Source organism: Lygodium microphyllum, chromosome 11 (genome assembly GCF_053477565.2).
Source record: "Lygodium microphyllum isolate KBCC chromosome 11, Lygodium_microphyllum_v1.1.10, whole genome shotgun sequence".
In the NCBI taxonomy this organism is placed as follows: Eukaryota; Viridiplantae; Streptophyta; class Polypodiopsida; order Schizaeales; family Lygodiaceae; genus Lygodium; species Lygodium microphyllum.
The window spans coordinates 62,077,235-62,221,413 of record NC_141145.1 but is presented as its reverse complement, the minus strand read 5'-3'; the positions used below and the strand labels follow the sequence as shown (position 1 = coordinate 62,221,413).

The 144,179-nt window shown below is 41.2% G+C and overlaps 2 protein-coding genes across 7 annotated transcripts; one reads left to right on the top strand and one right to left on the bottom strand.

The window, feature by feature from the left end:
• Positions 1–65,305: 65,305 nt before the first annotated feature.
• Positions 65,306–139,289, top strand: LOC148028879 (uncharacterized). The gene is made up of 10 exons (XM_087687645.1): positions 65,306–65,942; positions 68,115–68,161; positions 68,266–68,322; positions 68,613–68,685; positions 68,783–68,838; positions 69,151–69,309; positions 137,910–138,001; positions 138,212–138,273; positions 138,433–138,685; positions 138,769–139,289. The coding sequence occupies exons 1-10, from the start codon at positions 65,550–65,552 to the stop codon at positions 138,846–138,848; spliced, it is 1,272 nt and encodes a 423-aa protein (XP_087543771.1). The 5' UTR covers positions 65,306–65,549; the 3' UTR covers positions 138,849–139,289.
• On the bottom strand, positions 65,631–138,877 carry LOC148028880 (uncharacterized). 6 transcript variants are annotated; one of them, XM_087687646.1, is made up of 5 exons: positions 138,741–138,877; positions 137,981–138,633; positions 135,356–135,470; positions 67,590–67,839; positions 65,631–67,376 (listed from the first exon to the last, which is right to left on the bottom strand). In XM_087687646.1, the coding sequence occupies exons 3-5, from the start codon at positions 135,446–135,448 to the stop codon at positions 67,291–67,293; spliced, it is 429 nt and encodes a 142-aa protein (XP_087543772.1). In that variant the 5' UTR covers positions 135,449–135,470; positions 137,981–138,633; positions 138,741–138,877; the 3' UTR covers positions 65,631–67,290. The 6 variants fall into 6 exon arrangements, 2 of the variants coding, with proteins under 2 accessions (XP_087543772.1, XP_087543773.1); XR_015692340.1 differs by lacking the exons at positions 135,356–135,470; positions 138,741–138,877 and adding an exon at positions 84,016–84,274 and having other exon boundaries at positions 65,631–67,495; positions 67,590–67,810; positions 137,981–138,494; XR_015692341.1 differs by lacking the exons at positions 135,356–135,470; positions 138,741–138,877 and adding an exon at positions 84,016–84,220 and having other exon boundaries at positions 65,632–67,495; positions 67,590–67,810; positions 137,981–138,494.
• Positions 139,290–144,179: the final 4,890 nt, after the last annotated feature.

Sequence of the window (144,179 nt, the reverse complement as noted above, 5' to 3'; positions counted from 1 at the left end):
CCCATTGGGGTTGTTTGGTGTTGAGACACTTGATGGGGAGGCCACACCTATCCCATTGCATGTCATGACCTACACACAGACAAAGCAGGCTGACATATCATTGCCAGGGCCTAGTAATCTCGATGCAACCTCAATTGGAAAGAAGAATCGGAGACGAAGGAAGAAGAGACCAAACGCTAAGGTCACGCTTAAAACTAAAAGTGCCACAACACTGCCTATTGGGAAGAAAGTCACTGATGCAAAGCTAGAAATGTCAGCTCCAAAGACGGCTGAGAAGGGAAGTGCTAAGGTCAGGGAGTACCCCAACCTGAAGCGCCAACTCGAAGCAATCGAGAAAGTGAAGGAGTGGGTGAAAGACACCCAAGAGCACCTGAAAGATGCCAAGCCCATACTAGAAGACGAGATCGATGATCTCTCAAGCATAAGCACGCCAATCTCACCCCCACAACCAAAATTGAGGGATGCGAGTGTACCACAAGCAGTGTTGCTTAGACAAGGTCTGAATGCTATGGGCCAGCAAATTAGCCGAGGCCATTGGCTAAGAACCACAGAGTTAGGAGAGAGGCAGGCAGCTAGCAACCTCCTTAATGCATTTGTGACCACCCCTATAACTCTAAGCCTAGGAGACATGCTTAGGCATCATCCAATGCTATGGCAAGAGCTGAAACAATGGGTCAAAGAATCAAATGAGCAAGTTTCTTGTAGACTTGCACAAGCATGACACAGAAATGCAAATACCGAGCCTAACGCTGCACTTCATGCTTAAGTCCTTGCACGTCAATGCTTTCTGGGAAGGCACAAAGATGCATGCATTCCTGCCAATCTTAGCTCTTGGAGATGTCACAAGGAAGGGAATCGTGACACAGGAGCGGGAGTTAGTGTGCTAAGCCATGCAGTACTCCAAACTTGGGGTAATCTGCCTATCGAGACTGCTAGGTTCAATGTCACACTGGCTAATGGAATGAAGGTGAAACCATTCGGTGTGTTAAAGAATTGGCTAGTAAAGATCGCAAGAGTCCGATGTTGACTTTATAGTCATGAAGGGAGTGGACTATGACATCCTGCTAGGCTGACCCTAGATGTGCAATGCAAGAGTCATAGAAGATTGAGGCAACTATCTCATCTTCCTAGGCAATCGAATGGAGGCTATAAGAGTAGAGATGGATACCTAGAAGACTACTCCAGTTGATCTAGATGCCATCTCCTCCATGCTAAAGGGTGACAACTAGATTAGGAAATCCTATGGGCCCTTAACCAAGTATATCCCATGTCTTGAGGGCGAGCGAGTCTGGATGCATGTTCTTGCTACCATTGACCTTCCATTCTCGCACAATGAGGAGTAGGAACAAGCTGTCAAGATGATTGGCAAGCCCAAGGACACACCCCCAGTACCAGTCTGCATGATGGTTGGAAGCCTATGCGAAATACCCAACCCTTCACATTTCAAGTCCTGAACAATAGACAAGAGCTCCTTAAGATCCTAGGATATTTGGGTGACAAGTTAAATGAAAATCCAGCAACAAATCTCAAGCAACTCCAAGATCTCTTGGATGAGCCTAAGTGGCGATGGTCCAAGATGCACGATTTAAACTTGATGTATAATTGGGCCTTAGTCCCAGACCAACAAGAAGATATGTATCAGGACTTGGGAGATGATGAGCAGTTGGACAAAGATAGCTCTGACGATGAATATGAAGACTGTTGTTCCTTCAATGATGAGAGCAAAAGGGAAATAGACACTATAGAATACAACACTAGGGGACATGTAATCGAACAAATATGAGTTGACTCTAGACCACACAAGCACAATGCCTTTAGGATAGAAAGAGGAGTCATGCACATGAATTGCGATTGAACCTGGTTGGAGCATATAGGCACACTTCACTACGAGTAGGCAGTCCTAGCCCAACCAAGTGACGCACCACTGCTGAGAATGGACTCACCTTTCGAGCTATGACCACAAGGAGAGACTCCCTCTTTTAGCAAAGATAGAGAGTTTGATTCTGGGTGTGAAGTCAGCTCAAAAGTGATTCCAAGTTGCCTCGACCTTCCAAGACTAGATGCACCAAGGGGACCTACCCGTCCACCTAAGGTGCCAACGGTTAAGGGAGGAATGACAGAAGCTGCCTAACGATATGCAGGCAGCAGAAGAGAAAAAAAAACCACAAGACCTACCAAAGAAATTCACAAAATTCAAAAAAGGAGATAGGGTAGTGATCTTGCTAGGAGCCAAACAATAGGGGCAAGCAAGTGAACCAATCGAAGGACCTGCCAAGGTCAAGGAGGCAAATTTAGCTAGGGAAGGGGAGACAACTCGACCTGTCTTTATAGTCGATGACTTGACTAAGGAAGATGAAGCAAGTCTCATTGCTCTCTTACAAGAGTATATAGACGTCTTTGCTTGGTCCCTAGAGAAGAGCTAGACCGGAGTGTAGTGACTCACAACATACCCATGATACCTGACACAGTGCTGATCAAAACAGCAATTGTATGCTTTGAATCCAAAGCACGCCCACACCATCAAGGAGGAAATTGACAAGCTAATGAGATCATGATTCTTCAACGAAATTGAGCACACGAACTAGTTTTTTCCCATACTCATCGTATTGAAGAAGAATGGAAAGATTAGAGTGTGTGTTAATTACAAGAAGGTAAACGCTGCTACGAAGAGAGGTAACTATCCATTTTTGCACACTGAGCACATGCTCGAGAGAGTGGTTGGCAAAGAGGCCTATAGTTTTCTAGATAGCTTCTCTAGATATGTTGGGGGTAAAGGCACCTCCGCCTAGTTGCTTGTGTATTACTACACTGACAGTACCCACCACTGCACACTGCAGGTAGTGGGGGCCCGTCACAGTCACTTATTCTTTATTCTTTTAGTGATAGTTTAAATAAAGGAAGGCCTGGCCACACATTGTGGTTGTTGGAGTTCCCACTTTTGAGTCTCTCTCTCTCTCTTGGCTCTTGCTCTCCATCCGCCATAGCTCTCACTGCCAAGCTTCTTCCTCCTGGGTTTCACTTCCCTTTCAATTGGTATCAGAGCAAAGGCATTGGAGCTTGGCCAACATTTCCTTCAGCCTGGATTTGAAGAGCTTGAACCCAAGCTTCAATGGTAGCCTTGGCACCTTCATTTGTAGGTATGTTTTGATCTCTTACCTCCTCCCCGAGCTTTCGGATCTTCATCGGCTTCTTCTCGGGCTGCATTGGAGCCCCTCGACATTGCCAAGTGCCCCCGAGGCCTGTTGAAGACCCCCAACCCCCAGGAATAGCCAACACAATTTTTAGTGCATTTTTAGGGGGCTGGGCTGACTTGCTCCTAGCATTTCCCTGCTTCTCCTCGGCTTCTCGGCACTCTTGGCAACCTTCTTGAGCATTGCTTGACTCCTCGACATTAGTGCTTGACTCTTGGTGATCAATTTGAGTGCTTCCCTTTCAGTCCTTTGCTGTATACACAGTCCCAGGACTGTCAAAACAGTGCAACACTTGACATTTACTATTTAATGCTTCTTGGCATTGCTCGTTTGATGCTTATTGATGCCCGGTGATGCCCGGATGTTATGGGATGCTATGTCTATGATTTGGGACTGATTTGGAAAAGATTTGAGTACCGTTTGAGCTTCATTTAACAGTAAATTGCTTGTTGTAATATAGTGGGCTGAAGCTCATTTACTTGGTGTATGCATTGGTTCATGGATACAAGGTGCTTCTTGGACGTTTGAATGATCATACCGATGTATTTGGAGGTTGTCAAATGCTTCTTCTTGGTTCCGGAACGCTTTTGAGCTTGGATTAAGCTCTGACTTGGTTGTTCTTCACTGGCATTTGGCTTTCATTGGCATGCTTTGGACCGGTCTATGCCTATTATCACTGCTTGACATTTATGCTTCTTGCATTTATGCTTTGGTCAAATATGGATGCCACTTGGTTTGCCCATGCTTGACAGTTACTTGGAGCTTCATCTTTAGATATATTTGAACATTTTGGATCTATTGGGCATTACATTTGGTTGTCAGTTACATGCTCTTTGAATGCTTTTAGGCTTATGCTTTACGGGTCTGGGATTTATGCTTCAGATATACCCTATTGGGATTTGGCATGTCTGATGCTATGTACTTGATGTATTAGAGCATTGCTTGCTCTCTTTGCATCTGACTTCACTTCCAATGGGAGCCTCTTGGTATATTCAGATGTACACAGAGTCTTATTTACAGATGAGCTTGAGCTTGTGGGACAGTTACATACATTTGGTCTCTTGAGAGCTTTATGCTTGCAATTTGTCTGTGTAGTGGGCACCCATCTCTGTCACAAGTTTGTTAGTTTTGTATGCATCTTGGATGGTTATGTATTGAGCTTCTTGCTCTATTAGTTGTACTTGTGCTTGGTCTCTTCTCTTACCTTGAGACCCATTACATGCATGACTTCTAGACCTATGAGATGTCTCTTGCGTGACACGTGATTGGTTTGACAATTCTTGGTACATTCTTGCCTGTGGAAACTCACTGTTGGATGTATCTTGCTAACTGGCAGTTGCAGTGACATATGTATCAGTGATTGCTTCATTTTGGGACAATTTTACATATTGCTGTCATTTATTACAACAAGCTGAAATTTGCAGATTTTGAGCACTTCCGTGAGGGTAATGCTTACTATTTGATGTTATCTTGGTCATATTTGGTGGACAGGTGCTTCTCTTGGTGAAATCCACCCTTTTAGCCAGTCTTAGCAGTGGTTTTAGTGCATTTTTTGCTAATTACAGCAACATGCAATTTTACTTTTTGCTTTGATTTGGGACAGTATGGATGGTTTTGGTGGAGAAGTTGCAGATTAAACCCTCACATTTCAAAGGTTTTAAACCTGAGGATATGGATGATGATGTTTGGATGGAAGTTGATGAGCTATGCAAGCCTACCATTATTTTGTCACTCTTAGAAGAGGTCCATCATAATGTTGTTGAAGATGAGAATTAGAGTGCATGGAATTTATGGGAGAAGATTCAGGAGCTTTATGTGTAGCAGAGTCCTGCGTCACAGATGTATTGGCTAAAGCTCACAAGAAGGAGGGGACCTCCCTTTCATCTCATTTCAGTCAGTTTCATGCTATCATGAAGAGTTTGTTGTCACATGGTATTGAGTTCAAAGACAACTTGCACTCGTTGTTTCTGCTTTTTGCACTTTGTCTGAATCATGGGATGTCTTTCGTACGGCCATATGCACGAACAAGCTTGATGGGCTGAAAATCAAAGATATTGAGAGTGCTTTATTGACTAAGGAAATCAACAGGAGAAACAATGATGCTTCCTGCTCTTCACATACATTGACCGTTAGAGGTGGCCGACATTGCATGCATGATAGTGATCATAAGGGCAAAGACTCTCAGAAGTCCAGGTCTAAATCATGTGGTCATAGTAAGTCATGTGGACAAAAGTATGATCTTACCTGTCATTATTGTGGGAAAGAAGGATATATTAGGCCGTAGTGCCATAAAATGCGCAATCATAAGTGCAAGGAAAAGGGAAAAGAAAAAGTGCAGGAAAAGTCTTCTGAGCGCAGTATTGTACTTTCAAAGTCTAGTGTAAAGATAGAAGAGGTTAATGTCATGCACACCACTAATTCAAATGATGATTACATACTTGCAGCTTCTTCATTTGATGCCTTACAAACTTTTGAGATATATTCTATGTATGCGCAGTGCTGGATCTTGGATTCGGGTGTGTCCTTTCATGTGACACCCTGTAGAGATTGGTTTCATACCTATCGTACCATTCTGGTTCTATGCGTCTTGGTGATGACCGGTCTCTTGACATTGTGGGCATTGGAGATGTTAGGCTATAGTTTCCTTTTGGTAGTTCTTTTGTTTTGCATGATGCATGCCATGTACGTGCATTGACTTGCAGCCTTATGTCAGCTGGACAGCTTGATGATGCAAGGTATTTTGTGTCTTTTGGAGACTCTACATGGAAGATTACTCGTGGCAGGCTTGTACTTGCAAGAGGTGCCAAGTCTGGCAGCCTCTATCCCTTACTTGTATGTGGAGCTACATTTGATCATGTTTTGTCTGTGGGTTCTATTCCCCATGTATCCCTTTGGCATGCTCATTTGGGGCATATGTCTCTTAAAGGAATGAAAATGCTCCGTGCTTTGCAGTATCTTCTGCCTTTTGACTCTTCGCATTTTGATTCTTGTGATCATTGTTTGTATGGCAGGCAGATTAGAAATATGCATAAAAAGTCTGGTAAGACACATATGGGTGAGCTCTTGGCTCTTGTGCACTCAGATGTATGTGGGCCCATGCCATGTTAGTCACTTGGTGGGGCAAAGTACTTTGTTACTTTCATAGATGATTACTCACATAAGGTTTGGGCTTATCCCATAAAGAGAAAATCTGATGTCTTAGACACATTTCAACGTTGGCTTGCATTGGCAGAGAACCAATCTGGGAAAAGGCTCAAATGTCTAAGGTCAGATAATGGGGGTGAGTATGTATCACATGTGCCTTTGAGCAATTTTGTGATGAGTGGGGTATTAAGCGTCAGTTGATCGCCCCTTACACCCCTCCCCAAAATGATATGGCTGAATGCATGAATAGGACCATTCAAGAAATGGTCCATAGCATACTTAGCCAGGCTAGCTTACTGCAATACTTTTGGGCTGAGGTAATTACTATTATAGTGCATCTCATTAATAGGTCACCTAGCAATGGCATTGACTTTCAGGTTGCAAGGAGGTATGGGCAGGCAAGCCCCCCTCTTATGATCATTTGCGTGTCTTTAGATGTGAGGCATTCTGCCATGTGCCCAAGGACAAACACAATAAGCTGGATCCTAAAAGTGTCAAATTCATTTTCATTGGCTATGGAGATGCAAGAGAGATGGGTTACCATCTATGGGATCTGTAGGTGCGAAAAGTGATCCGCAGCCATGATGTCATCTTTCATGAGGAAAAAATGCATATGCAGGCTGAGAAAGTGGTTGAGGTATGCAGAGTTATCTTTCAGGAGGAGCCACTTACTCCCGTTCAGCCTATTGCTCCACGGCCAGCTAGACAGCATGCGGCATCACTTGATGCTCATGGCCCAGATGCTAGACATGCTGATGTTAGATAGGATGTTGGTTAGGCAATAATATACCTAGTTCTTGGCAACGACAACTAATAAGACTTTAGGTGACATATCCCTAGAGGAGTTAAAAGTTTTCATCGATGATCTAGGGGCAGCCACCATAAGAGATAGACAACCGATCACTTTAAGGAAATATTTTGAGCGTTGCAGGCAATTCTGCATTACTCTTAATCCACGAAAGTGTGCCTTTGGGGTTTCTATAGGTTGTTATTGGGCCATGTGGTTAGTTTAGCTATTATTGTCTGTGATTGACCTTGAAAAGATAAAGGTCATAGTTGCTATGAGCCTACCACACACTCCAAAAGAGGTACACTGTTTGTTTAATTAGAGTGAAGCTTGTCAAGTACCTTTTGAGGATGTAAAGCGGGAACTAGAAAAAGTGCCAATTCTAAAAGCATCCAAAATAGGGGAAGTCTTCTATATATTTTTAGTAGCAATAATGCATAGTATTAGCTACTATTTAGCCCAAATTTAGGAAGAGAAATAAAATCATACAATTGTCTTTGCTAGTCATAAATTGAGAATATTTGAAATCAATTGTACTTATATGGAGAAATTGTGCCTTGGAATGGTTTTTGCAACATAGAAATTTAGGCACTATATTCTCTATGAGAAGATGGTATTTTTTACGAAGGCAGAGGGACTTAGACTATTGATGAAAAAGTTGCAACCACATGATAATTTAGCAAAGTGGTTTGTAGGAGTTTGATTATGAGATTAAGAGTAAGCCACTAAAACTGCAAGGCATTGTGGAATGTCTTGTGGATTTTGGGGAGCAAAAGGAAATTCTGGCTGAAGGAAGTGACATCGAAGGTTTATTCAAAATTGATACAACTTCCATCCCTTCTTGGTATGTAGCTATAATGCATTATCTATCTACAGGAGAGGTTGGGGCTACTCTATCAAAGTCAAAGTAGAGAAAGATTAAGTAGCAAGCACTACACTTTTCGATTATAGCGGGTGTCTTGTATGGGAAAGGTGTGGATGAGATTTAACGTCGATGTGTAGTACCTAATGAGGTACCATTTATTCTTGAGGAATGCCATGATTCAACATGTGGGGGACATTTTGCTGGATGGATTACTGCCCAGAGAGCTCTACGTGTTGGATATTGGTGGCCATCAAATTTCCTTCAAAAAATGGAGTACCGATTTGTTGGACCAATACACCCTTCATCGACTACACAAAAGCGTTATATCATTGTAGCAACGAACTACTTTTCAAAGTGGTCTGAAGCTCGAGCAATGATGAAGGATAACGCTAAGGAGATAGCCAGTTTTATTATGGAGCAAATTGTTTGCCATTTTGGTCCATGTACGGAATCAGTGTTTGATCGAGGGACACACTTTCTAAATAAGGTTATAGTAACTAAAGCTTTGAAGATTAAGTACAATAAAACCACTCTATATAATCAGTAAGCAAATGGTCAAGCTGAGAGTACGAATAAACAGCTTGTAGGGATCTTATCCAAGATAGTGTCTGAAAGTAAGTGAGATTGGGATAAGAAATTGTATGTGGCAGTTTGGGCTTACAATGAGATGTTTAAGAGAGCTACATGCCACACCCCATTCAAGCTGGTATATGGGGAAGAGTATATCTTACCATTGAAAATAGAGTTGCCCATTGTGCGTTTTGCTCTCAATCATACATTGGGTAAGATAGAAGCATTGCAAGAAAGATTTGTTTCTGTTACGCATCTTAATGAATTTTAATTGCAAGCTTTATTGTGTCAAGACGTAGGGAAGAAGAGAATAAAAGCGCTTCACAACCTTCGGGCTAAGAAATATAAATTTGTGAAGGGTTAGTTGGTATTGTACTATGATGCTCATCATAAGCTATTTCCTGGTAAACTAGAACCCAAATGGGATGGGCCATACAAAATTGTTCGTATAGGAAAGGATGGCTATGCAGCCATTTTAGCTAACTTGCAGGGGGTAGAGTTCAAAAATAAGGTAAAATTTAATAAGTTAAAGCCTTACTACATATAAAGGCTAATGTTGGGCTTGGTGCCTATGCATGTCCTTCAGGATTCAACTTTAACTTGTAGTAGGTACCAAGACAATTAGATGGGAAGAATCATTCCTTATCTTGACCATTCATATTTAGAGTAGTGTTACCACTAAGGTCGAGCGATCTAATAGAGTAAATGTTATCAGATTATTGAGTTGCAATACATATATTTCACGTAACACCATATTGGGGAATATGGGAATTTCCCATAAGTTTGGGACACGTGGTCAAATCTTTGGATTGGTCATAACTTGAACAGTATAACTCCAAATCAAGTGCTCTATATCTCAATAGATTCCATTTTTCAAGTGCTTTCATGATAGGTCAAATCATATGGTTTTGAGAAACTTATAGGCATGTTATCCGGGTGCCACCTTTTTAGTATTCAAAAAATGGGAATTGGAAGAGTCCCAAATTCACTAATATTGTGTTACGTGGGATATTAAGGTCTACTACCACCATTGTCAAAGGATTCTTATGAGTATTCCCATCGAGTTCAGCAAGGAAGGAGGGATTGTACCTATTATACATCCTCTCTCTCTCTCGGCTCTCGACTTTGATTATCATAAGCACAAGTGAGCTAATCAGTATAGCGTGGCCTATCAAATGAAGACTGGGTCTATACTTTGTACTTTTATAGAGCTTCTTGAGGGTCTACTATCTCTCTCTCTCGGCTCTCGACTTTGATTATCATAAGCACAAGTGAGCTAATCAGTAAAGCGTGGCCTATCAAATGAAGACTGGGTCTATACTTTGTACTTTTATAGAGCTTCTTGAGGGTCTACTAAGCATGTGAGTGTTGGTGTAGTTATTGAAGATCCTCAGCATGGAGTTGTTATGAAAATGGGACCATATCTTGGCACTGCTTTTACAAATAACATGGCAGAATACAAGGCCTTAATCATGGGACTAAATGCAGCATGATGTGGTAGTATATGCCAGTTATTAGTAAAGGGTGACTCGTAACTAGTGATCAATCAATTGAATAGGACCTATAGTGTGAGCGATCCTATTCTGCGGATGTACCACCGTGTAGCTTTGGATATGATTCATCTTTTTGAGGTAGTGGCTTGCCAGCTTATTCCCCGATAGTGGAATTGCTTTGCAGATTTCTTGGCCAATTATGCTTTTGTTAAGGATATCTTTTTCCATTATGGTCCTGGGGTGCTCTTACAATTGCCTCCTAATATCAATTGAAGGCTACTTTGGAGATTTATTGCTGACATGTCCTATTTTGACCACCGTCAGTTATTAATATGGATTATGAGTCAGGTGGTGGTTGATTACTTCTTATTCTGTCATGGATGCATAAGAGTGTTTATTGTCATATTCGTCAAACAATCCTTACTATTTATGCAAGGGGTTAGCGAATAATCTGATGCATTCAGTGTAGAGCCGGAGGAGCCCTCAATCGATCTTATGCTTCATCAGAGTTATGACAAGATCAAGGGTTTATTTTAGTAGTACACTGTTGAATGGTCATTTTAGGAATTATTTTGTTAGGCCAAGAGGACCAGTTATTCTACAGTGAAGTGTTATATTTCATTAGGTCAAGAGGGCCATGTGTTTGTCTAGTGCGGGTGTGGTTAATGGTCTTGTTTTAGTGATGTGCTATACAAATTCAATGGGACTTGGGGGAGCCTTTTGTTGCGTAGAAGCTTCTTATGGCCAAGTTCATGTGTTATTTTTCCTTTGTGAGTACTTTCTCTCTGTGCTATATGCGTTTATGAACTTGTAGGAGATTTTTCTTTTATTGGGGATTGGCAATCAAGGCATGAAGTCCTTGGGTTAGGTTAGGTGTACCTAAGGGAGGTTTGAGCAATTGTCTATTGTCAAGACATTGTCAGGCTTTCTAAGAATTGTTTTAGAAGGCAGTCCTAGTAGTGACCTTGTTCTACTAACCGCTAGACCGTTGTTTCTAGGAGCTTTGGTTAGTAGTGAGGCCATTAGAGAAGCCTGTCAAAGTAAAAAGAAGAGAAAATTTTGATTATACTTGAAATATAAAAATATATAGGTGTGTAAAAAGTAAAAAGGGGTTCTAACCCCTCAAATAGAAAAGGAAAAATAAGAAAAATCTTAAGAGCAGTTGATCATCGCCTTACAAAGGCTTGGTAGGTTCCTATGGACGAGTCAGACCCACCAATGCCACCTTGTCTTCCTAGGGGTGGCATTTAGCTAGGAAAAATACTAAGAAAGTTTGGAGCGAAAATAAAAGTGAGCGCAAAGAAAAGATTTAAGTGTTGCCTTGTGAGAGCTTGATAGGTTCTTAGGTACCAAGTCAGAGACCTGAGGCCAATGCCATATTCTCCTTCGGTCACTACACTCAGCTCCCTTCTTTTTTACACGCCCGAGTATGGAATCGTAAAGGAAAAATATCATAATTTGAAATATATGATGGCTAGGCTATAGGAGTCCTTGCCTAGTAGGAGTTCCTAGTCTAGTTGTCCTTAGTTGGTTGATAGTTCAAGCCATCACTTAGGATGATTTCTTTGATGGTTTTTTTTAGCCAGTCTATGTTGGAGCAGTTGGTTAGTGAATCGCTCTAGATTTCTGTCAGATTTTATTGGGCCTATCCCTTGTGGATCTTCATGCCTTAATTTGATCAGGAGGTAGGGTGAGAGTTGTTCTTGTGCTTTGTTGAGTATTTTGTTTTGTGGCAGCTTGATGCTCTTTATGGTTGTTGTTTGTGTAGATCAATTCGTGGATTCGATGGGTTGAGTCACCCTATCCCATGGTCACCAATGAGAGTGGATTTTTCATGCCCAATTTAATTTGCAAAAAGTGGCCCAAGAGACATAAAAGAGCAAATTTTCATGGAAAATGAAATAGTTGTAGATCAATGAGCTAGAGATTTCCCAAATAGATTTCGACTCTAGGAACCCAACGCAAGTCTCCATTCATCGATCAAAGTCTATTTGACCCCCCATTTAATCCCCGCAAGGTTTCGTGTTATAAAGCGGCTATAGGATCCGAGAGTCGAAAAAAGTGTGACGAAGGTCAAATTGATATATTTCTATGCTACAAAGATAGCACGATTCCGAGGCCGTTTGCACATTCAACAGAGACGAGACCATTTACTGGGTAGTGTGAACATGCAAAAACTGAACAATCAATTGACTTCTAAGATTAATGATTAAGCTAAGGGCTTAATAAAAAAGCATTTCTTCAGCATGGAGAAGAGAGGGGGCATAGTTTTTTGGGGCCTCATCGATTGGAATGTTGATGGCTTTTCAACCAGGCTGATTGATCAGAGATGGAAGGCATATCCTCGATCTATGCATTGAGGGCTTCAATTTGACTATATGCACACGTGATATGATGTGAGGAATGAAAATCTCTTATTTTAGTCTTTCTCTCTCCTCTCTACACCTTGTTCCCATGGCTCAATCTATGTGAGAGGGGGGTGGGCTGATTTGAGAGATTTTGATTAAGAGATGATGCTGAGTTATGATAGAGTGTAGATTGATGTTTGGAAGAGCATTAACAATTGTTAATGAGCATTAGTGGCTTTCCAATTGCGAGATACATGAGATAAAGCACGGTTTTATGAGTAAGTGATAAATTTTATCGTTTTCAGATAAATTTTGATTGCAAATGGTTGAAAATGATTGCTCTTGATTGTTAATGGTCTGGTTTATGGGAAACATTAAGAAAATCAGCAAGAATCGGTTTTCTATTAATTTTTCTATAAACATAAGAAACCCGTAAAAATATGGTTTTAAGGTAAATCATGGATTTGGGGGTTTTGATGTGTTAATGGTGTTCGCATGGGATGAAATGAGGGATGAAAATAATTCTCTGCAAATCTAATCAAGTCATATCAAAAAATTGGAAAGTATCTGTATTTATTGATTAATAAATAGAGAAAAAATAAGTTTTTAATGCTTTATAAATAGTGAGAAATAATATGTGTCTGTGGATGTATGGTATAACTGAAGCATGAGAATTAGCCTTAGTTTAGCCCTATCTTTATGAAAAAAAAAACATCAAAATGCTCTCTAAACCTACCATCGGAATGCGCAACCTTAAAGCGGTAGGGAGAGGAGTGGTAATAAGTGTTGATTACATGTTGAATTTGATTTTTTTCTATCAACTTGGTATATAAGACACGTGTGGTTTGAGAATTAAAGGGTTCAATAGCACAAGCATGCTCGGTCCTGACCCTATGCAATATTTACTATTTACATTCTTGATCATCCATAGAAAATCATCACCATACTACCCTCAAGCTAATGGTCAGGCGAAATCCACGAACAAAATCCTAGTGAGAACGTAGTGACTAAGGTAGTCTCTACCCCACACAACGACTAGGACAATAAACTCATGGTAGTACTATATGGGCCAATAGAACAACCTACAAGACACCATTCAAGCTTACGTATACGAGACCAAAATTATCCTACCAGTGGAGTTTTTCATTCCAAGCTTGAAAGTGATAGTACACAAGAGATGAGATGGAAAGGAGGCATGGATGGAATGCTTGGTAGAGCTAGAATGCCTTTCAGAGACCCAACTCCTTGCTACCCATGCGTTCATCTGCGAAAAGGCAAAACGAAAGAGCTAGTTTGACCAACATATCAAACAACGTGACTTTGAGCAAGGTAACCTAGTGCTACTGTACTTTGTAAAGGGCCATAAGCAGAAGATAAATTTCAAAGTATGCTAGGAATGGAGAAGGTCCAAGTGTACACAAATGACGGAGTTATCTTAGCTGACATCCCTGATCCCGACATCAATCTGCAAGCAAAGATAGTCCATGTTCTATTCTCTAGTTAGAGGTACAATGCCTTGATGAGCAGGATTGGATTGCCACTGCTCGAGAGCCTCACAATCAAGTCTCTAGATGAGATCAATTGGAATGGCTACATGCGTAAGACTGTGGAATCCTCAGTAAAAGCGCTAGCCACAAGAGCCAAAGCAGTAGGTGGGGAGTCTCTGGCTTCCACAATAGCAGAGACGGTAAGGAAAAAGCTGGCAATTAAGGCCTCCAACATAGGATTTGGAGTTGTACTCACCGCCATCATCCAGGAGGTTGTTGGGGACTTGGAAAGACAAGAAGTAGTAGAAGAAACCTCCCAAGCACTCACTAGCCCACAAATCGCCAATACCATCACCCAAAAAGAGGGAATCTCCACCCCAAGCCCACCAACAACAAGAGGCCTCAAGTAGGAGAACCATCAGTGCGAGGAAGGGAAGGAGGGCTCAATCATCCCATCAATCTGAGGCGCAAAAAGAAAAATCAAGCTAAGCATCTCACGGAAGAGGAAGAAAAACATGGCAGAAGAAGACAAGAAAGTAGAAGATGCACAAAGGGAATAGAAAGAATTAAAAGATAAACGGAGAAAGAAGTAGGAAGAGGAAGAGAAATGAGTAAGAAAGGTGGAAGAGGAGTCAAGAAGGGAGGAAGAGGAACGAAGAAGAAAGCAAATAGAAAACGAGGAAAGGCTAAGGAGAGAAGAGGATGAGCAAGTGGCTCTCACCATCAGGCTATTGGTAAAGCAACCCTCCCGCACCCTAGCCAGAAGGAGCCTAGATGATGCACCTAGATCGAGCTCCACAATAGTAGAAGTGGCCAAATGACCCATGGTGGAAGGGAAAGGGAAGGCCCCATTGGAACCGCCCCTGTCCATCATGGTCGCCACTGTTACTACCACCCAAGAAACCATGGATGCCGTAGTGGACCGAAGCAATGTAATGGCTTGGGTGCAATATCTAGTCAACATGATGCAGCATCTTAAACCAACACCTAGTGGAGGAGTCCCCCATGTTAGGAACAAAGAGGCTTGCCATTGTGGATGCTGAATCGTCTAGGAAGGACCCAAAGAAGGTCATGGTGGAAGCCTCGACCATGTCCATACCCTCAGCCATGCCAGGGTCATTGCATTACGATGAGTACATCTAGGAATTGCTAGGTCAGCTAAAAAGAATAAAAGAAAAGAGAGGAAGGCAACACTTGCATAGCTCGAAACTTAAAAGGAAACATTCTCAGCCTACCAACTCAAAAAAATGCGCCAAATAGCCACCTAGTAAAGGCAAATAAGTGACTTGAGGGAAGAGTTGGAAGCCAAAAATGCAATAGAAGGGAAAACAGAGGAGAAAGTTGCAAAAGAACCCTATGGCAAGGGAGGTAGAGAACAAGTGATGCTAGAGGAGGACTTTTTGATTCTCTTGTAGAGATTACCTTGACCAGCTAAAGAGAATTGGAGATGAGCTCACTGAGGAGCCAGAAAGGGTTAGGACCTAAGCCTACACAAAGTGTATAAAAAAGGAGAAACAACAAAAGGAAAAGCTACTCAAGAAACTACCTGAGCCAACGCACAAAGAGATGAAGTGGCAGCCAAAAAACTAATAGAGATGGAAAACTAACTTTAGATGGCTCTCCTTGAACGAGAACGACTGGTAGAGCAGACAGAGGAGAGAATAAGACACCCCACGATGTGGCAAAGAGAGCACGTAGATTATTAGCAAGCCAAGGTTTGGGAGATTTTGAAGATTGTCAACGGATACGAATCCCAACCAGAACGGTGGCGATGCATCTAGGACACTAACCTTGATGCTTGGATGGCCTTCTACAGTACCATATCAGATGAGTGCAACGACCCTACCTACATGCCATATCCGCACAGAATAGGGGCAATGTGAATACAGAAAGCCTAGAGGAGTGCCTAATCTTCACTGAGCGGCAGGACATCCACCCATCCATCATGCACTTTCTCGACCAGTTCTCATCGTGTCCCAACCTCGCCTTTATTACCACATGCAATTATCTTAGGGTACTTAGAAATTTTCTCAAGCAAAAGCCCACGATGAAAGAGGGCCCACTCCCCCGCCACTCTTTTTTAATATAAACGTGGGTATTGATAGCTACTCAATGACCCATCTAATGAGGCCTTTTTCATGGCCATCTTGGAAGTTATGAATGATAGCCACTTCATCAGGTGCAGCCACCCCTTCCTATAAATGACACCTCTAAATGTACATGTTAACATACAAAACTACTTGCAGAGTAGTAGATCCTTCCTTACCAAGTCCCTTAGGCCCCCTCGTAGCATAGCTCCTAAAGAGCATAGGGATAACACCTAGTGTACTTTCTCACCATGTATTAAGTGTCAAAAAAAAAGAGCAAAAAGAAAAGAAAAGAAAAGAGAAAAAGAAAGGAGAAAAGGACAAGAAAAGATAGAGAAGAAGCATAAGAAAAGGACGAAATGGAATTTTCGTATAATATCAGAGTGGCACAAACATTGTACCTAGGGGTTCTCAAGCTAGATACATCCAGTGGCCACGATCTACTGACTTCATACCTAACCCCCTAGCCCTTCTTGTCCCCCTACTTCACAATTAGGACACATCAAGGGCATGACACACCTAGGGAGTTTGTGCTCTAGACCTATCTCCCTAAGTCACACCCACAACACCTCCACTATACACAAAGTGGGTCCTTAAGTGTAGAACAATATCACAAGCTTCCTAAGATTTGACCCAACTCCCAATTTCACTAGCATGGACACCCCACACCCTGCACATGGTGAGGTAAACACACTCCTAGGTAGTGCACTTCCTTTGCCTTTTTCAAGTACACTCAACAACTGCAATCAACCACCAACATTGGAGGTTCTCATTACCCACTCAAATCTATCCTCGTCCTCCACAATCTCTCATCCAATTTTGATGCTTCTTCTCCCTATACAATCTCCACGAAGCCCCATCACCGACCCACATGGCAACCCTTTAACCACTCGGGCTCTCATCAACAAGTTGCCATAAGTGCCATGGGGGTGGCACTCGGCTAGGAGGGGGGTAATGTTAACCCCCATGCAAAGAAAGCAAAAATAAAATTAAAAAGATGTAGGTCAAAGCGAAGAAAGGTGGTGGTTCAGTTGAAGAAATAGGAGGAAAAAAGGCCAAAAGCGCAAGGACAACCTTAAAAGTTTAGGGCAAGTGCAAAAGAGGAAAGGATCATTTTAAATATAAAAGGACACTCTAAATCCTTGTAAAAGAGCACCAGGCTCCCTCTTGTGCAATTTGTAAATGTAGGCGAGCATGGGTGAATGCATAATGCAAATAGAACGGGGAATAGGAAAATAGGACCTAGGCTAAAATGGTTGGCATGCATGTAAAAAAGGGATGTGTATCCAAAGGGGATTACAGTTTTGTATAAAAGGTAAAAGTGAATAAAGAATCTCATTCTTGTGTATGGCCAAAACTAGCTCTCCTCTTCCTCTTCTTATTCTTGTTTTTGCTTGCTTGAGCTTGTTCTTGGGAGAGGGAGTGTGAGGGAGTGAGTGTGTGAGGGTGAGGGACTGTGGTGGAGAAGCTCTCCATCTTCTCCTCTCTTATTCTTCTCTTCTCTTCTCTTCTCTTGTCTCTCGCATGGTAATGGATCATGGAGCTTGGAGCTTGAGGATCAAGCTTACTTAAGCTTGCACCTTGGATCATAGAGCTACCAAAGTGCTTGAGGGAGGAGGCAACTCGATCAAGCATGGAGGTAAGCTCACTATACCCGTAGGTGTGAGAGCACGTATGACTATATGAGAGGTAGCCATTACACTTGGCTTGAAATGCTTGAAACAATAAACCGTCCATGGGTCATGGTAGTCGAGCGAGAAGCTCCCATAACTACCATGAGAGACTTATAGTATGGTGGTGGATAGCAAGAACATATATCTACGGAAAGGACCATCCCTTATGTTGAGAATCAAGGTCAATGACTAACATTGTAGGACAGTTGTAGCCAAGCTTGCAACCATCATGTATGACCTAATAAATGAGACAGTGTGACTCAACCATAGTTAGTGTGTGTGGTCAATTAGTGACCTATCTTTATCCAGTGGAGTGTGTGACTAAGACTCTTCTTCTGCATCAATGAAATAATGAAGGAATAAGAATACACTACCCTCTGTTCTTAATGGCTCCATCATGTGTCTATCTCTCACCTCCTCTTTGAACATGGTATTAGAGCAAGCTTTGTGGAGAGCAAGAGTTGTGAAGCTTGGCTTGCCACCCTTCAGCCTATGAAAAAAAAAAACTTGAAGACATTGGCAGCCATGGTTTTTCCTTCTTAAGGTAAGCATTTAGTTTCAGCCTCCTTCAAGATTTTTTGTGCTTGTTCTAAGGATTATGGAGGCTTAGTTGAGCACCCTAGAGTGCATCATTGAGCTCATATAGCTCAAGGGGATCACCAACATTCCTTGTAGCAAACATGTAGATTGTGCTTCTCTCTCAGGCTGATCTAGACAGCTCATTCACAATGTTGCTAATACTCTTGCCATCATTTGTCAAGCATTGAGATCACTAAAATATCTCTTGGAACTCTTGGGATTGCATATCTTTCTTCATGACATCAATCATTTACATTGGGCATTGGATTTGAGCTCCCCATTGGCTATTAAAACAAGGTAGGCCTAGTAATACATACAAAGACAACATATATATCACTATTTGAAGTTTGTTGAAGCTCATATTATGTCTGCTCATGCTCCGATGATGCTTGGACACTTGGGGATGTTGTGTGAGATGTCTTGAGCATTAAAATCACTTATGATTAGCTTGCTTCCATTGGATAGAAGGTCAAGAGGATGATGATATGGTTGCAGTTACCTTGACTGGTTTGGGCAAAGAATACAAGGCCTTTGATACATCTATTTTTGTAAGACCAGAACCCCCTGATTGGGATGAGTTACTTGCATTGTTGCTACAGGAAGAAGTCAACCTAGGCTCAAGCATAGGATGTAGTACCTCTTAGAGCTGAGATATAGTTTTTTCCTCTAGTCAGAGAACTAGATATAGCAAGTCTCAAGGAGCATCTCGAGGCTGTGGTGACACTCGAAATAGCTATGGACAACAACAACCAAATTCTTGGAATGGTTCAAATGCATAGGGCTAGAGAGGCTCATGAATTTTTAGAGGTAGGGGGAGATCACCTAAAGGTAGAGGTACTTGGGAGTCTATTGATTAGTCAAATAGAGACAAAGATTGTATTATTATGGCAGGTATGGTCGCATTGCAAAGGATTGTCACAAGAAGCAAGCTTATATGAAAGCTAAGGACAGACAACATGGTCAGTATGTATTGTCTAGTAATGCTAATGATGATCAATCAGATAGATTGTTTGCATGACACATGTATCGGAAGACATGCATAAGCAAGGAAAAGTTGATGAGAAATGGTACATTGACTCAAGTGTTTTGAATCATATGACCCCACATGGAGAATGGTTTGATGAGATGACTATAGGATCTCATGTTTATGTATATACAAGTGATAATACACAGCATGACATTAAGCATACAGGTGTTGTACCTTTGGTCATGCATGATGGGAAGAAAAAGAGACTCTATGATGTTATGTACCATCTATTACTAAAAACTTGTTATCTATTGGTGGACAAATGGTTGAGCATAATCTGCAAGTTAGATTCAACAAAGATGGATGTTTTATAGAAGAATATGGGAATGCCTATAAGTTGATTGTGAACGGTAAATGGAATGGTAAATTGCTTACTCTAGATGCCACTATTCCTAAACCAAAGGTAGTCGTGTTTGCTCATGAAAGTGGAGCAATTAGAGATGTTAAAATATGGCATAAGCATATTGTTCATGTTAATATACAACGACTGAAAACTATGTAGTAGAAAGATATTATACCGTTTCTTCAAGATTTAAGTATAAGGACTTAGGACACGTGTGTTTAGTTTGCTAGTTTGGAAACCAAGCTAGGTTTCCATTTGTTAGACATGTTAAGAATAGTACTATCCCATTACAATTAGTACACTCGGATGTTTGGGGTCCATCACATAATGCATCATTCAATGGTGTAAGATATTATGTCTCTTTCATTGATTATTATAGTAGGTACACTAGGCTATATATTTTGAAGCGAAAGGATGAAGTCTAGATGTCTTTAAGGATTTAAAAAGTCATGCCAATTCTTATATCTCTTATTTGAGATCAGATAGAGGAGATGAATATGCCTCTCATGAATTTGATAGGTATTGGGCTAAGCATTGGAATCAAAAGGTAGCTTACATGCAATTATACATTGCAACAAAATGGTATAGAAGAGAGGAAAAATAGAGTGCTCATGGAAGTTATAAGAGCCATATGAATGAGAAGAATTTACCAAACTATTATTGGGTTGAAGCAGTTGTGACTGCAGTGTATGTCTTAAATAAGACTCCTACAGTTATTCATGACATTACACCTTATGAGAAATTGTATGGGCACAAACCCAATATTAGCCATTTAAAAGCCTTTGGATGTATTGCCTATGTGCATTTGCCCAATGAGAAAAGGAAGAAGCTAGATTCGAAGGCCCTCAATTCTATCTTTGTTGGTTATGCAGCACAGGACATGAAAGCATACAAATGCTATAATCCTTCTACGTGTGAGACATTGTTTAACAGAGATATTGCATTTGATGAGCTAGCTTCTTGGTATGGCAATCAAAAGGTGGTTATTTATTATGGACTAGCAAATGATACTCATGTTGAAATTTGTAATATGGATAGTACCACTCTTAGTGGACCTACAGGAAACACATCCTCTACAAGCCACTTGCACAATCATGGTTCTATGTCCACTAACATGAATATGTCAGTGAGGGGGAGATTGGATAAAGAAAAGGAAAAATATTTGAAGATGTTACTGGGCGACTTACTTTTGGTTACGAGTCACCTAGGAGTGATAACTTAGACATTGACCTTAGTATACCATTAGTGAGACTATGATTGGAGTTAGGCAAAACAAGTATCTGCCGCCTCATGGTGAGAGGGAGTCTCATAGTGCATCACAGTTGAGAATATCATAGAGAGTTAGAAAGCCTATTGATAGGCTGACTTACAGTGCATATTTAGCCAAATACTTTGATATATGACAAAAGTAATGGGTTATGAAGAGCTTACAAAATTCAATGAAGCAGTTGTTAATAAAAATTAGTGCCAACTATGGATGGAGAGTATACTACATTGGCTAAAGATGATACTTGGGATCTGCTCAGATTACCTACATGTAAAACACCCATTGGCTACAAATGGGTTTACAAAGTGAAATTCAAAGTAGATGGGTCCTTGGAGAGATTCAAAGCAAGGCTAAATGGATGAAGTTATGCACAGTAGTATGGACTTGATTATAAGGAGATTTTTAGCCTAGTTGCTAAAATTGCAACCGTGAGAACTATCATTGCTTTGGCAGCATCTAAAGGATGGAAACTTTAGCACATGGATGTTAAAAAGTGTATTCTTGAATGGAGATCTAGTTGAGGAAGTATACATGAAGCAACCAAATTATGTATATCCAGATTATCCTAATCATGTATGCATGCTAAAAAAGGCACTTTGTGGCACGGAATGCTAGGATCGACTCTTATCTACAAAAACTTGGATTTGATATGGGGAATGCATATCATAGTCTGTTCACAAAGAAGACAAATACAAGTTATGTCTTCTTAGTCATTTATGTTGATGGCTTGATTATAATTGGAGATGATGATTCCACTATCGTTGAAATTAAGTTTATGTTACAAGCTGAATTCAACCTACGTGGAGTGTGAAGGGAAATCCGAGCTGTAGGGTAGATGAACGGTTTCTTGGGGCAAGCTTGGTAAGGAAATATCAAAACTCCTAGATCATTCAAAATATATAAGAGTGGAAAGTGTCCGTATGTTATTTTTGTTAGAGCAGCGCATCGAGGGGCCAATCCTCTCAATGTAGGAGAGCTGAAGTGGGGCCATGGCATTCAACCGAGGGGTTGCCTCCTATGTTTGTAGTATGTGGTATATTATACCAAGATGTATGGGATCTCCCTCTGAGAAGTAGGGAAGGGTGATCGTTGGAATACGTTTCATTACAAATGCAATATATATAGTGGTGATTAGGGTAGTGTGCCCTTGGACGCTCCTGGCAGTAAGGCTGTGTGGGGTTGTCTTGTGAGTGTTATAGAGGCTCGGCTAGTGCTATAGCCAGTATCGGGCCCATTTTAGATCACGACACTCCCCTTCCTCGGATTCTAGTTTAGACTGAATCTAAACAAGAATTCTATTCTTGAGAACAACTCCCTTAGAGTTTTGTGGGTCCTTGCCCGTGATAAAAAGATCTTGGTTAGTTTTATTACGAAAAGTATTCTTTCGACAATTCCATCTCAAGGTCTTTCATATACCAAGAATTAGCGTCTATGATTATCCATTAGAGGTTTCATTAAATCAATAAAAATAAAAAGTATTAAGTATTTTAGGGATACAGTACCTTGCTTATACTCACTTAGGTTCATCCTGTACAAACCCAAGTTACCCCTTGGAATTTGCTGTTAAGAATTCCTTTAAAATATTATATGTAGGAAATGAATAAAATTCTATTTTACGAATGCAACTTTGTTGCTAATTCATGGGATATTGGCCAAATACCTGTCTTTATTATAAAAATATAGTACCTAGGGATCCATGATGAGTGCTTGGTTGATGGTATTCGCAGCTTTGTTTGTAATCTGAGTACTTGTCATTTCGTTTGTAGTGATTGTATCTGCAGCGTTATTGGAAGCTCCTGCCTCTGCGACCTTCATAACTTTCTTCTTCAGAGCCAGGTCTTTAATTGCGAGATCGTAAAGGGGATTTTTGGCAAGAGAGCTTGGGGTCGTTGCAATTGGATTGATGAGAATTTGATTGATGGGGGTTGGCAATCATTAGGATTTTAGGAAAATCAAGAAGAGTCTTGATTCCATAGGGAAGTAGGGTAGAAGGTATATAGGATTCGATTCCAAGAGCTCGAAGAGTATCCTCCTTGTCTTTGTGACAAGAGTTTCCATCCTTGCGCTTCTCTTGCCCTACTCCCTCTTGCTCTATACTCTTGAGAAGGGCCTCTCCTCTCTTGCTTAAGCTGCCCTCCTAAGGCTACTCATGCCTCATATTTATAGCTAAATTGAAGAAGGGTTGTAGCCAAGAAGAAGAGCTCTTTATGGAGGGTATCTTGGCAAATCAACAATCTAGAAGCTTTCAAGATGCAATCTAATGCTAGTGATTTGATCTTTGAGGTCCAGAGAGGCTACCAGAGATGCCAAGCATTTGATCAATTTTGAGTTACGACCCATGACTCGCATTCGCGTGGTAACTTCCATGAGACAAATGGCTCCAGTCCCTATCAATCCGATAAAATGTCAGCTTATGAACCTCCGGACCATTTTTCTCAAGACTTTCTCTATTTAATGATTTAGAATTCTTCAAGTCTAATTTGCGAGAAGTCAGGAAGATTGAAAATAAACTCAAAGTGTCACATCCCCTTCCCCTTAGGGAATCGAGAAGTCCTCCTCATCTCGAATGAAAGTAGGGATCTTGGTTTATAGTGATTTTTGGTTAAATCCAAGTGGCATCCTCTTTAGGGGGTATTCTTTCAGCTGGATGAGATACTCTCTAAGGTTTTTGCTTCTTAGATTCTTCTCCTACACGTCAAGTATCTTTTCTGGTTAAATTTTGAGAACTCTTTGTTGACTCAGAATCACAAATTTTTGGTCATTAAGTGCATGGTCTAGGTTAGAAACATACGCTTTCAATAGACTAACATGAAATACATTATGTACTTTCAAGTTATTAGGGAGTTGCAGCTTGTAGGAATTTGGTCCTAGACATTTTAGCACCTTATATGGCCCATAATACCTAGGACTTAGCTTCTTAAATTCCCCCAAAGATAAGGAACTTTTCTTTGGACAAACTCGTATGAAAACCATGTCACCTTCTTTGAAAGTGCGTTATTGCCTTCGTTGATCAACATATGCCTTTTGTCAATCCTTGGCAGCTTGAATATTTTGTCTTATAGCTTTCACTTGCTGATCCATTTCTTCCAGCATTTTCCTAGATGCTTCTACCCATAGGGTAGAATCAGAAAAATTTAATGGTGTGAAACAATCTCGCCCATATAGTGCCTGAAAAGGACTCATTTGAATACTTTGATAGTAAGATGCATTGTAGGCAAATTCAACTTACAGTAGGTATTGGATCCATCATTTGGGTTCCCTATTACAATAAACTCTCAGTATGTCTCCAATAACTTGGTTGACTCACTCTATTTGACCATCGGTTTGGGGATGGTAAGCAGTATTGAAGCAGAGCTGTGTTTCTAGAGCTTTGAACAAACTCTTCCAAAATTTTGAGGTGAAGAGAGAATTGTAATCATTGATAATTCTTTGGGGTAATCCATGTAACCTAAAAATTTCCTTAATGAAAATCATGGCGATATCGGAAGCCTTCTAATTGGTTTTTACAAGAACAAGATGTGTAACTTTTGTTAGCATATCAATGACTACCATTATGGAGTTATATCCACCTTGTACCAGAGGTAATCCAACTTTGAAGCCCATACTGATGTACTCCTATTTCATTTGAGGGATGTCAAGTGGCTGGAGCTTTCATGGCAACTTAACACGTTCGGCCTTAATTCGTTGGTAATTTAGGCATTCGATAACATACTTGAGTAGATCACCCATGAGTCTTTCCCAATAGAAGCTTCTTTTGACTATATTAAGAGTCTTAGCATAACCAAGATGACCCGAAAATGGAGAATCGTGAGCTTCCCAAATTTTTTTCTTTTTGAGTTGTTGATTTGCAGGAATACATAATCTTGTCCTATAATAGACAAGGAAAACTCCTCGTTTATGGAAAAATCTTGATACCTAGTCTTGAAATTTGGATTTGAATCCTTGACAGAAATTTCTCTTAACAATCTCTAACGTCTTGGATCCTTCATTGCCTCTTCTTTAGCCACTTCTATGAGAGGTTTACTAGGCATGGAAATCATTGTAGCGAGAGTTCCATCCCTAGAGGGTTCCTCTAAGATTAGAGCATTAAGGAATGATTTACAGTTTAGGACATCTGTAATCACATTCTCCTTGCTTGGTCTATACTTGATTTCAAAGTCAAATTCCTGCAAGGTCTCAATCCATCGACATTGTCTCATATTGAGATCTGGTTGATTAAAAATCCACTTTAAGCTTTTATGATCAGTGACTAGAGAAAACCTATTACCAAGCAGTAATGTCTCCAAAATTTAAAGGCATGAATTACAGCAAGTAATTCTAGATCATGTGTGGCATAGTTTCTTTCGTGGAACTTTAATTTTCTTGAAGCATAGGCTACTGGATGTCCTTCTTGCATAAGCATGCAACCCAAATCAAGAGAGCTTGTGTCAATTATGATTTTGAATTATTTGCTTAGGTTAGGTAGCCTAAAGATAGGGGTGGTTACCAAACTCTACTTAAGATTCTCAAAGCTAGATTGTTTGTTAGATGTCCATGTAATGGAGACCTGCTTTTTGAGAAGGTTGGTGAGAGGCGCGGAAATTGAGAAAGACTCTTTAATGAAGACTTTATACCAATCAATTAGCCTAGAAAGCTTCACACTTCCTTGACCATTGTTGGGGGTGGCCAATCTTGTACATCTTGGACCTTGGCAAGATCCATTGAAATGCCATCCGCTGATACTATGAATCCTAGATATTCAATCTACTTTTTGAAGAATGCACATTTCCTCTTTTTAGCATACATTTTGTGGGCTCTCATTGTTTCAAGAACTATTCGTAGCTGTGGTCCATGGTCTTCTTTATTCTTGGAATATGTTAAGGTATCATCAAAGAAGAGGAGGACGAAGTTGTACAAGGTAGGGCCGGAAAATGTCTTGCATCAACCTATTAAGGTGGCAGGAGCATTTGTTAAGCCAAATGACATCACAATAAACTCATAATGACCATACCTTGTGTTAAAGGCAGTTTTGGGGTGTGTTCCTCCCTAATTCTTATCTGATAATAGCCTGATCTCAGATCGGTCTTTGAAAATACCTTTGCTCCTTGGAGACGGTCAAGCAACTCGTATATCTTGGGAATTGGATATTTGTTTTTCACTGTCACATGGTTTAATTCACAAATACACTATTAGTGAATTTGGGACTTTTCCACAAGTTTAGGACTCATGGTCAAAACTTTCTATTTGCTATAACTCTCATACCATTGCACAAAATTTATTATTCAATAGCTCAATAGATTCCATTTTTTATAAGGTGTCCAGTTGTGTGTTACATGATAGATTTGGGAAATTTAAATATGTTTTTTAAAGTCTCACTATTCTAAATAATGAAGAATGGGACTTGAAAGATTCCCAAATTCACTAAAATTGTGTTCACAGTAATTGACAAAAAGGCGGAGTGTTTCATTTTTCTTTTTCTGAATTAGTAATGGGGCTCCCCATGGTGAATTACTTGGTTGGATGTATCCATGGTCTAATAACTGCTTAAGTTGTTCTTTTAGCTTAATGTCTTCAAGAATTGACACTTGGTAGGGCCATTTGGCAATGGGGGCAACACTTGGAATGAGTCTTATTTCGTGATCTAGTTCCCTTGTTGGTGGAAGCTCTGTCAGGTCTTCTAGAAAAACATCCGCATATTCTTTTAGCCAAGATGGTTGATCCTTGGCTTCTCTATCCTGCTCGGCCTTGTTGAGTTCCATTAGATAGACGGATAATCCTTTCTTTAGCGCTTTTACTATTCGGGAAGCTTTAGCCAGCTGAATCTTAGGGTTCCCTGCCTCTCCCTGAGTGGTTACTTATTCTCCCTTTGAGTTTTGAAATGTGATTTGGCCCTTTCCACAATGGATATGGGCATTATTTGAAATTAACCAATCCATTCCTAACAAACATTCATAAGCCCCCGAGGTTTATAATTTAGAAGCTCATTTTGGAAGAATTGCCACCCAAGCTAAATTCTACCTTGCTAGTTTGTTGTGTTGATAGAACTTCTTTGCCATTTTCTAACTCCACAAGCAAACTAGGTGCAAGAGTAGTGTTTATGCCTAGCCTTTTTGCACATTTTGGTGATATGAAAGAGTGGGTACTTCCACAGTCGATTAAAATTCGAAAGGTTTACCTTGATAATTTAATGGTATTTGAATTACTGAGAATTGGCTATTTGAACCCTTCTTACTAAGAGTGGTGTGTACTCTAGCTCTTTCCATATCAAATTCGATTGTAGGATCTTTATCATTACTGACCTCCTTTAGGTTTATTCCAATGATCTTCCCCCTGGCATCTTGGCTTTGCTCGCGAATGGCCAAGCTTCAGATACTGTCTCTTGAAATGTCCTTGTTCCTTGCAGTAGAAGCACCTTGGAGTCTCATTGCTCTTTCCCGCAGGTACAAAGTTTCCCACTACATTTGACTTCACTTTCTTCGTCCTATTTGGGTGGTACTACCCTTGGGCTCTTTTTGCATAACCTTGGAAGTTGCCCTTATTCTGACTATTTTTGTTCCAAATTTTTGCATTTCTTGGCTTTTGTTCGATCTCCTAAACTATTAGAGTTGCTCGAGTCAATGCATCTATAAATCCAATGGTCTTATTGATTCAAGACGTATATTCAGGGGAAAATTTAGACCATTGCAAAATTTGGATACTTACTGTGAAACATCCATCATAGGTGCATAATTTAGAAGTGTTACAAATTTGGAGTAGTAAGCCTCTAGGCTTAGGCTTAACTACTTTAGGTTGAAGAACTCATTCATATTCTAGTGTTGATATGTGGATGGAAGATATCTCCCACATACAGCATCCTTAATCTTGTCCCAACAAGTAATAGTGCTTTCGAATGTTCTTTGGTCCTTGCACCACTGTTTCCACCAAAGACGGTATAAATGGAGTTCACGTTCAACCGCCAAGACCTCCATAGCCACGCGCGAGATGAGAGAAGAGAAGAGAAGAGAAGAGAAGAAGAATAGAGGAGATGGTGGAGGGCTTCACCTCCAAGATCCCTCACCCTCACATACTCACATACTCACTCCCTCACTCACAAGCAAGCAAGAGAAGAGAAGGAGAGAAGAAGAAGAATCCACTTTGCCACACACCAAATAATGAGCTTCTTCATTCACTTTTCAAGTTTATATACAAAACCCTCAATTTCCTTTTGGGCGGTCATCCCCTTATCCCCTTTTTTACATGACTGGCCATTGTGGCATGGTCATTTTTCCAATTTTCACAGGAGGGATCCTGGCACTCTTTTATAATAGTTACGCTTTTACCTTTGACTTGATTTTTTAGAGACCACCCTTCTTTTAGGTGGCCCAACTTGCACTTTTCTACTTTTTCTGCTTTCTTCTTGTGCTTAAGTTAACATTATCCCTCTCCTAGTTTAGTGGCAGTCCCATGGCACTAATGTGGAGGGGTTGGAAGGAGGGATGGGCGTAGCTCAATGGCTTTTTGAGTTTGTATACAAGCCCTTGTGGGGGTTGGTGTTGGGTGGATTGATCCTTGAAATTGAAGATGTAATTGGGATGGGTCCCTCTTTGATGCTGGCCTTGAGGAAATTTGTCCTTTGAAATTGAATATCATGTTGGATGGATCCCGGCTTGGAGAAAGGCTGAGATGGGCAAATTCATCTGTGAAATTGAATATCATGTTGGATGGATCCCTGCTTGGAGAGAGGCTTATGGGCGGATCCATCTTTGAAATTGACGGTGGTGTTAGACAGATCCATCTTTTGGCCCTCTGCGGTTTCCCTCTCCTACACTGTTCCAAATGAGCTTCTTCATTCACTTTTTGACTGGGGCTACCTTGGTCCTCCTTTGCCTTGGTTCGCATGTATGGTGACATTGTCACATAAGATGGCCCCTCTATTAGGCAGGTGCTTGTTCCAAGACACTTGCAATTTTGAGCTGATGAAGGTTTGAGGAGAAAGGGTAAGACATGTGAGTTGATGTTGATAGGGTCTCAAGGGAATTGGGCTTGGGAAGAAATGGATCACCCATTTAAGGTAGTGGAGGCCGGGAGAACATTGCATGGATGATGGGGCCTCAAAAGCTAGTGGTTGGAGCCTTTGTTTGTACTTGAAAAGAAAATAAGGTGCACTACCTAGGGGTGTGCTTTATTTACCGTGTGGTGCATTGTGCTTGTGCTAATGGGACTAGGAGTTGGGTCAAACCTAGGCATTGTCCCTCACTTGAGGACCCGGTTTCTGCATAAGGGAGGTGCAATGCATGTAGTTTAGGATGACAGGTCTTAACCATAGGCGAGTGTTACCTCCCTAGGTATGTCATGCCCTTGATGTGCCCTAAGCGTAAAGTGGGGAATCAAATGAGGTTAGGGGCTGACCAAAGCCACCGGACACACCCAACTTGAGAACCCCTAGGTGCAGTGACAGTGGTCTATGTGCAACTTGCTGTGCCTTGTGTGATATCTCTTTCCATTTCCATTTCCATTTTCTTTGTTCCTCTTTTTGTTTTGCACTTTCTTGCCCCTTTTTTTTTAGTTACATAGTCATGACAGAAGCTAGTCTTTCTCATCAGGGTGAGGCAGAGAAGGAGGCTTAATAGATTTGTTAAGGAATTGGTGGCTTTGGAGATACCCCTTGAGATCTAGGTGGACTTGAAGGGTGGTGGTGGAGAGGAATGGATTATTATAGTTGGTGAAGGGGCTATCATTCATATCCTCTAGAAGAGCTAAGCAAAATGAAGGTAGTAGAGCAGCTTGCATCATTAGTTGAGCCATCGTGCAACTATCTATAGCATTCGGATCAAAATGGAGGGTTGGGAGGCCATGCTCCCCTGTAGAGTGGGGTCTTGCCTAAGGAGTATCCTAAGCAATCTAAGGTAGTTACATGTGGTAATAAAGACGGGGTCAAGGTACGAAGAGAATTTGTTGATGAATTGGACCATGGTATCATATAATTTTTTTTATGTGGAGATAAGGGCATCTTCATATGTAGTACAATGCAGATTATAGATTATTGAGAAGTCATGCCGGCCATGGATATTGGGGTCAAAATCCACTCCAACCCTTCGAGGGTATGGCATGAATATCGGGTTGTTCCGCTCAAAGGGTTGAGTGTTGCAAAAGGCCATCCAAGTATCCATGTTGATGTCACATATCCGCCTTCTCCATGTAGGTTGGCATTCATAACCAAGCACAGACCTTGACACTTCAAAAAATTTGTTTTGCCAAAATTCTACATCTTCAATGCCCCATAGTGTGGGGTTCTGATCTCTCTCCTTCAGCCACTTCTCCCCGAGCCTACCTCCAATATTAATCACCTCCTCCACCACCTTGATGGGAAAAACTCTACACAAGGTGGTGGCGAATTGGATATTAAAATCGAAGGGGTTCTTGGCTATTTCTTGCCTCTCCCAAATCACAAGGTCAGCGTGGAAGCTTGCTAGGGATTTTTCCTTACACGTGGGATAGGTGCCGGTGGTGCCATTACTCCTTTGGCATTCCATCTTCTTCTTGTTTCCCTTCTAGCATTTTCCTCAATCGCTAGTTAATGTTATCCTTTCTTTTTTGCTCTTAGATGTGGAATGAGGCTTTTAAGGTATTTTTTTCCTTTTCTTGTCTCCTTATGTGTTTGAGTTGATTTTGATTCACCTTAACCCTTTACCCCCTCCTCCTCGGAATTGAGAAGAATGCTTCCTAGGATTGAAAGTTAGAGGGTAGAGGGCATTCAATGAATGGGAATAGTGCTTTACTTTCGCATGAGTCAAGCATAGAAGTTTGGATTATACTCCATTCAAGCATATCGGTCCATGTCGAAAGGTCGGATGCCTACCTGGGTGATGTAAGTGACTAGCAAGAATTCATCGGAGTCTAAGTGACTAGCAATGTGCAATTCCACCTTGCTAAGGATGTAAGTAAAGACATCGAGCAAGAATTCATCGGAGTCTAAGTGACTAGCAATGTGCAATTCCACCTTGCTGAGGATGCAATCTAAGTAGGGGTATCCTTGAATGTGTTCTTCCATGGGTCGGGTCACGAATGGTCGTCAATACCCTATAAGAGGTTGGAGCAACATAAGTTGGGTCATACTCCGATGTTTTGATTGCGCGTCATTGCTCTGCATTTGTCATGATCTGACATCCTTCAAGCTCTCGTTCAAGGCAAAGAGTGTACCATTTCCGCAAGAAAGGGGAGTCATTTTGTCAGCAAGTTGTTTCGAGTCTTCTATTTCTTGATCATTGGCATAAGCTGTGCACTTGTCATATGATGTGATGAGGCGTTGTTTCTGCACTTGTTCACGGGAAACATTGGTGGCAATCAGCTCCTCAGCTGCCTCAGCCTTGACAAACACAAATTATGATTCCTTCCACAATCAAGGAAGTGTCCATACTTTTGTCACTATAGGCTCGTCCAAGAGTCCCAAGTCTAAGCGGTCATAGCTTTTAGCAAGCAACATGAAGGTTGTATCTAAACATCTAAGACAGGCAACCAAGTATTCCATGTGTTTTCTGTTAAGTCCAGGGCCAAAGTCAGAATCGATCATGGCTCATAAGAGGGTCTAAGGCAGGCTAGGGGTTGGGGTTTGATAGAACTATAGAGTTCGGCAGCTGATGACAGCCGCTTTGGTTGTTCTTGAGCTTGCGGGTGGGCCTTTTGTATAGTAGGCTGGGTTGTGGTTGCTATCGATGCACTATGACATTCGAGTGATGCTCCATGAGCTGTAGGATAAGTCATGGCCTGTGTGTAAGTAGAAGAGTGTGGTTTGGGTCAATAAACTTGCTTAGTTTTCACAGGTTTGGGTGTTTGTGATTCTGAAGGCTTTGAATCTAGAGGCTCTTGCGGCCTTAGCCTTGGATGTGTCATGTAGGCTTGTGTGGTCAAGATATAGGTGGGGTTCAAATAGTACCTTTGGCCAATTTAGCCTTAGGAATCCATATCCAGGCATTGCCCTTGTAATAACGTTGCACTTGCAATAGCGTCTTGGGGACCCACTGTGACTGGGACCGTACATCAATGTTTGTAGTTGCGCCTTGGCCTCCTAGGGTGCGAGGTTGGGTTCTTAGCCTTGTAGGGCTGTGGGGGTGTCTGCTCCTAGGTAATGTTCCTTGTAGTTTAGGCATCCATTAAAGCTTTGTCTCATGGGCCTTAGCTTTGACTTCAATAATTTGCGGGTGTTGAGGCTTAGTGGGTTGTGACGAAGCACTACCCCCCTCCTTAGACTTGGTGGCAAATTTCTCTATCGGTGGCTTTTTGGACTTGGAAGGAGTTGCGCAACCCTTGCTAAAAGCTGTAACTATGCGGACATTGCCCATGGCTAGATGGATACGCTATGACTCATAGTCAACATTGCAATGAGCTTGCTTCTTAAAGGTTCATCCTAACAATGACTCTGTGCCTGCATCTTTAGTGTTAGACAACACATAGAAGATCATCGACATGCTTTTAGACTCGATAAAAACTATGGCCTTGAACTTTCCCAAGAGTGTGTATGATCGGCTCCCATATGGGCTGAGTTTAGCATTGGTGGGTTGTAAATGTGGTTTGCCAATTCGAATCCAATGATTGTGAGTTAAGACATTAAAGTCGGCTCCCTCATCGATCAATGCGTTGAAGGTGCATATGTGCTTGGCAATGACTGCTATACTTAGGTAAGCTGGTTTTACAGCTTCCTCATCCTCATCGTCAATCTCCATGATAGTGGCTACTCGTACATTGATAGGGGATTCTAGCATTGGAGGTTCATGCAATGGGTGTGTGGGAGGGTAATACTTCTTTATGCGGCTACTGTTGAAGAAGGCTATGCCATCACCTTCCAAGGTTTCAAGTTCTACGTTGCCAGTTCAGCTGATGGCCCGAACTCTGAAAGGTCCTAACCCCCTAAACTTCATTTTTTGTTTATGTCCCTTGATTGAGTACAATAGTACTAAGTCGCCATGTTCAAAGTCTTGTTGCTTGACATGCTTGTCAAACCTGCCTTCTCGCATATTGGCGCATGGGTGGCTAGAAGCCAAGTTTTCGATTAGTGTTCGAGATCAACCAAGCATTCCATCCATGCTTCCTTCCCATCCTATCTCTCTTGAAGGGCTATCATTAAGCTAGGAACGAAGAAATATAAGGGTGGAATTGTCTCAGTTCCATAGGTCAACCTAAAGAAAGTCGACCCACAGCTATTTTATAGGCTGTGCGATAGGCCCACAAGGTCGCCATCAACTTGTTATCCCAGTCACTGTGCGAAGCAAAGACTACCTTGGTCATAATGTTCACCAAGATTTCAGCTGTGTGCCTTGGTCACTAACAAGTTCAATGGGGTAGCCAAATCGTGAGATCACTTGCTCCCATAAGAACTTGGCAGTGGTCCTAGCATCATTTTTTCTTATAGCTTGTGCTTTTGTCCATTTTGTTAGATAATCGATGGAGACATGATGTACTTAGCTTGTGAATACTGTGATGGGTCCGACAAAGTCAATCCCCCATTTCTCGAAGGGTTGATTGGGGTTAGCTCCATGTGATCCTTATGAATAGGGACCTTAGTCCGTTGGTGCTCATCATAGTGCTTTACAAATGGTGTTGTATCTCGAAAAAGAGTAGGCCACCACAGTTGGGACTATAGCACCTTACGGGCTATCATGTCTCCACTGAAGTGTCCTCCTACGATTCCTTCATGTGCCTTTATGAGTACATCATGCATTTCATGCTCACACACTCATTTGTGTAGCAACCCATCTCGCCCCAACCTATAGAGTTGGCCTACTATCAATTGATAGGGTTGAATCTTTAGAACGAGTCGCCTAAGCCATGCCTTTTCTATTGGTTGGTCAGGTAGTCTGTGCTCAAGCACTTGGACTATGTCATCTGCCCAATACGGCATCATGTCGGCTCTAAACAATTCTCTTTCACTAGATAAGTTGAATAGATGTGTATCTGGCAATTCGTCTACAATACCTTACCCAGTAACTTCTTCTATGGGGATGCGAGACGTATGGTCAGCCATGTAGTACTACTTCCCTTTACGTACCATGGAGAAGTCAAATTCTAAAAGGAAAAGTAGCCATCGAGTGATGCCTACTATAGGACAGGTTTATTAACAAGATATAACAAGGCTTGATGGTGGTCAACAAAGAAGGTAAAAGATGTAGCCAAAAGATAATGCTGAAATTTCTTTACAGCAAATACCATGGCCAAATCCTCTCTCTCCGTTGTTGAGTAATTTATTTCGATCTCAATGAGTTGTCTGCTAGAAAATCTCATTGGGTAATCTAGGTTGTGTTCACCAGGATGGCACAACACAGCTCATATGGCGAATTTCAAAGCGTCAATGTGCACATGGAATGTGAGTGTCCAATCTGGGACTTGTAGAATTGGTGCTATGGTCAGAGCCTTTTTCAATTCCTCATACGCACGTTGGCATTCCTTGATCCATTTGATTATGATCAATAGCTTGTATAGAGATCTAGCATTCAATGTATAGTTCAACATAAACCACCGATAATGTTGAGAAATACGGATCTAGAGCTAGTTAGCTATGGTGGACGCAAATCAAACACACGATACAAGATAGATAGAAGAGATTGTAACTCAAGTGAATTAGGTTCCAAGATAGATTAACTTGGACTCATAAACACAATCTTGAGTGACTCAAAGTGAAAAGTACCATTCCATTGAAATGAGTGTCAAGTACATGCCTTTATAGCTTTTTGGATAGTACCACTTTTCCTCTCTGTGCTTATGGGATTTCAAACATCTCTTCCTAGAGCATACATCATTGTCTCTCTCTCATACAAAGACACTTATGGGAAAGCCTCTTTTGGGCACACATTCAGCCTCTATTGGCATACATCATTTGCTATTCTCAACACCCCCCCTCAAATGATGAGTCTCTACCATTGCTGGCTTTTTGCCCCCCCCTGCATGCAAACATGGACCAAGAGACTAGCTCTTTGGCAGCCTAGTCAAGTTAAGGCTTGAAACTTTACATTTTGGTAGGGTTCTTACATCCACTATGGGAAACAAGATCCACTTAGGGAAATTCTTTGTCATTAGCAGCGGAAACAATTTCTTCATCTTCTTTTTGGTAGTTGTCTTCTTCTTGGTCTTTTGCTCCAGTCTTCGATCTTCTGTCTTCTTGGACTTCTTTATCTCCATGCTCCTTGGCTTTTGTTGTGCATGGTACTTCTCTTTTTGCTTCAATCTTCTTGACACAGTAGTTTTGCTTCATGCTTTTACATGTGAGTACACTGATGGATACATGAGCTTTGTTTGACAAACTCTCACACATGAGATGAATTTTGGAATACATGGATTTTTGGATTTTATTTGGGTCAATAGATAGATAATTATTGAAAGGGTTTGACATGACATTGGATATTCTTTGAATCTAGACACATATGCACGGTGCAAAAAAAATCATGCCAAATGTGAGAAGGTCTTACCACGAGTATACTCGGGTAGTGTCTAATCCCTTGTACAAGGTGCTTCACAAATATTGAAAAAGTACACAATGCCAGTGTCAAATGACACTTGATGGTAAGTGTGAAAGGAGATATTGAGTTAGGGGTTTCCTTCTTTTTTTTTCTCAATCTAAATTTTAGACTTTAGAGAATAATAAAACACGAATACTGTAGTAAGCGACGAATCTGGCGAGCTCCTTCAGCAGTGGCATTGTTATTGTCATGCAGGTCATGGTTTTGCACGCAGTGACAGTGGTAAGCACCGCATGTAATGTCCTCCAGCAAGGCCGTATCAGCAACATCTCTGCCTCCACCAACTGCCAGGGTATTCTATGAGGCTCGCCCCTCGCGAAGCTGTGATAATACCATCCATAGGCAGACACCTTGATAGCTTGCACGACGACTGTTAATCTATGCTGATCTGTAGCAGCACTCCCAGCCTTGATCCAAGTAGAGCTCTCTTTGCTCAATCTTCTTTACCTCTTTTATGAGTAGCTTCAGCTATTCAAAAAATAGACTTGAATGTGTTTCCTCCAGCGTTATCTGGTCCTGTGCACACTTGATCAGCAAGCAATGCAATTTGGGGTTTTAATCTTCCACAATCTCCTTCTTCCTGATTAGCTAGTCGATTCACATATTCAGCTCAACCTGATTTGGTTGTACTCTTCCCCTTTTCAACAGATCTTGAAATCAACCAATCTCTTCTTCACTCTCTATTTCTGTCCAAAGGTAGGAAAGTATGGCTTCTTCCCTATTCGTGGCAAAAGGCTATGAAAAACAAAGATTTAAGACTCTCTTCTTCTCTTTCTCTCTGTCCACCAAGACTGAAGCAGAGCCTCAACTTATCTTTGCAAACAGGCAATGATTAGAACCAAGCAGCTCAACCCCTCTTTCTTCTCAGGATATGGTTCAACCTCATGCAGTTGTTGAATATAATCAAAGCTTTGAGCTATGAACCACAATAAGCCCTTAAATGATAGCACACCTCCTTCCTTGAGCTTCTTCACCTCATATGCAATTATGGCTGTTTGGATGACAAGGAGGAGAATGAAAGAGGGACAAATTATGGAGCTTGCAAGGAAGAAGAAATCACACTGGTAGCTACCTAACTCAGCCATGGCTCTGATACCATGTTGAGAAATACGGATCTAGAGCTAGTTAGCTATGGTGGACGCAAATCAAACACACGATACATGATAGATAGAAGAGATTGTAACTCAAGTGAATTAGGTTCCAAGATAGATTAACTTGGACTCATAAACACAATCTTGAGTGACTCAAAGTGAAAAGTACCATTCCATTGAAATGAGTGTTAAGTACATGCCTTTATAGCTTTTTGGATAGTACCACTTTTCCTCTCTGTGCTTATGGGATTTCAGACATCTCTTCCTAGAGCATACATCATTGGCTCTCTCTCATACAAAGCCACTTATGGGCAAGCCTCTTTTGGGCACACATTCAGCCTCTATGGGCATACATCATTTGCTATTCTCGACAGATAATAGTCTGTATGGCCTAAGAAGCACTGAACGCCCTTGTAATTAGTTGGGGGTGGAAGACAATGACCATGACCTTTGAGAAGTCTGTGGCAATGCCGTTCTTCGGCACTACGTGTCCTAATATGCATCCGTGCTTTACCCAAAACTGGCACTTCAAGGGGTTCAATGAAAGACGACATAATTGACACCGTTCAAACTAAATGTTCCCTCCAAGTAGAGTGAACACACAAGTCATCCACGAAGACCTCTAACTCCTTCCTAAGTATATCTTTGAATATAATACACATAAGTCATTGAAAGGAAGTTGGCACGTTAGTCAACCTGAAAGGCATAACTATGTAGGCAAAGACACCCCACTTTGTGGCAATTGCAATTTTATGCCTATCCTTAGGATGCACTTGCACATGATTGTATCCTAAAAGGGAAGTGGAACCCAGGAGGAAGAAGCTTGGCGGTGAGAGCTATGGCAGATGGAGAGCAAGAGCCAAGAGAGAGACTCAAAAGTGGAAACTCCAACAACCACAATGTGTGGCCGGGCCTTCCTTTATTCAAACTGTCACTAAAAGAATAAAGAATAAGTGACTGTGACTGGCACCCACCACCTGCAGTGTGCAATGGTAGGTACTGTCAATGTAGTAATACATGGGAGGCTAGGTGGAGGCGCCTTTATCCCCAACAACCTCCCACTTAAAGGTGAATCTGCCCCAGTGAGAGAAAAAATAAAAGATAGTGCAACATGTATACATGTACATTAGGATGAGGAAAAAGACGTCATCTCATCCAATGCCCATCAATCTCTTGATAAAGGCAAAGCGCTCATCGGTAGTGAGGCTCTTCATGAGCAAGTCTACAAGAGGTCAACAGACCTATCCTCAACGCAATCCATAAATGAAAAAATTTGCCTACCCATTAATTGATCTAAAATATGATCAATGAATGGTAATGGATAGTAATCCTTAACCATCTAATTATTAAGCTCTCTGAAATCTACGCAAAGCCGAATTTGATTATTGTTCTTCTTCCAAATAATAACTAGTGAAGACCACTCTGTGTGTTGTACCAGAAATATTATACCATCTTTCCATAATTTTGTCAATTCCTTGAATAGCCCGTCCCTTAATTTGAAAGGCATATTCCTTACTTTTTGTCATACATGGCAGCTACCTTCCTATAGGAAAATGGTATGAACAACCAGGCTAGGAGGAATACCTCTCAGCTCATCATAACCCCAAGCAAAAATGTCGCGGAATTCCTGAATCAAGGATGCATAGTCCTCCCTTTCTTCCAAATTGAGCATGGACCCTAATTTGATTGGTCATGAATCATTCATCGTCCCCTCCAAGGTCCAACTCAATTAAATCTGTGTCCCTTATCCTATCCTGAGCCTCTATCGGTTCATTTAAAGTTACCTGATAGATATCCTCTGTAGTGGACCCCTTGTTGGATTCATCACTTGTTGACATCTCACTAGTAGATGGATCATCTAATGTATCTAACTTTGATGAAGATAAAGGAACTCTCTCACTTTGAGGAGATTCAAGGTAGGCATCTACTACCACATATTTGGCACCTCTAACAAAGATTAACTCACCAGCGGGTATATCAACCTAACAGTCCACTTGTAAGATCCATGGGCTACCTAGCAATACTTGATAGCTAGGCCACCCTACAAACCTGATAAACCTAAAGTCCAAAATGCATTTCACATTAGCGATAGTCACGTGGACATTAGTGATGCAACCCTTAGATTGTTGTAAACTATCATTAGCCATTCGGAGAATCATGGAGGCATCTTTTTGGATTTCTAACCCTAACCTCTTCATCAATTCTGAACTCATAATAATGACGGAGGATCCCATTTCCACAATAGCATGTTCTACTAATATTCCGTCCACATATGCTATTACCCTTGGACAATGCTTTTTATCATGCTCAAACCAATCACCTCCTACTCTCGCACTATGCCTAAGGGCTCCACGATATACCTAGTGCATAGAACCTTCTTAAACTCTTAATGCACTCCTAGGGATAACTTAATCAGCTTCAGAAGATTTACATTTGGCTTAACCTCGTAAAGAGAACTTGCTAAATCAAAATCATGATAGTTAGCAATAGCTCTCTTCTCTTGCCATACCATTCTCTCATTCAATCTTTGAATAGGGTTTGGTGCCTCTTTCTTGGAAATTTCCTTCTTATTTGAAAATTCATTATCCTTCTTGGGGTCAATTTTACTATCAGTAGCTTTTAGGGATCCTCTTTCCACATCAAGGTTAAGGACTTGCATCCCCTTATCATCTTGCTTAGGATTTCCCTTGACAGGTTTTACCTTGTTTTTGTTATAATCTTTAGCATTTTGACCTCTTGTAATGACTCTTAAATTAGAAGCTTTAGTGCCATTGATATTTACAGCTTCAATAAGGCTAACTCCATTGCCATTAGGCAACTCCTCTACAATAGCCTTCCCTCTTTGCAGTATTTGTTTGGGTCCCTCATATTACTAGAGATTATTCCCCTAGGCTCAATGGTTTATTGGACCACAGATACTAGCTAAGTGGCTGGACTTGCTACATGTGTCACATTTAACATTTGGATATTTTCTAGGCAAATGTTGGCTACCACACCACTTACAACTGAATCTGGAGGGGGCATCCTCTTCAGGATGTCGACTCCCTATCAAATTCTATTGCTTTTTAAGAAATTTGAAATCAACAACTATTTGCATATATTGTTTGATAATCATGTCAGTATAGTGCTTCATTATATCCTTAACTTTGCTAAGGACATTCAAGACACTTGACTCATAGACGTGATCATCTACTTGTCATTTCATTGACCTAACCACTTGATTGGGAATTCATTGTTGATTCCTTGGAACAACATTAGAATTTGTCATTTGGCTTCCAACATTTAGTGGAGCCATCTGACTAACCATAAACATGGTCCAAGTGGGAGGAGTTGGCAACATGGGCACATTCTGAATCATGCTTCCTCTCCCATTGGAAGTACTCATGGGTGTCCCTTGACCTCCATTTATCAATGCCGAAGTATTTTCGGTACCTAGACTCGGATTCTAGTTTTTCCTAGAGGTATAGGCTACTCGTAATCATGAATCTACCTCCTCTACTCGTGTAATAGTCGTATCAATGTCAGCAAGAGAAACATTGCTCAATTGCACCTGGATGTTAACATCCGACCCATGCAAAAAGTATTGTAGCTGAGTACAACTGGAATGGGAATATAAGTCTACAACTTAAGAAATACTTCCTTCAGTTTCTTGGCACAGCCTCGAACATTCTCGTGAGGTTCTTGACGTGTTACATTAAAAACACATAGCTAATACCAACCTCCCCTTTTAGGGGCAAACTCTCTCCAAAATGTTGCAAAAAATATATAAATCGTAGTTATGGTTTCAGCCTCTAGGTTGTGATACCATAATGTAGCTCGTCCTTCCAGAGTCATATTAAAGAACATCTCTTTCTTGCTTCTGAAGCTCGTCCTTCATTTAACTCTGAAAGGACGACCTTTCTTGCTTCTGAAGCTTGGCTTGATTTTCTTTTGGATCTATTTCACTGCCTTTTTGGTATATACTAATAAACTAGTCTCTATCAATCGAGATTTGGACACTACCACTTATATTTTAGTGGCTCCCGGCAAATGCACCACCTATTGGGACCTAAAATGGGTCCGACACACTCATTTATTTAAGGACCAAGCAAAAACATCTCTATACTCCCGCATGAGAGCAATGAGATCAACCTCTTCTTGCTCAATCAGGTCGTCTCAACTATGAACATTGGTCAAGGCTTTTCCCCTTCCCTTGCCAAGTTGGCTTCCTTGACCTTAGTAGGCCCTTCGATAGGTTCATTTGCTTTTCCTTGCTTCTTAGCTCCTATTAAGATCACTACCTTGTCGCCCTTTTTGAACTTTGTGAAGTACTTAGGTAGCTTATGGGATTTCCATTGTTCTTCGGCTTCCAATCCCCTTGGTTGCTTTCTCTTGTCCTCCTTCAACCTCCCGTGCCTTAGGTGGACTGGGAGGTCCCCTTTGGTGCATTTAGCCTTAGGTGGTCGGGGCATTTTTGGGTCAATCTCAGAGCTCACTTTGACTCAAAGTCAAACTCACAACCTTTGCTAGAAGGAGTTTCCCCTGGTGGTTGTAGCTCTAAGGTTGATTCTATTCTAAGGAGTGGTGCGCTACTTGGTTGAACTAATCCAACTTGCCCGTGGTCTATCACCCATAGGTAGTCCAACCAAGTACAGTTGCATGCTATTCTGAAGTCTCCTCTTTTGATCCTAAGGACCTTAGCCTTTTGTGGCTTGGAGTCTAGTCATATTTGTTCGATCATTTGGCTGTTCTTTTGTGTCATACTCTATTGTCTCGGCCTCTTCCTCACTTTCCTCATTTGTAGAGTAGCAGAATTCATACTCATCATCCGGATCATTATCTTCTAACTCCTCATTGTCTCCTAGGTTTCTATTCTTGATGCCAGGAGGCATATTCCACGGTGGATTCCGTGAGGTTTTGCGGTGGATTCCGTAAAATTTTATTTATTTCCAGGGCTTATACACAAGGTGGATTCCTTGTGCGAAAAGTCGATGGGGACGCCTATCCTTTTCGGGTGTCTTGTTAATTTAATGTGCAAGTGGGTGATTCCATAGCGGGTGATTCCGCAAAATACATATTTAAATTAATAGACGTTTATGAGTTTAGAGTGCACACTCGTAATAAATTAAGTTTAGGATTGAGTTCTAACCAATTTATGTATTTTGTAGCTAAAGAATGCTAGGTATTCACTTTTGTCAATTTTATTTTATTATTTTCTAACAATTGTGAATGCTTCAGTTGATGTGTAGAGCAAGCAGCAGTGGCGTTGGGAAGCATTGGGCGATATCGTGTATTCAAATTATTATCATTTTTTATGGGTACCCATCTTAGGCATGGCACCAATATTTATTTTGACACGCTTATTTATTGAAACGCTTGACATTTATTTATTATTTTTGTATGTGCATGGGCGCACAATTTAGATATTTGTATTGGATATTGTATTTGGTTACTGCTTGACCCCTTGGGCGCCCAATAGCTTTAATTCTTTAGTGGGACAAAAGCAAACACAAAAGCTAAAGCATGCTAATTGTAAATTGGGATTTTTTTTTAGCTTGGAGATGAATAATATATCAAATACATGCTTTGTGGAGCGCTCACACAAGGCATGGGGGAAGATTGTATCCAATTAGTCTCTTGCTTCATGTCGTGCAAGCTTTTTCTCTTTTTTTTGTGCAAAAGTATAGTTGTTTTGTTCTTGGGGACCTTCCAGCGCTCACTACGCGCGCATACAACATCTGATCTGTGAATCAGTGGTATCAGAGCGAAGCTGAGATCGAGAGCTTCCAATTGCTTACCATCTCGTGCAAAGTCGAAGCTCCTGGAACGAACGGGCTCTACAGTTAGCCTCGCGACAATCCGTCAATACCAGTGTGTTCCTGGTGGTAAGAACCCCCTGCTGCACTGTTGGATCACGAAGGACCAGTCTCTGCTGACAAAGGACTATCCGAGAAGTTCTTTTGGAAGGCATTTTTTTCTCAGAGATACAGTAAGCAAAATCTTCATTAGTAATAGCTTTAAGCTTTACAAAGCTTAAGCTATTCAAAATTTGACGATTTGCTGCGTGAGGATGTACTCGATGATGATGCTGTCAACGAAAAGCTACCACCATCCTGGTTGTCATCAAAACGGTTAGTCAATCTTTTTAATTAAAGCTTAAGTCTCTTTTAAGTCTTACTAAGGCTTAAAATCCAATTCTTAATCTCTTACATAGCCTCCGTTCATATGGAAATACACCCAAACTGGTTCTATAACTCCCTGCAAGCCCCTGTTCGTGCCTGCATTCTGATAGAGCCAGATTCCAACAAACAGTTTATAATACCCAGTCTACACGCAAGATTATCTTCTTGGAAGACGACCGTGATATCAAATTCCACATCCACAAAGGAGAAATACTACAAAAAGCCATTAAAAAAAAAAGAAATAAGCCTTGTAAACCCGAATTTGAGCTACGCTTATCCCGGTAACAGGATTTTGAGTGTGTGAGGTCTTTTGGAATTTTGCCGGATGTCCGATCAAACCATAGAAGATTTTATGGCTGAAGGTGACCTACCCGAACCAATGATGGAGCAAAAACTGGATTTGATTATGATGCAGCTTCAAGAGGAACGAAGAGCACGTCAAACCTTGCAAGCTCAATTGGCCAATCTGCAACGATCTACCACCGACCAAGATGGACCGCAATCTGAAGATCTTATATGACATACGATCGATGCAACACTTGACGCGCAATCTATTCGGAAAGAAACAAAGATAAGTAAAAGAAATTTCAAATTTCATACTTTCAATGGGTCACGTGATGGAAATACTGTACTTGCTTTTATCAATCAATTTGATGATTATTTCCATGAAGAACAATATGATGAGAAAGACAAAATTAAGTGTGTCACTAATCATCTAGTTGATCGAGCATCCCTATGGTGGACTGTTGTCCGCAAGAGCATTGATTGTCCTACTATTTGGGAGACTTTCCAAAAGAAATTTTTACAGAATTTCCTTCCACCCCAATTTCACGAAAAAGCAATCAAACAATGGGATCTTCTGCAACAAAGGGATCGTGAGCCTATTTCACAATATATCAAGCATTTTTGGAATGCTTTATTGCAACTACGAATGCTTGAAGATGTACCTGAGGCAACCCATAAACACAAGTTTATGTTTGGCTTACTTGGACATTTTTATGCGGAGGTCAACATGTTCAAGCAACGACTCTCGATGATGCAATTTCCTTGGCCAATGACATTCAAGACAGAATTCGAGGATAAGAGAAGCGACCACAACAATTTCAAACTAATGGTAACTTTGGTTCAAAACAATTCAATTCAAATTTTTGAAGATTCAATCAAAGTCATTTCCTTCCATCTTCATTCCGTAAATCTTGGACACGACCACCTGCTTTACCATCAAACACAAATCCAAACCCTAAGCCATCTTTCCAACCAAATCCCAACATTCCTAAACTTCCTACTATTACCAATAATGTATCCAAAGCCAAACCCATAGTCTGTTACAAATGTCATCAACCTAGACATCTAGCAACCAATTGTCAATCCAAAAAGCCAACTATTCATATCAATTATTTGGAAGTGATAGAAGATGAAGAACATGAAAAAATGCCGGATTTCACAGAAGACGATGACGACATTGGTACTACTTCAGATACTTTACCAGGTATGCCAAATCTCCATTTTTTATTAACGATGAAATGTCTTGTGCAAGGTAAAGAAAAGACTGTTTTACATGATGATGGGAGCACACACGACTTTATTTCTGCAAAATTTGTCAAAGAATTGAATTTACATACTGTTTCTACACATTATCGCATCAAGGCTATATTCTTAGGCACTAGATACAATGGAACATAAGAGGTACATGACTTAGAAATTAAAATTGGTAATTATATTGAATGTAGAAATTTCTTAGTTGTGCCTTTGCAGTCTAGTGACATTATCTTAGGAATGCCTTGGCGTCATCAGTACAATCCTGATATAAATTATTCCACGCATTCAATAAAAATTCATTCTAATGGGAAACAAATCACATTGCATGGTATGCACACTTTTGATAATTTTTCATTGGTTAGTCATACTCAGGCTAAACGCGTATTACGAAAAAGTAGCAAATCCTATTTAATATGGGTGAATGAAATCAAAGCTAAATCAGATGCATCCTAGGCACACACAATTTCTTTCACAATTTCAAGATTGCTTTGCTGCTAACTTACCACCTGGATTACCACCTGTACGTCCCGAAGATCGCAAGATAGACCTAATTCCTGGATCACAACCACCATGTAAAGCACCATATAGACATAACCAAATTAAACAGAAAGAAATTCGAGCCCAAATTGAGGAATTGTTAACCTGAGGACTCATTAGACCTAGTAGTTCTCCATTTGGTGCACCTGTCTTATTAGTGAAGAAGAAAAACAATACCTATCGCATTGCATTGATTATCGTGCCCTAAATAAAATCACTGTTAAGAATAGATATCCGATTCCTAGGGTAGATGATCTTATGGACAAGCTACAAGGATCTGCAATATTTAGCAAGATAGATCTTAAATCTGGATACCATCAAGTAAGATTGAACACATCTGATATATTCAAAATTGCATTTAGAACACAATTTGGACACTATGAATTCCTGGTTATGCCTTTTGGTTTAACTAATGCACCAGCCACATTCAGTCGTATGATGAATCACATATTTTTGAAGCATCAGCATTGTGTCATTGTCTTCTTTGATGACATATTGGTTTTCAGTAAGAATGAGAATGGGTATTATGAACATTTATCTATGGTTTTTAAATTATTAAAAGAGAATCAATTATATGCCAATCCAGAAAAGAGTGAATTTTTCCAAATATAAATTTAATATCTAGGACATATTGTTTCATCTGAAGGTATTAAAGTTGACCCTAAAAATATAGAAGCAATTTTGAATTGGTCGATACCCAAAAATGTACATGAATTATGTTCTTTCTTAGATCTTGCTAGCTTTTACATAAAATTTGTAAGAAAATTTTCATTGCTTGCATTACCTTTGACAAATTTATTAAAGAAAGGCATTGTGTATCATTGGCCTGATAATCAACAAAAGTTCTTTGATTTATTGAAACATGATTTAACTCATGCTCTTGTATTACAATTATCTAACTTCAATAGAGCATTTTTCCTAGTAGTTATTGATGCTAGTGGATCTGGAATATGAGCAGTCCTTATGCAAGATTCTCATCCCATAACCTACTCTAGCTACAAACTTAAACCCTCTGAACTTAAGTATTCTACCTATGATAAGGAATTGCTAGCTGTAGTACAAGCTTTACATCAATGGAAACACTATTTAATGGGATCTGAATTCATGATCAAAACTGACCAACAAAGCATTAAACATCTCCTTAGTCAACCACAAATATCTGACCAACACATTAAATGGGCTACTTTTATTCAAAGTTTTCATCCACTCATACAATATCAACCTAGAAAAGAGAATGTTGTTGCCGATGCTTTAAGTAGAAGACCAACTATTCATAATATTTATGTGATATCTTTTGACTCTCTTCTCCTTATGAAAGATACTTATGACCAAGATCCTACTTTTCAAGCTGATTGGAATAAACTAGTTGCAAATAATTGGATTCCCATCAATTCATTGTCTTACACTGATGGATTTATGTTTTATGAAAAAAGATTATGTGTAACTGTTCCATTTCGATCATTTGTTTTGCATGAAATTCATTGTCCCCCATACCAAGGCCATAGATGAATTTTTTCTACTTTGCACACACTGATTGAAGATTTTTATTGGCCAGACATGGAATCTAATATATCTAACTTTGTATCTAAATGTTTAATTTGTCAAAGAGTTAAAAGACATCATGGTAAACAATATGGTTTATTAATGCCTTTACCAATTCCAGAACGACCATGGGAACATATTTCAATGGATTCTATCACTGGTTTGCCTAATACTAAAGCTAATCATGACATGATTTGTACTCTTGTTGATAGGTTTAGCAAACAAGCATATTTCATTCCATGCAAGAAAACATTAACTGCATCTCAAGCAACTCAATTGTCCTTGAAAATTGTTTTCACTAGTCATGGTTTGCCAAAAGTTATTATTTCTGATTATGATTCTAGATTTTGCAATAATTTTTGGATTACTTTGTTTGCTAACTTAGGAACAAAGATTGATTTTTCATCTATATTTCATCCTGAAAAAAATGGCTAAACAAAAGCTACTAACAGTACCATTTTATATCTTTTGCATGCATACACAATTTCAAAGCCACAAACATGGGATACACATTTACATTTACTTCAGTTTACATATAATAACACACCACATACAGCTACACAGAAAGCACCATTTAAAATTATTTATGGATATAGATTACCTACACCTATTATATCATTGTGAAACAAAGTTCAAGCTGCTGATGATATTGCTAATATGCATGCTACTATTTTTGATGAAGTTAAAGATATGATTGCCAAAGCCCAGCAATCATACACAAAATAAGCCAACAAGAAAAGAAAAGCTATGAGTTTCAAAGTTGATGATAATGTTTGGTTACGAATTGAAAAGTGAAGATTACAAAGTGTTGACAAATACTCTATTGTAAAATTAGCCCCTAGATTTTATGGACCTTTCAAGATCATTTACAAAATCAACGACAGTGCATTTAAACTAGAATTATCACAACACTGGAAACTCCACAACACTTTTCATATAAGTTTATTACGACCTTTTAGAGGACAATTACCTATACACCCTGTATATGAAAGCCCTCCTTTACTAGAAGAAGAAACTGAAATCCTTGAACTTGAAACTATTCTAGATACTAACTTTATGACCACTAGAACTGGCCGTAAATTTTCTAGATATTTGGTTAAGTTTAAAAATCATCATGTTGAAGGGGCCCAATGGATGCACACTCGAGACCTAAGTGCTTGCCCCTCACTGTTGGCTCCACATTGAGCTAATAGCAATTGAGGACAATTGCTATCCCACCCCGGGGGTATAATGCAAGGAGACATATTCCACGGTGAATTCTGTGAGGTTTTGCGGTGGATTCCGTAAAATTTTATTTATTGCCGGGGCTCATACACAAGGTGGATTCCTTGTGCAAAAGGTCGATGGGGACGCCTGTCCTTTTTGGGCGTCTTGTTAATTTAATGTGCAAGTGGGTGATTCCACAAAATACATATTTAAATTAATAGAGTTTATGAGTTTAGAGTGCGTACTCGTAATAAATTAAGGTTAGGATTGAGTTCTAACCAATTTATTTATTTTGTAGCTAAAGACTCCTAGGTATTAACTTTTGTCGGTTTAATTTTATTATTTTTTAACAATTGTGAATGCTTCAGTTGATGTGTAGAGCAAGCAACGGTGGCGTTGGGAAGCACTGGGCGATAGCATGTATTCAAATTATTATCATTTTTTATGGATGCGCATCTTAGGCGTGGCGCCAATATTTATTTTGACGCGCTTATTTATTGAAGCGCTTGACAATTATTTATTATTTTTGTATGCGCATAGGTGCACGATTTAAATATTTGTATTGGATATTGTATTTGGGTATCGCTTGACTCCTTGGGCGCCCAATAGTTTTAATTCTAGTGGGACAAAAGCAAGCACAAAAGCTGAAGTGTGCTAATTGAAAATTGGGCTATTTTTTTGAGCTTAGAGATGAATAATATATCAAATACATACTTTGTGGAGTGCTCACACAAGGCATGGGGGGAGATTGTACCTAATTAGAGTCTTGCTTCATGTTGTGCAAGCTTTCTCTCTTGTTTTTGTGCAAAAGTAAAGTTCTTTTGTTCTTGGGGACCTTCCGGTGCTCACTACGCACGCATACAGCATCCGATCTGTGCACCAATTCTCAACCCTCTTCTCATCCATGATCTGTGCCCAATTGTACATTAGGTTCAAGTTGTGCACTTTAGTCCAATGCCACTTTGACTCATCCATGAGATCCTTAAGGGGTTTGAGATTGGCAACTAGGTTACTTGCTGGCCCTCTTGTCAAGTATTCAAGTGTCCCCTAGAGTTCGGGTTTGTTAGATAGAATGTGGAAAGGGACAGGCATTGGTTTGTCTACTAGGGCTCTTGGCCATCATGCAAAGTGGTACTATGGGCAAGGTCTCTATTGGGACACGGGGCTGAGGGTCAGTGCTGCGGTAGTTTTATGGGCCGTTAGATTGCGATTTGTGAGTTTGGTGGCCCTATGAGACGTTCCATGTGTTTGGAGGCCTACGAGGGTGTTGTCTAGATTGGGCATAGCCTTTGCCTGCCCTAGTAAGGTGGGTCCAATTTACCAGAATCTGGGTTCTGCATAGCTCGTCCGAGTGACAATGCAGCATCTGAGTTTCAAACTTGGATGTCAGAGTCCTAGTGGGCATGTTCGAGTCCAAGTGGACATCCAAGTCTGAGTGGACAGAGGTCTCAGATTGTCCAAGTGGTAGTGGGACATCCGAGTCCGAGTGGACAGAGGACTTAGATTGTCCAAGCAGTAGTGGGACTTAGACAACTATGGAATTTGTCTGAGTGCGGTAGTCAAGGGTCCAAAATGACGAAAAATCACTTAAATACTTCTAGCTCCTATCCTAACATTGCAACCAGGGTCTTGACTAGGATCAACAAGCATCAGTTGTTGACACTTAGAGCATACCTATAGGGCCCGGGGATGCGGGAATGAGAATTGATGAATAAATTTGTGCTATTTCCCTGTAGCTATCTCTCTCTCTCTTTGTCTCAAGCTCTCTCTTAAATGAATGCACACAAATGAGCTCTCTCTCTATCCTCTTGGCTTCTTAAACCCTTTCTCTCTCTTTGCTATCGTAATGCCTTGAAGCTCTCTTTTTCATGTTTTTTCCATGTTTTGGGCCTACAGTTACAATAGAAACCCTAATGTGTGTTTCTATTTATTTTTTTTAATTTCTTACCTAAATGCATCCAAACCATAAGCAACCACTTACACTAATTCAATCTACTTACCTAAATCCCAAAAAAACTAGAAAAACTTACTTGCAAAGGAGATCGAATACCTCTTCAACTCCCTCGTTTCTTACCTATCTTAAGCATCGGTTTGGGGGAAACCCTACTTCAATGCTTGATTTGAACCGTGCAAGCAGTCAAAGCTTGAATCCGTTGGTCTTGACAATTTAGGCATGAAAAAAGGAAGTAGGGCATGCAATAATTAAGTGGCATCAAACCAAAGGGACTTTGATTCAAAGAAAACCCTTAGTGAAACTATTTGATATCCTAATTCACAAAGCACTAAGGTCATCATATGAGTAGCCAATCATAAAGATAAACTTGAGACATATAATAGATTCATGTACAAACCTTATACAATGACAAGCAACCTTTGTAAAAGATGGATATATAACCAACCTTAATAAATGGATATACAATAGACCTCAATAAGCGGATGTAGTGTTTGTAAGTATGTATACATGTAATGTGGTTCATTAAAAAGGTTGAGACTAAAAGGAAGGGGGGCCTTACTAATATCAACAATATCATGTTAATAAAAGAGAGCAACCAAAATGTGGAAGCTTCTCACTTGACTGCTATTGGAGGGGTTTTAGTTGAAAGATCATATCCACTAGGGATCAGAGATAGAAGGAAGTAGAGAATAGGAGATGGAAGAGAAGAAAAAGAATAGGCAAGAGACACACAAGATAAAGACAAAGCACAATGAATCAAGGCACTATGTATTGATAGAACCTGAAATTCCCAAGCAATCTCCAGGCATTAGATCTCACGGAGCTCCCTTATAGACCAAAAATATGCATCAAACACTAGCTTCTTCTCTGCTGCTCAGATTGCAAATATGATGGTTGCGTTGGCTCTGAAAGGGGGGGAAAACCCAGGACACTTACTCAGAAACCTCCCAAATTTCTCCTTCTTCTTCTCCTAATTTAGAGTAATATTTACTGTCTGTAACCTGCGATCGCGACGTGCGCGATTTCACCAATCCTTTTTGCGTGAAATTTTCCCAAACTGGCTAAAAAAGTAACTTTCTTTTTGTATGTCACCCTATTCTAGAATTTTTCTACAGCGTTTTAGGATATTTACAATAGATAATATAAAAAATATGCTAGTTTTGTCCAAAAATCTAGTATTTTTGGACCATCCATACTATAGACAATGCCAGTAATAACTAATATGGCATTGACTCTCTAGATCAATAAGAAATTCGGATGACGATGCACTCTAGAGTTTTTCACACTATGTCCATGTAGTGGCATGACATCCATCCCCTTTTTTGAACCTACACATCCTCTGGTTTGTGCCACTGATACACCACATGGGTCAAACACCCATAGCGTCAACTTGTCGCTTATCATGCACATAAGAAAGCATCCCCCTAGATCATAGATTAGAACACTCAGTATCACCATAACTCTTGAGCCACACCTAGTGCCCCTTCTAGGTCATAAGGCCTTGGGTATGTCGGTGCACAGATCGAATGCTGTATGCATACGTAGCAAGCACCGGAAGGTCTCCAAGAACAAAAGAACTCTACTTTTGCACAAAAAATAAGAGAGAAGACTTGCATGACATGAGCAAAAAGACCAATTGGGTACAATCTCCCCCCATGCCTTGTGTGAGCGCTCCACAAAGCATGTATTTAATATATTATTCATCTCCAAGCTAAAAAATAGCCCAAATTTACAATTAGCACGCTTTAGCTTTTGTATTTGCTTTTGTCCAACTAAAGAATAAAGCGGTTGGGCGCCCAAAGAGTCGAGTTGTGCCCAAATACAATGTCCAATAACGAATATTTAAATCGTGCGTCCATGCACATACAAAATAATAAATAAATATCAAGTGCTTCAATAAATAAGCGTGTCAAAATAAATATTGGCGCCATGCCTAAGATGTGTGCCCATCAAAAAATGATAATTTCTTCTAAATAACTTGAATACACGCTATTGCCCAGTGCTTCCCAATGCCACCGCTGCCTGCTCTACACATCAATTGAAGCATTCACAATTGTTAGAAAATAATAAAATTGAACCGAAAAAAGTGAATACCTAGTAGTCTTCAGCTACAAAATAAATAAATTGGTTAGAGCTCAATCCCAACCTTAATTTATTACAAGTGCGCACTCTAAACTCATAAACGTCCATTAATTTAAATATGTATTTTGCGGAATCACCCGCTATGGAATCATCCATTTGCACATTAAATTAACAAGCGTCCCATCAACTTTTTGCACAAGGAATCCACCTTGTGTATGAGCCCCGACAATAAATATAATTATACAGAATCCACTGCAAAATGTCACAGAATCCACCGTGAAATATGCCTCTTGGCATCATACCCCTGGGGTGGGATAGCAATTGTCCTCAATTGCTGTTAGCTCAATGTGGAGTCAACAATGAGGGGTAAGCACTTAGGTCCCGAGCATGCATCCATTGGGCCTCTTCAACAGGATGATTTTTAAACTTAACCAAATATCTAGAATATCTACGACCCGTTCTAGTGGTCATAAAGTCAGTATCTAAAATAGTTTATGGTTCAAGGATTTCAATTTCTTCTTCTAACAAAGGAGGATTTTCATAGACAGGATGTACAGATAATCGGCCTCTAAAAGGTCGTAATAAAATGATATGAAAAGTGTCGTGGATTTTCCAGTGTTGTGGTAATTCTAGTTTAAATGCATTGTCATTGATTTTGTAAATGATCTTGAAAGGATCATAAAATCTAGGAGCTAACTTTACAACAGGGTGTTTGTCAACACTTTGTAATCTTTTCTTTTCAATGCGTAACCAAACATAATCATCAATTTTGAAACTCATAGCTTTTCTTTTCTTGTTAGCTTATTTTGTATATGATTGCTGGGCTTTCACAATCATATCTTTAACTTCATAAAAAATAGTAGCATGCATGTTAGCAATATCATCAGCAGCTTAAACTTTGTTTGACAATGATGTAACTAGTGTAGGCAATCTATATCCATAAATAATTTCAAATGGTGCTTTCTGTGTAGCTGTATGTGGTGTGTTATTGTATGTAAACTAAAGTAAATGTAAATATGTATCTCATGTTTGTGGTTTTGAAATTGTGTATGCACGCAAAAGATCTAAAACGGTACTGTTAGTAGCTTCTGTTTTTTCATTTGTTTCAGGATGAAATGCAGATGAAAAATCAATCTTTGTTCCTAAATTAGCAAACAAAGTAATCCAATAATTATTACAGAATCTAGAATTATAGTCAGAAATAATAGCTTTTGGCAAACCATGATTCGTGAAAAAAAATTTCAAAAACAATTGAGCAGCTTGAGATATAGTTAATGTTTTCTTGCATGGAATGAAATATGCTTGTTTGCTAAACCTATCTACAATAGTCCAAATCATATCATGATTAGCTTTAGTGTTAGGCAAACCAATGATAAAATCTATTGAAATCTGTTCCCATGGTCGTTCTGGAATTGGTAAAGGCATTAATAAACCATATTGTTTACCATGGTGTTGTTTAACTCTTTGACAAATTAAACATTCAGATACAAAGTTAGATACATTAGATTCCATGTGTGGCCAATAAAAATCTTCAATCAATGTACCCAAAGTAGAAATAATTCCTCTATGGCCTTGATATGGGAGACAATGAATTTCGTGTAAGACAAATACTCGAAATGGAACAGTTACACATAATCTTTTTTCATAAAACATAAATCCATCAACGTAAGACAATGAATCAATTGGAATCCAGTTATTTGCAACTAAGTTTATTCCAATCAGCTTGAAAACTAGGATCTTGGTCATAGGTATCTTTAATAGGGAGAAGAGAATCAAAAGATATCACAGAGATATTATGAATAGTCAGTCTTCTACTCAAAGCATCGGCAACAACATTCTCTTTTTCGGGTTGATATTGTATAAGTGGATGAAAACTTTGAATAAAAGCAGCCCATTTAATGTGTCGGTCAGATATTTGTGGTTGACTAAGGAGATGTTTAGTACTTTGTTGGTCAGTTTTGATCATGAATTCAAATCCCATTAAATAGTGTTTCCATTGGTGAAAAGCTTGTACTACAGCTAGCAATTCCTTATCATAGGTAGAATACTTAAGTTCAGAGGATTTAAGCTTACAGCTAGAGTAGGTTATGGGATGGAAATCTTGCATAAGGATTACTCCTATTCCAGATCCACTAGCGTCAATGACTACTAGGAAAAATGGTCTATTGAAGTCAGGTAATTGCAATACAGGAGCATGAGTTAAAGCATGTTTCAGTAAATCAAAGGACTTTTGTTGATTGTCGGACCAATGATACACAATGCCTTTCTTTAATAATTTTGTCAAAGGTAAGGCAAGCAATGAAAAATTTCTCACAAATTTTTTATAAAAGCTAGCAAGACCTAAGAACGAATGTAATTCGTGCACATTTTTAGGTATCGGCCAATTTAAAATTGCTTCTATCTTTTTAGGGTCAACTTTAATACCTTCAGATGAAGCAATATGCCCTAGGTATTCAATTTGTGTTTGAAAAAATTCACTCTTTTCAGGATTAGCATATAATTCAATAGTTTGAAAACCAAAGATAAATGTTCATAATGCTCGTTCTCATTCTTACTGAAACCAATATGTCATCAAAGAAAACAATGACACAATGCTAATGCTTCAAAAATATGTGATTCATCATACGACTGAATGTGGCTGGTGCATTAGTTAGACCAAAAGGCAAGGAATTCATAGTGTCCAAAATGTATTCTAAATGTAGTTTTGAAAATATCAGATGTTTCCAATCGTACTTGATGGTATCCAGATTTAAGATCTATCTTGCTAAATATTGCAGACCCTGGTAGTTTGTCCATAAGATCGTCTATCCTAGGGATTAGATATCTATTCTTAACAGTGATCTTATTTAGGGCATGATAATCAATGCACATCCTATAGGTATTGCTTTTCTTCTTCACTAATAAAACAGGTGCACCAAATGGACAACTACTGGGTCTAATGAGTCCTCGGGTTAACAATTCTTCAACTTGGACTTGAATTTCTTTTTGTTCAATTTGGTTATGTCTATATGGTGCTTTACATGGTGGTTGTGATCCAAGAATTAGGTCTATTTTGTGATATTCGGGACGTATAGGTGGTAAGTCAGCAGCAAAACAATCCTGAAATTGTGAAAGAAATTGTGCGTGCCTAGGATGCACCTGATTTTCTTTAGCTTCAATCTCATTCAACCATATTAAGTAGGATTTGCTACCTTTTCGTAATGCACGTTTAGCATGTGTATAACTAAGCAATGGAAAATTATTGAAAGTGTGTATACCATGCAATGTGATTTGTTTCCCATTAGAATGAATCTTCATTGAATGCGTGGAATAATCTATATCGAGATTATACTTATGACGCCAAGGCATTCCTAAGATAATGTCACTAGATTGCAAAGGCACAACTAAGAAATTTCTACGTTCAACATAATCACCAATTTTTATTTCTGTCATGTACTTCTTGTGTTCCATTGTATCTAGTGTCTAAGAATGCAGCCTTGATGCGATAATGAGTGAAAACAGTATGTAATTTTAATTCTTTGATCAATTTTGTAGAAATAAAGTCGTGTGTGCTCCCATCATCATGTAAAACAGTCTTTTCTTTGATGTTGAAGACAAAATTCGAGGATGAGAGAAGAGACCGCAACAATTCCCAACTAATGGTAACTTTGGTTCAAAACAATTGAATTCAAATTTTCGAAGATTCAATCAAAATTTTTTCCTTCCATCTTCATTCCGTAAATCTTGGACACGACCCCCTGCTTTACCATCAAACACAAATCCAAATCCTAAGCCATCTTTCCAGCCAAATCCCAACATTCCTAAACTTCCCGCTATTACCAATAATGTGTCTAAGGCCAAATCCATAGTCTATTACAAATGCCATCAACCTAGACATCTAGCGGCGAATTGTCAATCAAAAAAGCCAATTGTTCACATCAACTATTTGGGAGCGATTGAAGATGAAGACCATGAAGAAATACCAAATTTCACGGAAGATGATGATGATATCGGTACTACTTCAGATACTTTACCAGGTATGCCAAATCTCCATTCTTTATTAATGATGAAATGTTTTTGGCGAAGGAAATTGCATCTTCGAGAGTCGTTGGCTTGAACATGTTCACCTCCGCATAAAAATGACCAAGTAAGCTAGACATAAACTTGCGTTTATGGGTTGCCTCAGGTATATCTTCGAGCATTCGAAGTTGCAATAAAGTATTCAAAAAACACTCGGTATATTGTGAAATAGGCTCACGATCCCTTTATTGTAGAAGATCCCACTGTTTAATTGCTTTTTCGTGGAATTGGGGTGGAAGAAAATTCTGCAAAAATTTCTTTTGAAAAGTCTCCCAAGTAGTAGGATAAACAATGCTTTTGCGGACAACAGTCCACCATAGGGATGCTCTGTCCACTAAATGATTAGTGATATACTTAATTTTGTATTTCTCAACATACTGTTCTTCATGGAAATAATCATCAAATTAACTGATAAAAGCAAGTACAGTCTTTCCATCGTGTGACCCATTGAAAGTACGAAATTTGAAATTTCTTTTACTTATATTTGTTTCTTTCCGAATAGATTGTGCTTTAAGTATCGCATCGATCGTACGTCATATAAGATCTTCAGATTGCGGTCCATCTTGGTCGGCGGTAGATCATTGCAGACTAGCCAATTGAGCTTGCAAAGTTTGACGTGCTCTTCGTTCCTCTTGAAGCTGCATTATGATTAGGTCCAATTTTTGCTCCATCATTGGTTCCGGTAAATCACCTTCGGCTATAAAATATTCCATGGTTTGATCAGACATCTTGCAAAATTTCAAACAACCTCACACACTCAAAATCTTGTTAGCGAGATGAGCGTAGCTCAAAGTTGGGTTTATAAGGCTTTTTTTTAAATAAATGGCTTTTGTAGTATTTCTTCTTTGTGGATGCTGAAGTTGATGTCACGGTCTTCTTCCAAGAGGATACTTCATCCATGTAGACTGCGTGTAGCAATCTATGTGCTAGAAATCAACGTTGTCACAGCACAGGTGTGAACAGGGACTTGCTGGGAGGTTGAAGATGAGTTTGTGATTGTTTCTGTGGAAACTACTGCTATGAATAAGAAGGAAATTTGTTTTATGCTTTAGAGAAGCTTAAAATCTTTAAGTTTTGAAAAAGCTTAATAATGTAAATTTTTCGTTTCAGGATGGCGGCATATCCTAATCACAGTCGACGCCGTCGAGTTCATCTTGCTACCGCTACCGTTGAATTTTAGAAGATTAAGCTTTATAAAAAGCCTATTAAGCTTTATAGTCACACTAATTGAAAATTCTTATCTCTTTTTTTTGAGAATAGAAAACTTGATGAAGAAGCTTTCCGCATGGTCCTCCGCCTGTAGAGGCTAGTCCTTCGCGATCCAATAGTGTAGCAGGGGTTCTTCACTGCCAGGAACACATTCGTATTGACGGATTGCAACGAGACTAATTGTAGAGCTTGATCGTTCTAGGAGCTTCGCCTTCACGCAAGATAGTAAGCGATTGGAAGCCCTTGATCTCAGCTTTGCTCTGATACCACTGGTGCACAAATCGGATACTGTATGCGTACGTAGCGAGCGCCAGAAGGTCCCCAAGAACAAAATAACTCTACTTTTGTACAAAAAACAAAAGAGAAGACTTGTACAACATGAGCAAAAAGAACAATTAGGTACAATCTCCGCCCATGCCTTGTGTGAGCACTCCACAAAGCATGTATCTAATATATTATTCATCTCCAAGCTAAAAAATAGCCCAAATTTACAATTAGCACGCTTTAGCCTTTGTGTTTGCTTTTTTCCAACTAAAGAATAAAGCGGTTGGGCGTCCAAAGAGTCGCGATGTGCCCAAATATAATGTCCAATAACAAATATTTAAATCATATGTCCATGCGCATATAAAATAATAAATAAATATCAAGCGCGTTAAAATAAATATTGGCGCCACGCCTAAGATGCGCACCCATCAAAAAATGATATAAAATGAAGCATTCACAATTGTTAGAAAATAATAAAATTAAACTGACAAAAGTGAATACCTAGCAGTCTTCAGCTACAAAATAAATAAATTGGTTAGAACTTAATCCTAACCTTAATTTATTACGAGTGCGCACTCTAAACTCATAAACTTTCATTAATTTAAATATGTATTTTGCGAAATCACCCGCTATGAAATCACCCACTTGCACATTAAATTAATGAGATGCCCGGAAAGGACAGGTGTTCCCATCGACTTTTCACACATCCACCTTGTGTATGAGCCCCGGCAATAAATATAATTTTATGGAATCCACTACAAAACCTCACGGAATCCACTGTGGAATATGCCTCCTAGCATCATATGTATCATATATTGGAGGCTGTTGAATCTCTATATACATACTATCAATGCACCCATCAACAAATACATAGCAACATGCTTGCTCTTTCAAAGTCGAGCACATAGAAATTTGTCTATACTAATAATTGTGTATCAAACTGAGTCTTAATTGTATCCAGTACATACTCCCCATCATCGAAAATAGTGAAGTGGTCCATATCTTGAAGCATCTTAGAATTGCCTATCAAGGCCTTTGATAAAGCATCCGAAATATTTTCCAACTGTGGAGCCTTATATCTAACATCCTTTAAAGGCATATCCTCAAGCTCATGAACTGTCTCATAAACAAGAAATGTATCATGCAAATCATATACATCCAACGCTTAGCCAATCTCCCTCTAAGTCCCTACATCAAGTAAAACATGAGCTTCATAAACCTCTTCAGATGCATTAAGAAAATCTATAGATGCAATGGCTGAATCTTCCACTATAGGATCTTCCAAGGCATTCATGGTTGTCTCAATATCAGAGTGCAACTTATATCCCAGTTGTTTGCCTTCTTGCTTGCTATCCTATTTCTGCTCCTGTAAAGCTTCTTCCATAACATGCTCGAGAGGTGGCTGATTTGTAGCTTTATGAGGATCCATGAATTGTTTCTACAAGCGGCAGATCCTGAGTCAAGATCTTCCAAGGCATTCATGGCTCAGGATCTGCCGCTTATAGAAACAATTCAATTTTCTAACTTGCAAGAGCTTGATGTTTTGCAAGATCTAACTACTCAAACTGACTTTCAAATTCTCTTAATAACTTTGTAGCCACAAGACCCTTATTGGATTGTAGAACCCACCTCTGGAAAGTCTTGGGGGTAATCAAACTAGTGTCTTCAATGTAAAATTCTTCCTTGCGTGTCTTCTTGAAAGCTACCCAATCAGCATCCTGCATGTATAATTTAGTAACTCGGGCTTCCAATTCATGTACAATGACATGTACAAAATACTAGCTCAATGCAAGTTGAGCCATCCCAAAGAACTCCATCTTTTGAGCATAGGCATGCAAATATGTAGATACATTCATGCCATTAAACAAGTTCATCTCACGCTCTATTACCAATAGAGCATTTATCACAACAATTTCTGTTTGAGCAAAAGCCTGCATCACCTGTTGTTGTTGTTGTATCTACATAAGCATGTTCATATTTAGCACTAACTGCTGCAAAACATCACTAGAGATTGTGCTTGAAGGTTCTTCTATCTTGTCTTTCCTTCTGATGACCGTTCACGTCTAGTTCACCAATGTCGAAGGGGATTTAGTCAAAAGGTCATATCCACCGAGGATCAAAGATAGAAGGAAGTAGAGAATAGGAGATGGAAGAGAAGAAAAAGAATAGACAAGGGGTACATAAGATAAATACAAAGCACAATGAATCAAACCACTATGATGCCAGGAGGCATATTCCACGGTGGATTCCGTGAGGCTTTGCAGTGGATTCCGTAAAATTATATTTATTGTCGAGGCTCATACACAAGGAGGATTCCTTGTGCGAAAAGTTGATAGGGATGCCTATCCTTTTCGGGCATCTCGTTAATTTAATGTGCAAGTGGGTGATTTCATAAAATACATATTTAAATTAATGGATGTTTATGAGTTTAGAGTGCGCACTCGTAATAAATTAAGGTTAGGATTGAGTTCTAACCAATTTATTTATTTTGTAGTTGAAGACTACTAGGTATTCACTTTTGTTGGTTTAATTTTATTAACAATTGTGAATGCTTCAGTTGATGTGTAGAGCAAACAATGGTGGCATTGGGAAGCACTGAGCGATAGCGTGTATTCAAGTTATTTAGAAGAAATTATCATTTTTTGATGGGTGCACATCTTAGGCGTGGCACCAGTATTTATTTTGACGGGCTTATTTATTGAAGCACTTGATATTTATTTATTATTTTGTACGCGCATGGACACACTGTTTAAATATTTGTTATTGGACATTGTATTTGGGCACAACCCGACTCTTTGGACATCCAACCGCTTTATTCTTTAGTTGGGAAAAAAGCAAACACAAAAGCTAAAGCGTGCTTTAAATGGTAAATTTGGACCATTTTTGAGCTTGGAGATGAATAATATATTAAATGCATGCTTTGTGGAGCGCTCACACAAGGCATGAGGAGAGATTGTACCCAATTGGCCTTTTTGCTCATGTCGTTCGAGTCTTCTCTCTTGTTTTTTGTGCAAAAGTAGAGTTCTTTTGTTCTTAGGGACCTTCCGGCGCTCGATACTGTGCACCAGAACCTAAAATTCCTTATTTGGCACTACTCAAAAGCAATCTCCAAGCATTAGATCTCCTGGAGTTCCCTTGTAGGCTAAAAACGTGCATCAAACACTAGCTTCTTCTCTACTACTCAGATCACAAATCTGATGGTTTTGTTGGCTCCGAAAGGTGGGTAAAACCCGTGGATACCCACTCAAAAACCTCCCAAATCACTCCTTCTTCTCCCAATTCAAAGTGTTGTTTGCTAACTGTAAACTACGATTCTGACGTGTGCGGTTTCGCCAATCCTTCTTTTAGGAAATCTCCCCAAACTGGCTGAAAAAGCAACTTGCTTTTTGCATGTCACCCTATTCTAGAAGTTTTCTACCGCTTTTTAGAATATTTATAATAAATAATATCCAAAATATAAAAAATATGCTAGTTTTGTCCAAAAATTTAGTATTTTTGGACCATCTATACTATAGACGCTGACACTAATGACTAATATGGCATTGACTCTCTAGATCAATAAGAAATTCGGATGACGATACACTCTAGAGTTTTTAACTCTATGTCCATGTAGTGGCATGATACCCCCAAGACTCACGGATCGCTTATTGTTTCAAGCATTTCAAGCCCAATGCAATGGCTACCTCTCACATAACCGTACGTGCTCTCACACCTATGAGTGTAGTGAGCTTACATCCATTCCCAATCAAGTTGTCTCCTCCCTCACGCACTCTGGTAGCTCCATGATCCAAGGTGCAAGCTCAAGCAAGTTTGATCCTCAAGCTCCAAGCTCCATGCTCCATTGCCGTGTGCAAGACAAGAGAAGAGAAGACGAAGAGACGAGAAGATGGAAAGCTTCTCCACCACGGTCCCTCACCCTCACACACTAATTCCCTCACACTCCCTCTCCCAAAAGCAAGCAAGAATAAGAAGAAGAAGAGGAAGAGGAGAGCTAGTTTTGGCCACACACAAGAATGAGCTTTTACATTCACTTTTTGCCTTTTATACAAAACCCTAATCCCCTTTGGGCACCCATCCCTTTTTTACATGCTTGGACATTTTAGCCTAGGTCTTGTTTTCCTATTCCCCCTCTATTCACATTGTGCATTCACCTATGCCTGCCTACATTTACAAAGCGCATAGGGAGGGAGCTTGGCGCTCTTTTACAAGGATTTAGACTGTGCTTTTATATTTTAAAAATGTGCATTTTCTCTTTTGCACTTACCCTAAACTTTTAAGGTTATCCTTGCACTTTTGGTGTTTTTTCCTCCTATTCCTTCAACCAGGCCGCCTTTTTCCACTTTGCTCTGTCTTTTTAATTTGCCTTTTGCTTTCTTTGTACTGCGGGGTTAACAATAGTTAAAGGTCACAAGAAGATAGAGAGGGAATTCCAAAGAGTATCACCAGTAGTACTACAACCTCAAGCATAAAGAGAGATAATGGTCACCTCCTCCTCCAGGTTTAGGTGTGTTGTAACCCATTTGTTTTCAAAATCACAAGAGATACGAGTAATAAATGGGGCTAAAATAGGGGTTGATGTGGAAGACATCACCATCACTTCCAAAGAGTGATTATTGGAGACCCAATTCAAATTATTAGAAACCACATTTAGGCATTTTCCCAACCACCTTCATTTCTTGCATACATATAAAGATAGGGATCATATTTTCTTGGTAGACCTAGTTTGTGATAGCTCACGCCTTAAGGGATCAATTACCTCCTTAGCATTATCAGAAATAAATTTGATTAATCTTTTCAATTTGAATGAAATTTGAGTATTCTAGGGTTACCTTGTGAGTTGTTAGTCAAATTGAGTGTGTTCTCTATGATTCTCTAAACCTCGGATGCTATTTGTCTAGCAATACTGTCCTAGGACTTTTGAGAGGAATAGAAACTAGCTCCTTAGCTTTCACTTTTTAGGTGGTCAGTTTAGGAAATTTATCAGTTTAGCAAGTGTTCTAGCATTATTAGGATGCATGAGGAAGATACTCATGTATCCTAATAATGCAAGTGCTCTAGTGTTATTAGGATACAAGAGGGAGATACTAATATGAATTGATGTCTAAAACTAGTTTTGGAGCCAATACCACACCCAAAAGAAGGGGGATGCTATGATATCAAGGAATGAGTGGAAATGGTCTAGATGGTCCAAAAACCAAATTGGATGTTAGAGGATTTGGAGCCATGGAGATTGAACCTTTCATTACATTTCAAGAAGGTGATGGGGCATTAAGCATACTTTGACCAAACCCAAATGTAGAGTGCTTTATTAGAAATATCAAAGCAAGAGATTAGGAAGTTGTCTAGTTGATAGAATCCTAAACCTTAACGAAAGCAGTTGTTTATAATTTAGGATCTTAAAAAAATCTAAAGGGGCAACCATGGCCATGGTAGAAACAAAATAAGGTTGTAGGATTTTAGCTCGTAATCATTGATTTAGATGTTTTATTGAACAAGTACACAAAGACTTTGTTCTTTTGATAAATCATTATTAGCCTTCTCAACCTTGGCTTCATGGATGCTGCTTAATGGGGTTCTTCCAACACCACTTGGAAGTCTTTTCTCCATCTTTTTATTGAGATTTTCTTCCCTCAAACTCAGCGATTTCTTGAACTATGCATGAGCTTGCACCCACATTTATGTTCTCTCTTTCTATTTTTTTCACAAGAGGAAACTATTTGTTTTAGATGTTAGGGATCACAATACACTTGCAATATGGAATTGATGGACTATAGTGCCTTGGTCAGTATCTTAGCTAGAACTAGACTACTTGTTCTTTTGGAGATTATGGAGTAATAATTTGCATTTGCGACTTAGGATCAAGAGAGGATTAACAATACTATGGTGCTTTGGTGATTACCTTGGCTAGAAAGGAGAATAATTATATCGTACAAATGACTTTGGCAAAGTAGATCATACAACATTTATATCATGCATAGGCTATAAGAATAAAAACATGTTTTATGTGTATTATTGGTGAAACATCTTGTCAATAAGAGAGGCTTCACTCGTCGCAAAGTTGGAGTTTCCCATGAAGGGAGAAATTGTGCATAGCATTTTGCAATTGCAATTGCACCCAATGTGGAATAGTTATGCAATAGAGGTATCATTTGCTCCATAAAGATATGAAAAGAGAAACCCTTTAATGTTTAGGGCATTGCTTGTCATTAATGTGTAAGAGGCCCTCTAATGCACTTTTACTTGTCCATGCAAGCATCATTGCTTTATTGACACACATTTCTAGTGTCTTGGCTTGTAAAAGAATAGAGTGGTTGGAAGTGGGAAGTCCTTTTATGCTACTTATGAGACTAGTTGCATTGAAGAGTTGACCTATGCAGCTTGGAAGTAGTTCATGTAGCTACCATATGCACTTTAGGTGGTCCATTTTGTAGCTCCTCCTACATTATTTTGTGTAGGGAAATTCAATTGAAGTGTTTGAGAATTTGAAGGGCATGCAATATGTTACTCTTGTATGGTACATTCCTGCCATTCAATTGAAATATTGGAGAGAGCAATCAAAGTAGATACTACCTAATATGAGAAACCTAATCAGATGAATCTCACATTGGTGCCTCATCTTTGTAACATCCCATTTGCTAATATTTTTGGTGGTGGTTTCATTACAAATTTTGACTTTTCTCTATGAGAAAACCCTCAATGTGATGTGTCCATAAGCATCCAATAGAATCTCTAGTTTTGAATAAGGTAATTATTGTAATATGAAGAAGTATCAATGTATTAAAAGAGAAATTAAAAAAGAATTTGTGAAACATCTTGGTAGCCAATTCACTTTAGACATTGCATCTTCTTCTTGTGTTAAGCAATGATATTAGCAATGACAATCTTCTCTTGTCTAAAACCTGATATTCATATATACCACTATCTTTTTGTGTGTGTGTGTGTGTGTGTGTGTGTGTGTTTCTTTCATTTGTGGTAAAGAATGATGTAGAGTCCAAACTCAACACATTGCAATCCAAATTTAATGTGTAATTGTATTTAACATATACAAGTGTTAACTAAATTAAAATATATACTTAATGACCCCAATCAGTTGCGTGAAGATGCCATTAGCAAAAACAAAGAGGACCATGAAGAGTAGGTTAATAATAATTAACAAACCTTATAAAGGTTAATTATCATCATGAACAACAAGGTAGCCACATACAAGTCGACAATTATTTTTAAAATAATAAGGCCTCCATTGATGCCATAAGCAAAGAGCATGTTATGAAGTACACAAAATATTTTGGAGTACAAAATGAATGTATTTGATGATTGTAATTCATTATTATTGTAGCCTATGTCTTGATGACAATAGTGATGATAATGAGTGGGTCAATGTGCAGTCTAATGTTATGATCAATCTCTTGTTGGAAATGGAAAATTATTTAAACAATGTGTATGCAAAGGTTCAATGAGGTAATAGTCCTCATCTAGGACCGACCTCTAATTGAGCATTGTAGTAGAGTTTAGAGATAAATACACACACTCACACGCCCTACATTTCTCTTTCTAACATGGCCTCCACTTCCCTGATGAGGCCCGGCCCAAGAAGCAAACAATGAATTTACCAATGTACTCTATGCCAGAGACGAGAATATATCTTTACTACGGTTGTGTGTGTGTGTGTGTGTGTGTGAGAGAGAGAGAGAGAGAGAGAGAGTATACAAAAACAAAATCTCTCATCAATAATAGCCCTATCAACTATATTGTGTAGAAAAAGAAATAGTGTTGAGAGAGATAAGAGAGAGAAATTCCATTGAGTTCATTGGTGATCCAAAGGGATGAAAGCAACTACTTGGAGAGATTTTATTTTTGTAATAGAAAATTTTCAAATATTTTTTTAAAATTTAAGAGCTAAGAAAATTGTTGCCCAAGGTGTTCACTATGGAAAAGGGCACACCGAAAAATGCTGCGCTCTGGAGACTTGTTCTCTTAAGGCGAGTACACACTACCCCGAACGGCTTGGGTAGCATGCAATCTACCCTTTACTTCCTTTACACCCTAAGCTGCATGGTAGCTTTTCACAAAACGACGGATGCCCCAATGGTAACAATGCCTCTGACCATCACCCATTGGCGGTGGTTCAATTGTTGTCAGGCATAGCATACTTTTTTAATGTATAGAATTTGTCACCTAGTGTGTTCGGCACGGACGAGATTTAAGACGGGGGAGATCCCCACCCAAAAATATCCGACGTCCATAAATTTCACGACTTGTTATAACGCGACACGCCATTCACGAACACTCTTTTTTCGAAAATGGCCGTCCACATCCTGGTGTATAACCAGCCTTAAAGTCCTCGCCAGGCTCAAGCGGCTCCAGCCTCGGCCCTCGGGCACATACGACTTGTTAGAGAATGCAATGGAATATTTGACGAGGCGACTGGGTTCCAAAAAGAGTAAAATTCGTTGTCCGCAGCCAACTGTCGACGGTTAAATTTCCGCAATAGGAGAGTCTCGTACCCCCCACACCATGTGGGGGCGAGCCAGCTGAAACCATATTCCCTCTCTTCCCGCCCGCCGCCCCCGCCTCCCTCCATGGCAGCGAAGCCTGCTGCGATGCCGCAGCTCTGTTGCTCACAGCAACAACAGAGACAGGGGCCATGCGCTTGTCTCCCGTTTGATTTCTCCTCTTCTACTAACAGCACTTCCCATCAATTCCACTACACGCAGATGATCAATGGGAGCACCTGCTCCCAGTCCTGTTTGCAGGGTTTAAGTAATAATAAGAGCAGCATCATCAGCAGCACTAACAGCGCCATCGCCACCACCAGTAATAATGGGCTGCCCACCCCGAGCAGCTTTTCCAACAGAACCAATCTGCCCATCCTGTCCTGCGGCATTTTGCCCGCAGCTGCAGCAGCTTCTCCTTCCGGCTCTCCCTTGGATACAAGCTCCGGTCTTCACCAACATGTGGCCTTCACCGAGCAGGTATGTATGCTCAATTAAGCTTCGATCGTTGTGTAAGGTAGGATTCATTATTTAGTCGCCTGCGAGTAGTCAATTATATGTTTGCATGATTTCTGGCTCAGATATGCTCTCAAGTAGTCTTTCGAATTCAGTCTGGCTCAATAATTGGGAATGATTGCATTCTTCCGGAACTCATGTAGCATTTGCTTTGGTACAAACTACACGGGAAAAACAGTAGGGAACAATTGCTTTCATCTGGAGCCGATGTGGCATTCGAATTGAATTGGTAGCAATTGCCACGGACATACATAAGCAAGAAAGAGTTCGCCTGTAAATGTATTATCTATTCATTATGGCATGCCTGGGCTGTGACGTTTGTGCATCAGTGAAGCATGCCACGGGGGGAAATAGTTCGATCGTATTATCTCAATTATCTCGATCAAGTTCATTCCGCATTGCTTGTTATATTCTATGAAAAGTTGAATCAGTTCTCGATGTCGGACCAAATGATATTACTAATTGTTTATCCCAAATACATAGTCAAGTGGAAGAACCACTTGGTGGCCAAGAGTCGGTAGCTCATTTAAGAGTCACTTTCCCAACTTCATCCCTTGACTGAGGATAGGAATCATTCATAAGGTGGAAGTGTACATTTCTAGACATTCAAGATGGATGCTACAACATTAGCCATTGACCTTGGCTCACAAGGTGACCAGGGGTGAAGGCAGCTAAGGAGCTCTATAAAAGGGGTGCTCAAGGTCTCATTTGTACCACAACTTGTGTGATCATTGCAGCTAGACTTTTAGGCTCATTGACAGACTTATCAGTATCTGGTTGGTGTGGACTGCTGTTATGGGGCACCAGACCTTAGGTTGGGACCTTGACCTGTTATGCTGCTGATTCCAAGCTCATGGGATCCGTGACTCTGCATTGGCTCTTTAGTCGGGAGGTGGGCATGATTTCCACCTTCCATGTTGATTTATGTATGCTTGTATGGCTTGTGTTGTGTAAATACATATGTTGGATCTATGTGGGGTTTTCAGTGAGCTGTCAGTTGAATCCGTTGCTAGAACACCTTGGAAATTTCAACAAGTCACCCTCCTGTATGATCAATTGACCCCATCTTGGACTGGAAAGGTTAAGAGCTTTTTTTCATGTGAAGCCACCACTGTAAGCAAGACAAGTCTTTGGTAAATAGTCCCATCCAGTTGGTTAGTCTACTCCTGAGTGAGCCAATCAGGGAAGATGGCCTCATGTCTCATATGAATAAAGTGCCTGCCTCCTCTTCTCTTCAAAAAGCTGAGGGTAAGTAAGGAAAGGGGAAAAAGTTATTGTTCCCCAATCTCTGCTTTTGGCTGCTGCAAATCTGTCATACAGCTCTACAAATACTTGGAATTCTAACATGACAAACAATGCATCTCCAAGGTCCTCTAATTGCAGTGCCATTGTTACAATCTGGAGATGACAAAGAAGGCTTTAAACTACAAAGCTGCATCGAGATCAATAGAACTTAAGTCTCCCTATGAATCTTGCATTCCCACAGCCTTTCACCCATGCTAGACTCTGATCTTCTCCTGACCAAATGAGGTTTTATATTAACTGCTCACTCATGCAGGATCTATAGAAAGCCAATCAAGAAATGATATAACACATTGGCATTAAGAGTACCTGGTTGGAGGGGCCACCACTCTTTGTGCAAAGAGAGTCTAGATGTGTGCCAATGCAGTGATTTCTGCCTAATGTCCGCTAGCAAGGGTGCCGACTGCCGCTCAGAGACAATGCCAACCCCTACATGACAGTCTAGGTATCTCATAGAAGTCTTGTGATGGATCCAATATGAAGATTTCATGAGGACTCCATTGAGTCCGAGGGACATGAACACCCAAAACCTGCAGGATTTGCCACTTGATAAGTCCTCCTGTGGCCAATATACAAGTACCTCCATCACTGTTCTGGAATTACCCTCATCCCGGCTAATTATTTCCAATCTCTTGTTTGGCATGAAAAACATCACTCAAGAAATGACTAGTTTTCATGTAATTATGTTATGTTGGACAAAGGAATACAGTCAATTAAAGAGTGCAGATGTTAACATTTACTCATTTGCTTCTTTTAAATATCACTGTTTACACATCACACAACTTCCACGTGTTTTCTGTATATTTACAACTTAAACATCAGGGGTTTGTACAGGAGGACGAGCTTCTTAAAGAGCTTGTTAAACGTCATGGGACAAAGAAGTAAATTACCTATGAAGCTTTGTCATAGTTGACCATACATTGAAGAAAAATTGTGTGGATCCACACATTGATGGTTCTCATACATGTCACTATCAACTGTACAGGTGGCATATCATATCAGCTAAAATGCAAAACAAAACCCCTCGTGAATGCAGGAAAAGGTGTAATACAATGGAACCTGTAATGTTCCAATCAATGAAAAGGGCAATAAACTGGAAACTATGTCCAATCAATGAAAAGGGCAATAAACTGGAAACTATGTTAAATCATCACCAAGACTATCAATAAATGATTTGACCTCCTCTCCTGCAGTATGACATAGAACTTTGGAAGTGTCTTTCTAATTGGAGTGTACCAGTGTTATTTTTCAAATTCAAGCATCATCGCTGTTGATTGATTTTTCTAAAAATGACAAATGGCTAAGATTTTCTATTACTTCAACAAGTTGCAGATGGCAGACATATCTTCACATGTGTATGAACAAAAGCACCTGGAGTGCTGATGAAGATCGTCTTCTACTTGAGGTTTCATACTCCATCTAAGTTAGGCATTATATCTCCAGGAGGGATAATAGAATGGATAGTCTATTCCCACGTTTCTGAGCACTTTCCTGCTAATCAGGGTCATAATACTTTTGGGAATCGCTGGACTGAGATAGCTAAACTCGTGCCTGGCAGGTAAGATGGCCATCCTTTACAAATCCACTTTGCAATACAGCTTCTACTTCTCTTACTCACTAATTGCTTTTGATGCCCTGAATTTATCAGTAGATTTAAGACGTGATCTGTTCAGTAGAAAAGTACTGTGGATGAATTTTGAAGCACTCTATTTTACTTGTCATATGTATGTGAACATAGACGACGTTCATGCGTACATGTGTGATAACCCTTTAAACAGGATACTGACTAAAAGAAATCTTGTACTAAAGCCTTCTGAAGAGATCTGTAGAAATCCTTTAAAGAATAGTTCTGGTTTTTTGGAGATTTCAGGACAGATAATGCTGTCAAGAATCGGTTCAATGCATTGTGCAAAAAACGTTCTCATAAATCCAACTCAGCAAACACAGTGTCGAGTACACATGATATGCTAGATTTTGTGGAGTTCACAGATAGGGAAAGTAAGAGGAGCAAAAACAATGAAGGATTCAGGCAAGGTTTCAAACAAACATTAGTTGTCTGTAGATGTCTGAGATAAATATTTCTTGATTAGATCTTAAAGATTTGTATCTGGTGTGATCATGAAAAAGAAGAAAACAATTTCACTCATTTGTGTGATAGGACAATGTGTGGTTGTCGTGAGAAGAGTATACCAATATAGTTTTTTTTCCTGAGATAAGACATACACCGCCATACGCCCATAAGGGAGGGTGCCTTGCCTCTGAAAACTGGCCAAGAGAGTGGGTAAGAGCCATGCTGGCATTTTTCCTATGTGCGTATAGGATAGCTTGCAAGCCGAATGAACAGGGGAGCTTGATCGCACTAGGATCCTCCTCCTTGATGACCCAAGAAAGTGGAAGGGACCAAGTGTTGAAGTGGGTAAGAGCCCAGACTTACTCGAACACACTGTATGAGCATAGGTGTCCAACAAAGTGACACAGCAAGCAAGACTCTAACCCACAACCTTACGATTGTGAGCCTGATTGCTAATCGCTAGGTCATCACTTTTGGGACAGTATACTAGTATAGGTGCAACAGCACAGCAAGGAGAATAGTTCAGATGCACTTAGATGCAAAGTCAAGCGTTACCAAAATATAAGGTGGTCCAAGTGTATTGGACCTCTTTGAAATAGAAGTACCCAGAAGTATGTTGCCTCTTTCCCTGACCTTCAACAAGTTTTCCTCGACTCAAATGCATAGAACTCTAATCTTCTGCTTTTCTTACCATTCTTCCCAAGTACTACAAGAAATAAGAAATATCTTTGATCAGAGTTGATAACAAGCCTTATGCAAATTTACTACTCAATATTGGTGGATTTTGTACTTTTCCCTCACCTTGTATTGAAACTGTTGGGGAAGAATAGATCAAAACAAAAAGGAAAGATCAGAAAATCTGGATTTAAAAATCACACCTCAATCACCAAGAAATCAAGTGTAACAATCTAGTATTCACCTTACAAGCCAATGACTTGGATCGCCTGATGAAGTGCTCATCCTTTCACACCTTTACATAAGAATTATGGAGATATGATATATCGGAAGTAAACAAGCTTGAAAAAATGAAGGAAGTGCATAATGGAGGCTTGTCATTTTAGCTCTTGGTGATTTACTTCTCATCTTAACCATTTTCTTTCATGTGGAGAAAGAAAAACAGTGAAAAAGAGTTCTTGTCGTCCATGTACCAAAAATGCCACTTCTCTACATTAGATGTTAGTATAGTTATAAGCCGGAATGTCACAAAATTGTGAACTCGTTTGCGTACTTGGTTTGATGACCATCCTTAAATTTTAGCAGTCTCATTTGTCCTCAATTGATCTTTCAGGGGTTTAAATTGCACCAAACAGTTGTAGTTGGTTCTTGAGTGTATTTGAACCTTTGTCAACTTGAGTGTGCGCATATACTCATCCTCTAAGTCACTCAGGAGATCCATCCATCTTGTAGGCTGTAGCGTTGCTTGCGACCTGATACAAAGAAATTTGAACAAGGAACTGGACACTAAAGGCATGGAGTCAAATGTTTGAGGATAGATGGCTCTATAGTCACACTAGGAGGTGAGACAAGTGGACATTGAGTGTTGTATGACTGTTGGATCCATGACCAAACACCTTGATTTTGTGAAGGCTAGATAGACAATTGTTAGCAGCAGAGTGTACATCTCATGGGTGTACAAGTCTGTGTTTGTGTGCATTCCCTATTTTATGGCAGAGATGTTAGCGGTTGGCCAACTGGTGTTTTGGCACTAGGTCTTTAGCTGGCCAACTGATCTTCTATTTGGCATTATTCTCTACTGATTTATAAGCATGCTTCCTCCTCCACATATGATCACTTAAGTGCTTCATATACTCAATCCTTCAGCACAATTGCATCCTGGTGGTAGACTGAGTTCTTGTGTTCTTGTAGTGTTCTCTTCTGTTCTTTGTGATCTTGCAATCTATTGCAGCAATGTTTTTTGCTTCCGGTTTCTCACACTTTTCTGACATGGTATCAAAGTCTATTCTGCTCGGTTCTGGTGCTACCTGCTGATTGTGACTGTTGTTTTCAGGTCTGATCGCACAAACTACACAAGCCAGGCTGGTCCCTCTCCAGCTGGTCGGGTGATTGCATCTGTGCAGGGCGGTAGTCTGTGGCAATCTGCGTTTTCATTTTGATGTTTGTGCAGCATTTTCTTTTTTTTTTCCCGCTGATCTGTTCTCTGGCAGTCTATATTTTCAGCTAGTTTGCATTTTTCAGCCTGATTTTGATAAAATTGGATGGACCACACGTGTCAATTGTGCTTCTGTCACTACACTCTCTTTGCTTTTGTTCCTCATCTTGTGTTTTGAATTATACGGCTTGCACTGAGCTCATGGTTTGGGCTGAATCTTGGCATGTACCTATCTCTCTCTGATCCCTTTTCTTAACTTCATCTTCTTTGCATCTCTCAAATGGCACTCCCATGCTGCTCTTTTGATGATGAGATTAAGGCACCTAATTATCTCACCTAGAGTGATATGATGAAAGCTAGGTTTGTGCAGGAGCACTTGTGGTTTGTCATCTCAAGAGTTATCTTGTGTCCCTAAATGTCCTCTCCTATTCCAAAAAATTGGGACCGAAACAACTATGAGGAAGCAATGCTTACTTGGGAGACAGATGATACATATGCCTACTTTGCTCTTCTTTGATGTATCTTTAAAGAAGTTTTTCTGGTGGTTACCTCTTGCAAGACATCTCCAAAAGTGTGGGAGAAGTTATAGCTTATGTATGAGGCTCCGTTGACCATGTAGTTGTGACCCTCTCTAGTCAACGATAGACTATCAAATTCGAGGTGATTGATACAGCTCAGTCATTCCTTGTTTGGGTGACATAGATACAAGATCAACTTCGATACATGCAACAGACCCTTGAAGAAGCACATCTTGTGGGGATTGTCCTCTACAAGCTTCCTTCAAAGTTTGATGTTGTAGCCAATACCTTATAAGCCTAGACATCATCAATGCCTAATAGCTTTGAGCATATATTCTCTATGTTGCTTGAGCTTAAGGCTTCTGTGCATTTATATGGGAGACTACCGTCTCGATATGGTGGCACGCAAGAAGCATTTTCGGCTATAGAGATGGGTGACATACAGAAGAAGAAGAAGGTCCAGTGTTATTATTGTGGCAAGAAGGGGCATCTCCAAAAGGAATGCGAGGTACAAGCGGCACAATGGAAGGAGAAGGAGAAGACAAAGAAGAAGGGTAAGGATAACCTGACAAGTCATGATCCACATCATCTTCAAATTTAGATTCCAACTCAAACCCTTTGGCGAAGGTGACAGCCAAGGCTACGAAGGGCACGTCTTTTGTGGTGAATATGAAGGCCATTTAGGCCTCCTCTTCTGCCTTCTAGCCCTAGTGGTTGGTGTTTCATCACTCGTGACTCTCTAGTGCTAGAGAGGGAGCGTGAGAGGGTGGTGGTGTTGGGGCATCCTTGCCTTATTGATATGTAGGTATAGTGGACTCAAAGTGCAGCTTCTTGTATGCATTTTTGAAGTCTGGCAGTTTTTGAAATTCAAGAGCCAGGATCGATATCCAAGTTTATGATGGGATGATTTGCTTGACAAGAGCAGTCTTTGCTTCTAGTAAGAGTTCACATGAGGGGATACTTTGGTGGTTTGGCTGAAGGTCCGTAAGTCATGGTCATGATGTGCTTTCTGTGGAGTTGATTTGTAACAGGCATCGAGATTCTCTGTATCTTGCTACTTCTTCCTTGAAGCTGCTTACTCTTTGCAATCCTTGTGCAAATGTCCCTTCTTACCATAGTGATAACATTAGGCCTTCAACTTCTTTCTCTTGTCATCCTCTCTAAAGTGGCAAATGCCTCATTGAAGCCACCATACGTAATCACAAAGATGCCTCATGCTCAAGCAACATCAAGGACATATGGGTAAAGCTCACTGGCATTGATGACGCCTGGGCCTATAAAGCATTGGGTACTCCAAACTCTAGAGGAAGATTGTAAAGCACAGTCCCCACAAGATGAGCCTTTGGAAAGACAGACTACATGTGATGAAGTTGATCTTATACTTATGTAACACGAAGCAATAATGATTGCATAATATCCTTTGATACAAACTTCATCTACAGAAGCTAGCCATGGAGGGTAATTGCACGTATAGCCGACAGAACCTTGTACAACATCTAAAACTTTGCCCATATCACTAAAGAGGTCCTATAAGAGGTGATCACTAGAAGAAGTTCTTTAAAGATACAGTGAAGAAGAGCAAATTATGCACGAGCATCATTGAAATCCCATGTAAGCATGGCTTCCTCATAGTTGTCTTGGTCCCAAACAATAGGAAGAGGAGTGGGAGGCTTAGGACGCTCAAGAGCTCTAGAAACAATGTACCATAACCACTTTTGCACAAACCGACCTTTCTTAACAACACTCAATATTAGAGAATTAGGGGTGTGAAGTTTGTCATCAGTAGAACAGCAAGAGGGGGGAGCCATCCAAAGAGGATAGGAAGAGAAAATAATAGGAAAGAAGAGAAGGAGAGAGACAGTACAGCCAAAGTACAATACAAATTACACTAAATGGAGTTTACACGTAGTGTTGAGGATAACGGATCATAAAATCTGCAAAAAACAGGAAGAATAAGCCAAGATGAGATGGGTAGAGGCTGAAAAACACAAAGGATGCAGACGAAAAAACGTAGACAAGGAAGCATTAAATGTTGTCGCCTGTAGTAAAAGAAGACAAGATGAGTAACCGTAGGCAACAATAGCATTGAATGCAGTCAATGATGGCTACAACAATAAAATGCAAAGATCTAATGGCTGAAAAAGTCCCGAAATTTGGTTACCCAACTGTAGCAAACAAAGAGGATCAGTAATCAATAGAAAACAACAATAGAAGTGTAGATCCTAAAATTTGATACCATGTTAGAAGTGGATGCAATAATGGAAGCATAGAAGAAAGCTGAAATAAACTCCTGAACATAAGATAGAAGAGAGAGAAAAGAGAAAACATAAGAACATTGCAAAGGAGAACTCGAAGATGTGCTCGCAAAATGGAATCTATATACCAAACACAAGACAATCCCATACAACAGTGAGTCATTGGTTGAGTGGTCATTGGCACCAGCTCCCTCTCTCCAACAAGGCATGCATTGGACTTGCAAGTGATGAATGATTAAATGTGGAGGAGAGGCCCGAATGAATAGGACAAAATGGTGCAAATAAAATGATTAGATTAACCAACATTTAATGTTGGTCGGCTAGCATGAAAAGCTAAAATAATCACCATAATGACAACTCAAAAATTACCTAAATAACACAATAATTGTAAGGATGGTGATAGGATCGAAATGCAGCTGAGAGTACAGTTGACAGTGTGAGAGTGAGAGAGACAGAGTGAAGCACGACACCCAATCCAATAGACTGAAAGAGTGTGGAATGAAAGTACAAAGTACAACCCTTAAACCTTAGGGTTATAGGGGGTGTTTACACCCGAACACGGTAAGTGCCCATAAGTGTGTAATATAAGCATATAAGCACATACGAAAATAAGACTATAAGTCTGGGGGAAAAAACCTCTCCTACTGAGAGTAAAAAGTGCCCCAGTGTCCTACTGATCACCGACACTCCCATATGAGCGTAGGCGTAAGTGAGGCGTGAGTCAAATACCCAACAAACCCCCCTGGAGTGAAGAGTGATCAAGAGTACAAGGATCATCCGCCACCAAAGGATATCAAATTTAAACCATCGTGAAATGCTTCAAATTTGTCATGAGGAAGAGCTTTGGTCAAGATGTCTGCCACATTACTCGTGGTAGGACAATAGACAAGGCTGATATCACCTGCATGTAGCCTCTCTCTGACAAAGTAATAATGGATCTCAATGTGTTTCGTGCGGGCATGAAACACTGGGTTCCGTGCCATTGCAATGGCACTCTGACTGTCAGTGAACAAAGGAGTAGGCTCCATAACAGATACATCCAGATCAGCTAGCAAGCGTCTAAGCCATACGCATTCAACTGTGGTAGTGAAAGCTGCCTTGTATTCAGCTTCACATGACGATGTGGCAACAGTGGATTGTTTCTTGCTAAGCCAAGAAATACAAGAAGAGCCAAGAAAGAAACAATTGCCACTAGTGGAGTGACGTGTATCATAATCACCAGCCCAATCAGAATCACTGTAAGCATGTAACTGCAGTGGTCCCCCCTTGGCATAAAGCAACCCAAGAGATCGAGTACCCTGCAAGTAACGAAAAACACACTTGACAGCTTGCCAATGTGACATACGTGGCTGATGCATATACCTGCTCAAAGCTGAAACTGCAAACTGTATGTCCGGCCTAGTATTGCATAGGTAGATAAGATATCCAACTGCAAGAGCATATGTATGTATATCAAACAAATCACTGTCATCATGTAATTACAGTTTCAGTCCAGGTTCCATGGGGGTACAAACTGGCTTGCAATCCTGTAAGCCAAACTTCTCAAGAAGCTGCCCAATATACCTTGACTGTGATAGCCCAATACCTCGAGCATCATGTATGAACTGGATGCCCAAGTAGTAATGCAAAATTCCCAAGTCAGACATGTCAAAAGTTTGCTGCAAATTTTGTTTGAATGCTGAAATATGATCAGCATGTGTTCCAGTGAGAAAAAGGTCATCAACATAAAGACATAATCAGCATAGATTCCCCTTCTTTACATACGTAAAGGGTAGACTCAGATGAGCTGTTTAGAAACCCCTGACCAAGCAAGAAAGCATCTATTTTTGCACACCAAGCTCTAGGAGCTTGTTTCAAACCATATAGTGCCTTTTTGAGCTTGCATACCAAATGTTCTGAGCCTTCAACTACAAAACCAATGGGCTGCTGTACATAAACTTCCTCTTGAAATTCCCCATGTAAAAATGCAGTCTTGATATCCAGTTGATGCACTGTTCAACCATAATGTGCAGCCAAAGCAATCATAGACCTGATGGTCGTCATAGAGGAAGTAGGAGCAAATGTCTCCTCATAGTCAATGCCCTTTTTCTGTGCGTAGCCTTTAGCTACAAGCCGTGCCTTGTATTTATCAATGGATCCATCTGCTTTCCTTTTCAATTTGTAGATCCATTTCGTTCCAATGGCTTTCTTTCCAAATGGCAAAGACACCAAAATCCAAGTTTGATTCTTAGTAATAGAATCTAATTCAGCTTGCATTGCTGCCATCCAATGCACACTGTGTTGTGCATCCTCAAAACATTCAGGCTCTTCATTATCAAAAGTACTTGCTGCCATAACAAACTCCATGGTATGTGCTGAATCATGCAAATGAGTTTGCCTTCTAGTACGACCAGCCATGGGTGCATCCAAAGGACTATCTTGCATAGTCTGCAAATACCATCTAGGTAACTGTCTAGTTTCCTCACTGTGTGCAAGCTCTTGCTGAATTTCAGTTTCAGCATTATGCTGAATATTCCGATCAGCCAATGGCTGAATTTCTGCACTTTCCATAGGAGCAGCTGGTTGAACATTAGGTTCATTTTCTGAAGCTCCAACTGAATCACCAAAAGTAATGGGCAGCAGGCCTTCAAAAACATCACGGGCAGCCTGATATGTGTCCAAACCAGCCAAGGATAATTCTGATTTTTCATCAAAAACAACATCCCTACTGACAAAAACCTTCTTTGTAACAGGATCATAGAGTCTGTAGCCTTTGCTCTCATTGCTATATCCCATAAAAATGCACTTAACAGCCTTGTTGTCCAACTTTTTTCTAAGTACCTGTGGAATATGGGCATAGGCAAGACACCCAAAGGTACGGAAGTGGCCAACAGAAGGTTTACGACTGTTCCAAGCCTCAAAAGGTGTGATGGTCTTCAAGGCTTTGGTAGGGCATCTGTTCAAAATATGGCAAGCACACATGACTGCTTCCATCCAAAAACTATGAGGCAAGCTCTTTGCCTTCAGCATACATCTGGCCATCTCCATGAGTGACCGATTCTTCCTCTCTGCTACCCCATTCTGCTGTGGAGTATAGGCAGTAGTGTACTGATGGACTATGCCTTTCTGCTTCAAAAAGGAATTCAGCATAGAGGACATGTATTCCCCCTCTCGGTCTGAACGGAAAGTCTTAATTTTGCATCCAGATTGATTTTCAACAAGTGCATTGAAAGCCAAAAATGCATCATACACTTCTGACTTCTTTTTCAAACAGTAGACCTAGCAAAAACGTGTAAAGTCATCAATGAATGTCACAAAATAGTAACAACCGCCCAATGACATTGTTTGCATAGGCCCATAAACATCTGAATGCACCAACTGCAATCTGGTTGTTGCTCTGAAAGCAACATCACGGGGAAATGAAAAACGATGCATTTTTCCCAAAATGCATCCCCCGCATAAGTGCTCAGGAGGTCTCTCCAAGAGAGGTAAGCCATCCAGCATCTGAGTACGCTGCAAAAGCATCAAGCTGCCAAAGTTTACATGCCCCAAACGAGCATGCCATAACTCCGCCTGTATCATAGCAGGAGTAAGAGTGGATGTCAAATATGCCGACTGATCTACTGAAAGCACATCCAACTCATATAAACCATGACACAAAGATCCCGTCAAGACCAAAGTCATGCGTTCTTTATCTCTAACCATGCAACGGTCATCATCAAATGTGACCTGCAAACCACGACGTGCCAAAGAAGAAATAGAAAGCAATTTCTTCTTGATTCCAGGCACAAACAAAGCATCCTGCAGGCGGGGAATAGAGCCATCAGTGGGGCTGTGAGCTGAATCTCCCCAATACCATGAACAGGGTATGATGCATTATTGGCACACTGTACAGATTTCCCAACGGGAGGTGCACTAACTGAAGCAAACAGATCTCTGCGAGATGTAATATGTCTAGAAGCACCACTGTCAAAGAACCAAGTGTCAGCATCCTCTGTAGAGCTAAGTGCTCTATCGGCCCAAGAGATGTCATAACTGCAAGTGTAAAAACAATAGTCCCTGTCCACAACAAAGGATGCGGACTCACTAGCAGTGGAAGGAGTAGTAGAAACTGACATTCCTGACTCCTTCTTCTTCTCTTTGGCAATGCGCTTCCTGCACTCAGTGATATAGTGGCCTGGCTTCTTACAATAATGATATTTCCCTTTTTTAGCTTGCGTCCCCCCTTGTGTCTGATTCTGCGATGTGCCCGAAGAGCCAGAACATTGTGGAGCATTTTTTACCTTGCTGTTTTTGCCTTTTCTGTCTTGCCACAAAAGCCTGCTCGGAGACTATAGTATCCACATCACTATTTTTCCTTGTTTGCTCCTCCTCTAGAAGCAAACTAACCAGCTGAATAAAAGTGAGTGGGTGCTCGGCAATTCTCATGGTGAGGTTCAATGCAGTATGAAAAGACAAGTACGAAGGAGGTAAGGAATTCAAGGTGGTGGATATCAACTGTGCATCCGAAAAGTACTCATCTACATTCATGAGCTGCTCCCTCAAGTCTTGAATCTTATTCAAGTGATCCTGCATAGAATCACCCTCATTCATCTTCAAAGTATCTAACTCTTTCTTCAAGAAAGAGATCCGAGTCTCATTCTTTCCTGCAAACATATGCTCCAAAGTCAGCCATGCATCTCGTGAAGAAGATGCTGAACGAATGTGAGGGATGATGGAGCGCTGAACTGCCAAAGCAATCAGCGACAAGGCCTATACATCACGTGTATCCCAAGCTTTTTGAGCTGCAGTTCTTGGAGGAAGTGACTGAGGTGGAGCGGGCTGAGGTCCCCGTTGTCCACATGGCCCTTGAGGAGGAGTAACGGGAGCTACAACTCCCGGTTGAGTTTCCTCTCCACTGACATAATCCCATAAATTCTTGGCCACTAATACATTCTTCATCATGAATGACCATAGCGAATAATTGTTTCCATCCAATCTGTCTTCCTTGGATACATACGTAAATACATCACCTCCCTGATTTGCCATGATGACAAATTTCCAAAGACAAATGAGCAATGTCAAAGCAGTAAGGACTGGAAACCTGCAAATTTCCAGAAATTGCAGCAAGCACACTTCTGCAATTAATGTGCAAGGGCGTACTCTGTCAAAAACTGTCTTAAATGCACGCTTCCCAAGGTACAAACAGTGTTCAGCAACACTGTAATATCAAAATCCCCAAAATTTTTGCCTCAAATGTGTTCAAAACAGTCTTTTTGTGACTGTAACTGCAGTTCATATGCAACTGTCCTCAAAATACATAAAAGCCCCAAAATTTCTGATGACTGTGCCCAGAAATTTGCATCAAATTTAGCCCACACTTGTATCCTGTATGCTGTGCCTGCTGCGTATGAACCTCCTCTGCCAGAAATTTATTCTGGAATAAAGGGATGATAATTTTTTTGTTAAAAAAAATACCTAACGTGGTCAGGGCGGACGCTAGGCAAGTCGCTGGCAAACGGAGCAATCGGGCGGGTAGCTGACGTGGACTGGGCAGACGGTCAAATCACGCGCAAACGACGTGGCGCTGCAACGTCGATGATGCAACCAGACAGGTGGTGTGTTGGCCACAGGCAGACGAGTTGGAGGCAGGCGTGCTGGAGGCAAGCGACACTGGAGGCAGACGTGCTGGAGGCAGGCGACGCCCAGGCCTGCTGGCAACTGCACAGGTAGGTGAGGGCAGATGAATACCAGGCTAGTGGAGCTGACGAGCAGTACGGGTGACGAGCTGCAGGTCGTGCCTGAGGAGGATGAGGCGCTGCTGGGACAGGTGGCGTACACAAGTACTGATGGTGCCTTTAGCCATACTAGCAAGAGCTGCAGAACTGAGGAGGGCCGCAGACAGTGGGGGCTACAGTCTGCAGACTACAAACTGCTCTGATACCAAATGTAAGGATGGTGATAGGATCGAAATGCAACTGAGAGTACAGTTGACAGTGTGAGAGTGAGAGAGACAGAGTGAAGCACGACACCCAATCCAATAGACTGAAAGGGTGTGGAATGAAAGTACAAAGTACAACCCTTAAACCTTAGGGTTGTAGGGGGTGTTCACACCCGAACACGGTAAGTGTCCATAAGTGTATAATATAAGCACATAAGCACATACGAAAATAAGACTATAAGTCTGGGGGAAAAACCTCTCCTACTGAGAGTAAAAAGTGCCCTAGTGTCCTACTAATCACCGACACTCCCATATGAGCGTAGGTGTAAGTGAGGGGTGAGTCAAATACCCAACAATAATGCCTAGCACATCCCAGACTCACTCATAAGCCGACAATACTGCTAATCGTATTAAGTACCTCAATTTTGGTCGCTGTATAGAAAACTCCTTATCCCAAACGGCAAAACTGCTGGACGGATAAGAGATTTACCCCAAGTGAGGGGAACATAGTAAACATCGTGCAGTGAAGTGAGATCAGAGCCTTTCTTAGTATCAAACTTGGAACAACTGAGACTCTAGATCTTGCTTGAGGAGTTATTTTTGCATCTGACATTTCCTAGCTATAGAGGCTTGGGAGATGAATAGGTCATCAAGCAGGGTCATGTGATGTGTAGCTCCATTTTCCACAATCCAAGTGGCTACAGAGCCACAAGGTCTTGTAGGGTGGGTCTCTGCGGTCGCCTCTTCAGTGTGCAATTCGTGAATGTTGTCATGTGGCTAGACGCTCAATGAACGAAAAGCAAGGGAAAGACATCTATACAAGTATTTATATATATGCTTATGGGATACTTACTCATGATCCTGAGAGGTTTTTCTAGGATCAAAACTAGTCCACCAAGATAGTCTAAGTTTCCATTATTGAGTTCTATTAGCTTAATGAGAACTTTGGATAAATTCAAACACATGCAAGGACTTAGCTTGAGTGTTGCACTCTCATGGGAGTGGGCCGAGGGAGATGTCGATGTGTGTCATCCAGTAGAGATAGATCTCAAGTGAAGTAACCACCAATCTAAGCAAAGGGAGATGTCAATGTGTGTTGTCCATTAGAGGTAGATCTCTAGTGAAGTAACTACCAATCGGAGTAGAGGTTGGTGAACAAAAGTGCTGAAAACACATAACAACCTGATGTAGATGAAAATGCAGATCAAGTTGACGAAAAACTCTGCAATTGACAGAAAGAGTGATTACATGGCAGTCAAGGTGGCGTGGTTAGTGGTCACCAAAGCAAATGAGCAGCTGGGCGAAGCTGAGAAGTGGCTGGAAACTGTAAACACAGCTTGGTTTGATGATGGCAACATGCTACACAAGTGAACAGCAGGCTAGGAGGCTCCAAAATGAAGCAATTGCAGCAGTAGAGAACCTCCAAGGGTTGGTGACATTAGGTTGGCCTACTATAGACAACAAATGCAATACTTTGAACGATGGCGACAACAGTTGGGGTTCTTTGAATAGATGCTGAAGCAGTCATGGAGGCTGATGGAGATGATGGTGAAGGATGGCAAAAGGGTTTTGGGATGTGCAATGTGGCTGGACTTCCTTATTTATAGACACATGAGCCAACCAACTGTCTAGAGTGGCACTTAGGCTATCTCAGGTGGCACCTAGACTCTTTGGATGCATCAAATGTCGGTGCCTTGACATGCTAGGCACATTTAATATTTGAGTTTTGGAGCAACTGACGAGCATTTATTAACCGATATCCTAGCTATTGTGGGGTGGAACCTCTTGGGGTAAAATAGAGATACTTCTTGATCGCCTTTGTAGTCTTGGTAGGGGTTTGCCCAATGTCCTGGTTGCTATGGGGTGAGACCTCTTGATCAAGCTATGTTTGTGGTTCTTGTTGGCTTGAGTTTTTGGGTTGTGCAGAGGTGTTAAGCAAAAAGGGTTAATTAACTTTAATCCCCCTCTTTCAACTTATCAAACATCCCCAAAACTCAAATACCAAATGTACCTAAAGAGTTTGGGTGCTAACATTTAATGAACCCAAAAGTGTTGGGGTGCCAAAGCCTAGAAACCTTCTAGCCCTCACCCCACTAATAAATGGCTTTTTGGAGAGAGAATTTCTATCCTTGGACTTTTAAGGATCTGGTTTAATGACAATATTACCTCCATGCAAACCAATTGCAAATAAAACTTTCTCAATATTTGTTATAGCATCTTCTCTAAGTGATAAGGGCTTTAGCTTCCAACACCATATGAGTATTATCATCGAAGTGTTTCTAATAACCTAGTAGACCTTGTTCAACATTTCCAACAAAAGCGAGCAACAACAAACCCTATGTAAAGATGAATGAGCTTTTTAATTATTCTACAAAGTGCATGAAGTGTGCAGATATGAGCATTGACCAAAGGAATATCTAGAATTGACTTGCAGTGTGGGTCTTTGATGTGCCTAGAGAGGACTCTATTCCAATTGCTTGAGCTCAACTACACAGCTAGAGAGATGCAACACAGGTAAGAACATCTAGACTTGGCTCCTTTTGACACATTACATATGCACTTGAGTGTCTTCAAGTCACCTGAGTGCCACCCTAGACAGTTATTTGGGTCATGTGTCTATAAATAGGGGTCTGTCCAGCCCCTTTGCACATCCAGAATCCTTTTGCCATCCTTCAACATCATCTCCATCAGCCTCCATAGCTGCTTCAGCACCTATTCAACACAGATAGGATGATGTGCATTGATACCATGTCAAGAGACGGTTGGATTTGTGGGGAGAAACATACGGTGCACCACAAACATTGAGACAAAGCAACTCAGAAACAGTAAAGAAAATGATGAATGAAGAATAATGAACAGTGAATCATGTTAATACAGGAGTGGAGCCTAGAGATAAGTGTGCTGTCCTAGTGGCAACACCTAAAGGGGATCTATACTATGAAGGAAGCAAAACATAATTCTTCTGGCAAATGTGTCAATGACAAGGAAAAGGGCTGCTCTATGGAGGGAGCAAAATGCAGTCCTCTAGGCAATTGAATGTCAGAGTAGGCACTACAAGAGGATGGACAATAGTAGAGGGAGTAAAATGCAGTCCTCAAGAGTTGTTGGAGATGAGGGATATGTTGAAATCTCTTTGACATGATGCTGCTATCAAGGCAACTGCTGGGCAGCCATTTAGGAGTGAAGAAAATACAAAGACGTAGGTATCTAAAGTAGGGCTGATAATGAGGGGTGTAACCTGTTGTGCAAAGGGCTTGAATCTGCTACAAAAGCAGCCTCCATAAAATGGTTGATGGCTGGGAATTGTCGCTTGGGTGCTGGGTGGTAGCAAGAGCAATATTGATGAAGATGATCTATTGTACCAGTCCAGGGAGTCAAACCAGCAAATGTAGCAACGGGGGTGATGAAGAACAGACCATCAGGCTGTGTGGACTAAAAAATGCAGCAATCTGGAGTGTATACAGTTGATAGCAATGTGAAGAAGACATCCAAAATGAAATTTCCTGCTAGCATGGTATCACGATCAACTGGACAGCATCACAACTAAGATATCCATGAAGGTAGGGTTGTGGAGAGCAATGGTAGAGGGCTGAGGCTGAAGGTGTGATGAGGGAAAGGAATGATGAAGAATGAATGAGAGAGTGAGTGTAGAGTGTTGAGGAGAGAAGGAAAATGAGAGTGAGACGTGTGTAGTGATGAATGCCCAAGCCCTATTTATAGGCACATGAGTTGCTGAACTGTCTAGGATGGAGCCTCGACTCTCTAGGGTGGCACCCAGACACCAATAAATGATACAAATAAAGCTTTTTGAGGCTATAATTGGAAACCAAAACAGGAATTAAGGTAATGCAATGCACTTACTGACTTTTTGTTGCTCAATACCTTAGAGGTTCTCTATTGCTGTGTTTGCTTCATCTTGGAGCTGCCTAGCCTCCTGGTCACTTGTGCAGCAGCCTGTCCCACCATTAAACTAGGTTGTATTCATAGTTTCCAGCCACTTCTCAGCTTCACACAACTGCTGATCTACTTTCCATGATTGCTGATCAGGCCACCCCAATTGCCACATCATCACTTCAGCTGCCACTTGCTGCATTTTCAGTTTTCCAGCACTTTTTGGCATCAGCTTGATCTACATTTTCATCTACAATAGGTTGTTTGTGCATTTTCAGTTGTTTTCTTCATCAACCTCTAATTGGTGGTACTACACTCAAGATCCATCTCTGGTGGATAACACACATCAACATCTCCCTTAGCCCATACTCATGAAAGTCATCAGGTGTTGCACTACTCTGTCTTTGAGCATTGTGTACATTTACTCATTTACTTTTAGCATTCATTCAATTTCATTAGATTCTACTCTACCCTATTCTCACATTTTTTGCATTTTTTATATTTTTGTCGAAGTTATTTTGTTTAAATCATGCTGGTGCATTTTGTGTTTTCTCAGTGCAAACCCTAGCATATGTCCAAACATTGTCCTCTTGCTTCTAACAAAAGGATTTCTACTCTTTCCTTTGCAAAAAGTTGTGGTCCATTGGACTAAATGTTGAAAAATGGTTGAGCACATCTTCGCCTAATTGCTCACTACATGTCCCTTGAAGTATGAATTTCACAAAGGAGCCACTCCATTTGTAAGATCTTCTAAGTTTAAAGAATCTTAAGCCCTTCCCTTACCATGCATAGGTAAGGGCACTCTCTGTCACAAGGACATGGAATTTTATTGCTTTGCTTAGCATTTGATTAAAAGTTAATCAAATGTACTAATGTGACTTGCACATGTGAGATGAAAGTCAATTATTTCATAGTGTGGACCTAAGACCCCGAGATATCAATTGGTGCCAAATGCAAAAGTTATAATAAGTTATGCCTGACAGGTACTAGGTGGTACCCTATGTCAAATTTGGGCCTAGACCAATTCATTGGCCACTAATGTCAGTGGTGACAATAGAGACTAAATATTAATTAATTAATTAATGTTGATCTAAGGGCTAGTAACTGCTCAAGGATAGTAAGAAGACAGATTGGCCTAGCTAATTTAATTATTGGATGGCGAAATTGATTTTTTGAGCACTAGAATAATTATTAAATTAATTTTCAGTCTCAATATTTTAAAAAGTAATTTAATAAGGTGGATAATGCTGAAAAATGAAATTAGAAGGCGGTCACTTGGCAAAACTTGCCCATGTAAGTGGGAAAAACGTTTTTATGGGCTAGTAGAAGTCTATTCTAATCATTGTGATAGAAAAGGAGACTGTTAGAGAGTAAGGAGAGGCTGCTGATGTGATTTGCAACCACCAAGGATCAATCCTACAATATGTGATAGCAATTTGGAGCCCTCCAAGAGTAGGTGACAACAGCCCAAGGTCCTTCTCATGTAGGTGATAGTAGATAGGGAGGGGCAGTAGTCTTTCTGGTGGTCCTAAGCTATAAGTGATAGCTTCCATGGCTGTTTTAGTAGGCCAGTAATAGCTTTTTAACATTTCTTGCTATGAAACTCTGAAATTTCTCTCTCTACAATATTCTCTCTCATCTCCCAACCATCTCTCAAGTTATCTCAACATTTCCAACAGTTTGAGCAATTAAAGAAAGAGATTTCAGTTAGTCTCTACTGTAAACTCTAATTTACAGCAAAAATTAGAGTTTTGATGGTTGCCTTGGGATGTGTACTTAAATTGAGGGCCTAGGACTTGAATTTCGATAGTTGAAATTGAGGAATTTCAAGGAGATTCAAGAAACCAACCAACCAATATTAGATTTGGGGCTGAATTTGTCTTTCAAGGAGTAGGGTGAAGGCCAGTCCCCAAGCAAACCAAGCGGCAAATTGGTCTGGAGGCTTGCTGGTCAGTTTTAATAGCAAGACACACTTAGATTAGCGGAGGAGATTAGAGGATCTCAGTTGTACTTCTTCCATTTGCAATATAAGATAAAGAAATACCACAAGGGGCACCAATTTGGGGCCAACAACGTGTCCAATGTCCAATATTAAAGTGGTAAAGTGTGCATTTTTAGTTTACGTGAATTTTATGCTGTTTGTAATTAGTGCTTAATCAAGTTATCTACCACCCTATCCAAGGAGAAAGGTTGGTTTCACTCTCCATGAAGTGTACACAATATTGGAGTCCCACTTGCCAGTGAACTTTGGGATGACATACTTTTTCACTATTTGGTTGCTTATTCATTCTTGATAAAGAATATTTTGAGATCCATTAAATATATAGGGTATCCCCAATTAGTGTAAGAAGTTGGGAATAAGGATTTAGCGTAAAAAATAATATTGATATTATGCAATGTCACACTGACATTGGTATAAAACGAGAGGATATGTAATTTTTCATATATTTTGACACATTAATACAATTACTATCCTTCTCTCCCATCTTGCTCACAACTTCCATAGCTTCTCTTTCTTTCCTGTCTTTCTCTCTCCAATTCTAGTCTTTCTCTCTCCTCGTCACTCTCTTTCTCTCTCTTCCTGCAGTCTTTCTCTCTCTTCTGCAATCTTCTCTTTCCTCTTTCTCTCTCTCTAGTTCTCTCTTTGACAAGTGGTATCAGAGCATTGGTCTTTGATTTATTTTTTCTTCTATTTTTAATCCTATTTTTTTCCATCAAAATCAATTTCAGACAAGTATTGTATAAGACAGTGACTAGTGGAGTGCTGCAGACCATCTACAGTTAGTAAGAGACTACATCTGGAGATCTCCAAGGTCAAATATGACGGAGGATGGCTAAAGTGACAAATCGTCATCAAATTTCATGTAAAACTAAAGGTAACTGGGTGAATGAGAGTTAACCGAGCTTAGTTTGGGATTAAATTGTGGTTACTTTTCAAAAGAGGTCTTCCTTTCCTCTTTCTCCAAGCTTTGGTCAAGCTTTCATAGAGTTCTTCAGCTGAGATTTTCTCCTTATTCACTGATCCTTGCTCTCCTTCAACAATGGCTTGCATAATGGCCTTCTAGGTATCAAATGCTACAGGTTGCATACAATTTTCTTAACTAGAGGATCAGCCATATATGCAGGACAGCAGCCCGAAATTTGCGCTGATTTTTTCCAACCTATTTCTCACTAATCTTCAGCCAATCTTCAACATTGATGCTTCTCAATGGTCTTTGGCATTGATTACTTCAACTCTCTAATGTGTAGACTCCAAAATGGGGTTATATTATTCATCCTTTCTCTCTCTTGAAACCCTACATAAACAGTCCATGGGCAGCCATGAAAGCTTCAGCCCAAGCTCTCATTCTTCAACAATTTCTTGAGGATTCTTCATCAATTCAACCCGTGGCATCATTTCAATGAGGATTCTTCAACAAATTGCAAAGATTTCAGCCCGGGGAGGACATTGGAGCTCATATTGAAGGTTTATTTTAGGGCTTTTCTTCAAGAGGCTTGAATCTTTGATATTCAAGTGTTCAAGCAAGCTCGGGGCATTGATTCTTCACGGATTTGAGTATATTGGAGCTCATATGGACTGATTTAGTGGATATTTCAAACTCCATGGTGGATTTTGAAGAATTCTTCCATCAACGGGATTGGAGCTGACATCTATCATCTTCTTCAAGCTTAATCAAGGTATTTCTTTCACTTAATCTCTGAAATCTCTCAATAATCCACTTGTCAATACTTTTCCACTTGTTGATGAGAGATTATTGATCAATTAATTCTCTGAATTAATCAATAGATTAGAGATTAGTGTTATTCCTCATTAATCTCAGTCTATTCCATTGAATTTCAGTATTGATTCAATCATAACTTCATCATAGATATCATTTGCCAAGTTTGATGTATAACCTTGACTTGTTTTGGTTGAATTCTTTTAGCCAAGCTGAAATATTATACAAGGGTAAGTACTAAAGCAATCAGTGAGTCACTGAATTGCATTGGTAAGACCCTTTCCTTATCCAAATTTTTCAGATTTCATTCAATTGCATCTCATGAAAAGGGCTGAATGAATATTCCAACAATACATTTCATATTGATTGATTAGAATAGAATGTCATTGCCATGTTAATATATCCACCGAGGAAAAAGGTGAATGCCGAGGGAGATAGTGAGACAAAAGAGAGGTAACCCTCTCTCACTATCAAGGATCCCGAAGAAGTGCAACCAACCGACCCGGGGGAAATTTTGCTCACCTCCCGATGATTCGGAGCCCGTGTAGGGAGCTTGTCATACCATTTTATCCCTCACACGGGTATAGTGAGTGGAGAATTGAAGATTGAAGAGTTTCCAAAGGCTCAAGTATCTTCAGGATCAAAACAAGATAAAATAGGGATTTTACACGGCACTACAGGGCATTTACAGGTTGTTACAGGTACACCCTTCATTATTGATGTACAGGTGCAGGTATTACAAGGTACCCACAGGTCCTACTCAGCCTTCTACAGGGTTTGGTAACCATTTGGGGTTACTATTTTACCTTACAGGGTCAAAATAAGGCATTTACAGGTCAAAATAGGGTGCAGACCTGGACAGTTCAGACTCAGAGATTGAGATGCAGAATTTTCTGTCCTAAATCTGTTATAGCGTGCTATAGCTCATCTCGAAGAGGGCATTCTTGGCTTCGATTTGAACTAAAAAAATTTTAAATCGGAGTTTCCTAGCAAAAGTTATAGCCATTTTTCTGACAGGGGATACTGTAGGACTGCACTATTATGGCAGGGCATAAAGGTAAAAATAAGATCCAGGATGATTATGCTCAACAAATCAGGGATTCCATATTGGATAATGTACCTCAAGAGAGCCCTGAAGAGCCTTAACAACAAGGGGAAATCAGTATACTCAATGATACCTTGTACATACATGAACAAAGACATAGAGAACGTCATGAGGCCCTATTATCAAGAATGGAGCAAATGGTTTTGTCTACTGATCAAACGACGTCTTCCATTGAGAAGTTAGTAGATTCAACAACTCAAACAAAGGCTTCTATTGAAAAGTTAGTGGAATCTAATGCTCAAATTATGGCTCAATTCTTCCAATGGATGCAAATGCAAATGGGATCTAAAGAAGCTAAGAAGAAAGCCTATTCAAACAGTGAGCCTTCAGTCCCACTTTAGCCATTCAACCAAAATGGTCATGGTCATGGGATTATTGGACGAAGAGACATCCCAAATAGCCAATATGAAGTAGGTGAGACTTCACAAAGGCATGATGACTATTTGGGCAGTTTGAATGGAGCTAACTCTCAAGATTTTATACTGAATACTCAACTTTCTAGGGATCCTCTACCAACAAGAAGATTGCATAGTGGTTCTCAGCCACCTATTGGGAGATTTCCACCTCAATTTAGGGGTTCAATGTATGGTACTCATGATCAATCTATTTTGGGACAGCAACCATTCCATGAAAGAGAGCTAAAGGACAATATTGTTTTAGCCAAGTTTAATGGTCAATCATCTTCACCATCTGATTTAGAGGAGTGAACCTCTAAGATGGAATCTTACTTTGACATATTTCCCAAACCTCATGACATGAAGATTCATTTTGCTTCTTTGCATTTGGAAGGATTTTTCCATACTTGGTGGAGGTATATCAAAAAGGAAAACATACTTTTAGAGAATTGGGAAGCTTTCAAGGCACTTATGGCTGAAGTATTTGTCTCCCCTCTTGAAAAAGAGAAATTGGCACGTAGATGGTATGATTTGGAACAAAGAGGCCTAAGTGTAAGAGAGTACACTAACCAATTTCTTAACCTAACCATGTATGTAGAAAGCATCAGTGATGAGGCTAAGCTCCACAAGTACATGTATGGTTTAGAGCCATCTTTATCAGCTAATGTCATGGCACAAAATCCTACTTCTATCTTTAAGGCTATTGAGCTTGCGGAGCACTATGGAAGAAAATATAGAAGAGAATCTTCATTTCAGCCTGGTTTTGGACAACCAAGGACTTTTTAAACAGGGGCAAGTTGGTAACACTTATGGCAGCAATCATGTGCCAAATGGGAGCTTACGGGTGTCAACTTATCCACCGTTCAATGCTTCTAGACCTCAAAATAATTTCAGGACAGCAAACAGTCCTAGAGTTGACTTCAAACAAGGGGACAGCAAGCCTAAATCCAATTCGGTCAACTTGAATCCCAAGTCCTTTCCTATGGATCTTCACAAAGAAAGAAAGGAGAAAGGCTTATGTTTTAAGTGTGGGGAAAAGTATACACCTGATCATGCCTCAAAGTGTGTATATAAAAATGTCAAACCCAAGCTTCAAAGTATGTTAGTCTTTGAGGATCTTGAAGATGAGATGCATGAAGCCACTGCAATTGCACTCAATGCTGAAAATGAAGATCTTGATTCCTTTCCTTTTGATCTAGGTGGGACTTGTAATGACACACTTGCTGCCACTAGTTCTTCTATTTCCATGGATGCTTGGATAGGATCTAAGAGCCCTAATACACTCCGTATGAAGGGTAACATTCATGGAAAGGTAGTGTTCATTCTACTAGACAGTGGCAGTACCCATCGTTTCATGAATAAGTCCATCATGGACAAACTGAATTGTATTCCCACAGATTTACAGCAGCCCATTAGAGTTCAAGTGGCCAATGGTGAAGAAGAAATCAGCACACAGATATGCCCACAAGTTTCTTTACAACTAGCTGAAAATTTTGAAGCAAAAAAGAAACCTGATTACTTTAAAAATGAGACCTATAGACATCGTACTCGGTTGTGATTGGTTGATGACATTAGGCAGGATCACTATGAATTTCTCACAGTTGTATATGGAGTTTATCTTCAATGGACAGCTCATCCATTTACAAGGAATTCCTAGTAGATCAGATTTTCAGCTTATTACCATTCAACAACTCAAAAGGGAGTACAAGAGGCACTCAAAACAAATATTTGTTTTGCATTTGAATAAAGAGATACAAGATCAGCCCAATAATTCAGCAAACCATCCAGCCTTGACAGCTCTTCTTGAGGAGTATAGGGATTTGTTTGAGGTGCCTACTTCATTGCCTCCCAAGAGAGCAGTAGATCATCCTATTGATTTGGAGCCCAACTCAAAGACAATCAATAAGCCACCTTACAAATTATCTAAGTGTGAACGAGAGGAAGTAGCCAAGCAAATCAAGGAACTTCTTGAGATGGGATTCATTGAACCAAGTCCTTCACCTTATGCATCTCCAGTTCTGTTAGTCAAAAAGAAATATGGATCTTTCAAAATGTGCATCGACTAGAGGGATCTTAATAAGATCACAGTGAAGAACAGGTATCCAATACCCAGGACTGATCGAGGGCTCTATCATTTCTTAGTGATACCGTTTGGACTTACAAATGCTCCAACTACCTTCCAGAGCCTGATAAACAAGATTTTACAGCCTTTTCTCTTTCAGTTTGTTTTGGTGTTCTTTGATGATATTCTGATCTACAGTAAGACTTTACAGGATCACTTGGCAAATATGAGGAGGGTTTTTGATGTATTGAGACATCACAAGCTTTTTGCTAAGGAGAAGAAGTGCCCTTTCATGCAGACTAAAGTGGAATACTTGGAATATATTGTCAGTGAAAAAGGAATACAAGCTGATCCCAAGAAGGTGCAGTGTATAAAAGATTGGCCAACACCCACTACTACTACTTCTCTTAGAGCATTCCTTGGTTTATCTTCATTCTATCGCCGATTCATCAAGCATTATGCGGCTATTGCAGCTCCTTTGACTGATAGGTTGAAGAAGGAGGCTTTCTTTTGGGATGCTCTTGTAGATAATAGCTTCAACCAGTTAAAGGGACTCCTTATCTCTGCTCCTATCTTAGTATGCCCGGACTTCTCCAAAGAATTTACTATACAGTGTGGCACTAGTGGTCGTGGCATTGGGGCTGTTTTGTTACAGGAGCATGGAGTGATTGCCTTTGAGAGCCGTAAGCTTACAGATGAAAAAATGGCCATGAATGTTTATGACCAAGAGATGTTTGCTATCTTGCATGCAATTAAGAAATGGCACCATTACTTGTATGGCAGCCGATTCAGAGTACACAATAATCACAGGGTTCTTAAGTATTTCCTTACTCAGTCCAATCTTACTCCTAAGCAGCGTCAGTGCGTAGCTACACTATAGAATTATGATTTTCACATCACTCATACGAGGGGCAAAAACAATATAGTGGCTGATTCTCTTTCTCGTATGCAGGCTTGCAAAGTTTCAGCTATGACTGAATTACATAGTGATTGGATTGAAGAACTATAGGAGGCTTATCTTTTGGATGAAGAATTTGGTCATCTTTTTCAGAAATTACAGCAAGGTCTTACGGAAGACAACTCGCATTATCAGTTCAAAAATGGCCTTATTTGGTTGAAAGGCAAGATTGTCATTCCTTCTACCTCTTCTTTTACACAGAAAATTATGGAGGAACTACATTCTTCGCCTTTAGTTGGACATTTAGGAGTTTTCAAGACCTATGACAGGATCAGCAAAAGTTTCTATTGGAAAGGACTGTGGAAAGATGTCAAAGACTTTGTCATGAAGTGTATGCCTTGTCAGCAGAATAAGGACAGCACCCATAAGCCAAGAGGTTTGTTACAGCCATTATCTATTCCTACATGTAAATGGACTCATATTACTATGGATTTTATTACTGGCTTGCTTACTACCAAGAAGGGATGGAATAGTATATATGTGGTGGTAGATAGACTCACCAAAGCAACCCATTTTATTCCAACTAAGATCCAGCTTACTGCCTCTCAAGTGGCCAGTCAGTTTATGGAGCAGATTTTTAGACTACATGGATTACCGCAAGTGATTGTTCATGATAGAGACTCAAAGTTTATAAGTAACTTTTGACAGGCGGTATTTACATCTATGGGCACTAAATTGACTCTATCTACGGCCTATCATCTACAAACTGATGGATAGACAGAAAGAATTAATAAATGGTTTGAGACTTATCTTCATCATTTCTGCTATGATGTCCAAACTTCATGGGATTCTTGGTTACACTTGGTTGAGTTTGCTTATAACAACTCTACCCACGCTACTATTGGAGTTTCACCCTTTGAGGCTCTGTATGGTTACAAGGTGCCCTTACCCATAGTCATCTTTAATGAAAGGATCAATCCTCATGGGAAATAAGAGTTAGAAAGAATGCAAACCCTTATTCAGCAATGCAAGATGAATCTTAGGAAAGCTGAAGACCAAATGAAGATTTATGTTGATGAGAAGAGGCGGCCTTTAGAGTTCCAAGAAGGAGAATTGGTCTTACTGAAGGTGCCTAAGTCTAGATACTCTACATTAAAAGATGAATCTAGTAATAAGCTTGCTCACCGGTTTTATGACCCCTGTCGGATCCTTAAGCGCATTGGAGACTTGGCATACAGATTAGAGCTTCCCTCTTCCACAAAGATTCACAATGTCTTTCATATTAGTCAGCTCAAGCCTTTTTATGGTGATCAGTGGATATAATTGATGAGCTGCCACCTATTGATGAAGAAGGTTTTATTCAGTATATCCTAGAGACTGTTATCATGATAAGAAGCTTTGATCTCGTTCTATCATGGAATATTTGATCAAATGGAGAGGTTTACCACCTGAGGAAGCTTCTTGGAGGCCTGATTCTATATTGGATGAGTTTCCTTTCTTAAGGGATACATTAGTGGTTGAAGCTTATTGATTATGGAGCTAGTTATGGTGCAGACAGGATCAGGACAGCACGTTGTTTTAGAACAGTTTTCATTGTGTCTAATTTTTAGAATTAAGCTATCTACATGGGCTTAAAGTACTCTTCAAGAGCTCCGTTTTGATATATGGCACGCCTCATTTGGACACTTCTACTAAAAGTTATGGCAAATTTGATCCAGCAGGGTCTGTTTACACAGCAAGCTGTCTACTTCATTTTGAGACTATCTGTTGAAGATTTTATGGCTCCATATACTTTTAAAGTATTCCAAATCATGTATATAGCTGAGGCCTACTCTTATTCTTCAATTTTAGTCCATATGTTGGTCATTCTTCACTCATTTTCCCATTTGTAAAGCTGTAAAACAGAGTAGTACTCTGTTCTATCCATCCTTTTCTAGTCTTTCAAGTTTGTTTTTGAGGACAAAAACTTTTGAGAAGGGATGGATTGTAAGAAGCTGGAAATAAGGATTTAGTGTAAAAAATAATATTGATATTATGCCATGTCACACTGACATTGGTATAAAAGGAGAGGATGTTAGAGTGCAGCGGTGCGGAAGCGTAGGACTGAGAGAGAGAGAACGCAGAGAGAGAAGGGAGAGAAAGAGACAGTGGACGATGAAGATCTGCTGTATATAGAATGCTGAATACAAATATATACACGGGCGCAGTGTGCTGGACTGCGTGTCTCCACCTCGACGATGCGACCTGCTGTCCACCTCGAAGTCTGCTGCAGTCTGCACTGTCTGCTGTCTGAAATCTGTGAACAGAGACAGAAAACTGCGCGGCACCGGTCTGTAATCTGCGACAGAGTAGAGTGGCCAGACTGCTGGAAAAGTCGACTATAAATAGTCGAAAACTGCCACGAACTGGAGCGCCAGAAATAGGGCGCAGCCTGGAATAAGTCGGCTGCATCCGACTGGGCTGCAAACAGTCGGACTGCCACGTGGCAGTCCGACTGCACAGTCCGACTGTGCAGCTGCTGGTCCGACTGTGCAGGCTATGATCACTGATCTCTAACACCCCCTCTCAGAGCTTGGACAGGGCAGAAGCCTAAGGGATCTGGAATGTTGCCGAAGTAGAGCCTGAGGAAGCGCCTTCGTAAACAAATCCGCAAGATTGTCCTCCGTCTTGCAATACTCCACAGTGATGGTCTCATCCAGAAGCTTTTCTCGGATGAAGTGATACTGAATCTCAATGTGCTTCGTCCGGGCATGAAAAACAGGATTCCTCGCCAAGGCAATGCAACTCTCATTGTCACATCGCAGCAATGTAGGACGAGTCCGGGGGCACCCAAGCTCCTCCAATAATCTCCGAAGCCACACAACCTCGCATGTGGTGGAAGACGCGGCCCGATACTCCGCCTCAGTAGACGAAAGGGCTACCGTGGGCTGCTTCTTGCTACTCCATGAAATAACACCTGCACCCAAAGTAAAGCAGTAACCTGTTGTAGACCGCCTGTGGTCCATGTCACCGGCCCAATCCGAGTCGCTCCAACCTGCAAGTACAAGCTCTGACCCATCTGTCCCTGCGGGGTAATGAATCCCTAAATCAGACGTCCCCCTTAGATACCGAAGTATCCTCTGAGCAGCCTGCCAATGCACCGTCTTAGGTTCACTCATGAACCCTGCCAAGAGCCCAACAGCAAAACATAGATCAACCCTGGTGTTGAGAAGCCAAATCAAGGACCCTATCAACTGTCGATAGCGGGACGCATCCGCCAAAGGAGAAGCTGAATGGGAAGTGGCCTTCCAGTTTGGATCCATAGGAGTAGAGAGGGCCCGACAATCTTCCATCTCAAAAGACACCAAGAGCTCCTGTACATATCTCTGTTGAGAGAGAAAGATCCCCCTCTGAGACTGATAAATCTCATGGCCTAAAAAGAAATGGAGTAGCCCCAAATCCGTCATCTCGAACGTCCGATGTAAAGCTGACTTTGTCTCCTGGACCTGCTGTGCATCATCACCTGTGACAATCAAATCATCAACATATAATACAAATAGCACACAACCATCCTCGGAAGTGTGAACATACAGCTGCGGATCGGCCTTGGACCGCCGATATCCCAACTGAGACTGGAGGAACGAATCAATCTTTTCGTTCCAAGCTCGCGGGGCCTGCTTGAGGCCATACAGGGCCTTCTTCAACCTGTAGACTTTCCCATCTGAAGAACCAAAGCCAGGAGACTGCTCAACGTAGATCTCCTCCTTCAAATCACCATTCAGGAAGGCCGACTTCACATCCAACTGATAAACAGGCCATCTCCTATGGCCAGCCAAAGCAAGAACAGCTCTAATGGTTGCCATACGAGCTGTGGGGGCAAAGGTGTCATGACAGTCAATCCCTGGGCGCTGGGCAAAACCCTTAGCAACAAGGCGAGCCTTGTGCTTATCCAAAGTACCATCACTGAGATATTTGGTCTTGAAGACCCACTTGACTCCAATCACCTTCTTCTTCGGGGGGCGTGGCACAAGTGACCAAGTGCCATTCCTCTCAATAGCCTCCAACTCAGCTTCCATAGCTTTCTTCCATGGGGCGGACTGTAAAGCCTCCTTCACGGAGGTGGGCTCTCGATCCTGCATAATACGGGACATCAAACAATAATTGGAGCAAACAAGCTCCGAAGAATGCGCCTGGTGCCTCCGTGACCGCCGCGGACCATCCTGCGGTCCCCACTCCTCAGGAACCCCCTCGATCCCTGAATCACGGAGTGTGTCACGGGCCCAGCGAGGAGGAGGCCAAACCTCCCCTTGTTGTTCTCCATCAGCAGAAGACTCTGGAATGTCCACCGGGGGTAACTCGTCAGAAGGGTCCGGTGGAACAGTAGACTCTGTGTCAGAAACAGAATCATAATCAAAAGGCACGGGCTCCAGTGGAACTGTAGAAGGAGCCCAACTCTCCCCTGGATCTCCAAGAACTGGATGCTCCTCACTCGTTGAAGTAGCCGGAACCTCTACAAACCACACATCACGGCTAGTATATACATCCCGCTTGACGGGATCATACAGTCGGTAGCCTTGGGACTGGAAGCTGTAGCCAACAAATACCTGTTTTCGGGAAGCCGCTTCAAATTTATCACGGTGAGCCTTGGGAATGTGAACATAGGCATCACACCCAAAGACTCGAAAATAAGAAACATCTGGCTTCGTCCCAAAATAAGCCTCAAATGGAGTCATCCCTTCCACGGCCGAAGTAGGGGATCGATTAAGGATGTGAACTGCAGTAGCCACAGCCTCGGCCCACAGAACCTGAGGGGTCTGTCGGTGCTCCATCATGGTGCGCGCCATTTCGATCACACTGCGGTTCTTCCGTTCTAGAAGACCATTTTCTTGAGGAGTATTGGTATTGGCAAACTCCTGGTGAATTCCTCTATCTGCACAAAACCGAGCAAATTCATTAGACACAAATTCACCGCCCTTATCGGATCGCAAGGTCTTCAACTTCCGGCCTGATCGGTTCTCCTCAAAGAGAAGCCAATCCTTGAAGTGCGAGAAAGCTTCTGACTTTAGTGCCAAAAAATAGGCCCATGTCATCCTGCTGTAATCATCCACGATCAGCATGAAGTACGAACTCCCACGCAGGAACTCATTCCTCATAGGGCCGCATAGATCCGTAGATACTAGCTCCATCGGTAAAGTAGACCGCCGCGAAGCTGTGTGGGGAATGGCATCTCTATGCTGCTTCCCCCGTATGCAGGAGACACATGGCTGCTGGCTCACCACTATATCCGGCAACCCTCGAACAAGCTGTCCTCGTGACGCCCTCCGAAGATAGTCATAGTTCAGATGACCAAACCGAGCATGCCATAACTCAGACTGTGACTGCGAGGTAAGAAGAAGAGTAGAGAAGGCAGTGGAAGACTTCAGTTTGTAAATGCCGTTCTCCTCATATCCAGATGATAGAACCTTCCTCGATTCACGATCAAGGACTCGCACAGTAGAACTGTCAAACTCCACCAAAAGACCAAGGGAGCAAATCTTATGAACTGAAAGGAGATGGTACCCTAATCCTGGTACATGCAAAACCTCTGAGGTATGGGTGCCACCTCGTCCATCCGGAATAAGCTGCATCTTACCCCGACCTGCAACAGAAACTGAAGAGCTGTCTCCAATGAGAACCTGCCCACGCGAAGATCGCAGCTGGGCAACACCATCTGATGAAGGAGTCATGTGCCGTGAGGCACCACTATCAACAATCCACTCTCGAGCTTGGGGAGCCGTCATCGCAGCATCAGAAGCATTCGGTGAAGCGTCCTCAATGACAACTAGATGTAGAAATGCAGCGGATGAGGGTGCAGCCACCGCTCCAGAATCCTTGGTATCCTTCTTCTTGGTGTCCTTCGTGTCTTTGTCAGGGCAATCCTTCTTCCAATGGCCAGTCTTTCCACAAATATGACATGTGGAGTCTTTGTCCTTGTCCTTCTTGGACTTGTTATCCCCCTTCTTCTTCTTTTGGTCCTTCCCCTTCTTCTGAGAGGCTTGACCTGTCAACGCCTCCGTCTTGGAAGCATTCTGTCCCTTTAACTGTTCCTCTTGGTCCAAGACCATAGGAACCAACTCTTCCCAGCGAAGAGTAGACTCTCGCCCCGAAGCAATAAGGGCAGAGTAAAATGTACCGAATCGTGGCGGCAACTGGGACAATAGTGTGATCGCCATGTCTTCGGAGGAAATCGGCTTCCCCGCATTCTGAACCTGCATCTGTAGCTGCCTTAGCTTGTTAATGTGTTCCCTTAGCGAAGAAGACTTATTTACGGACAAGGTCCGCATCTGTACCTCCAAAGAAACCCTCTTTATCAGGGTCATCCGATTGTACATTTGATCAGCTCCAGCCATATCTCACGAGCCACCGTCAAGTGCTCGATGTGAGCGATCACGGCTGTAGTGCATGATAGAAAGAGAAAGGATCGAATCCTGGCATTCAGTTTGTCCCAATGAGACTGGGCCCTGGCCAACTCCGCACAAGCATCGGAAGAGAGTTTGGACTCATCTCTTACCGAAGGCCGGTCAATATCCTCCTGTACCAATTCCGCCAAATCATAGGACTCAAGGATGGCCAACATCATAACGCGCCAAATGCGGTAGTTGTCGCCATCGAGCTTCTGATCTGTAGAAAGAGCCGGTAAGACAGGCACCTTCCGGTCCATAATCGCCTGGACACCAAGTCCATCTCTGTAGACATCTTCACCTGCAATGCCTTCTCAAACGCAAAAGCAGCCCCCTCTGACTGGGTAAACTCAGCCTGCTAAGGCTCTTCCGCGTCCTGAAGCTTCTTCACCCGCTGGAGGCGATGAAAAAGCAAAACCTGCACTTTTAGGTTGAAAACTCAAACTTCCTCCGCGTCAAACAGCAGTAAACAGCAGCAAATCCACCACCTGTACTCCTTTCCTGTGCGCCCACACTCGTTTCAGCCTTGTTCCAAGGCGCAGCCCTCCTGTCTGCCCTTAAACGCAAAAAACGCAAATTTGTGTCACGATGGAAACTCCTCTTCAGGTTGATTCTGCGCTCAGTCAGCCCTCAAATACTGCTCTGATACCATGTCAGAGTGCAGCGGTGCGGAAGCGTAGGACTGAGAGAGAGAGAACGCAGAGAGAGAAGGGAGAGAAAGAGACAGTGGACGATGAAGATCTGCTGTATATAGAATGCTGAATACAAAGATATACACGGGCGCAGTGTGCTGGACTGTGTGTCTCCACCTCGACGATGCGACCTGCTGTCCACCTCGAAGTCTGCTGCAGTCTGCACTATCTGCTGTCTGAAATCTGTGAACAGAGACAGAAAACTGCGCGGCACCGGTCTGTAATCTGCGACAGAGTAGAGTGGCCAGACTGCTGGAAAAGTCGACTATAAATAGTCGAAAACTGCCACGAACTGGAGCGCCAGAAATAGGGTGCAGCCTGGAATAAGTCGGCTGCATTAAATGCAGCCGACTGGGCTGCAGACAGTCGGACTGCCACGTGGCAGTCCGACTGCACAGTCCGACTGTGCAGCTGCTGGTCCGACTGTGCAGGCTATGATCACTGATCTCTAACAGAGGACGTGTAATTTTTCATATCTTTTGACACATTAATACAATTATTGTCCTTCTCTCCCATCTTGCTTATAGCTTCCATGGCTTCTCTTTCTTTCCTGTCTTTCTCTCTCCAATTCTAGTCTTTCTCTCTCGTCACTCTCTTTCTCTCTCTTCCTGCAGTCTTTCTCTCTCTTCTGCAGTCTTCTCTCTCCTCTTTCTCTCTCTAGTTCTCTCTCTGACAATTACTACCAATTAGTGAGATACCATCTCACCACAAAGTTCGAGGATGAATTATTGGATGCACAAAGTGGCCTCTACACCCACTTATAGAGGAAAAGATGGGGAAGGATAAAATAGGGTGAAGCATGTGGCAGAGTAGAAAAGCACTACCATTGGCTATGAAATATTCCCTCGTGTACACTAGGAGTAGAAAAGACTTCTAGAACTATGAAGGCAATGAGGCACCCTCTCACTACTAGGTGCGCAAGGTAGTGAAGGCATTGAATCTAGGGCCACCAAGTGCTCAAGGTGATCCAACCTCTATTCCATGCACTTCTCCATGTTGACAACCTCCCCAAAATTCATGAGACTATCAGGCATGAAGAATTCATTTGGCTTTGTAGAGCATGAGCTCTTGACAAAGGACCATTGTATCCATGTCGTTACCTCCACTTGCAACATAAGCTCTTCATGTTGGACCACCATGGTGAGGAATATTGAGATGTCGAGCTCTACATGAGCTGGCATCCATTATGTGCCTTGGTGATGTGGCAAGATATTATTCACTCGAATGTTAGGTGACTGACATGAGGATATGTTAGTAATTCTATAGTTAGACTGCACCCACATAATCCATCCTTGGTTATGGCACACTCATTGTGCCACCTCTTCTTTCCTTAGTGGGCTTACACTTAGTGATTGCGTGTACGTAAGTTGTGGTACTTCTATATTAGTCTTTTATCATGTTGTAGACTTAGTTCTTTTGTGAGGAAGAAGAAGAAGATTTTGGCCCTCCTCTTGTCTCCATTGTTTTGTGCATGTGCTCTTGGTATCTTCATCTCTCTTCCCTCCTGTCTGTTTTCATGGTATCAGAGCCCGCCCCCGGCTATGCGGAGCTCGATTGAAGACTAAGATGAAGGTGTTGGAGCATGAATGCAAGCAAGCAAGCAATGGGTAATACGCTTTTCCACCTTGCTCAATTTGTGAGAGTGCGCAACGGAAGAAGAAACACGAACACAGAGGGAGAGAGAGAGAAAGCAGAAAATGAAGGAAAAAAATCTGCACTGACTGAAATGAATGTTGAATACACTGAAATGGACTGATCAGTCCCTGCACGCAACCTGAAGCATCAGTGAGGGCACCAGATCAGGCTGATGATGATGGCAGCACCGAAGACGGAGGAAAATGACAAAGTCGGAGTGTGCACCTGCCAAAGGAGGGAAGATGATAATACAACTGATTGCCAAGTGGGAAATGGCTATAAATAGCCAAAAAACCCAAAAAACTGGCCGACCTGAAATTTGAGGCCATAAATATGTCCGACCAGCATTTAATGCTGGTAAAAATGCCAAGAATGCTCAGAAAAACCCCGGAAAGGGTGGACAACGTTCGGCAGGTGAGGCAAGCTGAAGAATGCAGAAACTGCCCCGGGAAACGCACGTAAAATCTCGACTGGAGAAGAAAATGCACTGAAATGCAATAAACTGAGTGCTCTGGAATGAGCTACCTCCTCCGTCAAAACAAGTGATAGATAAGTCAGAGCTCCTAAAGTCCTCGTCTAACTCAGACTGAGGCTCACAGGCAGGAGATGACAAGGCATGACAAACATGACTACTAACACCCCCTCTCAGATCCTTAATGTGGCGGAAGTCCAAGGGAGAAACGGATCCTGGGGTGGCAAGAGGAATGCCAAGGTCGATGAAGTCCGCCAATGAAGATTGCCGATGAAGAAACTCCTCGCAATCCTAGAAAGCCCCCTCTAAAACAGTAGGGGCCAGGAAATCCACAACCGCATCACCGAGATTGTCCCCCTGTGAAAGGGATGGGGGGTACGAGGGAACCACCGAAGGAGAGGGTGGGGGATGGGAAGGAACCTATGGAAAAGAGGGTGCACAAGTGGAAACGGGTGTAGCAATAGATAACTGCCTCGGAGGTCCCTGCATAAGAGAAGCGGAATGGAGCCTATAAAGCCCGCTCTCCTGCCAACCTATCGCAATAACAGCCCCTGTAGAAGAATCCTCAATACAAATGGTCTGCTTGGTGAAGACAACCCGGGTACCAAGCCTAGTAAGGCCATAGACTGAGAGGAATGGAAAGCCCAAGTCAGGAACATAAAGAGCCTGGGAAAGGGAGCTCGACACACGGTTGGAAAATAAAGGCAAAGTGCCAACACCACAAATAGGCACCGAAACAATGTCACCAACAGTGATTGAACCCTCAGAAGGGCATAGATCCTCGGGGAGTCATATGACTAGAAGCTCCACTATCAACCAACCAAGGCCTCTCAGAAGATGAAGCAACCACTGAAGAAGGCTCCTCCAAGTCAACAATATGAAGGAACACTGACTCATGGGTAACCGCTGGAGTAGAGGTAGAAGGCTCAAATGTTTTAGCTCCATCCTTCGCTCCTGGACGAAGGTGAGGGTACTTCTTCCAACATTTCTCCTCTGGATGTGTCCCCTTCCCACAGTATGGGCATTTAGGCTTCTCCGAGTCGGAGTCAGAACCTGAAGAACTCTCCTATCTTTTAGCTTGTGACTTCCCTTTCTTTTGTGTCCCCCCTCTCGAACCTGCAACAAAAGCTTTGATGGAGGTGGATCCACTAGCTACCTCTTTGGCGCACTCGTTATGCTCCAAAACAAGCGGGGCAAGCTCCTCCCATAGAAGCTTCTCACGGGTCCTCGATGTAAGAAGGCTGGTGTAGAAGACATCAAAACGGGGAGATGGCAGCTGAGTCAAAAGAATCATGGCCATATCCTCGGAAGAGATCATCATGTCAAGGGACGCAAGCTCATCCCTCATGTCCTCCAACCTATTGATATGATCCTTCATGGAAGAAAAATCATCCACAACGAGCATTCGTAATTTCTTCTCGAGAGTAATCCGATGGGCAAAAGTCTTCTGATGGTACAAAGAAGCAAGCTTTGTCCACACTTCTGCTACTTTCTGCAACCTGCGCACATGCACTAGGACAGAATCCTGTAAGCTCATAAAGAGGAAAGATCGAGCTCATGAGTTGAGCCGATCCCATAAGGCCGCACGATCCATCGATGATCCAACGATGGGATCCTCCACTGGACGGGAAATAGGGTGGGTAACAAACTCCCAAAGATCAAAGGTATCAAGGATACACTCCACTTTACACGACCAAAGCAAGTAGTTGGAACCATCAAGCCGGTCTTCTTTGGGCAAAGAAGGGAGTACGAGCACCTGTATAGAGGGTGCCATGGAGGGCATATGAAGGCCAGCAGAACGAGCCTTTTATGTAACATGGAGAGAACGGGGAATAGAGGGATCTCGGTCAAATGGGCTAGGTGACCTCCGATCGTCGCGTGAACTAGCGCGAAAGTCTCTTCGTCTCTCAGAGGAAGGAATAGAGACCTCATCCTCTGAATCAGCAAAGAACTGGTGATAAGACATCTTCGTATATATCTACAATCACCAAACAATCTGCAACCAACAGACAGCCAAGATGGAGTCGCCTATGTCAAAAAAGACCCAGCAGAAGATGTCGCCTGTAAGAGGAGAGAAAATGCTTCCACCTGGAGAGAAAAACTACCGCCTATCCTCCAGATGATGACGCCTTCTCCTCTGTTGATGTTGGCCACCTCCTGTTGGCTGCATTTGATGCAAACGCAGGCTGCAAACACCTAGAAAACTGTCGCCTACTCCTCCTGATGCTGCAAAACAACAAAACACAGGTATGGAAGGCTGCGTTTCAGCCTGAACAGCACCGCCAAGGGCTGGAAAGGAGGGAAGAAAGGCTGCACTTGATGGTGTCCTCCTCTGCAATGGAAGCTCTCCTCTGTACTCTCAGTTAGGCGATGATACCATGTGAGAGTGCGCAACGGAAGAAGAAACACGAACACAGAGGGAGAGAGAGAGAAAGCAGAAAATGAAGGAAGAAAATCTGCACTGACTGAAATGAATGCTGAATACACTGAAATGGACTGATCAGTCCCTGCATGCAGCCCGAAGCGTCAGTGAGGGCACCAGATCAGGCTGATGATGACGGCAGCACCGAAGACGGAGGAAGATGACGGAGTCGGAGTGTGCACCTGCCAAAGAAGGAGGGAAGATGATAATACAATTGACTGCCAAGTGGGAAATGGCTATAAATAGCCAAAAGACCCAAAAAACTGGCCGACCTGAAATTTGAGGTCATAAATATGTCCGACCAGCATTTAATGCTGGTAAAAATGCCAAGAATGCTCAGAAAAATCCCGGAAAGGGTGGACAATGTCCAACAGGTGAGGCAAGCTGAAGAATGCAAAAACTGCCCTGGGAAATGCACATAAAATCCCGACTGGAGAAGAAAATGCATTGAAATGCAATAAACTGAGTGCTCTAGAATGAGCTACCTCCTCCGTCAAAACAAGTGATAGACAAGTCAGAGCTCCTAAAGTCCTCGTCTGACTCAGACTGAGGCTCAGAGGCAGGAGATGACAAGGCATGACAAACATGACTGCTAACACAATTTGCTTGAGGTTTAACTATAGGAGGTTCCTAAGACTGACAAAAGGCTGAAATCTCTGATTGCAGTGAAATTTGGTGAGTAGGAATAACGGTGTATATATTGTAGGTAAACTCAATTTTTGGCTTCTGAGGTCATTTCGGTCTCCATTTTAGACCTGCAAGTGGTCTTGGCAGTAGTTTTTGGACATACAACAATTTCGACTGTGTCAGTTGTTTACAGGTGCACATGTTACACATCTCTAATCTGTAAGGTTTTAGGTGTTTGCTAGGTTGCAAACACAGAAAGCATCTGCATATAGATTGCAGACTATAGTTATTGTTGTGCAATTAGTGTAAAAGGCTGCATGTTTAGTTGTGATATACTTGGTATCAACTTGCTTGCAGATTGCAATTTTTTGCAATGTATTCTGTTTTATCAAAATGTGTGACAACTTCAACCAGATTATTAGTGAGAAGCTTGATAAGGACAATTCTCCTACATGGAAGTTTAGGATGAAAATTTTCTTAAAGGATAAAGGTGTTTGAAATTACATTGAAGGAGATATGGTAGTAGCACCTGAAGTTTCAACACAAAATGCTATTGCAGAATAGGTAAAGGCTAAGAAAGATTGGGAGAGCAGACGCAGAGTAAAGTCATATATTGGATGTCTGTCAATGTTACAAATAGCATGATGGGCTGTTTGCAAGAATCTTTAAACCCCACTATTGCATGGAAATTTTTGGTAAGGCTGTTCGAAGTAAATACAAAGGCCGGAAAGTTGCAGCTCAAGTCAAAGCTAAACCAAGTGAAAAGAGAGAACCTATTCATTAATGATTATACCTTAAAGATCAAGAGTATTGTGAAAGCTCTTGGATCTATCCATGCGGTAGTTGATGATAATGATGTTATGTGTGCATGCTTAGATGGACTTGGAGATAAATACTGTTGGGAATAAAGGGCCATCGTGCCTTTTATATGTGCACGGGTGTGAACACACCCTTAGCACATTTGTACTTTCATATATATCTATCTAAAACCTAAAGAGGTACACTAGTCTTTGTACCGACCATCAAGTATCGTGCATCGCTCTCACTCTCTACTCTACACTCACACACACACACACACACACACACACTCTCTCTCTCTCTCTCTCTCTCTCTCTCTCTCTCTCTCTCTCTGTGCTGGGAGAAAGCATTGTATATCTTGATCCTTGCGATCTCTGTCATAACAAACAGGTATTAGAACTGATGGTCCATGCAGGTAGTCGTAACATTGACAGTCATAGGCAGTAGTCATCAGCTGCAATCAGCAGCCACAGTCAATGCACAACCACTAGTTATGGGCAGTGATAGTAGTCAGGCCCAGGTGGTTGACAAGTAGCGTAGGCACGCGTCAGACAGTGGTCAATTGGACGACACCTGCACACAGTGCGACAATCAACAGGACTGACGAAGACCAGGTGGCGGGCGACAGGATATTGAGACCACGCGACTGACGGGTCACACGACTAGCACGCGGGACTAGACGGATTGACGAAGGCGTGTGTGGCAAAGGTGGACCAAGTGTGCAAGCGCACGACAAGACAGGCGATTGACCGTGTTACGTGACTGACGCGACAGGCAAGCAGGTCAACAAACCCCACAACAGTTTTTTTTAAATTTACCCCCTTTCCTTTGACGATTCACGCGGGGAAGCACAGTTTCCAAATCTGTGTAAATCTCGCTTAGAAAAACTTGGGGCTTTTCCCGGATTTGGAGACTTTAATGCAGAACTGGACAATCTGACTCAAAAATTGCAAAATCGGCGCACATTTACCCGAGGATTTTGGGGCTTTTCACAATTTAGTGTAATTTTTTCAATTTCACTGGAATTTGTGCACACCAGGCCCAAGAAATTTGGGGATTTGTCCAAATTTGATGCGAGCAAGACACAACAGTGATATTAGGCTCAGAAATTGCAGGAATTTGTGACATTTTGCCTTCGACATTTGGGGCTTTTCATGTACATGCAAGAATTAGGCTGAAAATTACCCAATTTCTCGACATTGATGCACATTGGACCCCGTGCAATTTGGGGCTTTTGCTGTTTGGACTAAATTTTTGCGCCATTTGGTCATTTTATGTACATGCGGGTTTAATTCCATGCAATTTGGACACCTAGCACTTGGAAAATTTTGGGGGTTTTGCTGAAATTGCTCTATTTTGGCAAAATTGGCCTATTCTATGCATGTCAGAGATAGTGCAGATGTATGGTTGATGCTTTGAGCACAAAAATTTTGGGGCTTTTGACCATGCGTGTCAAATTTTGTGCCCATGGGTGCATGTACAACAAAAATTACAGCTAAAATTTGGGACTTCTCATGTAATAATGTGATGTATTTGTCCTTGGAACAGCTGTAATCAGTTGTGGAGTGCTGTAGCACAAGGTTGAGTGCTTCTGAAAACTTAATTGCAGATCTGAAATTTCTGCTTTTACGTGGTCATTTATTGCTGGTTGGTACTTGTTTGTACCTTGGTCACTTGTGTGACAGTTTGGGCCTGCATTTGCTGAATTTTTTTGTCATTTGGACTGAAAATCATGTCTGCCAGCAGTGACAACAGTCATCTGATGCACATTAAGAAGCTTGAAGGAGCACATAACTTTGCAGTCTGGCAAAAACAGTGCTATAATATCCTGTTGCAGAAGAAGCAAGCAAAGCCGATTAAGACCAAAGGGGCAAAGCCCGCAAATATGGAGTAGGAAGACTGGGATGAGTTAAATGAGCTTGCATGCTCAACCATCGAGCTATCGATTTCTGATGCCTTGCTGTTTAACATTGAAGGTTTGGATTCTGCCTATGCTATTTGGACTCGACTGGAAGAACTTTATGCCTAGAAGAGTGCCGCAAACAAAGTTTATTGACTGAAAAAGCTTATGGATTTGCGTATGAAAGAGGGTACAACAATGTCTACTCACTTGAGTGAGTTTAACTCCATTTTCAGCTAGTTGGTTGCCTTGGAGTTCAAGATTGATGAACAATTTAAGGCTACGTTCTTGCTTTGCACTCTGTCAGAGAGTTGGGATACATTCAGGACTGCTATGAACAATTCTAATGCAATGCTTTTGTATGCTGATGTAGAGAGTGCTCTACTCATGGAAGAAATGAATCGGCAGAACAATGAATCTAGTAAGTCTTCCAGTGCTTTGCATACTACAGGCAGATCACAACAAAAAGGAAAATCTGATAACAAGGGACGCAATAAATCACGTGGTAAGGATGTTGAATGACATCATTGTGGTAAGAAGGGTCACTTTAAATGTGACTGCTACAAATGAAAGAAAGAGAAAGGAAAGGGCAAGAAGAGAGATGATAGCAAGGAAGAGAAGAAAGAGAGTCAGTCTAAGAAGAGGAGTGTCAAAATTAAAGAGATGAATGTAGTCACTCATGACAGTGACCATGGGAATGACATACTCTTTGTCTCTTCACACTTTAGTACACATGCTTTACTTGCAGATACGGATGATGACATGCACACTTGGATTCTAGATTCAGGTGCTTCCTTTCATGTCACCCCTCATGTGAGTGGTTTTCTGACTATACAGGGGGTCGACATGGTGTTGTCCATCTTGGGAACAACTATGCATGTGACATTGCAAGTATTGGCACTGTGCAATTTAAAAGTCTCTTTCGCTGAAATCTTCTTCTTTGGAGTTAGTACATTCCGATGTATGTCCGATGCCACGGTTGTCTTTAGGGGAAAAAAAATACTTTGTCACCCTTGTCGATGATAATACACGGAAGGTATGGGTTTACCAATTCGTAGCAAGGATGAAGTGCTTGACAAGTTTCAAAAATTCTTAGCATTGTTTGAAATTCAAACTGATAAGACACTTAAGTGTCTTCGCTCTGACAATGGTGGGAAATATGTATCCAAGGCCTTTCATGCATTTTGTGACAGCAAAGGGATAAAGAGGAAGCTCACTGCCCTCATAATCCACCCCAAAATGGAGTTGGGGCACGTATGAATCGGACCATATAGGATAAGGTCCGTACGATGCTGTCTCATGCTGCTTTACCTCATGGTTTTTGGGCAGAGGCTGTTATGACAGCCGTACACTTGATTAATCGGTCACCAAATAGGTCTTTGGGGAGGGGGGGGAAGTTCCCCAAGAAGCATGGTCAGGAAAGCCACCTTCGTATGCACACTTGAAAGTATTTGGCTACGAAGCATTTGTGCACATTCGTAAAGAAAAACGCAGCAAATTTGAGCCAAAGTCCTGTATATGTATTTTCCTAGGATATGGTGACGAGGGTGAAATGGAGTATAGATTATGGGATCCCGAGAAAAGGAAAATGGTACACATCAATGATATTTTCTTCCAAGAAGATCGCACGCATAAACAGCCAGAAAAGACTGAGGAGGTCCGTAGGGTTGTATTTTGGGAAGAAATACCTTTTGGACAGCAAAATGTGCCCGTTGTACAGCAGCAAATACCTGCTGTAAATGAACCTGCAAATGCAGAAAATAATGCTGGAAATGATCAGCCAGCCATTGCCCATAATGATGAGCCACTGGATGTGCAAGAACAGCCAAGACAGCAAGCTGTTAATGCTGATTTGCAGGCTGAAATGCCAGGACAGCAAGCCAAAAATGGAAATTTGCAGGCTCAACAGCCAACAAACAAAGATCATTGGGTTAGGAGATCGTTTAGGGCTACTAGACAACTTGATAGATTCGTTCCTAGTGCAAACAATGTAGCTGATTATGTCATGTTGACAAACTGTGGTGAGCCGTCTTGCTTCAAGGAAGCAATGGATAGACAGGACAGCAAAAAATGGTATAAAGCCATGTTGTCAGAGATGGAATCTCTTGAGAAAAATGGCACTTGGGACTTGGTGCAGTTGCCTAAAGGGCACAAAACCCTTCCATGCAAATGGTTTTGCAAGATGAAGATTACTTCTGGTTCCTTGCCAAAGTACAAAGAAAGATTGGTTGCGAAGGGGTACAAGCAGGAACATGGAGTTGACTTTGATGATATCTTCTCTCTCCTATAGTCAAAATGACTACATTGAGAACCATTTTGGGCTCGATTGCAACTGAAGATATGGAGCTCATACAGATGGATATAAAGACTGCATTCTTACATGGTGATCTGCATGAAGACATATATATGCAGCAGCCTGAAGGGTTTGTGGCAAAAGGGAAAGAGAAGATGGTATGTAAACTCAAAAGGAGTTTGTATGGGTTGAAACAAGCACCAAGAGAATGGTATCATAAGTTTGATAAATTTATGCAATCTCAAGGGTTTCATAGAAATCAAGTGGATCATTGCTTGTATACCAAGAAGGCAGTAGATGACAGCCTAATTATCTTGGTTCTGTATGTTGGTGACATGCTGATTGTTGGTAGGGATACTCATGCCTTGGACTCACTAAAGCAAAGTCTTCATGGCAGCTTTGACATGAAAGATCTTGGTGATGCAAATCACATTCTTGGCATGCAAATACTCAGAGATAGATCAAAAGGATTACTCTATCTATCTCAACAAGAGTATATCTCCAAGGTTTTGTAGTGTTTCAATATGGAGGGGGGGAAAACAATTAGGTTCCATTGCCTTCATCTGCACTCACTCACTCTCTCTCTCTCTCTGTGCTGGGAGAAAGTATTGCATGTCTTGATCCTCGTGCTCTCTGTCATAACAAATACAAGAGCTTCAAGTCATCTATGAATATGAGGGATAATATCCCTAATTTTCCAGACTTGATTTCTATGTTGATACTTGAGGAGAAGAACCTTGGCTTCGATTCCTCTTCCTCTCAAAGCAAAAAGAAGTGTGAACATGTGTTTACTCTACTAGCAAAGATAGAGGTCGTGGCAAAGGCTAAGGTGGTGACCATGGTCAAAGTTACGATGCATAACAGAATAGAGGAGGATAATCCTGAGAAAGGGAGAGTCAAAGAGGACAAGTTGCAAATTCTAATAGGCAACAAAATTTTGGTGATAGCAGGGAGTGCTGACATGGTGGTCAAAAAGACCACATTTCTAAAAACTGCTTCAAAAAGAAAACTGAAATTAGAAATGGAAAAAAGCAGCAAGGCAATTATGCATCTCTCCAGGCTATGTGGAGATAGGGGATAATACAGCTCACCCCATTACTCATGTTAAAAATGCTCCTTTGAGTATATAGGATGGCAAAACTAAGATCTTGGCTAATATACTACATGTACCAAATATTACAAAAAATTTGGTTTTTGTTAGTCAGGTGATAGAACAAGGATTGCAAGTTTGGTTCACATTTGATGGTTGTTATATAGAGGATCTAAAAAATTATTGCAAGTTGATTGCAAAAGAAAAACGTGCTAGTAAATTGTATACTCTTGATGTAAGTCTGCCTAAAATGGATGTTGCCATGTTTACACAAGGTTCACGTGTTGTGGTTGATATTGAAATTTACCATAAGAGAATCGATCATATGAATGTGCAACGGTTGAAAGACATAAAGTCAAAATAGATTGTGGATGGCTTACCTCAGTTTAGAGTTGATGGGATGCATAAAGTATGTAAAGGATATCAACTTGGAAAGCAAGGCACACGTTTCCACATGAAAAGCATGTATACAAGAAGCGACTTGAATTGATACATTCTAATATGTGGAGTCCTACAAAGATTGTAACTTTGAGTGGTTGCAAGTATTATGTTTGCTTCACTGATAATCATACTCGCAAAGTATGGGTTTAGTTTATCATGAGAAAAGTAAGATATTTGCTCACTTTAAAAGTTTTAAGGCTTTGGTTGAGAAGGAGACAGGATTGCATATTAAGTATCTAAGATCGGATGGAGAGGGAGAATATCTATCCAATGAGTTTTTTTATTTTTTGCAGAAAAATGATATACACAGATACAATATACACACAGATATACTCCGTATCAAAATGGAGTTATTGAGTGAAAAAACAAATATACTGTAGAGGTGACTTGTGCATTGATGTTAGAAAGAAGCTTACCTCATTACTATTGGGCTGAATTAGCTACTATTGCTGTATACATTATGAACATGACATCCACTATTGTTGTACATGGTATGATACCTAAAGAGAAGTTTACGGGTAGAAAGCCAAATGTGTCCCATCTGAAAGTATTTGGATGTATTGCTTATATGCATATTCCTAATGAGTTGCGTAGGAAATTGAACCCCGAAGCAGAAAAATGTGTATTTATTGGATATTCTCTTGAGCAAAAGGGATATACATATTATAAACCTGTTACACATGAGTTGAGAGTTAGCAGGGATGTTATTTTTTATGAAATGAGTAGCTAGTATAGTAATGTGTAAAATGCAGTTGGGGTTGATGAGCATAAGAGTGTGGCCGTGCAGAAAACAAGTCAGTAGTCACAGACATTGAGTGGACCACAAGAGTCTCCTAGTCATGGTTCTATTGATAGATCTTGAAGTGGCAAATTGAGATCACAGGTTACTTCACCAAGTACATCATAGATGTCAAGAAAAGATAAAGAGAAGGTTGGAGACTCATCTATTGTGACGAATGTATCATCAGGTTTCTCTTATGTTGATGCTAATTTAGATGGCTCTGAACAGATCTTGGATGAGGAGTTTGGAATTCTGTCTATTAAAACACTTGGTGTGTGGAAGGCATAAAAGGGTACTAAAGCATATGGTAGCAATCTAGGTCCACGTTGTCGCACGAGATACACACAAGGGTTCATGAAAGTCGCTCGCCGCAGGGATGCTTTCTGAGGTAGGAGCAAAGGATGATGAAGAGTACTCAACTCAAGATAAATACATGGAGTAAGAAGATTGGTTAGGTTTCTCATTCAATCGAATACATATGTGGTCAAGGTAAGGCAAAGTGGGGAACACTGCTCTTAAGGGTTAGAACATTCTTGTTTTCCAGTCCAACGCTCTTGCCTTTGTCCAATACCTACATATCCTCCTCCTTATCCCTAATCTCTCTTACTTAGAACTTCCAAATAGAATAGCTTAAAACCTTGAGATACACTTCCTTTGCATGTGATTGAGTTTGCATGGTCATAGTTTTACATTCTTCATAAAATCTGTCCTTTTTATACGGGTAGGAAGACCTAGAGATAACTAGAATAATAAGAGGGAAAGCATATGGTAGAGGTTGATGACAAACACAAATCACTACCTTAATCTTTTGAAATCATAGATGCTTCTGAAAGATGAGTAACAAGCACTGAGAGTGACGGCAACTTAAAAGTTCTCTCTTCATAATCCCTAAGCTAAGGCAACTCCCATCGATAGACATAAGCTCTAACTACTCCAGCTTTAAGTTGTAGGGTGAAATTTGATGTTGATGGTGATTGCTCCTGCAAGTGACGTAGATATGTAACAATTCTGATAATCATGCCAATAATTATGCAGCCGAACTACTAGCTTTGGCACACCACACAGTAGATTTGTTAGGTAATAGTCCCGTTGAAGCTGAGTATCATCTCTAGCCGCTTCCTTTCATGGCGAGAGTCAATCCTCCTCCCTGTAGTCATTAGAGTCGATGCCCTATGATTAAAGCTTCTTCCCTCTTGCACTCATATGGCCATGGTGCCAGCACGATAAAGGTGATCTTCAAAAGCAGCTGGCATCTTCACATAGCCAATAGTAGTCACAAAGCAAATGTGACCTAATGATAGATTTTGGCAATCCTGGTGGCGTCCTGGTCTTTATGGTGCAGGCTGCAAGCCAAAGCTTGCAGACTTCACACTTGATGTGTCCTGAATGTCCTGGGTACTAATTACACTGTGTGATCGCATCACCGACATCTCATAAAGCTTAGATTTTACTAATTCATTCTCCTGAAGAAGTAGATGCCCCTTTTTACGTAGGTCCGTGACCTGGTCCACCAGTAGTTGTGTTTGCTTGTTACACAGCCAAACATCAACATTAATGCAACCTCGCTGTTCTCTATGAAACCGGTCTGACTCACATAAAGCAGTAGTCCCTTCAATTAATACCTGGTTTTTTCACATACACACACAAACAAAGACCTCACTCCCTCACTCGACACCAGATTGGCCCCGAAGACCGACGCCCCTTTCGGTATTTCTTTATCAATTAAAAGATAGAAAGTTTTTTTTTTAATGTTCTAAAGTACAAAACCTATGAACAGTTGGCTTTCATCTTTTTTGAGTAAATTTCAGCTGCATAAGGACAGTACAACATATCCAGAACAACATCCCAAGTAGGAAAACACTTTCTGTGACTATAACTCAATAATTCAAGTGTAGAATTGCAATCTGCAGAACTCTGTATTTACTATTTTTCCCTTGTTTCTTGACCTTTTCTCAGCCTTATTCCATTCCAAATCTGTTCCATACCAGTTGGACTACAAACCCTTTGACCCTGGAATCATTCCAACAATAAAACAGTCCCACAAACAGCACTAAATCAAAGCTGAAAAACCCTGTTCCTGTGGGCATGGTCATCAATTTCTTTAGTTCCTACATTAGAGAAGCAATCAGCTACTCCTGAAGCTGGACAATGAGGCCCTTGCCTCAGCAAAAGAGCAAAGAAAACACAGAATTGTACATTCGATGGAATCAGCCCATCATGCAGAGCATTTCCTCTCAGAATAGAGAGAGAGTTGACCAGAGGGAGGAAGCTCTACCTCCGTACATGAGTCACAGACAAAGAAGTACTCTCCATAGCTGATGTACTTGCAGCAATCTGCCATCAGCCCCTCAAAACTTCATGCTCAGATCTGCCCCTCTTGCCTATTACGTTTTTTTTTTTAGTGCTCTCTCTCTCTTTTGGGAATTTGTGCCCAAATTGTGCCACATGGCATACACATAACAATTTTCCGTTTAAACCTTCCGGTCTAAAATTCTCCATGATCGGTGCAAAATTTGACCTTGATACAAACCAAAGAATTAATCCTCGTGCAAAAATGAAGATAATGACGCAAACAAATTCTGGGGTCCAAAAATAGTAACTCCCTAAATTTTAGGGATGGTAACCCCTGCATTCCTCAAGTTGTTCTGAGCAACTTTTATCATTGCAACCACATCAAAAAGTGTAATGTGGCTCAATTACGGTGACTTTTATTCCGTGAGCATTCTCACATGTGCATCTTCTGTCTTGGCTAGGCTCAATTGTCCTGCACCATCTCCAATGGCTAAGCACACAGTCCCAAACCACTAGCATTCCATTCTTCAGTGCCCATTCAATCCGGTCCCAAGGCTCAGACAAACCATTATCCAATTTGTTCCAATGGCTGCCTCTTCTGGCCATGTAAAGGTCCTGGCTTAATCCAAGAGAACTCTGGGGGTAAAAAGTAATAGCAACTAAAGAAAAGAAAAATAAAATGTTTATATAAGTAAATAAGGAAAGTAACTGCAAAAAGTATCACCACTTGGTGACATACCCCCCTCTTGAAAAAAGCAAGCGACCTTGATTGCATGCCACACATGCTAACACATGACACAAGACGATAGCAAGATTCTCCATGTTATTAGTGCCATCGCATGTATCACTTGCTAATAGATGACACGAGGCGATGGTAGGAGTTTCCCCACTACCATTTGTGCCATTGCAAGTTCAAGTCTCACATAGGTGGAGGATCACATCTTGTATCCAACTATGGTTACTAGAAGCCTTTCTAATATATATGTTTCCGGATGCAACACAGGTCGATAGCACGTATCTCCGAACTATTAGTGTCACAACATGTATAATCATTCAACTGAAGTGTAACAAATACAACTTCAAAGCACTGAGATTTCATTCAATGATACACATGTTAATGCTAAGTGTAAACTATACATTGTGCATTATTCAATGAGATGCAGTATTCAACTATACAATAGAGAATGTACATTGCTTTCAAAAGCATTCTAAGTCACTGTAGGTTCCAGCAAGAAAGCTTCTCGGTAAAGTTACAATAACTGAGGCGAATCTGTCAATTCAGCCTCTTCCATCCATTTGGCATCCATTGGTAGATAGTTCTTGAACTTCACCAAAAATCTTCTTATAACTCTACATTTCACTTTTCTATCCTTATGTGCCAGGATCTGCTCAGGAATTAGAATCTCATCTAATTCCTCAACTTCAAGCTGTTCCTCTTAAACCATATCTTCTGGCACTTTACCAATAAAAGGCCTCAATAGGCTCACATGGAATGCATTATGAATTTTCCAATTCTCTAGCAATTTCAGCCTATATGCCACGTCATTGATCTTCTCTAAGACTTAAAAAGGGCCATAGTAACACATACTCAGCTTTGGAAACAAACATTCCTTACCCTGCTGTTTTCTCAAACGTTCCTTTTCAAAATGCAATAAGACCCAATCATCCTTTTTGAACAAGAGTTCCCGACGATGACTATCAGCAGCTCTTTTCTGTTTAGCTTGTGACTTTTCTAAGGCATACTTGACCTTTTTATATGCTTCTTCCCAATCTTTTACATAACGATCAGCTTCAAAAATGTTATCTTTTGTCTCCAAAATGGGAAGCAGTTGCTTTGCCAATAGATGAGTGCATTGTATTATTGTATGCATACTCAACCAATGGCAAGTAGTGTTCCCAAGAGGTCTTATGATCTGAAACATAACACTTCAGTAGATCTAAAAAAGTCGAATTTGCTTCTTCAAACTATCCATCAGTTTGTGGATGGAAAGAAAATGAAAATTTCAGCATAGTGTCCATGTTTTCAAGCAATGCTTTCCAAAACAAGCTAGTCATTCTTGGGTCTCTATCACTGACAATTGACCATGGCATTCCATGATACTTGAAGATATTATGCATAAATATCTTTACCATGAGTTCTGACTTAACCTTTTTCCTTACAGGAATGAAATGTGCCTGTTTGTTGAATCTGCAAATGATAGTCCAGATTCTATCATTCGTTGAAGTTCTTGGAAGATCAAAAATGAAATCCATGGCAATACTTTCCCATGGCCTTTTTGGAATAGGCAAGATTTGACATATGCATCAACATTAGATCTTAAAGCTGGCCAATAGAAGAAAGTCTCTACCGCTTTGACTATAGCATCTATACCACGATGTCCTGCATACAGTGGAGCATGACTTTCTAATAAAACTTTTGGCCTTAGCTGTTTTGTAACGCATAGTCTTCCATGCATCATGATAAAGCCTTCTTTGAACATACAATGATCATGATGTTGGCCATTGATCAACTATTCATAGATTTCAGAGAAATCTTCGTCATCAGCATACTGCTCTTTCATATCATCCAATTCATAGTGATAAGAAATTGAAACAGCTGACACGTGGTTTGGGAGGTAAAGCATCTGCAACTATATTCTTCTTGCCTTCCACATGCACTACCTGAAAATGAACCATAGATAGGAAATTTGCCCAACGCATGTGTTTCTCTGACAATTTAGCCTGTGTGAGAAAGTATCTAAGTGTTTGATGATCCGTTTGCACTACAAAATCAGCACCAAGCAAATAGTGCTTGCTTCCAACTAGGAAGTGCATGGATCATAGCCAGTAACTCTTTCTCATAAATTTAGTGAGTCCTTTCAACGACAGAGAGTACTCTACTTTCGTATGTCACAACTCGGCCATTCTGCATTAATACAACACCAATGTTGTTTCCACATGTATCATACGGCACTACGAATGGCTTAGACAGATCTAGCAAAATAAGTACTGGATCTATAGTCATTTTCCCCTTCAAACATCTAAATGCTAATTTCTCTTTGTCAATCCATTGCCATTTGACATCCTTCTTTTCAAGCAAATATAAAGGAGAAGTAGTCTCTGCAAAGTGTCTTACAAATCTTCTATAGTAAGAGCATAGGCCAAGGAAATTGTGAACATCATGAACGGTTTTCAAGTCTGGCCAAGAGACAATTGCTTCTATCTTTGCAGGATCCATCTTCACATCATCTTTAGAAACTATGTGCCCAAGGAAGTGAATCTCTTCCAAAAAGAATTCACTCTTCTTGCCATTAATGAGCAATCTGTTACGCTTAAGCTCATTGAAGACTGTAACTAAGTGTTTTCTATGCTCCTCTTCATTCTTTGAAGAGATAATCATATCATCAAAGAATGTGTCAACGAAACTTCGATAAGGGCGGAAAATTCTATCCATCATCCTATTAAATGTGGCAAGAGCATTGGTCAATCCAAACGGCATGACTAAAAGTTCATAGAGACCAAATGTCGTTCTAAAAGCAATTTTATGGATATCCTCTAACCCGATTCTGATCTGATCATACCCACTTTTCAAATCTATCCTGCTAAACATTCATGTTCCTTGTAATCGATCAAGAATGTCATCTATTCTTGGAATCAAAAACCTATTATTGATCGTGTTCTTATTCAAGGCTCTGTAAGTCAATACACATTCGCCAAGAGTCGCCCTTATTCTGAACTAGCAACACAAGTGAACAAAACGCGGGGAACTACTAGGCTGAATTAGTCCCTTCTCTAAAAGCTCATTAACCTGAGTCAAAATCTCTTTCTACTGCGCTGCATTGACCCTATGCGGTGGCCTATTGGGCAGACTAGTCCATGGAATAAGATCTATGGTATGATCTTCAGGCTTCTTAGGGGATAACTTTCTTGGTAACGAATCTGAGAAACAGTCACTGAATTTATCCAAGAATGCCCTTCTACTTTCATCTAGTATAAACACATTATTGTCAACTTCATTAACTTGCGTTGCAAAAACCAAATATGCAAAAATATGATTTTTCATTACAGAAGTAATTGCAAAAGTAGAAACAACTGGGACAGACTCTCCTTTAAGCTTCACATCTAACACATGAGTCTTGCCCTTATGTACAAGAGTAATCGTTCTGTTGTAAGTATCCAAGATAGTATGCTTCATGTGGCACCATGGAACATCCAACAAAACATCACATCCCTCTAAAGGCATAACATGGAACTCCTTTGTGTCCACATAGCTCTGAATGTGCATACAGAGTTTGCCAAGAATGGGGGTGACACGTTCAGTATGTCCTAGCATGCCAAATTAGCCTGTCCAACTGATCCCATTTCCTCGGGACGTATACCCAGCTTAGCTGCCAATGCCGGTGAGATAAAGTTTGCACGAGCTCCAAGATCAAAGAAAATAAGCACTGTGAAATCTCTGATCTTTCCCCAAGCTCTGCACAATTCTGTAGTATCATCAGTTGATTGATCGCCCACCATATCAGGCACTAAGCGCTTCTTTTTACTTGATGCATCTTTATCCTCCGCATCTTTAGAAGATTGCTGTGGGCACTTAGAACCAATATGGCCTTTCTGTTCACATATAAAGCACTTCCTAGCCATCATTAAAGCCTTTCTTTCTTCAAATTATTTGCCAAAAAGTGGCCTCTTCTGTCCTTTGCCCTCTTTAAAAGAAGTTTAAGGCTGCTGCTAAAAACTTTTCTTCCAAAAAGACTTCTTTGTAAAGCTGGTTTTTTATGGAAATTGCTTCTTCTTCTTGCTAGGATCCTGCTTAAACTGAGAGTCCTTCTTTTCGGTGCCTTTAAAGCTCTCAGCTTTTCCTTTCAAAAATGCATTTGCCACACTAGCATTTTCAATTAATTGTACCATATTTATAACCCTAGTCCTGGTACAATAATCCCTGATGGCTTCGAGCAAACCGCAACAATACTTTTCAATTTGTTCTCACAGGGGCACTGTCTTGTAAGAACTCAAGGGCAAAAGTGCTTCCCAAAATTTCTTATTGTATTCTTCTAAATCGGTACAATTTGCTGCGTCCAATTTATGCCATGCAGTCATGACATCTACTTCAAACGTGTTAGTTAACCATGAAGCTGCAAACAACTATTTAAAATGGACCCAAGTGGCAGATGCATATCCTTGCATCAACAATATGTTCCACCATTGCAAAGCATTACTTTTCAAAAAAGTTGCAGCCTTCCATACCTTAGAAGTCTCAGTAAAATTCCTTACACTGAATTCCTTCCAGTGTAAGCTGCATCAAATTGTTGTATAAATGTCAAAGCTTTCAGCTTATATTGCATATCACTGAAGGTTTCAAACTTTAATGCCTGACCACCCTCTTTATAGTCTTTAGGCTTTACACTTTTTGGTGTCAAGTTGTCATAGATAGGTGGCTGTAAAAAGGGGAGTCCCTTAGGCGCATTATCATTTCACCTGTCTTAGCTGCCATATGCCCACTGGGCTGAGAAAAACTAGCCATTGCATTTTGTACTCCAAGCATCAAACAAGAACTCTGCAAAGTCTGATAACCGACCTGTAGACCAATATTAGCATAAAGTGGGTTCACTGACTCAATAGGCATCATTCCTGGTGGCCCTCTAGGCAAGTATCTCTGATAACCAGTGGGTAATATAGCCATTGCTTGAAAAATTGACCCACCACCAAAGTAACCAGGATAAGTAGCAAACTAAGGAGGAATAGTCTGTTGTGCCACTTGTGTATTACTGCCTTGACCATTCACTCCCTGGTCCTATGCTTGTGCTTCTTGTTGCACTAGACCTGTCTCCATGTTTGGTGTCTTTTCCACATGCTCATGCACATTAGAGGTTTGCCTTTTTGAATGCTCCATGGTATGATGTGATGACTCACCCTAAGAATCCTCATTATGTGACTTCAAAAATTTTTGCATTCAAGAATTCTTTACAAGCTGTTCGAAAGAGACAACCATACTCAGGAGTCATGTCATAAACAAGTCCTCCTGTTCTTGCTCCTCATCCTATGGTTCAATCTTGGTTCTAGAAGGTGCTGACACCTATGCACCGATACTCGAGCTCTTCGGTGTCTATGAGCAGAGAAGAACTCTCTTCTTCATGAGGGAGTTTTCCTTTGCCATTGTCCGTGTCTACCATCTCTCTAGTCCTGTATCCAGCAAATACTATATCCCGTTAGCAGTCATGTTTGTCATGCCTTGTCATCTCCTGCCTGTGAGCCTCAGTCTGAGTCAGACGAGGACATTAGGAGCTCTGACATGTCTGTCATGTGTTATGATGGGGGAGGCTAGTCACTCTTGACTGGCTGTCTTAGGTTGTGTATTTCTTTTTGGCCTCTTTTAGTGGGCAGCCACTGGCTGCCCGGTCACTTTTTTGGTCACTGTTGTGGGGCGCCCATTTTAGGGCACTTTTAGGGTTTGCGCCCATTTTAGGGTTAGGGTTAGGGTTTTTCCGTTGCCTATTTATTGGCAGCCCCCCTCCCCACTTAGTCACTTGTCTTCTTGCAGATTCCGACACTCCTTCTCCCCCGTGGTGGTGCTGCCATCATCATCAGCCTGATCTGGTGCCCTCACTGACGCTGTGGGCTGCGTGCAGGGACTGATCAGTCTCCTTCCACCTTCCCGTTTGTATTCGGCATTCATTTCAGTCAGTGCAGATTTCTCTTCCTTATTTTCTGCTTTCTCTCTCTCTCTCCCTCCGTGTTCGTATTCCCTCTTCCGCAGCGCACTCTCACATGGTATCAGAGCCGAAGGAGAGTACACGGAGCTGAGTTTTACGCGGGAGAACACCCACAACTTTGCGTTTGCTGGTCAAGACGTCTCCAACAGCTGAGGCGTCACCTTCTGCACCATCTCCCTGATCAAGGCGGCCTGTTTTGGTGTCACATATTTGCGTTTGCTGCTGGCGCCTTCTCCAGTGGCTGCCACGTCATCACCCACCTCTTCCTGCTTGCGTTTTCAGCCTGGGCGGCCCTCCTCCAGCTGGGCAACACTCCTTCAGCCTACGCCTTGCTGTTCTGGCTGTTGTTCCATCTTCAGGCGGCTCTTTTCCTGCTGGCGACCTATTCCCAGGCTGCGTTTTGAGGCGGGAGGCTGTTTTTCTATGGTGATTGCATCGTTAGCATTTGCGTTTGACATCATCCTTGCGTTCTGTGCAAGGCGGCCAGCTCAGGAGCTTCTGGTGTTTGTGTTTCAGCACCGGCAACCTTCCCTTGTTGTGTTTTGGTGTTTGCAGATATCAAAGATGTCTTCTCATCAGTTTACGAGCTTTGATGACTCAGATGACGAGCGTTTGTCTCGACACTCATCTGAACGGAGGCGTGATTTCTATCACAAGGACCGTCGTCCGGAGTCTATTCCTCTTTCCCGTCCCCCTTCTATTCATGTATCTCGGCGAGCCCCTTCCAGTGGGCTGAAGATGCAGCCTTTGGTACCCCCTGTACAGGTACCCGTACTTCCTCAGCTGCCCAAAGAGGACCGATTGGATGGCTCCAACTTTTCACTATGGTCCTGCAAGGTGGAGTGTATCTTGGACTCCTTCGATCTTTGGGAGCTTGTTTCTGTTCCTATTCCCCGGCCTCAGGTGGATCCCGCAGATGGGACATCCATGGATCGTACAGCCTTATGGGATCGGCTCAATTCTAGAGCCCGATCTTTCCTCTTTCTGAGTTTGCAGGATTCTGTCCTTGTTCATGTTCACAGGTTGAAGAATGCAGCAGACGTGTGGAGAAAGCTCGCGTCTCTCTATCAACAGAAGACGTTTGCCCACCGGATATCTCTCGAAAAGAAGTTGCGTATGCTCCTATTGATGATAGTCCTTCCATGAAGGACCACATCAACAGATTACAGGATATGAGGGATGAGCTTGCATCCCTCGGTCGGACGATATCTTCTGAAGACATGGCTATGATTCTTTTGACTCAGCTGCCATCGCCTCGGTTTGATGTCTTCTACACCAGCCTTCTTACATCGAGGACCCGTGAGAAGCTTCTATGGGAGGAGCTATCCCCGCTTGTCTTGGAGCATGACGAGCGACTCATAGAGGTCAGTGCTAGTGGATCCGACTCCACTAGATCCTTTGTTGCAGGTTCGGGAGGACAGAAGAAGAAGAAGAAGTCAAAGGCTAAGAAGAAGGACAGTTCTTCAGGCTCTGATACAGATTCAGAGAGACCGAAGTGCCCACACTGTGGGCAAGGGACACATCCCGAGGAGAAATGCTGGAAGAAGTACCCTCACCTTCGTCCGGGAGCGAAGGATAGATCTACATCGGAGCCTTCTTCTACCTCTACACCAGCTGTTACCCATGAGTCAATGTTCCTTCATATCCATGCTTTGGAGGAGGATTCTTCTTCCGTGGCTGCAGTGTCTTCTGCGCAGCCTTGGTTAATGGACAGTGGTGCTTCGAGTCATATGACTCCCAGAGGTGATTTGTTACAGGATCTCCGTCCATCAGAGGGTTCAGTCATTGTTGGTGACATTTTATCGGTGCCTATTAGTGGTGTTGGCACATTGCCTTTGTTTACCGACCGACCTTCGAGCTCCTTTTCACAGGCCCTACATGTTCCGGATTTGGGCCTTCCCCTCCTCTCAGTTTATGGCCTTACGAGGCTTGGCACACGAGTGATCTTCACCGAGCATGCCGTTGTTATTGAGGATTCTCTTACAGGAGATGTTTTATCTACAGGTTGGCAAGAGAGCGGGCTTTACAGGCTCCATTCCCCTTCTTTGATGCAGGGTCCTCCGAGGCAGTCTATTGCTACACCCGTTCCCGCTTGTGCATCTTCTATTCCACAGGTTCCTTCCCATCCCCCACCTTCTCCTCCGGTGGTTCCCTCGTACCCCCCATCCCTTTCAGAGGGGACGATCTCGATGATGCGGCTGTGGATTCCCTGTCCCCTAGTGTTTTAGAGGGGGATTTCCAGGATCGTGAGGAGCTCCTTCAGCGGCAGTCTACATCGACGGACTTCATCGACATTGGCATTCCTCTTGCCACCCCAGGATCTATTTCTTCTTTGGCCTTCAGCCACATCCACGATCTGAGAGGGGGTGTTAGCAGTCATGTTTGTCATGCCTTGTCATCTCCTGCCTGTGAGCCTCAGTCTGAGTCAGACGAGGACATTAGGAGCTCTGACATGTCTGTCATGTGTTATGATGGAAGAGGCTAGTCACTCTTGACTGGCTGTCTTAGGTTGTGTATTTCTTTTTGGCCTCTTTTAGTGGGCAGCCACTTGCTACCCGGCCACTTTTTTGGTCACTGTTGTGGGGCGCCCATTTTAGGGCACTTTTAGGGTTTGCGCCCATTTTAGGGTTAGGGTTAGGGTTTGTCCGTTGCCTATTTATTGGCAGCTCCCCTCCCCACTTGGTCACTTGTCTTCTTGCAGATTCCGACACTCCTTCTCCCCCGTGGTGGTGCTGCCATCATCATCAGCCTGATCTGGTGCCCTCACTGACGTTGTGGGCTGCGTGCAGGGACTGATCAGTCTCTTCCGCCTTCCCGTTTGTATTCAGCATTCATTTCAGTCAGTGCAGATTTCTCTTCCTTATTTTCTGCTTTCTCTCTCTCTCTCCCTCCGTGTTCGTATTCCCTCTTCCGCAGCGCACTCTCACATATCCAAGAAAAAAAATCTCATAGTCTTTCTCACCTATAATCTTTGTAAAACCTGTGTGTATGGCCTTTTCACCCAAAACTGTCCAAGCTTAAATTCCTATAGAAAAGAATTCAAATTCCGGGGATGGAACCATGAAACCAGTCTATGACTCATATAAAGCGGTAGTCCCTTCAATTAATACCTGGTCTTTTCACATACACACAAAAACAGAGACCTCACTCCCTCGCTCAACACCAGATTGGCCCCAAAGACCTGTCAGAAGTGGTGCAGCAATGGAAGCGTAAAGAATATGCTGAAATAAATGCTGAAACACAAGACAGAAGAAAGAATGAACACAGTAGACAGATGAGAACTCAAATGTATGCTCGGGAAATGGAATCCATATCGAACACGAGACAGCAGCATACAACGGTGAGTCACTGGCTGCGTGGGCTCCTCAGCACCGGCTCCTCTCTCCCAGAAGGATCTCCACTGATGGATGAAGTACTAAAGACTGTGGAGGAGGAGCCCTATAAATAGCCACAAAAGTGGGGAGCATAAAATGCAGGTCGGCCAGCATTTAATGCTGGTCGGCTAGCAACAAATGCTAAATAATACATCATAAATGGCCACTAAAATGTGCCATAAAATACTGCATAAAATGCCCAGCCTCTAACACAAACTCACACATGAGCTGACTAATATCTGCTAACACCCTCTCTCAGATCATGTGTGATCGGATACAATGAAATAGTACAATGATGGAGAATCATAAACTACACAACAAAGTAACACCAGAAGGACCATGGATGTCCAAGCGGTGAGTGGCCAGCCCACCACCAAGATACCTCGGAGAGTATCTGATGTCGATGTCGATCGTACCAACAACACCTGAAAATAGAGAAGACTCATAGCAGCTCTCTGTGTAATGTCACCTATGTTACTCAGGACATACAAAGCCAATCTGCCAAACATGTCTCTGAACATGTGACCATGGAGTTCCCGCCTTTGGCCAAACCACCAAAGTGTCCCCTCATGTGAGCTCCAGACGAAAGCCTCTCGCTCTCTGTCAAGAAGAACAACTCATCATGAACCCAGAAATCAACACCAGTCTCTAGGATTTCACTGCCAGATACCGTCGATGCGTCAGGGACATCCCTCTCTGGATCCTATGCACCTGTATCAAAATATAGATGAGGCACGGCAGCCCCACCAACACCCGCTCACACTCCCTCTCTGGCACCGAGGAGTCGTGAGGGATGACATCATGCCATCGTTAGAAAGCAGCTGTGGAAGGGGCCATCAATCCCTTCCCACGATCTGTCGAAGACGATCCCTTCCGCGTCTTGGCCGTGGCCGAGGCTGGAGGATCGGAGTCAGAATCAGAGGCAGATGATGACTCATCGAAGGAGTCCGCATCCCGCTTCGACTTCTTCTCCTTCTTCTTGGACGCCGCTAACTTTATACAATCCTTCCGTAGATGACCTTTCTTCCCACAATGGTAACACTGTGGCTGCGACTTCTTCTTCTTCGAACCCCTCTCTGAAGCTCCAAGAGCCTCACCTGACCCTCCATACTGTGACGGAAGCCGTCCCTGTAGCTTATCTTCACTTGATGTGCACGGAGGGGCCATCTGGAGGAGGTAGAAAAGAAAAGTAGAAGAAAAGAAGGTCGTTGGGAGAGTGAGCACAGCCAAAACGCAACCAAAAACACCAAAAATAGTGAGTTCACATGCAATATAACCCAAAGGCTGACCAAAATAAGCCAAAAGCTGCTGCACAAAGTGAAAAAATCAGGTTAAAACTGCCAAAAACAGCAAAAACGGCCTGAATAATCAGAAAAACAAGCAAAAATAATGCTGTAAACAGCAAAACGCAGGCTGCAAACTGAAGAAACAGGGGCTAAAGACTGTTGCCAGCAGTTGGATGAAGAAAACACGGGCAGCAAAGAGTGGAACAGCAGTAAACGCAAATCTGTCCAGAAAAACGCAAAACGCAAAACGCAAATGCTGAAACACTGTCGCCAGCAGCAAATCAGCAGTCGCCAGCAGGAAGGACAGCCGCCTGATCAGCAAGAAGGGTGTAAATCCTGAAAACAGCAAGAAAACACAGCACAAATAGGTTGCAGCCTGAAATCTAATACCATGTCAGAAGTGGTGCAGCAATGGAAGCGTAAAGAATATGCTGAAATAAATGCTGAAACACAAGACAGAAGAAAGAATGAACACAGTAGACAGATGAGAACTCAAATGTATGCTCGGGAAATGGAATCCATATCGAACACGAGACAGCAGCATACAACGGTGAGTCACTGGCTGCGTGGGCTCCTCAGCACCGGCTCCTCTCTCCCAGAAGGATCTCCACTGATGGATGAAGTACTAAAGACTGTGGAGGAGGAGCCCTATAAATAGCCACAAAAGTGGGGAGCATAAAATGCAGGTCGGCCAGCATTTAATGCTGGTCGGCCAGCAACAAATGCTAAATAATACATCATAAATGGCCACTAAAATGTGCCATAAAATACTGCATAAAATGCCCAACCTCTAACACAGACTCACACCATGAGCTGACTAATATCTGCTAACAAGACCAGCCCCTTTCGGGATCTCTTTATCAATTAAAATATGAAAAGTTACCCAAAAAAAAAAAAGTTCCAACGTACAAAACCTGTGAACAGTTGGCTTTCATATTTTCTGAGTAAATTTCAGCTGCATAAGGATAGTACAGCATATCCAAAACAACATCCCAAGTAGGAAAACACTTTCTGTGGCCATAACTTAATAATTCAAGTGTAAAATTGCAATTTGTAGAACTCTGTATTTACTGTTTTTCACATGTTTCTTGACCTGTTCTCAGCCTTATTCCATTCCAGATTTGTTCTCTCAAAGGAAATGCTCTGCATGATGGACTGATTCCATCAAATGTACAGTTCTTTGTTTTCTTTGCTCTTCTGCTGAGGCAAGGGCCTCACTATCCAAGTTCAAGAGCAGATGATTGCTTCTTCAATGCAAAAACTAAAGAAAGTGATGACCATACCACACAAGAACAGGGTTTTTCAACTCTGATTTAGTGTTTTATGTGGGACTTTTTTACTATTGGAATGATGCCAAGGTCAAAGGATTTTTAGTTCAATTGGTATGGAACAAATCTGGAATGGAATAAGGCTGAGAACAGGTCAAGAAAGAGGTGAAAAATAGTAAATACAAAGTTTTGCAGATTGCAATTCTACACTTTAATTATTGAGTTATGGTCACAGAAAGTGTTTTCCTACTTGGGATGTTAGTCTGGATATGTTGTACTGTCCTTATGCAGCTGAAATTTACTCAGAAAATATGAAAGCTAACCGTTCACAGGTTTTGTACTTTGAAACTTTTTTTTTTGTAACTTTCCATCTTTTACTTGATAAAGAAATACCGAAAGGGGCGCCGGTCTTCGGGGCCAATCTGGTGTTGAGCGAGGGAGTGAGGTTTCTATTTGTGTGTACATGTGAAAAGACCAAGTATTAATTAAAGGGACTATCGCTTTATGTGAGTCATAGACCGGTTTCATGTCACCAGGTGGTGATACTTTTTGCAGTTGCTTTCCTTATTTACTTATATAAATATTTTATTTTTCTTTTCTTTAGTTGCTATTGCTATTGCAATTTCATGGTTCCATGTCACTAGGTGGTGATACTTTTTGCAGTTGCTTTCCTTATTTACTTATATAAATATTTTATTTTTCTTTTCTTTAGTTGCTATTGCTTTTTACCCCCAGAGTTCTCTTGGATTAAGCCGAAATCTTTGCATGGCCAGAAGAGGCAACCATTGGAACAAATTGAACTAATGGTTTGTCTAAGCCTTGGGACCGGATTGAATGGGCACTGAAGAATAGAATACCAGTGGTTTGGGACTATGTGCTTAGCCATTGGAGATGGTGCAGGACAATAAGCCTTGGCCAAGATAGAAGATGCACATGTGAGAATGTTCACGGAATAAAAGTCACCGTAACTAAGCCACATTACACTTTTTAATGTGGTTGCAATGATAAAAGTTGCTCATAACAACTTGAGGAATGCAAGGCTCACCATCCCTAAAATTTAGGGAGTTACTATTTTTGGATCCTAGAATCTGTTCGTGTCATTATCTTCGTTTTTGGAGGTAAGACTTTGTTTTCAAAGAAATGTTACAATAGATGAGCATGATATATTGTGTGTTTCAATGCACAATTCCACATGCTCATGCACATTAGAGGTTTGCCTTTTTGAACGCTCCATGGTATGATGTGATGACTCAGCCTGAGAATCCTCATTATGTGACTTCAAAAATTTTTGCATCCGAGGATTCTTTACAAGTTGTTCGAAAGAGTCAACCATACTGAGGAGTTGTGCCATAAACAAGTCCTGTTCTTGCTCCTCATCCTGTGGTTCAATCTCGGTTCTAGAAGGTGTTGACACCTGTGTACCAATACTCTCTTTATGGTGTCTATGAGCAGAAGATGAACTCTCTTCTTCATGAGGGTGTTTTCCTTTGCCTTTGTCCATGTCTACCATATCTCTAGTCCTGTATCCAACAAATATTGTATCCAAGAAAAAAAATCTCGTAGTCCTTCCCACCTGTAATCTCTGTAAACGTGTGTGTATGGCCTTTTCACCCAAAATTGTCCAAGCTTAAATTCTTACATAAAAGAATTCAAATTTCCAGTCTAAAATTCTCCATGATCAGTGCAAAATTTGACATCGGCATAAACTAGAGAATTAATCCTTGTGCAAAAACGAAGATAATGATGTGAACAGATTTTGGGGTCCAAAAATAGTAACTCCCTGAATTTTAGGGATGGTGACCCCTACATTCCTCAAGTTGTTCTGAGCAACCTTTATCATCGCAACCACATCAAAAAGTGTAATGTGGCTTAGTTACAGTGACTTTTATTCCATGAGCGTTCTCACATGTGCATCTTCTGTCTTGGCCAGGCTCATTATCTTGCACCGTCTCCAATGGCTAAGCACACAGTCCCAAACCACTGGCATTCTATTCTTCAGTGCCCATTCAATCCGGTCCCAAGGCTCAGACAAACCATTCGTCCAATTTGTTCCAATGGTTGTCTCTTCTAGCCATGCAAAGATCCCGGCTTAATCCAAGATAACTTTGGGGGCAAAAAGTAACAGCAACTAAAGAAAAGAAAAATAAAATATTTATACAAGTAAATAAGGAAAGCAACTACAAAAGGTATCACCACCTGGTGACACTCTGCACAACCATATTCGATAAAATTCTGAAGTAGCCAACACCCCGCAGCAATCTTAGCTCTCACATTCCTAATGAAACAAAGTCGATGTTGATTTAAGCAATCATCTTCCTTCACTCATCTACGCTACAAACATGAGCTGCTATTTCCATCTTTTGATCTCACGAATCTATCCACGTTAGTTAGATCCCTCTGAGGCTACTATCTCAGCCTATGCACGACATATCTCTATCCCCAACTACAGCACAGTTTGTCATAGCTCTACCATGCACCTTGACTAGATTGTATGCTCTTGCAACCAATTGCTATGATCATGCTTCTTTCGTTCGAACCTCTCCCTCAGAAAACAACAATCACCCTCCTCCAATTGTCCATCTCCTCTTTAGCACGATAGCGTGCCCTTCGCCAAAATCTTCGTTCAATCTGCCACTCACGGTCTGAAAAGCTCGTAGCTTTTCTTATTTTCCAAAGCTATTCTCCTCTGTCGTCTTCCTATCCCGCTGTTCTCCCTTTTGGAAGGGTCAAAACAAGGAACATATTCATATACACACTCTTGAATCCATAGGGTCATTACACAGTCTTGCATCAATAGGATTTGTATCCCTTTAACATGTCTTCATGATCACCTCCATGTTTATAGTAAGACTTGTACCATTTTACAAAAAGCTACAAGCCAATGTTCAAGTCTGTAGTGGGGTTGTATCCAAGAGCAATCTGAGTTTTTGTCACATTCGCATGTGTGAACATAACATCACTTGTTGCCGGCATAGAAATAACATCTCTCTTAGCTTTCTTTTTCAAATGTTTCTCCAAGATGCTCACAAAGTCACCCACTTTAACTAGCTAGGTGTTGCCAATGGAGGAACTACTTTCAAATCCCCTTTTGATGACCTCTCCATGAACTTGCATTTTCTCCAAGGAATTAAATGCTTCTTCACCAAATCCATGATCAGCATATGTTGTGGTTAATGCATTCCACGAACTTTCAATTTTCATATGAATCCTATCAAACACTTGCCGTGTTTCCGCAAGCAATCTGCATTTACCATACATGTCCACAAGTATATTGCCAACCAAAGTAGCTCTTTCCAAAACCCGTTTGATTGTTTCAACATGTAAAAGATGGCCTGTCACTAAAACTTTTGTATCACCAACAGTTTTTAAGCACAAAAGAAAAGTGACAGAATCACAACACTCCAAAGTGGCTTTGCAGTGGTGGACACACAACATTACGACAACGTAGGTCAAGTAGAGTGAGAAAGCCAACGTAACAATTGTCATATGATAGCTATGCAGCTAATCACTATACATACATGGCTAAGGTTATGCAGGATGTGACATCCACTTGTTTTGAGGATGCAGTGGGTAATGAGTATTGGGATCGTCCTATGGATGAAAAATGGTTGCACTTACGCATAATGACACGTGGAAGTTAGTGCCCTTATTTGAAGGCAAGAAAGCTATTGGCTGCAAATGGGTTTACAAGGTCAAGCATAAGTCATATAGATCTATTAAGCGCTACAAGGCACGAGTGGTTGCCAAAGGGTATGCACAAACTTATGGTATTGACACGTGAAATCCACTTGTTTTGAGGATGCAGTGGGTAATGAGTATTGGGATCGTGCAATGGATGAAAAATGGTTGCACTTACGCATAATGACACGTGGAAGTTAGTGCCCTTATTTGAAGGCAAGAAAGCTATTGGCTGCAAATGGATTTACAAGGTCAAGCATAAGTCATATAGATCTATTAAGCCCTACAAGGCACGAGAGGTTGCCAAAGGGTATGCACAAACTTATGGTATTGATTATGAGGGGACTTTTGCTCCAGTGGCTAAAATGGCCACTATAAGGGCTATCATAGTAGTGGCTACATCAAAGGGTTGGATTATGCATCAAATGGATGTAAAAAATACATTCTTGCACGAGGAGTTGCAAGAAGAAGTTTATGTGGAGTAGCCACCTAGTTATATAGATAAGAGTCATCTAGATTATGCATACAAGCTTCGTAAGGCCTTTTATGGACTAAAGCAAGCATCCAAGGCATGGCATGATGAAATTGTAGAATACCTTGTCAGCATTTGATTTCACAAAGCACAGGCTAATCACTTACTCTATGTATGTGAGAGTGGTGCAGTTTATACCATTACTATGTATGTGGATAATTTGATCATTGTGGATGATAGTGAGACAGAGATTGACCATGTGAAGGGTCTCCTCAAGACTGAACTTGAGATGAAAGTTTTGAGAGAGTTGTGCTATCTTGATATAGAGATAATTAGGACTCCAAAGGATACATGGTTGTCACAGAGATAGTATGTGTTGGATATGTTGAAGAAGTATGGTATGGCTGATTGCAAGCCTATTTCTATACCTTTGGGTGTTAATACTAAGCTTAGTGTACATGAGGGTGACTTGATTGAAGATGTCACTATGCATCGGAAGATTATGGGCAGCCTTATCTATTTGACGATCACTAGACCAGACCTAAACTACAAAGTTGGTTTGGAGAGTCTGTTTATGCAACTTCCATGGAAGCCACATTTGAATGTAGTGCAGCGCATATTGCGCTATGTCAAGTCCACATTGGACTATACCTTATTCTATGGTATAGATGTACCATTGGACTTGCATAGTTACACAGATGTACATTGGGTTAGTAGTATTTCAAACAAAAGACCTACCAATGGTTTTATGTTTTTCTTTGGGAGTGGCACTATTACTTGAAGCAACAAGAAATAACCGACAATTGCCTTGTCTAGTACAGAGGTGTTGTAATTGTAGCATGTTAGGTAGCTTGGTTACGCAAGTTACTTGGTGACTTGGGGATGCAGGTGGACAAGAAGGTTATCATCTACTGTGATAACCTTAGTAGCATTCAATTGGCTAGGAACCTAGTGTATCATGCGCGGACCAAACACATTGAGGTCCATTACCATTTCATTTGAGAGGGGGTTTTGACAAGTGATATTGACTTGGTTTATGTGTATATAGGAACAAGCTGCTAACATTTTCATCAAGGCCTTGGGAGCTCAGAGGCTTCAATGCTTCAAGACTATGATTGGAGTTCATGAGCTCATGCTGAGCTCAAGGGAGAGTGTTGAGATGTCAAGCTCTACATGAGCTGGCATGTTGAGAAACACGGATCTAGAGCCATGCTAGCTATGGAGGACGCAGATTATAGATATGGAACATGGTAGAGGTGAAAGATTGTAACTCAAGTGAATTAGGTTCCAAGATGGATTAGCTTGGACTCATAAACACAATCTTGAGTGACACAAAAAAGAAAGTACCATTGCATTGAAATGAGTGTCAAGTACATGCCTTTATAGCTTTTTGGATAGTACCACTATACCTCACTGTCCATATGGGATTTTGAACATCTCTTCTTAGAGCACACCCCCCCTCAAATGATGAGTCCCTACACTTGCTGGCTTTTGCCCCCCCTTCATGATGACATGGCCCGGAAGACTAGCTCATAGGCAGCCTAGTCAAGTTAAAGCTTGAGACTTTACATCTTGGCAAGGGTTATATAAATCAAATTCACTAACATATGAGAGATACAATGAAAGTTCTTCAAAACAATCTGTTAGAGTTGTTGATGGTAGTGGAATCATATTCTTCTTCTTCTTTTTCCTCCATGTATTGGTTTTGGTGATGATCACTTTGCAATTGTTGGGCTCTCTTCTTGTGGAAACATTCACTGGCTACATGGCCAGTCTTACCACAATAGTGACATGTAATCCGATCCTTGTTATTGTTGTTGATGAATCCTCGACCTCTTCCTTTAGGTCCAACAGCTCCTTTGGTGTACAAAAGATTGTCCCTAGATGATGAGACATTGTCTTTTGCATTCTTGGTTTTTACTTTGCCTTCTTCATCGAGTAGTGAGTGCTCAATATCTTTAAGTGTGAGGCTTGGAACATTACTCAAAGTGGACACAAGATTTTCATATGGATCTTTGTTTACACTTGCAAGCAATACGGCTATTGCTTCATCTTCCTCGATATTCTTTTTAAAAGATGCAAGTTGAGTTTTTAAACTCTTAAACTTATTAATGTGTATGGTCATAGAAGCACTGTCTTTGATATCCAGTTTATAAAACTGCATGAGAAGTTTTACCTTTGAATTCTTTGCTTGAGTACCAAACATTTTATCAAGTTCCTCCCAGGCGGTTTTAGCATTTCTAATGCCAGATATATGATGTAACACATCATCACTTAATCCCCAAGCAATGATGCCTAGTGCCTTATTATTCATCTTCCTCCATTCTTTGGATTTGAATTGGTCTTCTTCAACGAACCCGTCTTCATCATCTTCCTTCTTGTTATCTGCATCGTCTTCAAACAAGTCCCATAAGTCTTTCCGCATAAGATGGTACATGGTCTTCTCCTTCCATGCATGGAAGCCTTCACCATTAAATTTTGCTATATGTTCCACTTTAATCATCTTTAGTAGGAGGTCTTACCACAAGAACTCTTGGGCAGTGTCTATCCTTTTACAAGAAGATTGAGATTTACAAGGGATTTGATAATTGTGCAAGCAAATAATTTCATGCGGGAAAGTCTTACCAATTGACAATCTTGCTCAATGGCAATGTCTAATCCCGATTACAATTTCACAAAATTGATATTGAATTTCAGTGAAGGTTTGAATGCAACCAGAGGTGTGTACAGGGCTTTAATAAGGGAGATTTCCAAACCTTTAATGATAAGGTTTAATATAGTAAAAAAATATATATCATTTTCTGCATTCGGTGGTCAGCATCAATTCAGCCTACCTTAATCAATGGCTTTCACAGGTTCCAGCTTGTCGTCTCGTGCAATGCTGTGGCTGGAGAGACCACTATTGGTCAACTCTACAGTCAATTCCTCCTTGCCATCCCTACCAATTCCTTCAGGCGGAGGGCACCCCAAGTCTGCATCCCTGTCGGCAACAGTACAACACCGAGAGTTGTCTGTTATGCTCAGAACCAGGAAGCTGATAATAGAACTCTCTCTCTCTCACGGTTTTTCAAAACAAGAGAAGAGCGGCTGCTGGCGCGCAAGGGCAGTAAGCGGGGCCTTCCACGCACTGGATACCCTCCTCAAATACGGAAGGAAGCTCAGGAAGAAGTAGCCGCTCAGAAGCCGCAGCACCAAGCTCAGGAGGAAGAAGAGGCACCTCCCTCACCCTCTCCTATGAAAGACTTGTGGAAGGAAGCCTTTCCCGTTGGCACTGAGTGGTACAATTTTGACCGTGTATATGAAATCAAGTGGGACTTTTCTAATCTGGAGCAAGCAGTGCAAGAGGGTGGAAAGCTTTACGGAGAGAAGGTCTTTCTATTCGGATGTACTGAACCCCAAATGGTGCAGGTTGGAGATGTTAGGAAGGTGGTTCAAATCCCAGCAATTGTTGCAGTTGCTTCTCCTCAAGAACCCTCAGATAAACTAGGAGTCAAATCTATTCAAATGGTTGGTGAGACCATTGTCCCAATGAAAGAGATGAAGATGGGCCTACACTATCAAACAGATTTTACTCCTCCTAAACTAAACTGCTATCATTACCATGAAAGCTAGAACAAGAGGTAGTAGAAGTAGAAGAGGAAGAATGGGTGTGGCTAGACATAGCTCACCACAGCTCTGATACCATGTTGAGAAACACGGATCTAGAGCCATGCTAGCCATGGAGGACGCAGATTATAGATATGGAACATGGTAGAGGTGAAAGATTGTAACTCAAGTGAATTAGGTTCCAAGATGGATTAGCTTGGACTCATAAACACAATCTTAAGTGACACAAAAAAGAAAGTACCATTGCATTGAAATGAGTGTCAAGTACATGCCTTTATAGCTTTTTGGATAGTACCACTATATCTCACTATGCATATGGGATTTTGAACATCTCTTCTTAGAGCATACATCATTTGTCTATTTCTCAACATGGCATCCACTACGTGCCTTGGTGATATGGCATGATATTATTCACTAGTGTATTAGATGACCGACATGAGGATATATCAATGATTCTATAGCTAGAGTACACCCACATAGTTTATCCTTGGTTATGGCACGTTCATTGTGCCACCTCTTCTTTCTTGTCTGTTTTTAAGGAACACACCTTGTCCTATTGCTCTGGGGAGAAGAAGAAATAAAAAGAGTGGGATTTCTTGAAACTCTCCTTGCCAAAGCTGAAATGTAGGGATAAAGCTAGGGAATTGAAGATCGGAGCCCTTTGACCTAATATTGAAGGTAGTATGGGTAGGTTTGGCTAATGGAACCTTGGTGCAACCACTAGGTCTAGGACATGGGCCCTCATATGAAACACAAAATTTTCTGTATCAACTTCACCTTTGCATGTTGATCTTTGGCTCATTACTTCCTTGTGTGGTCCCTGAGTTGGCTGATACTTTCCATAAAACAATCCTCCTATTTATGTATTACACTAGTAACAAATATTTATACAAGGGTAAAGGCTACAGTGCACCAACCTGTATGTAATCTTGCACACTCCCGTGCTCTGCATCCATAGAGTATGCCTGATGCCCACTCTTGAACAATGAACCTTTGAAGTCTCTAGTCATGATTTTAGCATTGTCCAATACTCTTACATGTGAAACCCACCAAGGAAGCGGATGAAGATTTATGATTGCCAAAACCGAGACGAGTTTAGATTTTTTACATAGAGATTTCCATGTGTGGATGAAAAAGATTGAATGTTTCCAAGAAGAGTTTAGAATTTTCCCATACAAGACATTCTTCTGTGGTTATTTGGCACATTTTCATCCTGATTAATAAAATACTCCAAATATTCATTCACTCATGTAAGATTTGGGTGTTATAGAGAAATTTGGGCTCAAAGGAACAATGCATTCTTGGGAGTTTAGTGATTCCAGTTCTACAACTACTTTCAAGGCTCTCACAAAAACAGTATGTATATGACAGCTACCATATGGGTAACATAAAACTTCCGTATGGATGCAATTTACAATTTACTAACAGATGTTGTCAATTGTTTTTGTGAGAAGAAGCAGAAGAACAGAACTGTTGAACACTGGAAAGAATGAGCAACGAAAGAGAGAATATTAGAATTCAAAGAATCAGTGCACAGGCAATGGAATCCATAACACAAGAAATGAGATATATTGTACAAACCACAAGTGATGGCACGTGCGATGACCAGCAGTACCTTCACTTTCCCTCTCTCGAGATGGATGTGATCCGATATTACAAGAGTGGAGGAGTGGAAAAGATGAGACTTGAGACAAATGGACTAGCCCTAAGTGAGCTGCCCACCAACTGCCCGTACAGGTGGCCAAATAACAGCCTAATAATGTGCCCAATATCCATGAGATGTATACCACTAACACCCTCTCTCAGACCATGGCTGATCAGTGCAAATAAAATTTACAATGATGGGGAACATACAAGGCCCCTACAAACCACCACCATGTTCCATACCGCAACAATGATCTCCCAGAAGCCTGTAACATCATAGTACATACAACAATGACGAAGAATGCACCATGGATACTCTAGCACCACCCCCAATGCCAGATATGCATCGGAGAAGGCACCTTAATCAATTTTAATCATACTGAAATCCTGATAATAGAAAGTGGAAATAGTCGGCTGCAAAAGCCCATGACCATGGATTTCCCTCCTTTAACCAAACTGCCAAAATGTCTCTCCATGTGGGAACTAACTAGGAGCAAACATTGCTCATGCTGTTGAATCATCCCATAATGGACTTAAAAGTCAAACTAACTCCACAATTTGAACAGTCTGACTATGTTGATACATGTAGAAAGCCTCCCTTGGAGTCCACTATATCATGTAAATGTATGGCAGGCATTAGCATGCCCTATCTCTACCCTCTCACAACCATTCCTCTTGGCCCAGGGATTATGAGGAGCACCACTTCACTACTATAGAATAGGGATGTCCTCACTCCATGTCAAGACATGCACTGGAGGAGAATAGGTGCCACTATTGAGGAGATCAGGGAATGCCGGATCTCACATGACCAAACCCGCCAAACCAGCATAGCCATGCCATAGGAGAAGTTGGCCTCCCTCCTGGACACGGAACCACCTTCCAAGTCAGTTGGAGGGGCCAATTGTCGATGGAGCAGCCATCTGTCAAGCAATCAAACACAACCGGCCATGCCACCAAAGAACCTGGTGACCCTCTCTACATCGGTCACCACCATTGATCAGTCAACATGATCACCACTGAGAAGAAGCATGGTGCCATCTCATCTATGTAGCATAGAGATGGGGGCCAGCAGCACCTGTAGTCTCCAATACTACAATAGTGGAGGAGTGGAGTATATAGACTGCAAGACGAGATCCGAGACCAATTGACTAGTCCTAAGTGAGCTGCGCAACTGCCCATATACGTGCCCAAATAACAACCTAATAATGTGCCCAATACCCATCAAATCTCCACCGCTAACAGTTTCACCCAAGAAAGAGAAAACAGACTGCATTGTAAAATAAGATAAAGCCCCTCAAGAGATGGAAGAAAATGTCCAGCCTCGCTATGCAGAATATATGGGCAGCACAGTGTCAGGTTGATCAAGCCCGTAGTACCCAGCAGATACACTGTGACCTACCTGGCTTGGCTTTATCCATACACTCAAAGGTTGTTGGGAGAGGCTTCAGGGATTCCCTAATGCAGCAGCATCCCACGAGAATGGGCTATCATGTGGATATCTGGTCACAGGGTCCTTTCCTCTCAGAGAAACATGGTTAGATTACATAGTCATTGCCCTTTTAAACTTTTGACATCTCCCCAGCATGTACAGGAGACTTACCCCCAGCCAGCTAGGGTATAGTTATCTTGTTTTTCAGTTGTATAATTTTCCTCTTTACCCTATCCTTGTCTTCCGTTTTCTAACTTACAGATGCTTACGAAACAAAAAGTCATACTTTATAAATAGATAATCAGAAAGCAGGCAACTGCATGCATAAGTTGCATGTGCATCAGTTCTGTACTTCACTCCTATGAAATCTGGTTGATCTTATTGTGTGATGTCTGCAGAGAAAACCCTGGTTGTAGTGTACCAATGTGTTTAACAGATTTCATGATGCAAGAATTTAGTGTAGACTTACCCAGAGATCGTGATTTGCTTTGTAAGTCCTCAAATGCAGACTCTCACTGTTTGATTCAACTGCTTGTCCTGGTTGAAACCCTTTTGGTCTTGCCTCTGTACTTGAAACTTATGTGTGTGGATCAAAGTGTCAGCTTGCTATGAAGAGCTTGGGTTGATGACATTGGCTAACCAAGAAACCGACCATTATTCAAGTGATTCTATAAAGCCTTGTTACTGTTTCATTTTCCAGGTTTGAAGGCCAAGAAACCTGTGATTGCTTTCACAACCTCAGACACTTTGGTTATGCATGAGGTGAGGGTTTGAAATCCTTTCCTTCAAAGTTTCAGATCAGTGATGACTTACAAGCTGCCATTTTTAAGGAAGTTACCAGCATTTTGGCATGTACTAAGCTTTGCCAAGATTCAATTCGAGATTCGGATGAGAAACTGAACATGTTATTTGTCATTGAAGGTCGAGGACTACAATGCTTTGGCCTCAACTTCTCCCAAAGATGGTCAAGCAGACATGGAAGAGGTCATGGGATGGTTAATGACACAGACACCTAGTCCAGATTGTGAAGATAAGGATAATTCAAGATTCACAGTTAATGGCCTGAATTCCAAGTCCATGCAAAATGGCCTGGAGGCATGCCAAGAGCAGTTTGCAGCTGGCCTGTCCACATCCAAGACAGAAGTTGATCTTGAGAGCAAGTCACAAGTCCATGGTAACGTAGTGTTCATTGTGCTAAGTCTTCAATCTTTAAACTGAGCAAGGCTGACCTCAGTGGCTATTGCGATGTTGATCTAGGTGAAGCGCAAGTAAGAATACACCGTAACGTCGAGGATTTGGTGTTTATTCTTGTTGGCGAGGGATCGAAAACCTTCTGAATCCCCAAACAAGGGCAGCTGCAGAATGTTCCGATGCATATGCATAACTTCAGCCCTCCAGCTCTGCATGATTCTGAAGCTATACCTGTTACTTCTGACTTCCTTACTCTGAGATCATTGACGGATCTTTCAGCTACTTGATTATACATTTTTCCTACTGGATCTTCCTGAAAGGTAAACTATAGCCATGCAAATCTTCTCCACCTATGCTCTGTACATGGTTAGTAGGGGAGTTGGGCTTGGATGGAAATCCTCCATCTAGGCAGGTGCCCTTCTGTACGACTTTGAAGCAGTGTTGGTCATTTGCACTATACTACATTATTATTTTTTATTATAGGTTTGGTATTCACCAAAACACCAAAATTTTACTGCACCTTTTTACATACCCAAACCTCCAAACTTAAATTTAAATCTATCTTCTATATTTATATTATATTATTATTTTGGTTTTAGGTTCGGTACATCATCAAAGCATCAAAGAATTTTTGAACCTCCCAACTTAAATTCAAATCTATCTTCTATATTTAAATTATATTATTATTTTGGTTTTAGGTTCTGTACATCATCAAAGCATCAAAAATTTTCTGAACCTCCCAAAACATATACGAACCTCTTTCCATACCCAAACCTCCAAACTTAAATTCAAATTGGAAGTATACATTAAATATCACACACTCCTCCACACAAGTAAAAATGGTTCTCTCTCTCTCTCTCTCTCGTCAAAAGCACACAGAAGTAGTTCATTCTCTCTAAGAGAAAGCATCTTTCTATATCTCCCCCTTCTCTCTCTTTGTTTGTGTGTGTGTGTGAACAACATGCCATTCTCATTGACGGAGAGCCTCTCTCTCTCTCTCTCTCTCTCTCTCTCTCTCTCTCTCTCTCTCTCTCTCATTCTTGGCCATTTAGTGTGGGAAGAAAGAGAGCGTTCCACTAATGAGGAGGAGACTTTTGCTGTGTAACTTTTTTATCAAAAATTATTTTGGTATTTTTGAAAAATAATTTTAACATTTTTAAAATTATTAGTTTTATTAAAATGGCTCAAGTAATTGTTACGTTCCAGTAGTAATGTGGGTTAATTATTATTTTTGGAGAGAGGGGTTGAAATGATTGTCAATTTTCAATAAAAATATTTTACCGTCGTATTTCAGTTATTCTCTTATTGAGGTGGAAAAAAGGTGGTGGAATCCTCTTGTTTGAAATATTTCAGTGTTCATTTTTCTTATTTCTTTTATCTACTTGACAATCCTTAGAGTTCTTCTTTGTTTTCTTTCCACTCTGTCGCAGGTTTCTACTCTTTATATTCTTACTCCGTGGAGACATTTGCTCGGTGCCAAAAACCTAGTGCTTCCATTGAGTCCATGGTCACTTATAATACTATTCCCAATTAGCAAGACAAGTAGGTTACTCCTATTTGAAATCTTTTAGTGTTTATTTCCCTCCTCTCTTCTCTCTACTCGACAACCCTTGGAGTTCCTCCTTGTTTTCTTTCCACTCTACCACAAGTTTGTGCTCTTCATCTTCCTATTCCATGGAGGCGTTTGCTCGGTGCCAAAAATATAGTGGTTTCATTGAGTCCATAGTCACTTATAACACCATGCTTGATAAGTAAGACAAGTGGGTTCTCTTGACCATAATATATGGAAGTTGGATAATCATGTAGCAAAAAAAGTGGAAGAGATCCTTGATAGCCAACCCTTTCTTATTATTCTAGAAGGGCATGGTAATGGATTTTAGGCTTGGTGGCTCTAAAAGGACAATCAAAGAAGTGCATGTGTAGCATGTTTTTATGCATAGGGAGCTTCACCCAATGAGTCCAATCTCCCTTTGCATAGACCTAATTGTTAGTGCAATGTGGTTGTATTTACTTTCTTGTATGAATGAAGGTTCATGTTTCTTATTCATATTGTAAGTGATAAGACCATTTGATGTTAACAGACTTATATCCATCAAGCCTCGAGGAGTGGCAATGGAATGTGCGACAGATGTTCTAGATATTATCCACATCTCCATTTTGGTGAAGAGCCTTACAAGGGGAGGACCAAAGCAACACTAGTTGAGAGGGGCATATTCTTTTACAATCATTTTTACATTTAATCTCCCTCCAATTGGCAATGAAGAACCTTGTCCAACCTTCCCCTTTGAGATTTTAAGAGCAAAGAGTGTTGGGGGTAAAGGCGCCTCCGCCTAGCCGCCCGTGTATTACTACACTGACAGTCACCGCCATTGCACACTGCAGGTGGCGCGCGCCCGTCACCGTCACTTTATTCTTTATTCTTTTCGTGACAGTTTGAATAAAGGAAGGCCCGGTCACACATTGTGACTGTTAGAGTTCCCATTTCTTGTCTCTCTCTTTCTTGCTTTTGCTCTCCTGCCATAGCTCTTGAGTCCAAGCTTCGATCCTTCTCTCCCTTTCAACTGGTATCAGAGCATGGCTTCCTGACTCTTGAGCTTGGTTCGTGGCATTCTCAACTTCCCATCGACTCCCTACTCGCATTGGGTCTCCTTCCCAGCAGCCATATCTAACTCCTTCAAGCTCCTGTCACTCCCCAGCTTCCCGAGCTTCTTCCCGGCCTATTGAGGCACCCTCAGGGCATTCAAGCAAAGGTATTTGATCATTTTCTTCAAGGTTTACTTCAGTTCTCAGGACACACAGGCTGTGAACAGTTTGGGGCAGTCACCATTAAAGCTCCATTGCTTCATATCTACATTGCCCTTGATCAAGACCCCTTGAGGCTTGGTGTGTGCCCCCTTGGGCACCTACTTGAGTGCCACCCCAGTTGTGCCATGTGGGTTGCAAGCCACCTAGGACAGCAACACACTGTTTGCGCCTGATTCCAGGCTAATCCCCATCTTCATCACACCGGTACTCCTCAAGCTCCAGGCCACTGGGCACTTCAACAGGCTTCATTTGAGGCATTTGCACATGCTTTGATGCTTGGTGTCGAAGGTTGAGCATTGACATTGCTTATGGTCTGATTTAGCATTGTTTTGGGATTGTCATAATGGTCCACAGACAGTTTATAACAGTGCTACAGTAACATTTGATGTTTATGCTTGCCCGACATTGTCATTTGATGCCCGGTTGGTCCCGTATGATGCCTACATGTTAAGGGAATGTATGCCTATTGTTTGGCAACCATTTGGAGCTGATTTGCATGCTGAAATTTCTCAGTTTTGACAGTCATTCTTGGCTGTAATAAAAGCAGGCTGAAGCTATTACACATGCCTTGGGTTATGCCTATTGGTTCCGGCCTATGTCTTGGATATATGCCATGAAGTATTGATCTTCGGGGTACGACTTCGAGCTTGGATTTCATTCCGGATGCTTTTGGAAGAGCTTTGACATTACACACTCGTTGACATGGTTCATGCTTGGCAGTGGTATATGCCTTGGGTTTATGCATACCCGTTGCCTACGGCTTGATGCTCATGTCCCGGTTGATTACCCTATGCATACATTGAGCTTGAGTGCTCATTGAAGCTCTACCTTGAATGCATTTTAGATTATCTGGAGTTGTCTTGGATGTTACTTGGCTTGTCAGAGTTTGGATTGGGATGTACTTGATGTCTTACATGCTTATGGATGCTACATACGGATGCTCTACCGCCTACATGTTCGAGATGCACTATTGATGTATTGTCTTGGACTTATGTCATTGGCACTGTGTCTTGCCTTGGTTTGAGCTCTTGAGCTCGTACATATGGCTTTTGTCCCAGTGGGAGCATTCTTGAATGCTTATCAGACATTGAGCAAGCGGTGCTTTTATGCATTGAGCAGTTACAGACACTTGAGACTTTGGGATTTCTTACCCTTTGGGATGATATATTATATGTATTGGTTCATTGTATGCTTATGAGCTAAGTCTCAGTTTTGGATCCGTATCTTTGTGAGATGATACCTACCTGTGTCAAGTTTTGGTAGTGGTAGGAACACTTTGCCCCGTTGACTGGGGGGTGTGCCTACTCATTAGCAGATGTTTGTATGACATACTTGGGTGTTGGATTCATGTTTATTGATCGTCATATGCTTATGTTATGCCCGCATGACGCCAGCTTTGGTCTTGGCAGTATCTGATTGTCTTGGGATCCAATTTTGACACTGTTAGCTCTCATTTACTAAAATCTGTAATTTATTACAGCAAGCATATATGTATGGACTGACATGGATTTTTCATGCTGAAACATTCTAAAATGATGTACTTTCACTAGTACTTGGTGGGTAGCAGCTTTGATTCCACTTTTCTCGCAATTTTCTCTCGATTTTGGTGATTTTTTGGTCATTTTCTGCAATAAACAGCAAGCAATTTTGAACTGTCTACAGTCTTCCAGCCTGCATTATGGTGAGTTCGTCCACTGATCATGCTATTTTCAACATCACTAAGCTTGATGGTACGAATTACTCTTATTGGAAGAGCCAGATTTGGCAAGTATTGGTGCAGAAATCGCAGATCAAACCTTTGAGATTGAGTGGGCATCCACCTATGCCAGATGAGGAATGGCTTGAGCTTGATGAGTTATGCAAGTCCATATTGTATTGTCTCTCACAGAACAAGTTCATTATAATGTCTTTGAGGAAGAATAGAGTGCATGGCAGTTGTGGGATAAAATCAAGAATCTCTATGACAAGAAAAGTCCAGCGAGTCAGATGTATTGGGGCTGAAGCAGCTTATGGATCTGCACATGAAGGAGAATGTGACCATGTCTGCTCACTTGATTCAGTTCCATGCTATACTCAAGAACTTGACTTTGCAGGACATCACTTTTGCAGAGGATATCATTCCTCTTTTCTTGCTTGGTACTCTTAATGAGTCATGGGATGTATTCCGCACTGCATTATGTGCCTCTACTACTACCTTGAAATTATATGATGTTGAGAGCACTCTTCTACAGGAAGAGGTTAACCGTAAGAATTTGGATACCTCTCGTGTGTCGCATGCTATGACAGTTAGAGGCAGGAATGATGGATATGGAAAGCATGGCAGTGGCAGTGGCTGTGGACGGGATTCTCAGAAATCTCAGTCCAAGTCTCGTGGGAAGTCACGTAGTAAATCCCGTGGCAGGAATGCAAATGTTACTTGTCACCATTGTGGGAAAAAGGGCCATATTAGGCCACAATGCCATGAGCTACGCAATGAAAGGCGCAAAGATAAGGAGAAAGACAAAGTGTAGGATAAGTCTTCTGATCGCAGCATAGTGCCTACAAAGTCCAGTGTTAAAATTGAAGAAATCAATGTTATGCAGCTTGAGGATGTTGATGATGATGATTATATCCTAGCAGCTTCTTCTAGTGCTTCGCAAATGACAGAGATACACTCTATGTATGCACAGTGT

What these genes read in the sequence shown, in the direction of transcription:
- LOC148028879 (XM_087687645.1), top strand. Translation starts at nt 65,550, where the DNA reads ATGGCAGCGAAGCCTGCTGCGATGCCGCAGCTCTGTTGCTCACAGCAA. An exon ending in AAGATCGTCTTCTACTTGAG is followed by an intron (nt 68,686 to 68,782) that starts GTTTCATACTCC and finishes CCTGCTAATCAG; the next exon opens with GGTCATAATACTTTTGGGAA. An exon ending in AAAAACAATGAAGGATTCAG is followed by an intron (nt 69,310 to 137,909) that starts GCAAGGTTTCAA and finishes TGATGTCTGCAG; the next exon opens with AGAAAACCCTGGTTGTAGTG.
- LOC148028880 (XM_087687646.1), bottom strand. Translation starts at nt 135,448, where the DNA reads ATGACTAGAGACTTCAAAGGTTCATTGTTCAAGAGTGGGCATCAGGCA. An exon ending in GTGTGCAAGATTACATACAG is followed by an intron (nt 67,840 to 135,355) that starts GTTGGTGCACTG and finishes TATTGGCCACAG; the next exon opens with GAGGACTTATCAAGTGGCAA. An exon ending in GTGGTGGCCCCTCCAACCAG is followed by an intron (nt 67,377 to 67,589) that starts GTACTCTTAATG and finishes TGTCATCTCCAG; the next exon opens with ATTGTAACAATGGCACTGCA.